The following is a 144,179-nucleotide window of genomic DNA, read 5'->3' as shown; positions in this document are numbered from 1 at the left end:
GATTTGGCTGTTTTGTGGTTGATGAAGACTTCATTTGACTGACCAAAAAAAAAAAAAAACTGCAACAGATGTGAGAAATAAGAAGCCTAAGAATCAGTCAGGATGGAAAATGGTGGAAAAATGTTTTTGAGGTAAAATTACGGGTAAAATAATGCATAAGAATTTAAATATTTTATTTTTGAGATAGCTGGAGCTGAAAGGCGATCTGAACTCATCAACCTTTCCTTAATATGTGCAGCACAGTAGACGTTCATGATGTGATGATGTTCATGACACTTTTGTGATATATTATTATCATTTTTAATTATTTGACTGTGCTGTCATGCTAATTTCTTGAAAGAATACTGTAATAAAATTTGAAGAATTTGACAATAATCTTGTCAAGGAATCTTGACAGGACCTGTTGGACCTCAGTTCAACTCGTACAGCAGGTTAAGACTTAAAAATCATGGCAAAAATATCTAATATCACAGAATAATAATAACATGTCACCCATGCTGATACCTTTGCATATAATAACATGGCACGAGGCCACATGGCCACAAAACTTTGCTGGAAAACTGTGAGTGCTTTAGTTTCTTGAGGTAAAACAACCTGGTCTCACACCCAGAGCATCAAAATATGCTGCTTGGGCTGTGTCCCTGGCGTCACTATAGTAACATTGGGGACACCTTTTAACGTCTGTATGAGACACATTGAGCTTTCAACTAACTCCAATTCAAACCCATCACCTCATTATTGGACGTTCAGAGCAATGGGCATAGAATAAAAGGGCAAAAGTACACTTAGGTGGTTTGGAGGGGAGGTGGATGTGTCTAACAAGTACAGGACTTTGACCCAGGAGACTGGTGTTTGTGTCCTGTTTGAAACTAAAGCCTCATTCGCACTGCACAAAAAAACTCACCCGATAACATCTGGCTTTTTAATGCAATGGGAATGCATACGATCGGCATTTACACCCGGGCTAAATGAGTCCACAGTAGACACAGGTTTTTGTCGCCTCCGATCAGCACTGATTGGAACATAATAACTGGGTGAACGCAGTAATTTCAGCTCCTTAAAGGGCGAGATGCAATCACACACCGTTACTCAGTAGCCCCCATCTACTCCAAAGCAGCTAAAACACTGTTCATCTGCACTGAGTTTGAAAGAGAGACTGTATAAATAAGAGATACATGAAGAGAAGAAACCACTACTGTGGTTACTACTGTTTACCTGTTATCCTGACTGTCTATGATGTCACATGGACACACCAACAAAACAACAAGACAGATTTTCCTTTCAGACTTTTTGACTATTTTGTTCTCTTGATATATTTCACCATTCTTTGCCTTTTACTTCTTCTGAGGACATATCTGTCTTGTCAGGGTGACAATCATCCTTATTTCACCAATCAAACTGCCCAATAAAAACAAATTTTATTTCAAGCATGACTGATAAAGATCAGGAGATGCAAGGTGAGACTGGGAACACTGGAGGGCAACTAAACTGGGGAGGGCTGACCTCAAAGTATCACAGCAGGGGGTTGTTGTGGCCTCTTAATGACCTATTGACCTGCCAAAAACTTAGAGTTAATGTATAGTCTAAACCCTTTAAAACCTGAGCAAATAGCCTTGGTTCCTTAAAAAATATGGCAAGGAAGCAATGAGCAACTTAATTAGGAAATTGCCCTAAAATGAGCAGCAAATTGTAAAACATTACATAAAAATTACCTAAAAATAAGCAAAAGTAAAAGAAAGCAGAAAATTATCTTAGTAAAGTGCTAAACATAAAATAAAATAGCCTTTTTTCAGTGCATAATTTTAAATGTTAATGTTTTTAAATTTTGTGAATGTATTCTTTTTTACTTTGTTTTTTTTTTAATAAAAAATGATAATCTCCTCAAAGATCATTTCCAAGTCAATTAAAAAAAAGTATTAGTTAAAATACTTACTTTACTAATATTTTTTTTAAAAATTCATGACATTTCTTGCCAAGTTGCCCATTGCCTTTTTCCAGTGCTTTCAAAAATAAAAATCAAACCAGTGTTCTCATGTCCCAGAGGTTTAAATGCTTGTGAAAGACATCAACAAAACTGATGTCGATCCAGGTTTCAAAGGGTTGACTGGATCCCATCACCACAAATAACAAAACATGAAAATATATTTCAGACTTCCCTCTTTATAATATATTTCCCTTAAAATTAGTGTGTCAGGATCATTTCTGTCTCTCAAAGAAGGATGTAAACCTGAGAGGCGTTCAGTGAACAGACTTTGTCAGGCTCCTCTAAGGGGTCTTTTGAGAGCAGCGGGATGGGTGCCAGCCAGCCTGGGCATCATGTGGTCCCGCTCTCAGCCCGACAAGGACCCCTCTTATCCTGCCTGTCGCGGCTGCAAGAGGGCGGGCACAGTGGGGGCCCTGGGAAGATCTATGGGACCCTACGGTGCTGTTGTCTCACGGAAAACGAATTACAAACAAATTGCTGAGGGCCAGCACATAATTTCAAGACTCGTGGCAAGTTTATGACTTGCTAATGTTCCTAATTACATGGCCGTGAAAGACTTAATTAATTGAGGGGTGCATGGGAGACGAGGGTGAGGGTGGGGGGGAGTTAAGAAGAAGGGTGCAGGGGAGAGCGAGAAAGAAAGAAAAAAAAACTAGGCCCCAAAGTAAGAGAAAGAAAATAAGAGAGTGATGAGAAAGAAAGTGGTTGCCTGTGTTTGTTATCATGGTTCCAGTGCATTGGTTTTTACTGCCTGAGGAGAATTTAGTAGCTCTCACTATTGCGTGCAAAAGAAAATGTGAGTCTCCGGGAAACGCGACCATTACGATCAACCCCTTGCTGATACCTAATATGCCCCGCGTTCCCCCCATGACTTTGCCAAAGTGTCTGTAATCATATTATTGTAAATGTTGGCGCAGTTAATTGCATGGAGAGGAAAATGGGCTACGCTTGGCGGGTTATGGGGAATTTTTTGAAAGTTTGTTTGCCCTCTGGAGTATTGGAGGCACTAATAATGGTGGATTGGAGGCGAGAGTGTGAGAGAGAGGAAGATGGAGAGAGGAAGGAAGCAGGAGGAGGGCAACACTTAACCGGAGTGTTTCTTCTCTCACTGCCGAGTCTGATATGATTTCAAACAAATAAAGTCAAAGGAATACACTGCTGGTGATGTGGATGACTGCTCTGGAGTGTTTTGAATTCAGCAGCAGTTTGCGCACAGTTGATGGATGGCGATGCGCATGAAGCGGAAAGGTTCTGTGTCAACTTTAAACAGTTTATACAGTTATTTGGGCTCATTTTGACAAAACAGTGCAAATATCACCTGAGAGTGCCATCTCCACGCCATGCATTAAACATTAAAAATGTCCATTCAAACACTGTTTTACTTCATTTCATTATTACAAGGATTTAGTGGCTTAATTTTATAGGGGAAGTGCAATAACATGATTCAATTCCATCAGCTGAAATAAAAAGAAATGCTCCAACAAAAGGTGTTAACAGTGAGTACTATAAAGCTCATGCATGTGTGTTGGGAAGGAGGTTGCGACTGACTGAGCCTCAGAGGGAGGAGGACTGATGTGGTTTCCATCATTGTTGTGTAAACAAAAGCTTTACTTTTGCAAGGATTCATTGGTTTTGTAGTCTTCAGGAAGGCTTAAGCACGAATTATACAGCCCTCATTCGCACAGTCGCAGACTGTGTGTTCTGTCATCTGCCCAACACGGGTCTGTGTGCACCGTACGGGTGGCGGATTTACATATCCGAGCAAGTTTGGAGCCTAATTTTGTTCCAAACACCAAAAAGAAAAATGCACTGCTGGATTTCTATATGCACTCATAAATCATAAGCATTTTTTGTTTGTTTGTTTGTTGTTCTCTGTCTGCTCCAATGGACAAAAAAATCTCAACACATACACCTAAATGTTAAAAAAAGAGTAAAAACAACAGTAAATGGTATTAACACACTTTTTTTTCAACAAAAAATGTATCATGAATGGTTAACACATCGATGAATAAAGTTATAATTGAAAACACATTGAATAAACTGTATATATTGTATTGCATTTGTCTTCATGACTCAAAATATCCTTAATAGATAAAGTATCTCCTAACAAACAGCGTGCTGAAAACCCCCAGAGATGATTATTTGGTGAACAAGTTTGTTGTTTGCATGGTTCTGTTGAAATAGATCTAAAATAAAAAACATAATAATTGAAGCATTCATTCCTTTTGCAACAGAAAACTAAGGCTTCTGTCCTTTTCATCATCATTTCTTCAGGTTTTTCACCATAATTTTGCTGAAGTTTCGCCATAGTGGCCACAGGAGATCACTGTTTCTATAGTCTTATATGTACACCCATTCAAAACAAAAACTGTAATAGCAAGAACATTCATTCTTTCTGCAGCAGAAAAGCGAAGGCTTCTGTCTTCCCTGTCATCATCCTCATCATGTTTTACGCTCACGATGATGTCATTACACTATATTAAGTGAAAAACTGGCGCCGGACGTAATTATGACAAATCTATCGCAACGCCTTTGCATTCTGCTCATACAACATAGGCATATCTCAAAATAATGAACATACTTCAAATAACTTATGAAGTCTTTGTTTGCTGTTTTTTTACATTTAAAATGATTCTGCTTTTATTTTAGGAAGTTGAAGCATTTGAAAACACGCTAATAAATGAATAATAATAATTATAAAAGCAAAAAATAGCAATGTTAGGACTAGCAGACCTTTTGCTGAGTAATTCTGCTTCTCAGCATTTTTTTGTCATTTTTTGATTAAGAAAAAGAACTTGTTGACAAAATGTCCTTTGTTGATTTGGTTTATTTGTTTATTCCATGTTTATTCAACATTTATAATACATTTCCCCCGATACAATTCGTTTTGAGGAACGAGGCAGCCTCCTGTATGTCAGAAAGATGAAATCTTTGATGCCCATTAGGTCAAGGAGATCTCGGAGAGCGAATGGTGCACATGTGCACATACTCCCACACACACACACACACACACACACACGTACGTGCTCTCTCTGCCCCTCAATCATGAAGAAGCGGGCAGGCCCTGGCAGTACTGAGGCAGGCCCGACCACTCTGGGCTCACCCAGGGAACATTAGTCATTTTCCAGCTCATTGCTGAGGCTCATTTAGCAAAGCCTCCTCCCGACCATCATCAATATCTCTCTTAAAGAGGCCTATGAGCTGGGAAGGACCAGGCTGCCCTAACCTGCTGTGGGTCACGCTTCACCATCCTGCGCTGGATAGTGCCAGGAACTAATGAGAAATGACAAGAGCCTATTCAGATTTCTTCTCTCGTTTTTTTAGAACTTGTTGCATCATTTTTTTATATCTATGTTAGTTGTTGTCGTCCTGGATGATAGATGCGGCGGAAACTGTTTTGGTTTGTCATTTGATGCTGAATGATTGTGTATTTATGGTCAATGTAATCACATGTATCATCTGTATGACCGTTGAATAATTTTTTATCAGTTTTTGTTGTTTATTTGTTTGTTTTACATGTTTTAAATAAAATTTGTCAATTCATTAATACAACATAACTATTGTGACAAAATTTCTCAAAAATATCCTTCTTGTTTAGACCGTCAATAACTGCAATCTAACCCTGTCGTGGTCACTTAAAGGTCTAACGTCTAGAATTTTAGTGGCGTCTAGCAGTGAGGTTGCATAACTAAAGTTACACATGTGTCATGCACACAGGAGAACAAAGCTACACAAAAACCTGTATGGCCCTATCCAGTGTTTGATTTGTCCATTCTGGGCTACCGTAGAGGAGCATGGTGGACTCCGTGGAAGAGGAACCAACTCTTACCACCAGCGTGTGCATCTTATCCAACATTTCTGCAAACAGATGCCCCTAAAACCTATATTCTGGACCTCTAATATGTATATTGATCGTATAAGTGATTTAATGTGTATTTTTATGTTTTTAGGGCACGTCTTTTATGTATGTTATGGTGAAACTGTAGGGAAATTTTCTCATTTTTGAGCAATAAAGTTTTCTTTTTCTATAACGAGATGATGGTGGCATTAGAGGTTTAGAAGAGATTGGTGTTTGTTCACTCAACACAACTTAAAACCAAAAAAGTATCAACGTAATCTGTCATCAGTATTCTGCGTCAAATTTACGTCGGTGTTAGATGTTGCAAACAGACTTCACAACCTAAATTCAACCAAATATCACGTATGATGTTGTGTAACGACATTGGCGGCCTGCTGAGTTAAAACAGAACCTGAATAAAAAAAGTTTTAACTTATGAAAAACATTTTCTTTCTTTTTTGATAAAGGTTGTTAAAATGCCTCATGCAGGTTAAAGAAAGTATTTTTTCAGCTGAAGGTACCTTTGTCTTGTAAATTTCAGCCTGTTTTATTATCTCACAATATTTGGGCTAATCAAGAAGAGCAGCCACACATGTTGTAGATGCCTCGCAGCAAGAATGATGCTCCTCAGGATTAATTTTTAATCCTTTCTTATTTATTGCAGATATTCACTGGAGAGGGTGAGAAAACAGAGAGGAGAGATAGGCACAGCAAATGAGAGGGAAATGAGAGGAAGAGCGATTAGACGGCAGCCAACGCTCTCAAGTGAAAACAAAGAAATGCTGCTAAAGAATAGGTCATTGTGAAGGAAGCTTTGAAAATTATAAGAAACTCACATTTTGTTCCTGTTTGTGAACCTGGATTTATTATTGAAACAGGAAAAGTCCAGAAAATATGTGCACATTTGTGTCAGCATAAAAAATAACCCTGTTTTAGCTCATTAAAGTTCTTACTTTTTATTTTGAAGGGCTCAAAGCAGCAACATTTCTCACACCTGAGGCCAAGCGTCAAAACTGTCGAGATGCTCACAAACCCGACAGGTAGAGTTGGACTTTCACAGAGAGGTTAGGTAAAATAATAAAAGTTCAAGATCATGACGGGAGGGCAAAAAGCCCTCATCCCGCTGTGATAAAATGCTGACTCCAGTGATGTGTGATTGGCAGAGACAACTCGGCTGGACGGTCCTCTGAGGTGTGTTAGTAGTTCGTTTGTCCTCAAACTTCCTGATTTGTCCATCAGTTTTTTTTACCACATCAGCATTTCCACAATACTGCCTAAGCGTGGATGTGGGTTTGTGAAGGGTAATGAGGGTACTATGAGGGTGAAGCTGCAGATTGCTGATAGCTTTGGCCGTATTTGATGAATTTATATAGTTTTACAAAAAAAAATAAAAGAGATTTTCTCCAGAGCTGAATCACTATCAATGTTTAGAAGCATCAGAGAAATAAGAAAAAAAAAAACACATCCACCTGCCGCATTGTCATGTGACACCGTGCGTTGTATGTGGACGCACGCGCTTCCGGCCATCCGCCAGCGGACAATAAAAACACCACCGGTTCTGTCAGACCCATGTGCCTCTTTTGCCTAAACAGAACCGTCTGTGACTTTGTATCCTAATCTGAACCATCGTGACAGTCGGCGTTGGTTGTCATGTGCTCATGTTGTGTAAACATAACAACATGCTGCATCATCCCACCACGTGCACATGTTGACATCACTGTAACGGCACCAGAGAGCGGAAGGATACCTAAAACTTTATAAGTTGACACGTTGTCACTGACTAACTTTCAGCATACATATTATCAGAAGAGCATGGAAATTTGCCACTGACACCCAAAAACCAAAACTCTGGTAACTGACAGATACAGAGAGCGTTGCCCGGTGGCGAGAGGCTTCATCAGCATTGTGTGAACTCGTTTGGCTTGAATGTAACAGACGTGTATTTACATATAAAAGTCCGACACTCCAGCTTTAACTTATGAGTTTGTTGATGTTTTCGGTTGTTTGCTTTATGACGGTCACTGACTGAAGGTTAGAGGTCAGCAGCTTCATCATTTACTACATCAATGCTGCTAGTAAGAGCACCACAAGTATCTGTCATTTCCATAATGTGGTTTGTGTACACGTTGTGTACTGTGTTGTGTTTCAGATGGCTGCAGAGTGCCTCGAGCTGAAAAAGCATGGAAATGAAGTGGAAAATGCATATGATTAGGCAAATACAATCTCCTTAGAACCTGTGTGCATGTGTGTGTGTGTATGTGTGTGTGTGTGTTTGTGTGTGTGCGAGAAGCAGATAGAGATAGATAAAACGACGCACCCTAAATACACGATTACATTTGCATTTCCACATCCAACATTTGTTTTCATTAAATTGCCATTCCAGCGTATTTGCTTTGGCATTCCTACATTTCACAGTATTTGCATCAAATTATGCAGTAAATGATGCACAAACATTTTACCAGACTTAACTTATATAGAGATGCAGCATGTTCACGACTTATTACTGCTTTAGGCTTTTAACATATGATCGCACTTGCTTTCAGAATCCGATTCCAAGGATGAATAATCAGAATTGTCTTAAAACTCTGATAACTCTGTTTAAACCACTGTTAATGCTGCAGTCTGTGTTGTACGCGCTCTTAAACGAATACTTCACCTGCAACATGACCGTTTGTATATCAATTACCAACCCGTTCTCATTCCGAGCTCATCACATTGCTCTGCTCCAGCCGTGCTCTCGGCGTACGAGTGTGACACCAAAAGCCACCTTCTGCGTCTACATGCAATGTGCACGGACGGCATCAGAAGAGAACGCGGTCAGACAGAACCGATGGCGTTGTTATGATACGCTGGTGGATATCAGGCACGTTCGTATTCAATGTCAATGCCAATTTCAATTATATAGACCAAAGTGCTGAACAATCATAAAAACAAGAGACAAAAACAACTAGAACCAGTAAAACATGATAAAAAAAATAAAATACAGCACAGTGAATGCCAGTGAAAAAAGATGGGTTCTCAGCAGCGACTTTAAGGTTCCTTGAGACTGAGCAGTTTATAACGGGATCTAGGAACCTTTAACAGCATTTGGTAATCAGTGCGTACAGGCGTCGCTTTTCAACACGGGCGGACAGAAACGGTCGTGTGCGCATGAAAGGCTGGAGGATGGTGTCAGGTAATAACGCTGTCGGTAACCACGTAATATTTGGGTCACGGGTGTGCTGATAAGGCTGGTGGGTGGGGAGGCGGATGGGTCCCACAATCAAACGACTGTGCAGGAGTTCGGAGTTCGCTTCCTGTTCCGGCATCCCGGAGCATAAACTGCTGACGCAGACAGACACCTAAAACATCTAAAGCAGAAGGTCGCTGACAGAGCAGCACCATGTGACGAGTTTGGATGAGAACGTGTTGGTCAGTACCAACAGTCTCATGCACAGCAGAGTAGCGTGCCCGGACACATGCACGCATTTACTCTATGAATGTAGCTAATACTCACATGCATGCTTAGGCACACTCAGGGCGTTACTCCGATGTTTTCTCTCTGAATTAGTCGTATGATGTCCTCTGAAAATGCACAAACAATATCCTGCCATGACATTATCTCTACAACGTACAGTTAATTACTTAACGTACCTACAGAAGTTAGATTTAAGTTATATGCTTCGGTTTAGAAAATAAACATAGTTGGGTGTCTGTCGTTTAATGAGCCCCCCCCCCCTCCATTTACTCAGTTTCATCAAGGATGTTTGCAGTTTTTAGCGTCTTTGTTCACTGTGAAAGCATGCAAGAAAAACAGTTTGTTTTTTTCATGAATTCAGTGTAACACGAGGGGAGTAATTGGTATACAAATTGTCATTTTGCAGGTGAAGTATTCTTTTAAATGGAACTTGAAGCGATAGCGTTGTGTTCTGATCTTACATGCATTTCATTTCCAGCTTGCCCTGTTGGGCAGCAGTGAGCATGTTCTGAAGCATTGATCATGTCCCCATTTAGTTGCTTTGCTGAAAAACAAGTTAAAATTCCTGTTATTTCTATGAAAAAATAAAAAATAAAAAAAAAATCCAACAATCTTCTTGGACTCAAAAACATGATTGAACTCGTGCAACGAATAAACAAAATTTCCCATCCCAAAGGCAATTTTGCAATTTTATGTGCTTGCGAGCGACCTGCACACATCTGTTTGTCTATTATGGTGGTGTATGGAGAGGGAGGGGGGGATGGTACTTTTTTTATTTTTTTGATCATATCAACAACAACAGGGACGCGGGGCATCCATCATGACCTGCCCACCTCTCCGCCTGCACATACTTGAACGGGCCCAACCAGTGGTAGCAATTTTCCATTTTCATTTGTTGACCACTTGACCATGTGCTTTCCCCGGCTCCAGCGGATGAGCTCTCATTCACAGTCGACTTCTGGTCTGTACACACCTGCGAGCTCCGCTCGGGTGCATCAGCCGCTGACAACAGAGTGCAGGCAGCGTATTGCCTCAGAAACTGAACATATACAGCAGCACAAAGAGACAGAGAGAAGGAGAAAAGCAACACATACGAACATAAAGTTTTAGATCCTACACGTTTCTTCAGTCTTTTCAGTCTTATTAAGTCAAAATCGTAATAACCAAAAAAGAAGAAATGTAGTTTCATTACATCGGTATTATCCTTTACCTGGTGGATTTATTTTAACCAAACCAGAGTTGGTGATTGATGAAAAAAAAAAACTGAAAATAGAATTACTGTTGATGTAAATGGACTCTGGTGGGTTTAGCGATAGCGACTGGACAGCTGAGTTTAAGTGTCTCATAAAAAGTCATAATTAGCTTGCCCTACATCATTAAGAAGGGTTTAAATGCATATATGTTTCCTCTCCAGCCAGTATTGCTAGATTAGAAATGTTAAACTATCGTACCAGTGGCTCAAAATTTTCGTATTTTGAGAGAAATGATCCTACACCAGTCAAAATCCTGAAAATGAATGGGTGAACTTTATAATAGATTTAGTAAACAAGTATTTAAAAAAAACTTCTACAAATTTGCCCATACCCACTGACTTAGAGAGAAGCTGTTTCTCAATCTACACGACCAGCGGCCGAGTGTTTACCAAAACAAACAACAGCGACGCATGCTCAACAAACGTGACCCGTTCATGTCATCATGACCTACACCAAACGTGATTGGCTGTAAGGAGATCACGTGAGAAGAATAACGGCAATTTTAGAATTATTGTTTGTACAGAGGACAAAATGATCGCACAAATACGATAATTATCGTACATCTGGCAACACTGTCTCCAGCTGAAGCGTGTTGCAGACACAGGGAGCTGCAGACATGAAGACGCTGCTTCATAAGAGCACATGATCCAGGAGCATTAACAGTCGTCCCAGTTTATTTGGGGTGTTGAAATTGCCTAAACATGGAGGTGAGATGCCAAGAATTTCTTTGCACGAGAGTGTAGCTGTGAGTGAGTTGATGGATTCCTGCGAGGCCCTCAGACAGCATCCTGCTCGCTCCTCTGCCTCTACATTTTGGCCCCGCTCCCTGGAACCACTTGCTGCTCTCCCTCTGGCCTCCTCCTCTGCTTCCTCCTCCTCTCTGTCTTCCTCTTGTTTTCCCTCCATTCATCCAGCGTTTCCCTCTCTCCAGCGGCCCAGACAATGGGACCCTGACTGCAGCCAGCCGCGGGGCCCCCTCAAGCCCACTGAGTCTTTTCACAGCGAAGCCCAAGGGCTCCAGGGTAAATCCTACAACTTGGCATGCTAGCATGCCAGCTAGAGGGATGCCAATGTCCGCCAGCATTGCTGCACTCTTCATTTGCAGCCTCTTCTCTTTGTTTTACAGTGTCTGTCTCTCTGACTGTATGTTTCTATCTCCCGCTTTGTCCCTCCCGTTTCTTGGCTTTTCCGTCTTCTTTAGTTTCTCTTTGTCTCCGTCTTGGCACACGGTGGAGTGCTGAACGTCTCATCTTCAGCAGGTGTCCCACAGCCAGCAAAAACAAGGGCCTTATTCTCTCAATATTCTAGTCGAAAAGTTTAAACACCACTGCCAACACAACCACAGCTCCGGTAGTAGCTGTTGCTAAATACCACCACAGGTGGATCTGTGAGGACATTAACCCTTTAATTCCCTGTGCATTCAGGCACCTTTCACAAGCATTTAAACATCTGAAAACTGAGCAAATCGGTTTGATTTCTTATGAAAACATGACTAATAAAGCAATGAGCAACAAAGATGTACTGCAAAATTGTAAGAATCCTAAAATTAGCTTTAAAAAAGGGGGGAGAGAGAGAGAGAGAGGCAGAAAGAAAATTATTACAAGATAATAATAATGATAATAATTATAACAATAATGATTTATTATTAACAGAAAAACAGGGCCATTTCCTGGTTTGTTTGTTTGTTTGTGTGGCTATTTTTTTGTAGTTGTTTTTTTTCTTTATGATTTTCAGGTAGATTTCTTACTTCTTACTTTTTCGTACTTTTCAATTTTATTAAATTTTTTTTATTTCCTCTTAAGTTGCTCATTTTCTTCTTCCAGTGTTTTTGAAAAGAATCTTTTTTTTTCCACACGCTACTGCAGTAGTTCTACCACTGCTACCACTCACAATTACAATTCACCAAAGCCCTGTACAGCCAAAAGAGACATCTGCACTAACACAGAGACAGTATATGTGTAGGAACACACACACACACACACACACACACACACACACACACACACACACACACACACACATGGCAGTGCCCTTTGCGTTATCAGTGAGCCAGAGGGCCGCTGAAGGAGAGGAGGGGGCACGTGCAGGGCTGCTGGACAGCTACATAAAAGACCTCTGGCATGAAGAGTGATGTGCTCAACCTCTACATCCGCTATTCGGCCTTCATTTGCTCCATCTGACCCCCACTGCCCCCCCACCCTCCCAGTGTGCTGACCACCCCCTCCCCTTTCATTTATGCTTTTATGGAATCATTTGCATATGGCATTGGCTGCGCTGTTTTTTATTGGGGTCATTTTTATCATCACCGTGTGGCAGCCGTGACAACAATAAATCCAGTTTACTCCTGGACAAGGATGACCTTTTTTCTCCCACTAATCAAGCTGTTACAGGTTGAGTCTGTGCTCAAAACACTCCTTTCTCTGCTTCTTCTTCCTCATGTGGTTATCAGCTGAGTGAATGAGTGATTACAGTGTGTGTGCTGACGGCTCTGGAACTGCAAATGAATGCCAACACACAATGGTTTATTATTATACACCTGAAGTAAAAGTAACTTTACTTTTAGCTATTCACAAATGCGCAGGCGTAGATTTAGACACACATGGGCCCTACTAAAAACACAAAAGTCTTTCTTATGTGTTTAAATCCAAAAACGCTGAAGTATGGCAACATGTTCTCACTCCGGCCATCACATGGTGCCTCAACCTATGACGTTTAAGGTATCCTTGCCACGTCCACCTATGACGTTCCAGGATGTCGCTATGGTGATGTCAACAAATGCACATAGAAGAAGAGGCACAGCCCCTATGTTCACAGCGCGGACTGTCATGGATGGTTAGGTTTCGGACACATAGGCACTGAACTCATATGACACATCTGTGCAAGTTGCATGTGGACGCAGAAGGAGGCTTTTGGCGTCACACTCCTACGTGGAAGGTCACTGACCGAGCATCACCATGTGACGAGTTTGAGTGAGAACGACCTGAGTGTGCATGCTAGGCCTGTAGTTAGCGGTGCAACTTTGCAATGACAAACCATAGAAGAAAACCACGCGCCTGTGCATAAAGGCGTTCTTCTACAGAGCGGAGAGGATAAACAAACAAGACGATGCAACAAATCTTCACTTTGCATGAGAAGCGTAATCTCAGTCAGCGGCACAAGCACAGCTCGGGAGTCCACCATCGTTGTCCTCCTACTCACGCATGGCTGTTTTTCTGAAACATAATTGGTAACGTAATCCATTCATGATTGTATGTGTATGATGTCTGTGTTCTGGGTCAGTTTGACTCAAAATGTGCCAGTCTTTTGTCATCAGCACTTCACTCGTGTAAACATTAAACGCTCTCTCGTCTTCTCTCAACCTACGCTATCATCTGAGGCAGTTTGGATATCCCACACCTGACCGCGTCATTTGGAGCGCCTCCATACTCTCAGTGATCGCTGCATCTGCTGTGCATTCAGCACCTGCAGCCCTCTGTGCCTCCCCCCCGCTGCACTGCGACCTGATCTGAGACAGCTGCTGCACAGGATTAAGTCTGGTCTTTAAACAAACACAGCTCCGCAGCGCTCGGCAGGGGCCAGGGGCAGGGGTCCAGATCTGGGGCCCGCTGAGAGTGAGCCATCCCTGGGGAGAGATAGAGAGAAGGGCCCCTGTGTAATACGATGAGTCCCTGAAGCTCCTCATCGGAGAAAGAGGCGATAAAAAGGAATTGTTTTGACTTCATGTCTTTATTACGTCACATGTTGCCGCTTTGCAGTGGACTTCCACGTCTATATTTAACGCTCTAGGTATCATTCTGCGCATGCTGTTAACGTTCCAGGATGCCGCCACTGTGATTTCAGCACAAGCACACGGTGGGATGATGCCGCACATGGTTATGTTTAGGCAACAAAAGCACATAGCAACCAACGCCAGGGTGTCAAGAAAACACACACACGCCGCCACGGATGGTTAGAATTACACAAAAGGACACATGATGAGGTGTCGAAAAAAATCACATTCAGAAGGGAAGAGAACACCACTCTTGCCCACCCAAAAGGGAACTTTGTGCTTTTTACATTACGTTGTTACCGGCAGCATTTCAGCACCAAGCCGTCGCCTGGCACATCATGTGGATGCAAAAGGTTCCATCTGGCTGCATTAACCCTTTGAAACCTGGGGCAAGATACTGAAACCCAAATTGCTCCTGATGCTGTGTCATCATAGTGTGCGTGCGTGTGAATGGTTACTGAATAGCAGTTAGCACCATGTAGTGCGTGTGAAAGCGCTTTGAGTGGTCAAAAAGACGAGAAAAGTAATATACAAGTACAGTCCATTTACCATTTACCAAATATAGCTTTCTGGAATTTTCCTCAAATTGTTCTTTTTGCCCATTTCTTGCAATATTCTGGACACTTCTTGCCAAGTTTCCTTTCGTCCCCAAGTTTTCAAGAGAAATCAAACCAATTTGCTCCAATTTCAAAGGGTGATGACTTTGGAAAGAGAACAGGCTGGAATTTACATAAAGAGGATTGTACAGTTCATCAGCTCCAAATGCACAGCAGGAATTTGGCTCATTTTGGCTACTGATGGCCTTTTAGCCTTTGACAAGGAAAGGACTGATCACAGCTCCATTTCAGATAAAGCGTCTTCCTCTTTTACCTTTTGCTACCTTTGTCATCCTCTGTGTCTGTGCATTCGGTCTCTTCAGACAGGGGTCATCTCCGCAGATTAACTCCCAAAACCTGATCCAAACACAGCAAGCCACAGGGAACATCTATCACTCGCTGATGCAATCATGCTAAATGTGTCTATTTGCATCACCCTTTTTCTGAAAGAAGGCAGGTGGGGGGGCTGTATCCATCTCTCTTGTAGTTGACAGTCCCCATTAAAACGCTGAGCGTGCTGAGGACTGAGCCAGCGAGACGGCCGCAACTTGTTTCTCACACTGTTGTGACAGCGAATGCAAATAGCCCGACTTTCCCCCCGGAGAGAGACGGAGAGTGGCAGGAGGGAAAAAACGCAGAAAAAAAGGAGGAGTGTGAAAAAGGGAGATGAGTAGGACTAGCTAGTGGCAAAGCAAAATGAAGGCGGGGGGGGGGGGAGAAAAAAAATCACTCCTCCCTCCTTTGGTCCCTTTTAATGACTTCTCCTTCCTCGGCTCTGCCATCAAAATATTATATCAATAATTGCTGGCGAAAAATTAAACAAGTAAAACAATGAGACGGCCCCGGGGGCTGCCTTCCCCCTCCAAATTAGTCTGTGCATTTTAGAAGAAGGTCACTTCCTCCTCCTCTCCCTCCCTCTCCAACCCCTCGCGGCCCCCTCCTCCCGCTTCCATCGGATCAGTGACACATTCTCCGGCGTGATAGCGCTGACCTGAGTTTGAATTTAGAGTGTTCATTAATAGGATATTATGCCATATGCTCACTGCACTGTCTTATTGTAATGTCTGGCACTGGTTTAAGAATTTGTAATTAGTGCTGATATAATGAAGGGACTGGAGGGGCTAACGCTAACCAGGGTGCAAGAAAGAGATTTGCACTTTGAAATGTAAACTGGGAGGATTGGTCATCTGCTGACCCGTTGGCTCACCAAGTGCACGCTGGGAAAAGACGCTGATCCGGGCTGCTGTTTAACAAGCCCCTCAGAGGAGGAAATCAGGTCTAGCTGGCTAAAGACTCAAACTGACGCATATTTGGTGCTACTCTTAGCTTTTGGAATAAAATCATTATTTATCCATATACTTAACCTGGAAGTTACTCCTGTCGAGCTGTATTTTGGAGACTTCCAGAGGTGTGTAAACTGTCTGTTTATTATGTTGCAACTTTACACGGCATGTAAAGGTGCAGGGTGTTTGAGGTTGTACTTTTTTTCTTTACACAACTGCTTCTGTTCACAGTCTTGTGCAACTGCTTTCAAAGAGAAACTTTAGGCAAGTTTACATTACAGATTTGTGCAAAACTAAAGGCAATTGCAAAATGACTGTGTTTCCACTGAGTGATGTTCTGCGACTTCTTCTCTGGCAATAACGTCCCAGTAACCATGGTGATGGATGTTCAAAACATTAGCAGCTTTATTTCTATTGCTGCACCGCACTAGCCATCATTATTTCGAATCCATGGCAACATAAGCGTGTTGTGCGAGTAATAATGGAAAGGCAAGACCCTTATACGTGGGAGCGGCCACGTATGAGGGATTTGTGGGAGGTGATAGTCAAAACATGCGGATGATCCGTTGTGATGCAATAACAGCTAAGAGGAAACATAAACTGTGTTGTGTTGCTGCTAAACTTCAATATTTACTTTGAGTTGCCAAACGTAACAATAAAAAGCTCTGCAATGCTTTTGTTATTGGGGGCGGATGTAACAGAAAACATGAGAATATGTTCAGTATTATTTTGTTATTTAGCAAATAGGCTGATAAACAATGTTTATAAATCTCAACTCTTAGAAAACTACATTACAACATATTACAAACATATGATCAGGAAAACAGTGCTGAAACTCTCATATATGCTTAACTAACTAACTAACTAACTAACTAACTAACTAACTAAGTAACTAACTAACTAAGTAACTAACTATCAGCGCAGCTTGACTATGCAGAGCGCTTGTTCGCTGTCCGTGGTGCTGAAAATACTAAGGCTGCAGCAAACATACCGTTTGGATATTAGTTTTTCCTTTCTACATGAGCAAAAAGCGAACCCAAATTTGTTTTTGTTTAAACAGTACGTTTAATGTTTTCGGCCTCTCTACGTAAAGACTGTTTGATATAATATGTATAAACATATACTCACTTTATCTTAGCAATACAGTCTTTCTGTGATTTGTCGTCGGACTTGACCCGATGCATTATGGGGCAGATTTTTTCCTCAGTAGGCTTCAGCTCATAACAAACAACAACAACATCAACTCCTGTCAAACAATCACAGAAGATATTTGCTGGTGGATTATTTTAGTTTTATAAACTAGTGTTTCCAATTAATTTTAATGAAATTTTATCAGTTTTGTTTTTATTTATTGAGCAAATACATTTTTGCACTCCTAATTCCACAGTAATTTCAGCTCTAATTTTAGTTCATTTCTGATGACACTTGTGTTTTCTCACTGATGTCTTGAACAGGTCTTCCTCTCCTCCAGTGGTATATACTAAAGCAGTGATGCTCTGTCTTACAGGGACGCCGTGCTCCCAACACTCTGCCGTGGTGTTTTTCTCGAGCTCCGCCGCCACGTCCCACCGGCACTAATTTTCATCCATAATGATCTTCATGGGCGGCATTGAAGAATGAGGGTTTGAGCGGCTTTTGCCTTGGCGCTGTCCCAGCACTTTCAGCCCTGATGTGCTGTCATAATTATGCTGTCCGTGCTAAATGCCTATTGTGTAAATGTGCAGTGCAGCTGCCAACAAAAGCAGAAAATGGAGGGATTTTACCATCACCAGGCAGTAAATAATTGCATACAATGTGGGTTATGTTAAAAATCCATCCCCGTAGAAGGCATATTTCTGGGAGCAATGTATGGAATAAGACAATGACACAGGAAGTCATGTCCTGGCAGCTGCAAACACTCACACACACACACAGATTAGGAGACGGCATGAAGGGGATTCACATTTGCTGCAGGAGGTTATAGCTGCTACTTTAGTTTAGACACTTAGATTTATCAGTTTCAAGTGAGTAAAGTAACATTCTGTATCTGCACAATGATTAAACAAACAGCAAGCGGTCTATTATTGGAATGATTACTCTTTTTGAATATGTGGACAAAAAGCGATTGTTTGTTTAATGAAATTTAATTCAAATTTGTATATATTGGTTGTAAAATACACACTCGGGGACAACAGACAAAAGGTGGCATCGTGTTATATCTGGTACAATATATTTATTATACTCTGTCACTGTTTTAAATGAACCAATAAATGAAAAAAAAAACATTTTCTTACTTTGAAAAATTGTATTTTGAGTAAACAATCCCAACTCAAGGTCAACTTATTGTATTTTTCAAGCTTTCCACTGACAGGTTTTCATCAGCAGATGGAGTCTGTTAAGATGGAAATGGACTCGATAAAATGCTAAGTGACGAGCGCAACATTGACGGATCCATTTTCATACGTAAAAACGGTATAAATGACCGTAAGTTTGTTAGGACATTTAACAACTCATTGTAGGACGTTAGCCAGCACATCTGTGTTAGCTTGTGCTAACTGAAAAATTGCTGAACTGACAGTGCCGCATCTGAACTGTTCTATGTCAGCGAAATTGAATAACCTCAGCGTGGATTTCTGGCCCATGACACTCCTTCAACTGACGAGCAAAAGCTGAAGCATTGTTCACCCTGGTCTTGCTCCTCTTTTTGTAGCTGAGAATCGGTACAGTATTGGTTCACAAGCCTAACTAGAAGTGAGTCCAAACATCAGGCAACTTACACAGAGAGATGTTAAATATTCATTTTGGACCCATCTGAATTTTTAAAATGATTAAATTCTAGTCTTTTTTTATTTTTAGAAAAAGCAATAAAATAAAATAAAATGATAATAAATGTTTTTTAGATATTATTATTATTATTATTATTGTTATTATTTTACTTTTGTCTACATAAAAATGGTATTAATAAAAATAACATTTTAACCTTGAACCTAATCTTCTGCTGGCTGCACTCTTGAGATGATGAATTCTAGAAATGACAGAATATTTCGGTGTAAACAAAGCCGTACATACCCGCGTGCAGTATTAAATGTTGTACAGCAGCGGTGCACATTTGTCACATTCTCTGGAAGGCTCAGATTTGATTTTTATAAAAGTTCCTGAGCATAAGAGCAGAGCACGGCAGAATAAAGTCTGCTGCTCTCCTGCACATGACATTGCACATAAATATTCAATAAATTAGCTGCAGCCGTTTTATAGATTGATCAGTCATCTCTGGCACACTGTGACAGGCAATGCTGGGGCTGAAATATTAATGCTGACAAATTAGGGATTTCTGAGTAAATGATGTCACATTGCACGGCTTCACTCAAATTGACTCCCTGGCATGAGGGCACATTTGCCAGCTCGGTAATATACTCGCCTCCCCAACTTCCCCCCCTGTTCCCTTTCCCTCCTCTTGTCTCTACACCCCGTCTCCTCCCTCCCCCTCGCTCCTGCCTCAAAATGACATTCATTATTTTATCGTTAAGCAGGAGTCATTCTTTTCCTGCAGCCAGGAACTAAGAGAAAGGAGGAGGGGAGAAAATGAAGTACCGAAAGGCCAAATCTCAGCCCGGCCAGGTTTCACGGTGGCAATTGGAGCTCTTCTCTGAGTGACCCGCGACCCCTGTTGAAAATGGCAGCGTGCCGCGCTGCAGAGGCAGCAATGTGACCGACTCTCCGGGGAAATACAGCTGCGTGTATGAGGCAGAGGCTGCTGGGTTGAGACTGAGGGAAAGGACTGTCTGTCAGAGTGTCTGCCAGGATTTCATCCAGCTCCAATCACGGCTGGAATCACGCCTCAGCTCACTCACAGGTATGTCAGGATGGATCGCAGTACAGCCCTGAGAGCGACTTTTTCTTAATCTTGCTCCAACCCACTCTTACTGGATTTCTGACCATTACTGCCCACTTGCAGTGTGTGTGTCTGCTCCCACCTACACCCATGTCCTGGGTTAGGAGCAGCCCGTTCTCATATCAAACTCATCAAATAGCGCTGCTCTTTTAGTGCTTTTGGCGTACAATGTGACGCCAAAAGCGACCTTCCACATCGACATGAAATGTGCATGGGCGGCGTCAGATGAGAATGTGGTCGGACAGAATGGTGGCGTTGTTATTGTTTGCTGCTGGAAGGAAACGGCGCGACTATATGCAACATGCATGGGCGGCGTCTCTTGACAACGTGGCCGGATGAAACCAGTTGTGTGCGTATGAAATGCTGAAGGACAGCGTCAGGTAATAACGCTGACGGTAACCACGCAATGTAGGGAGTGCAAGTGCGCTTACAGGGCGGGCGAGTAGGGGGAGGGATAGGTCCCACAAACAACTGACAGTTAGGATTTCAGAATTAACTTCCCATGTGGATGTGTGTGGGGTTTTTTCTACACCTTACTATGTGCCTCTTTTGCCTAAAACTAGCCATTCATGATTTTGTTGACGGTCCGTGCTGTTGCGTAAACATAAGCACCGTGCTGCATCGTGCCACCACGTGCATTTGTTGACATCACGGTAACAGCATCCTGGAGCATAAACAGCTGACACAGAAGGGTGCGTGAAAGGTGGCGACGAAAGGTCCTGACAGAGCGGTACCATGTGACGAGTTTGGAGTGAGAACGTGATGCGGGGGGTTGGTGGGGTTCTCAGGTTGAGGTCGAAAGTAGGGTTAGGTATCATTTGGATCTCAACGATTCCAGTTCTACTTTTTGATTCCAGTTTGTAAGGATTCTCGTTTCCAGTCTTTATAGGCGTGGAGTCACAGCTTTTACACAATTGACTTCATACACTTCACACCAGAGTCTCGTACAGCGTCGTACAGCAGTCCTGTTTACTTAAGAGATGAAATGGCGTTCTATCCTAAAACAGCATGCGAGCTGGACGGTAAAAGAACATGTACTTTGGAGAAAAACATACGACTGGGTTGAGAATGATGATTGGCGTTATAAAAATAATGCTCAGTGCATAGTGTAAGTAGTGGAAGTACACTTTTTTCATACACAGATTTAATTACTCTTTCCGCAAACTTTAATTTAAGGTAGCAGCTCCACGTGACAAAACAGCTGATGGAGGATGACAACATTTCCAATAACTCAGGTAAAGCCCAAAAGTCAAAACAAGACATCATTTCCATAATTCACAACATGTTGTTATCGAACAAAAACAACATTTTCACTGTGGTCATAATCACGTAACCTATATTTCCCATCATGCTTAGTGCTGGACTGAGTGGTTTTTAGTTTGCCGTTGATTTCGCTGTTTTATGATCATACAAATGTCACTTTTCGTCAGTGTTTATAATGTGTTCAGACACGGTTGTTTATGGGTTTTTTTTGTCATCTTTGTGTTTGTTTATAGCTCACACCATGACTGAGCTGGCTGTTACTTTTCAAAGGTGGAAGATGTGCCTCAAGTTATAAATGTGTTGTTGACCAGTCAGATGGCTTAGTCAGAACTACTTGTTGTATGATTTTTTGTTTTCTAATGAAAAAAAAAAAGCTCCACCATTATATATTATCACGTAATTATTTTTGCACAAAGTGTGTCGCGCTCACTGAGGGAATGTTGCATTGTGTTATGTAATGCTGCTGAGTAAGACATACAGCCCACCTTCACATTTACTTATGCACGGCTTCTACAATTTACCCTTGTGGTTTTCCAGACGCCAGAGAGAAAGAACCTGCTCAGCAATAAGCCTCAGCTCATCTGCTGCTAGTCAGCCTGTAATGAATGAGGCCTGCGTCTCAGATCAATACTATCTGTGAGGAATCACCAGCAGGCCGGACAGCCACACATGAGCCGCTCACTGCTCTGTGTGTGTGTGTGTGTGTGTGTGTGTGTGGATACTGGAGTTACTCATTTATGGTACCTCATGTATGGGATGTCTGTTCCTTGTTTGTGGGTTTTGTCAGCACTGCTATAAACCTGGCTGATGTGGACACACATTATAATAATAATAAACTTTATTTATATAGCACTTTTCTTAACAGGGTTGCAAAGTGCTTTTCAGAAAACAACATCAAAAAAACAAAACAAAACAAAAAAACAACCACACATACATTACGAGTGTTCACTAATCAGAAGAATGAAGGTTTGACGGACAGAGAGGAAACATGACGGGTAGAGACGTACTTTTGTTTGTGGCTGTCAATGTAACCAAATCTGAACATAAAGTGCAAATAACACAATGGAGAACACGAGGTATTCTACCTGAAGTTGACTGTTATTATTGTAATTATCAGTCATATGGAATTAGACTTAGCTTATACATAAGGAGTGTGGTTATTTAACATATGGAAAAAGAGAGAGCAGGGAAATAAATGTGGTATTAGGAAATAAAAGTTCAATGAAATAAATAAATGAAAGTAGTCCTTTGAAAATATCCTCTCATTTAAAAAAAAAAACAACTTATATATTTATTTATATTGACTCATTTATATGTTTATGATTACATTTATTCATATTTTATTTTCGTGTATTTTTATGTATCTGACTTGGCCACCGATCCTAAAAACCTATGCCGAGAAGAGTGCATGAAGGTTTGCGGTGGTATTTGTAGGAGAGTGTCCTCTGACCTCGCTCTGGTTTCTGCAGATGACTTCTACTTCAAAAATGTCAGAGGAAGTTAAAAAGAAAGGGGAAACTGTCTGTGGTCCGTCTATCAGCCGTGGTGATGAATAGAAATGGAAATCCCTCAGCACACACTCCTCTTTCTCTCTCTCTCCTCCCTGTTCTTAATGCAATCACTCGGCTACACTGCCTTCTGTCTGTTTTTTTTTTTTTTTTTTGATACCAGCCCGTTTTTGTAAGCAAATTACTCCGTCAGAACCCGGCGGCGCCTGTCCATCACGCTGAAGAAGGAGGTGGAATGTCGCTCAGACAGCTGACTGACAAGGAGGCACGCACAGGGAAAAACAAGATGAGGTGGAGGATGGACAGAGCGAAGGATGGAGATAGAACAGAGGGAGGAGGAGGAGAGGATAAGAAATGGAAGGACACATGATGTAGAGGGCAAGAGCATGGGAGATAGGAAACAGGGTGAAGTGAAAGGGGGTAAAAGAGGAGAGGGAGAAAAAAAAGTGGGTCTCCTTTTTTTGTGGAGTGTCCCCTGGGTGTGGCAGTATCAAGTCAATCTGGGGGGCTAATTCGTGTCAGGGTTTGAATCCTATCTCCGTGAGAGGCGAGCAGAAGGTTGATAAAAATTTAAGTGGAATTGAAGTTGGATGCACAAGAGGATAGGAGGCACAACAATGGGGTGGGGGAGGGGACGAGAGCGGTCTGCTCCCCCTCTGATGCTCTCACTATCCACTCCCAATACCTCTGACCTTGCCCAAAGTGTCCCTGCCACTCATACTGTAACTTCCTCGCTCCTCGTAAAGCTGAGGAAGGCAGAAAAAAAAGGCAGAGTTTGAAAATACGCCCCCCCACCTGCAGCTTCTCCCATCCATCCTCAGCCCCTCCCACCAGTCAGTCATAAGCATTTTTTTTTTACTATATCTCATTTTATTGTGGAGTTGTGTTAACACGTTTTCATCATAAGGCCAAAGATACACTCGCTGTTAACGGCACATATGCACGATGGCTGCCATGTGTCCCCTGCGTCAGTTTGGTGCGTCGGTTGTGCGTGTCCTCAAAAATTAACGGCACATAAGAAAGACATGTGAAGAGCAGAAGCAGAAATATTAATGCTTTATATACTGTATATAAAGATGAACGACACGGCCCCACTCACCCCCGCTATGCTGAAGTGAGGTTAAAATATCTGAGATTCGGGCGCTGCTCTTGCGCTGGTGAAGTCGTTCGTAGCTGGAGTCTGCGCAGTAGCGATACATCGACGGTGGGGGAGTTCCCACCAACACACCTGTCCCACTTATCGTGAGCAGCTCCATTAAAAGCGAGTGCATGAATTGGCACACAGAGCTGTCAATCATGGCGTAAATCCCCCTTTTTGAGTTTTTGGTTTACTATTTACTAAGATGGAGGGGCGGGCTTTATGACCTGTACTGCAGTCAGACACCAGGGGGCGATCCAGACTGAAAAGTTAGACTTGTCGTCATGTCGTCCATCTTTATAAACAGCATATGGAGCAGCGGGATTTAGAGGCCTTACGGACCACTGATGTCGCCACTGTCGCCTTTTCTGCATCGATCTCAGCAGTAACATGACAGTAACCTCGTAACCTGCTGTCTTTTTGTCATCATGACTCCAGGTTTTCCTTGTGTTCTTTTCCCTGTCTCCCTCATGTTTCCACCTCCTCAGTGTGTGTGTGTGTGTGTGTGTGTGTGTGTGTGTGTGTGTGTGTGTGGTGGGCGTGGCTTTTCCTCACCTGGCTCCTGATTTAACCTACACTCCTGTCTTCACTATAAGAACTCAGAGGCATCAGTCAGTGGCTGTAACCTCTCAGCCGCTCTGTATCATCAGAGGGTTTTTTTGTGTTTTTTGAACCTGCTCATTGATGATTTTCTCTCGTGCCTCCGATTATCAGCGTCCGCTTCCACGCTTACTCACCACCTCCACCTGAACCACTATACTCTGCCAAACCCATATTCATCCGCCAGCTTTTCACATCCGGTACCAACTCCTCGTCTTCCTCTCAAACCTGCCTGCATCAGCTTCTCACATTCCCACAGCTATTTTCCCTAAAAAACCCAACATTATCATCCACCCTTCTGTGTTTCAGTCTGCTTTTAGGTCCTAAGTAACGCTACACCTTCACTTTTGGCTTTAGTTTAATAATATGATCATTTTCAGCAATAGTTAATGATATTAATATGGATGGTGTGAGATGTAAGGTGAGGTAGTGCAATGAGGTGCTGAGGTTGAGCTCGCTCAGAAGTTTTGGATGTGTGGGCAGAGCCAGAGTGCATGGAAGTAATCATCAGTTGTGGTGGGACAGTGTGAACATGTGTCACTTTGGCTGAAGTCAAGATTACTGAAGTTATTAAAATGCTGCATTCTCAGGTGACGCCTCCCAGCGGCGTATCATGTGGACGCAAAGGTGGCTTTTCACGTCGGGATCTTACACCAAATTCACTGCAAAGGTGGCGGTATTTGACAGCTTTGGAATGAGAACGTTTTGTGGAGTGAGGCGGCGGACGCGTTGGGATTCGAGGTTCTAACTAAACATGAACTTGAAGCTGCAGCCGTCAGTCTTTGGCTCCGGTTAACAGAAGGCTAAACAATTAGAAACATTTTCTGACGCCAATATTGTCGTGTTTCTTTGTTTGTTTAGCCTCAGACTCTCTTTTAGACCTGAGAGTTGTTGCCAATGCTGGAATAGAAAGTCTTTCTGCAGGATCCTCCTCCAGGCTTTCACCAAAACCACATGCATGTCTATCAGCGTTTGTAGAATAGCCAATAAGAACGTGCTCTCACTGAAACGACCTGTGATTGGCCAATATCTCCCGTCACAGCATAGATCTTCTAAAGCCTGAAAACAGAGCCAAAAATATTTTTTGTGCTCTCCCAAATAATGTATTTGGATTCGGGTACATCCCTAATAGCGTGTTTTATCTGTCATCTACCAACAGGTACGAGCTGTAGGTGATGGCTTTGTTCCAGATCTTATTCCAAAAGCTTTACCATCCTTCCCTCCCTCCGTCCGCTTCCTTCCTCTCATCCCCAAATAACCCCCCCCCACCCCGGGTCTCCTTCTGAGCCGTATTAATACCAGATTCCGCCTCCAAATCGCTCAAAAATAGCAGAAAATTAAGCACTTGAATTTGGATTCAGACACGCACGAGACCTGTGAATGGAAATGACGGGAGGGGTGGATGGGACCTTTTTAAGGGAATTTATGTATATTTTGTCAAGCTTTGAAGAAATAGCAGACATCTGTGGTGCCTCGTTCAAAGTGCTATGATGCCTGACCTGGATTTTCTAAAAGGCACTGCACTGTAAAATCTGACAAGTTGATTTTGCTTTTAAAAGAAATCGAGGAAACCAGTTGCCAAATGCATGTAAATATAACCATTATCTGTAATTTATGTTAAAGTTTACTTAAAATTTAGTTATATTTACTTGATTTTCTTAAGTTGTTGCAACCTAAAAATGACAAGTTTAAATAAATCAATCTTTCTCAGTTTTAGCAACGTCAGTGAACCAACTTTAGATTTAAATTTTTTGATGTATTAATTTCAAACAAGGAGTGAGAAGAAGAAAAAAAAAGTATTTAATCCCACCCCTTCTCCTTAGGTAATTGAAGTTTAATAAACCAGCTTATTCATTTAAACCTATAATATAATCAATTAAATATATACATATACCCACATACTCAAAATTAAATATCTCAGATGTTTAATTATTATTTACAGAAGAAAAGAGGAAAATAAAGTTCCAAGTTAATCAATCATGTTTGCATTTTCTTAAACATGTTAAGAAAATATAACTTGCTCTCCTATCTTCATCCTTTTGCAAAATCCCGTTGTCACGATCAGGTGAAGTCAGAATAAGTTTCTAACAGAAAGAAGAAGGTAATTTCAGTTGTCGTTTTTACGTTGCAACAACTTGCAACAAAGTTCACATAATTTCTTTCCCTTTTCAAGGCGGTTTCTAAGATTATTTGAAGTAAGATCAGTTTGTCAGATTTAACAGTGTGGAGACGTTATTTATGAGGTCTTGACTGAGAAAAAGCCCAAAAACACATCAAGAGATGAAGGTCAGCGGGGCATTGTCCAGACAGACCTTTCAGACCTAAATGTTTGACCTTTCGCAGCTCTCAAAAGTGGATCAAACTAATTAAGTTAGTCTGCCACTTTCATACACTCAAATAGAAACACACACACACACACACAGGCGTACACACTGCGATTAGCACTGTCTCATTCCTGTTCCCAATACAGAAAGCCCTCCACACACACTTTTTCCCAAGCTAAAGCTCACACCAATTTGGATCTGAGACCAGACTTGTATTGTGACAATCCTTTTTTTTTAAAATTACGTAATGCTAATACCTCTGTGGTATTTTGCTATTTCCTTGCTTTTCAGTGCAGAGGGGAATGTGTGTGGAAATATCAGACAGTCTCATGTTTTTCTTATTAATAAGGGCAGATTAAGAGATTTGCCATTCGACGCTCAAGCCCACAACTGTCAAAACAGCAGGCAGGAAAAGCGAGTTCTTTTCTCCCCTCTGGAACAGCCCCCACTAAGAATACATGAATACAGATCTGTGTGAGTGGGCATATTTATGAGAGATAAATGTGTTTTTTGGGGGGGGTGTGAGTGTGACTGCATATTTGTATGCATTCTCGGATTAAAATGGATATCAGTCAGTGTTTCGAGACTCACGCCAATTTGGTTTTTGAAAAAAATTCTGATTTGCCTCCAATTTTTGTTTATTCTCGGATGTTGTGATCAATGTCACAGTGTAAACCAGATCCAAGAAGAATAATGATCTGCATCTTTCCGTCTGTGAAGAGGAGCAGCTGTCTGGTGTCTGTCGTCGCTAAGAACCGCTTGGAACGCAGACCCCGCTTGTCTTGCCGTGACCTCTGAACTTCTTTCGGTACAAATGCCTTCAGCTGCCAATGTCACGGTCGAGGCTGGCAGCGTCGGTTTTGTCCCGAACGTCATCCTCTCCCCACTGCCCACGGCAACCCCCAACCCCCAACCCCCACACCGCCACCTCAACAAAGCCAGACAAATGATTTCGATTTGTCCTCTGCAGTCCGGGGAAGAAGTTATCGATACAATCCGCCAAATGATGTCAAGGATTTGTCAGCAAAGCTTATGAATGACAAAAACAGCCCACCTCCTTCCACTCCCCTCCCTCCCCCTCTCAACCTAAAAAAACACCTCGACTGCAGGCCAAGAAGATTGAGAGCCAGGAAACTTTATTGATTTCTTCTCCCTGCATCCTCACCCTCACCTTCTTAAATAGAAGCTCAAGCTACAAAGGCCAGAGCAGCAGCTTTTGTGTGCTAAAATGTGGCTAAAAGCTTTCTGGAAGGTTGAGGGAAGGGATTGAATTGGATACTGCATCTAATGCTGCCTCCAGCAGATGGGCTTTACAGCCGACTGAAGGGAAGGAGCCGTGTTTGGATGGCAGGCTGGCTGACTGGTTGTTTGACTGGCTGGCTGACGTCTCGGCATCCCCTCCTTCCTTTAGCCCGGGTTGTTTGTGAAAAAGATCAGTCGGACGGTGGGTAAACAGATCAACTTTGTGTTGCTGACAAAAGAGGGTGTTGGAAGGGCAGTGGGCTGAGCCGATGCCATTGAGAAGCGGCCTGACAGAAGGGTGTGATGCCAAAGATGGTGTGTCTGGCTGGGAGCGGACGTGCTAAATGAGAGCTGGCGGACGGCGCAGAAATGGAGAACAAATAGAAAGAAGGAGGAGAGGCGTGGAGCAAGCCAAAAGTGGACGTATAATGAGAGCAAAGAGAAGATTCTGAGGTGTACAAAAGCACTGTCCAACATACAAAAATAAAGATTATTTTAAGAGTATTTTTGACCTCAGTATGCTTCAAATAAAGTTTCTCCACTAGTTACCTTTATCTTTAGTTACCCGTAGGAGCTGTCATGTGTTGTCATGATTAAAAAATATAAGACGTCTATTTTTATTCAGCTGCAAGAGAAATATTCGGCTCTGACAGACTGACTAAAATCTAAACACAAAAAAGTTTTTTTGCATTGGAGCCAATGTTTAGATGCTTTAAAATCATTTTATTTACACCACTTGGAAAAGGAATTCTTTCCAAAAAGTTTACATTTTGTTCACTAAAGTGAAATTTGACATCAAAGTAGTGATGTCGCCAGTGTGAAAGCCAATCCAAAAACGACACAGATTTAAAATTTTCTTGTAAGTGTAATTCTCATGTAAGTGGTGGGCAGGTCAAACAAACACAGGACTTTCACGTAGGAGACCTGTGTTAGTGTCCTGAAGTCAACACTGACTTCTTTAAATAACAATGTAGCATAGCATGCTAGTATATTTAACATGCTATGATAGTCATAAATGTGACTTGTTGTAATTGATGTATATCACATGACATACGTCATATAATGCCAAACCATGATGTTTTGATAGTGTTGAAGCGGGACTGGGACCGTGTCATGACGGGTCATTAGGAGGGAACTGTGACCACTAGAACGGTAATAAATGTTGTTTTTGGGCCGGTCATAAGTCGCTCTCTAAGTCTGTAGATGATGTCGTCTAAGTTTGAAATTTTAGAGGCCCAAATGTATAACAGAAAATTTAGATCTTAAATTTCAGGATATCTCGGCATCCTACAGACATCAGAAGAGCCACCTCACTAAACATTTTTAAAAGAAAACTAAAAGTGTAACTCTTCACTGTAGACCATTTTTTTTTACGAAATAAATAAAAAATAAATATTTTTTTAAAATGGAAAAATATGTCTTGTTTGTCCCCAACTTTGTTGTGTACCCTTTCAGTAATTCATTAAGTAATCTTTATTGTTATTAACAGCAATAAGGGAAGTGAAACGTTTATGTCTCTGGCATTGATAGAAAGAATTTAGACATAAATCATAAATGAATGAATGAATGAATGAAATTCCTAGTGTCATTTATACATCACATCTACATATTACCATACAAAAGTCTGAATGAAAACACAGTTTTGTCTTGATCTTTGTGGAGTGTGTTTTCAGTTTTCACAGCTTGTATTTTCTCCGTCGTTCTCTCTCAGCACTGTCCTCCCTCACTGAGCCGAGAGCTGAGAGATGAGATGTGTTTGTTACAAAATTGAGTACAGAGTTGAAAAGTCAGACGGGTCAGCACCTGGCCGAGTAATTGTCGAGTCATTGCTATTGATCAACTCTCCCTGAAAGAACACCTTTAATGCACCTTTAACCTAAAACCAAAGGGGATCCAAAATCTTGAAAATAAGGAAGAAAATATGTATTAAAGGCACACAGTGGTGCCCTCGCTCACCCGCCCCCCACTTGGCCCCGTCCTCTCTGCATCGCAGGAGAACACACAAGGACTCCCATCTCCTGAGGTAAGCTCTTTGGCAAACATAGTGCTGATTAAAACAAACAGGCCGGCGAGCCCCGCTGCTGGGGAGGACAGGGCAAACAGGACTGGAGCAGCAGGAGGCCCGGAGATGGCATGAACCAGACTGCGGCGCAAAGAGCAGAGCAAAGACAAAGCTTCCTGTCAGAGGCGTCAGCTCCGAGGCGGAGGGTACAACCTCAGAGCTGAGCGGACTTCAGCAACAAGAGCAAATTTACTCTGATTTTTGGGTTGGTTTTAAATGTCTGCCTTCACCTTGATACCATGGAGGTGAACCCAGTTTTGTTTATGGTGCATACAGCATTTAATAATGTCCTCGCTATCAAAAAAAATCAACAGCAGCATTTCTTTTCACACACAATGTCAACTGTCAACAGTTTTCATTCTTTAATAGAAATGATTTGCCAATAAATGTTATATTTTTAAAAGGCTGTGAGCAATGCTAACACATTCACTTTTTTTTCTTTTTTTGTTATAAAAAGTACACATGCACTGTTTTGTTGACAGGTAAACTGTGGGAAATGCAAGGACAGAACCATCGCAGTAATGCAGGCTCGTCATCGCAAAGGAAACATGAAAATTTTCCACCAAAATTAGCCTGTATATGCAGGTCTTTTACACACAGAAAAATCCCTTTAAAAGCTCTTTTCTTTTGGATGCTGCAAAGATTAAAAAGTAAAAAATTATGTGAAAAAAGTTATTATATTCATTTTGTAAATTGTTTAATTACAAGATAAAAGTTCAATGATAAAGATTCAAGCTACATATATTCATGTGCAGCGTGTCAACATAATCGATAACACGTTTTAATTGAATTACTTGGACAAAACTGCAAAATGAAATTATATCTACATTACAGTGTTTGAATGAACTATTTGCAGGCAGACTTTGAGGCATGAAATTCAAAAACGTTCCATGAAAATGATGTGAACATAAAACTATACATTTGAATAACTGAGCTCTTTTCCAGACAGCTGTACATGCTGTTTCTGGACTCCAGGGTTTGGGAAAAGAGCTTGAGTTCCCGTCTCAATGGCTGTAATTTCTCAGTGTACTCAATGGTTTTAGTGTCAGCTTAAAAGAGCCCAGAATCCTGCCAAGACTAAGTAACGGATCTCCAGGCATTTACGAAGCATGTGAAATCTTCCTCCATGTTCTCATTCTGCCCTAATTCAATTAGGCTCCGCTCCAAACGAGCCTGGGACCGCAGATCCTTCTCTCTTCTTTTACTTCTGAGGAGGAGCATTAGGCGGTTGCCCGGGTGTCGGGACTAAACTTACACCTCATCACTGCAGCCTCTCCATATCCTGTCTGCACGCTGACACCGTGATAAGCATCAGATGCTGCAGCGGTCAGCCAGGATCCCATGACATCAGCCGGGCCAAACCGTCATCCGAGCTGCTCCTCGGCGCTCGGGAGAAACTGCAGTTATTGGTTGTCTCTTATCCATGGTGATGTCATTCTTATCGCCGTGTCACTCTCGCGGCTACATTGAGCTTAATGGTCCAGTGAATAATGCAGAGGCATCTATTGGAATTAAAAAGTACAGAATATTCATAACTATGTTGTCATTAGTTTATTATCACTTGAAAGTCAGAAACTTCATTGTATTTGTTACCGTTTGCTTCTTTTACATTTAATGACGGAGCGGATCCTCCTCCACCGAGAAAATGTTTTTTCTACAGCAGCCCAGAAAAGACAAAATAAACACTGTCACTTCCTAGGGCGATTTATCTTTTTGCCTGAACAGCTGTAGTTTCAGCTCATTCTCATTCCTAAAATGGCAAATACCGTTACTTTGACAGGGCTTTCAACATACCATCCCAAACGGCAAAAGTCACCTTTCACATGATAATGTCCCTGGACGGCATTTTCTGACAACGCAGTCAAATGGTCACAGTGTTATTATACGTTGCTGGACAGCAGGGCTGCAATTGCCACATTGCCCAACACTTGGATGGGTGGCATCATTTGCAACCCGTACTCATCACTCATCACTCCATACTCATCAAATAGTGCCGCTATGTCAGTGCTTTTGGCGTGCAAGCATGACGCCCAAAAGCCACCTTCCGTGTCTAAATGGAATACGGCTGAACAACGTTAGATAAGAACAGCATCGGGTGCATCCACGTGCAACGCACATTGGCGGCTGGACGGAACCAGTTGTGTGCACATGAAACACCAAAGTACAGCGTCAGGTAATAACGCTGCCGGTAACCACGTCAGATAAGGAGCACGAGTGCACTTAGAGGGCAGGTGGGGAGGTGAATGGGTGCATGAGTCTGGAGTTCACTTCCCGTGTGGATGTGATGTGATTAATGTTTACATCATGAGTATGAGGCCGCTCGTCATCTATGCATCCTTCAGCGTGGTGATACTGTTGGCGGGAGTATTTTGGACAAAAGAAAACAGTTCATACATGAAACTGGGAACAGCGAGGTCTGTGGATTATCTTCGGTAACCGGGTCATGATTTCTAGAAAGAGACATTGTTGTTGAGTTTTTCAAATGTATTTTTTTGAGGTGAAAAAAAAACAAAACATCTCTGTGGCAGAAATCTCCAGCACTCTGCAACTCACACTAAAACAATCGAGGTTGATAAATAGCACTACGGGTAAGAGGGGAAAAGTGTATTTTTGATTTTATGGTGAACTGTCCTTTGGAAGAATTAGCAGATGAGTCTAACACTCTCCTTTGGAGAGATTTGATTAGTGATGTAATGGCTATTAGGCTGAAATGGTCTTTGTCAAGTCAAGGACTGGAGGCAGTGTGATAGTGAGTCTCAGCAGTAATCCCCACTGGGAGTGACATCCAGAGGAATAGCTACAAAATGCTCGGAGCCCCTCTGACCTTAGCTGACACCTTGTGCTGACCTTGGGTTGACTTTCGAGTGAAGTCCCTGAGCTTTCTAACAGGAGCCCGGCTCCATAACACACATTCTCTCATCCGCTCCTCTCTCTTTCATTTCACTCTGCTTTCCCCATTAAATAGCCTCCCCCCTTCATATTTACAGAGGCTTACGAACAAGGCCAGGGCACATGGCTTCTCCTCCTTGGATACCCAATCTGCCTGCCACTTATCTGAGGGATTACTGCGGTAACGGGGCCAGCTACCGCAGATTAGAGACAAAGGCCAAATTAAAACAGGGCCTATCAACAAACACCGGGACAAGATGACAGGGAGGTGATCCAATTACACTGATAACCCAGCGATCCCCCCGCGTGCTGCAGGAGACACTGGAACAAACAGAGGTAAACAGATATACACTCACACACTGCGGCTAACGTCGATAGAGATGCACACGCATGCACGTGGACACATTGACGAGTGCCAGTCAGTCGACAAACAGAGCAACATTTCAATACGGCCGAGGGAGATTACAACAGGTTCCTCGTTATCCGTTGAAACAAAGTGCTCGTTACTGTCACAGACACAGCGGGTGTTTCTGAGAGGAGTTTTGGGGTTTGAGCAAAAAGAAAGAAGTGTTGGAGGCTGTTGATGGATGACAATGGTCGTCACCTGTCAATCAAAAGTCTTAAAGAGACAATCATTCTTGAAATTGCTGGCAAGACTTCCATTAGAGGTGAAGGGCAAACTCCATCCGCTCATAAAGATCATGATTGAAAGCTTCAGCCCAACTAATACGTGGACCTTGAGCAGAGACCATGTTTTTAACTCCTTCAAGATGGACCAAACTGGGTGGCTTTGCAACCATTTATTTTATTTATTTAACCAGGAATAGTCCCAGTGACTAAAGCAGACTAAAAACACAACAGAAAAATTGAAAACAAACAGCCAATCAGCAGCGCCCAGAAATCAAACATGAGCATTCAGTGACCAAAAGGTCCATAATCCTGTTTTAAAAACCTCCCAGGCTGATAAAAGAGTCCAGTTTAAGGCTGACACCAGTATGACGGAGCAAAAACACTAAAAGCATTTTTACCAAAGTGCGGGCTCCAGGAACAAAAGTTGTCCATGTGACTGAAGGTTGCGGCTACTGACAGTTTTAGGAGTCAGTAAAGAACATAAAATAGAAGGCAGTTCCTGTAAAATGGCCTTATAAAGAAAAATATAACAGTTTTCCAGTCTAAAGTAAGATGGAGAAGACAAACTAAATTTCTCAGACAAATTGCAGTAGTGGGTGCCAAAACCTGAGTCAGTGACAAATCACAATGCAGCATGATGCCACTGAATCCAACATTTTCAAGCAAGATGTATTAGGATGCGTGTATAAATTAGTCAGAGAATTTCTGGTCACATGATGCACGCTGGTCCAAAAATGCTTTTTCCTGTACATTTTTTTAGCATCATAAACACATAGGGCCCTATCTTAAACCCTGCACAAAGGAGTGAAGAGCAGTGCAACTTAACATTTAATTAACACTAATAATAATTATAAAGGCAATCTGTGTTCTGAGCCGTTTTGAGAAACTGACCTTCAAAGTTTAGCATTAGAGATAGTACACGTGGACTGAACCATTTTGTTTTTTTAAATAAAAAAGTCTTAATTGCATATAACTTTTTAAAAAACACCTAAAACAACATTAATGAGTTATTATGGAGTAAGAATATATGAAAAACTCAGTTTTGACATAGGTGACCTCAGCCAGCACCCATGTTGAGTACGTGGTAAAAGTACTCGTGCGTGTCTGTGGGCCCGTGTAGATCTTACAATAAGGGAATTAATATAAGTAATAACAGTAATATAAGAAGTGCGAGGGCGCCTGTAGGTTGGTTGAGAGGTGGTGGATGGGTCCAAAGAACCCTGGACTTTGATGCAGGAGTCAAGTGTTCGTTTCCTGTCTGAATGTGATGTATGTTTTTCTACACCTTACCATGTGCCTAATACTAACCATCTATGCCAGCATGTGCTTTGTTGATGTCTTGGCGTTGGTTGCCATGTGCTTTTGTTGCGTAAACATAACCATGTGCAGCTTCATCCCACCATGTGCTCGTGTTGACATCGTGGAAGCAGCATCCTGGAACGACAACGGCAACCACAGAAGGATACTTCTCCACTGCAACGCGGCAATCTGTGAAATCATGGGATGAGAAAGCGTTGGACATTTAAAACATTCGTGATGGTCATATCTATTTTTGTACGTAAAGGAAAATGAGCCACAACGGTGCCTCTGTATGAGGGTGTCTGACCCCGAAGGCCACTGACCAAATGCCTTTTTTGATAAGATGGGAGCGAGTCCGAGTTTCTCCAGTGTGTACTGAGCATGAAGCTATTGCCACTCGTTTTTTTCATTGCTACCACACTCCCAAAGTGCAACACACTCGGAGGACCTTTTATTTGTCTGCAGAAATTATTGTCTCAGGAACGTTGTTGCTCGTAATACAACTCTTCCTTTAAGACTTTTCTTCTGGAAATGAGTTGGGCCCTCGGGCCTTCGATATTGAAATAACATCCGCTGGAGAAAAAAAAAAAGGGAGATTTGAGTTGTGCTGTGATGAAATCTCAGCATTTCAGTGCACAATTTCAAGACTCTGGAAAATGAACTTTGAGACAGCGCTGGTTTATTAACAAGATACGAAAACACTGACACACGAGGCAGCTACATGAGGACACAAAAACTGCTCATGGAGGCTAAAAGGCGAATGTGATGAGACGAGGAAAACGACAAGATCGGCGATGATGACAGATAGAAGGGAAACTAAAAATAGCATAAGGTGAGATAATAGATAATACAGTGTCAAATAAGCAAATGACAGTAATTTATAACGAGTAGCTTCTTAAAAATGAAATAAATTGTCTTTTCAGGGTTTTTTTTCATCACTGCACTGTAATGACAGTGTCACATCTTTGACTCCTGCTCTAATGGAAAAGCCACAATCCAGGAACTAACTATGAAGTGAGTGACAAGGAAGTATGAGCTCACCGTGGCCCCGACACTGCCCTCAGCGCCGACAGCAGACAGCCGCCAACCTCCAACTCTCCTCTCGGCCAATCGCGGGCTAGCTCATTACCACCGCAGCCCCATTGTGTTAATTGAAGCCACGCTAACTACGCCGCTCCTCCCGCTCTATAAAAGCAGAAGACTCGTCACCCTCTCTGGCCGCTTCTCCCTCCAGCTACACAGGTAATTGAATTGTGGCAGGTCTCTCAGTAAGCTGGCTTGTTTTAATAACTTCACTAGATTATGTTTAATAAGTGTGCCTTAAACGGTCTTTTCGTCAGGCCAGGGAGGATGAGGAAGGTCAAATGTGATAATAGAAATGAGGGAAAGGGCCATTTTCCTGGCCCTGCTCTGGGGACAGATGTAATCACTGCAGCCTATCACCTTGTCTGTACAGTGTGAGGTTCAACTGTGGGCCACAATGCTACAACGCTACAATGCTACAATGCCGCAGACTGAAGAGTTGAGGTAGATCGGCTCCTACACAGAGATGATGTTACGGGGAGAAAGAGGACGCTCATCCTGGTCCCACGAGCTGTCTTCGACTGTACGTCTATCATCATATCAGCTATCATTCCCCTCGTGCTTTAGGTAAATATGCAGCTCTGCAAGGGACGTCCAGCACCTAATTAAATTAGAGTTTATCAAATATCGCCTTTCACCTTCCTTCTCAGTTGTCCAGCTGACCAAAACATTCTGAAAAGTAAAAAAAAAAAATGTTAAAGTGTCATTTCTGGAATTTAGTGCATTTTTAGGTATATATGGTTCGAGCAGTGTCTGTCTGTTGGTCCAACACGTTCTCATCCCAAGTCGTCACATATTCCCAGTTTGCAGCGCACTGGTTTTTATTACATATTTAACACTGTAATTAACACTGGGGCACTTTAATTGCTTTATCTTTTTATCTTCTGGTGATGTTTTTGTCCTGTATGTTTGTGTTGAATGGATGCACTTTAAGGTACAAATAAAGCCACCTGAAGCTGAATGTTCTGTGGCTACATATTACGCTCCAGGTGTCCGTCTGCGTCCGCCGTTTATGTCTCAAGATGCTGCTACTGTGATGTTAACACAAGCACATGGTTGAATTATGCTGCTCATGGTTATGTTTAGGCAACAAAAGATCATATGCACGTGACAGTGCACATACTAAAACTTTTATAGTAATAGTTGGCTTATATCTACTTTGGACAGTTATTGTAATGTTATTCAGGAGATTAGCAGCCACATAAATGTAAGTTAATTCAATGCAGACAAAAAAGTATATTAAATTAGGAATATTGGTCCATTACATCATAACTGTACATGATTTTTAGCCATCAACTCTTTATTATGTCTCATTTGTCACCAGTTTACCAAAAAGTCACTCCAGCCACGATTGTTTTGACTGAGTGTGTGCATTTTAAGGTCGTCTGAAAGTTCAAAGGTTCAAAGATCAGACTGGGATCAGGTCTTATCAGTCTGGGCTGATGGTTTGGTTTCACTGATAGCTTTGTGGCTGCTCGGCCAGACACAGCCGTACTGGCGATAGGTCAAAGGTCGCACTGCTGAACAAATAAGAGATACGGGTGCCCTGTTTCAACTCCAACTTTGAGGTGTCGAAAAAATGAGAGATTAAACAACTGAATTGATTTTTGAAAAAAAAAGACAGCAGTACAGTGTGATGTCCTGAGCAGAGGGGGACAAATGAAGAGACTACTCAGACAGTGAAATAGAGCGGGGGAGACAAATCTGCAGTGGGGGAGGCAGGTGTTGGAGAAAAGGGGGAGACATGCTGCAAGCAGAGATGCATGGCGAATGTTAGTGAGCTGATCAGCAGTCAGCAGGGCCGCGCGGCCGACAGCAGCACCACTGTCACACAGACGCCTATTTGCATAATATTGTGTGTTCTCAGACGAGTGACGGCTAGTGCAAGTAGTTATCTGTAGGAGCAGGACATACATGTTACCCCGTGTGTGTGTGTGTGTGTGTGTGTGTGTTTTCTGGTCGCCTCTTCCCATCACCTCGCTGGACAGGTGGCATACCCTAGCCCTGTGATTAGCGTGTCAACGTCTTAACATGTCGATGGGAGCGCTGCTGCAGGCATCTACATTCATATATAAATGTAAATTCAAACCCTCCCACCTTCACACACCTGCACCGCGCCGCCTGACAGTTCAGGATTGATTTGGCCGCTTCCCGTCCGCCGAGACAGCTGCGAAACGGGCGCCGGGATCGCCTCGGACACCGCCAAACAATCACAAGGCGCTTCAGATCGTCAACAGGGACGGGGAGCCGGGGGGAGGAAATGACAGTCACAAAATGTCCCAATCAAGAAAACTTTGTATGAAAGCCATCCAGGAAACTTTTGACCCCTTATTTCTTCTTTCATATTCTAATGACGCCTCAGTGCGGATGAGTCCTCATCAGGGCTCTGAGGGAAATGACAGGCCTCATCAGATTCTAGGAGTGACCACTTTGTCAATCCACACACACTGATTTGGGATTGGGTTTGGATTGTGGGGAAACACACTTCATGAAGCCATTGCTGATTTTTTTTTTCTAAAGTGGTTTAAATTTCTTTTCACAAGGAGCGCAAGCTCTGAACTCAGGCCTTCAGCTTTGAATTTGTAACGCCATCAGAATATGCTTGCTTGGGTCAACATTTTTCAGTTCATTTTCTTCAAAACATCAGATTTTAAAAAACGTCTCCATTGCAAACAGTGCAGAAAATGATGCTGTGTGTGTTACTGACCAACAAAACTTATTCATTATTTGAAATGCAATAAATTTTATGATGGTCTTTGAGATGAAAAACTGGTGGTTTTGGTGGAAGTTAAAACAGTTGGTCAGAGGGTGGTTAGGGTCATCACATTCTCACCATGTTTGGTCAGTCACTTTCATGTCGACATGTGACGTGCTTGATATCCCCCTGGGTTTCTTGTTGACGTTTTAGGATGCCGTGTCTTTTTTCACCTGTTAAAAATGCATCATGTCTTTTTAAGAAAAACTGTTTCTGCCCGTTAGATTTTGAGGTACATTACATAATGGGTTACAATTTTGACCTTGGGGTGGCAACAGATAACATGTCAGGGGATCACCAAAGTCATTGGGGATCATCCTCGGGGAACCATGAATGTAAAAAGTTAAAATTATTTCTGTGCAAAGTTGTGCACTCGCTGACTGACAGACATTAACATTCCTAACATCCCTCCACTAGTTTGGCTAAAAACAAACGGCCAGCATTCGCTTCAATGGCATCTTGAATCAATTGAAGTTCGAGTTTGTGAACTTTCACATCCACGTCAGCAGAGATTGAGGACTGGTCTGAGTGGAGGACGGTGGTCAGAGGGTCAGCACAGAGTGATTATAGATGACCTCATGGTGGTGGTGTAGGGGTGGGGGTTGGGGTTGGTGCAAGACAGGAGATGAACCCGGCTTGGCCCCAACCTGCCACCGACCTGGACGCACATGTTGGTTTAGATGTGATTGCCTCTGGAATTGCAGGCTCTTACCAGGTGAACCCTCCGCTGCCGCGGTAGGCCCAGGGTGTATTACACACCCGCTGGAGTTGGAAATACATCGAAAGGCATCGAATGCTGACCTCTTGGGATGTGCAGGTTTGACTTCCACTGCAAAAAGCCAAGATGCAGTGATACATTCATCCTGTTGATTGCTATTGAACGTGACTTTGCTGGAAAGCTTTTTGCTCTGTCTAAATCCATCCGATCTGATCTTTTTTTTTATTAGTCAGCAGACAATTTTGATATCTATCTTTTTTTATTTGTCACCAATTTTTTTGTTGTTGTTTTTTTTTGGTCAGACTGAACATAAAGCAAACAAATTTCGAAGCAGTGCGGTTACATTTAAAGTAAATGTCAATTTTCATTAAGAAAATAATGGAGTTTTTATAACCCAATAGTATTTTAATCAAGAATATTATTTTTATCAGCATAAAACACTAGTTTTTTTTAGTATCAACACATTTTATCTGATGAGTCAGTCACACACAGAGATTATTTACTAGTTATCATAAATGCATTTTTGTCCAGATTAAAAACTATACATTAAATACCATTTACCCAGATCAGAAGAATACCTTTTTTTTGGCCTTCATATTATGACTTTTACTGAAAAAATGTAAGACCATGTAAAGCAGTCATTGTCAGTTTTTCTAATTATCCATGTCTGTTTATAACAACAAATGGAGAGAATTTGAGATTTCATGTTAGATATTTCTGCTGTTTATGTTGACATTAGTTTGTGTTTCACTGAAAAGCTGAAAATGTCTGTTACACGATGTGGATGTCTCATTTCCATTTTCCTTCTTCCATCGCTTGTTGTATTTTTGAAAGATTTTATTCTAATTTCTTGAAAACAATAATTTGTCTCATGCTATAATTAACCAAATCATACGGTTGTCAATTTACAGTAAATATAAGAAAAAGAACCCTCCGTACACACACACGCACACACACTTTCCACCAGTGTGTGTGTGTGTGTGTGTGTGTGTGTGTGTGTGTGTGTGTGTGTGTGTGTGTGTGTGTGAGTCACTACAGCCACTCCAATTAAAAAACATGGGCAGGGAAGAGGAATGTGCAGGTTTTTCCTTGGAGACCAGAGTCAATACAAACACTGAATGACACGCTGATGCAGGCAAGGAGCTCACTGCACGGATGCACATGCAGCCACACACACACACACACACACACACATACACACACACACACACATGAATGAACACACGCACAAACAAACCAGTCAGCAAAACAAGTTAAAACACACACAGACAGTATCTCTCAGAAGAGATAGAAAAAAAGCGCATCAGGCGTGTTTTTTTTTTCTCTCTTTTTTAAAATCTTTTCTTCTGCATCTTGTGACCAGTCTAATTGAGTTGTAAATCATCAAAATAACAAGTTGATTTCATACTGAGATGTCAGAACATTTCTTCGACAAAGCAGGGGAAAGGCATAATTACAGAGGAAATTAAAAAGTGTGCCCAAATGTGCTGTAGCAAACAGAAACAACAAACATATTACATTCCCCCTGCAGGCTACATCAACACTAACTGTACAGTACGCTGCATTCAATAATAATGCATTTAATTAGCTATTCCATTCTTCAGTAGCTTCTTTGAATGGGTTATGAAATGGTTTAATTAGAGAAGAATATAAAAATACATTTGAATTGTTATTTTTTTCTCCCCTCTAAAGTGTGTGTGTAGAGTGAGTATTGATGGGAGCAGATGGTATCGGCAAGCTGCATCAGCGGCAGGCGGTGTGTGTGTGTGTGTGTGTGTGCGTGTGTGTGTGTGCGTGCGTGTGTGTGTGTGTGCATGTGACAGGGCTAGTTTCAATTCATACTCTCCCTGCACCTTTGATAGTCAAGTGGATTACACCTTGTGTTCAAACAGAAAGGGAGGAAAGAAAAGCGGCAGAACACAAAATGGAATTAGGAGGCTGCTTATAGGCCCTGATTCATTTATTGTTAACTCCTTCCAGTTCATTAAGCCTAATCCCTGTTAGGATGGTGAGTAACAGAGGACCTGAATGGGCCCAGGCTGGCTGAGGGGGGAACATGTGCACCTATTGTGGTCCTCTCTTGGGTTAATCCTAGTCCCTGTGGTGTGTGTGTGTGTGTGTGTGTGTGTGTGTGTGTGTGTGTGTGTGTGTGTGTGTGTGTGTGTGTGTGTGTGTGTGTGCGTGTGTGTGTGTGTTAGAAGGGGGAGAGTCAGATGGACAAGGGGGTGAGCACTTTTCCTCCTGCGGTACCCGTGCTCTGTCTGGGTGGGTGTCGAGTCCCACCCTCCACCCTGAGGGGTTTTTTAACCCCCCTGAGTTTTTGTGACAAGCGTGAAGCAGCCCTTTCCTTTTGTGAATCAATCTGGCGGGGCTTTTCGCGCCTCGCCTGGCCAAACACACACACACGTGCACGCGGAGGGTCACCGATGGCCGTGTTAATACAGATGTACATGCCAATAAGGCCTCTTAATCAGTACACAAGAGGGAGAGATTGACTTTTAAAGAAGACATACGGCCACGCTTTCTTTCGACCCCAGTGGAGCCATTCTCCGCGAGCCGTGCTGACTCCTTTAATTTTCTCTGTATGGCTGACTCGGGCCACGCTCCGCCTCAACAGGAACAGGAGCTCGAAGCATCTGTAAACACACACTTTTACTTATGTTACAAATTTCAGTTGTAAGTGCATTCATGAAGACTAAAAAAAGAACTGGATGAGACAAAATGTGGAAGAATTTAGAAAAACATTGTTAGTAAACCAAAGTTAAACATTGAAATGAGGAAGTGGAGACTGTCAATAAGGAAAAAGAAGGTTTTATATGTCGACTCAAACATGTATAGGTTTGGACATTGCCTTATGTGGGAGGTAAATGTAGGATCAGTCAGCAGACACAAGTTGGAATTTAATTAGGATCCTTTTTAGTGATTTGTTGACATGTTTTAGAAAGTACTTTATTGGCTAAAGGTCCTTTTACATCAAGGATGTCACGAATAAAAAAAGCACAAAATTGCAAAACAATTGCTGCCAAAGTTGTCATGTTAAAAGCATTTATATCTGCTATGATTTAAATTTAAAGATTACCACCAGACATGTTTTAAATGTAATATCTACAATTACCTTGTTAACCGCCTTGTTTAAATCTGACTTCCTCTCTCTTACTGAAAAGTCCAGAATCTGTTAACAAGATGTATTTACTGAAAAGTCAATTCTCTCAAATACAGAAAAAATAAATACATAAATAAAAAATATGATTGACAAAGACTGCAGAAATGCAGACTTACCTAAAGTGTGCATTAATAGCTCAAACTGTCTGCAGTCGAGCCCTCGTACGTTTGACTGTTTGACATAAGGACAGATTTCGCCTCCAAGTCCGTGAGTATGGATATTGGATTTGGGCCTTTGTCCCTGGAGGTTTATCGCCACTGCAACTCCTCAGAAACATACTTACCCATAAATCAGTTACACTCACAACACCTGCAGAACATTCGTATCTTTTTGAGACAAAATCTGTATCATGCTGCCGTTTCAAAAATGCATTCTACCTACAAACTCAGTGTGGACTATCAAGACAAAAGTTAGCACGAGCTGGTAAGCAGAACATACATTTCTCCACTTTGTGTGCTGTGTTGGGCACGTTTGGGATTTTTTTTTAGATTGCTGAAAAAAGAACAAACAAATTTGACCTTATAAGTTAAATCCCAACACAGCACTGCAAAATACAGTTTACCAAATATGAGAAATAGTTTACAATTATAAAGTTGTATCTCTGAAGTAGTTGCTTGCAGACACTAAATTACAGTGCATTGCTTTCTTTATTATAAAAAAAGACAATATACTAAACTGTTTACATGAAGTCATGCATACGCTGATTAACATACCTTAACATGTTGTTTATCATGTCAAAATATGGGAAAGTTGAATGGCAGTTTACTGCCGGTGGTGGACTTGTTTGTCTTCCTTGTTGATTCCTTTGCCTTCTTAAAAAGATCTGTGTTGCGATTTTTGCTCATATCCAAAAACCAAAAATTCATGTTCTGCAAGACCGCTGATCGTCAGCCACAGATTCATCTGTCGTTTTAAACCTTTATTGCGACAAAGTTAACAAAATCGAGGTAAATGCAAAAGCATTAAGCAAAGTTGCAGGAGAACAGAAACATACATACACAGGTGACGGCTTTAAACCATATCAGTGAATAGCTGATTCACTGTGGGAAATCGAAGGTCCTAAAGCCTTGAAAAAGACAAAAGAGAACAACAAGTGAATTTTAATCTTCAGACAGACAAACATCATCAGATTCATCGTCCTGCAGCAGTTTACAAAAGCAGCAGACAGTTGAGGAAAAGGGAGCAGAAGTTCTGTAATCAAAAGTCTTAATCCATTACTTTGCTGGAGAGAACACAATTGCTATGGACACTGAAAAAAAAAAAGTGTCCCGAGGCAAACCAATCAAGACAGAACTATGCTACCCCGATGATACAAATGCCTCTGAATCACCATGAATCAAGTTGGACAATAGGGCCACAATGGTCCCTAGATTAGCGTCTATTACTCGGATGCATTAGTGCCTCGCACCCGTATTAAGAGTCCTCGTTTAACACCGTTCAAGGGGCGGACCAGAAATCCCCAAGTTTCTAAATTGGAATTTCATTCCCCCAGGTACTTCTGCTCATATGAGAAAAGTTGGAATGCATTTGATCTGTCCTAATTTCAATTAATTAGCGACAATGGTTGCTCGGGGAGTCCCACAGGGCAGAGGGAAAAATGGGCTGAAGGGAAGCGAGCGTCAGAAAAGTGATGGGAGAAGTGGCATCAATAAACTGTTAGAGACTCATTAGCAGGCTAAATGGCTCTCCCAAAGTCACGACACTTTAACACGGGACCTGGTGCCTAATTACTGGCCCCAGTATCCATTACAGGCCCCTCCTCTGCTCCCCTCCCTACATTCCTCTTTCTTTTTATTCCACCCATCTCAGCCACAGCGGAATCGGCCTGTTAATGATTGCTCTACAGAGCCAGATTAGAGGGCCATTGTAGCGGGGGGTGTGAGTGCGGGCAGCCAACACGAGGAAGCAAATGTGTAAGTTGGTGTCTGTGTTGATTAAAGCTTTCAGGGATGTTAAAGTACCAAATTTGCCTACTTGAGTTAACCTCTTCAGTTCTGCAAGACCCACCTGTTGTCCGTCATTACTAACACATGCATGGGTCACCATTGTTCACACTCACAATGGGACATTTAAATTGTAGCCGAGATCCGTAATTGCTCGCACAAGATCCCTTAAAATGTTTTCATCCAAGGATGTAGCCTAAAAATCATCTTTAATAAGAAAAATCCAGCTCAGCATAATCAACATAGAACAGCAATGTAATGTTTGACAATTTTAACAAGGAACATAAATGACACAGAGAGCACAGAAAATATTTTTTGCAGAAGTTTAAACCTATAGAAAAATAATGGGCCTCATGCAAAAAACGATACACGAACAAATTTTCTCTTATTTTTGCTCGTCTCCAGGATTTGTGCTTATTTTATTAGTACCCACAGATTTTTGGGATTCACCAATGTTTTCTTATTTTTACTCTTAGGTAAGAAAAGATTTTACAAGTGGTTAAGAGCTCTCTGACCAAGATAAGATAAAAACATTTCACTTTCACAGTCCACAAATAAATGTCCAACACATGGTTGCTGCATGAGGACCAGTGGAGGTAAAATATTTGTGTTTTATTATCCTGAGTTAATTTGATGCATAACTGTTGAATGCAAGGGGACACAGAAGATGGCAGGGTGAAACCTTTGAGACTTCTTTTAATTGTTAAGTGCAAATGTAAAGCATGACTAAGCACAACATTTTTGATGTGTTGTTAGATTAAAATGACTGCAGAAGCAGAGTGGAGGTTTCTGGCACAACTTCACCAACTTCCTGGGTGCATGGAGAATGAAGAGAGTCTTAGAGGTCAAAGAGCTCCAGCAACAAACGCGTTTCGGCTTGTGACCTTCTGATAAAGGCCGCAAGCCAAAACGTGTTGGTCAAATAAAGAAAAAAAATCAATAGCTATGCGTCACATATACCGTGCATTGATGCAGAGCTGGCCCAAGAATCTGTGGCGGGCAGAGCAAAATTTACTGCCCCCTGGCACACTTTAATCTTACCCACCTACTGAAATGGTCACAAGATCACATGCAACATGAAATGCACTGAAGTGATATGTAATACAATTAAATGGCATGCAAGACATTCAGTGTATAACCACTTCCATGCCACCTCCCCCTGGCAAAAAAAGCTGGTTTCATAATGACTTTGAAATGTGCAGATGTACACAACCACATTTAATATCAAAGGGCTTTTTTGTGGTATTTTACGTAATTGCAGAATTGTATGCACCACTGAAACACATTGCTCATCCGTCCGTGTCCTGTCTTATGGAGGCAGTGCCGGACCCGGCACATTCAGCGCCCGGGGCAATCTTGAGCCAAGAGCTTATTAAAAAAATCCACACAAATGATAACAGTTTAGCGAACAAACAAAAATAAAAATAAACATGAGTACAGCACAGTACAATACAGTGCGTGCACATTTCATCTTTTCTTGTTTTGCACTGATGGCTTTTTCCTTTTCATTTTCTCTCACTCTAATTCTCTCTACAGGCACTCCAATCCTTATGTTCAGATTTTTTTTTTGAATGTCAAAACATTAAAATAAATAAATAAATAAAATTCCAATTGAAAAAAACAATTTTGGTGCCCCACATTGTTGACTGTGGCCCATAAGAAGATCCACCTGCAGGTAGAGGGGCACTAAATAAAAATCAATCACAAGGCTTTTATTTTTTCAGTTTACATTGTTCACATGGTGCATTTTACTAAATAAAACTGCTCATTTAAGTCACAAACTACTTACTTATGTTATATGTACACAGTGTAAATAAAGAGGGAGGAAACAGGGGTCAGTAGCTCAGTGGGTTAACCCAGCCCTGGTTGTTATGTGTTACTCTGGCTTTCAGCTGGGTGAGTTCCAACGTTCAATTTTGATCTGAATGCTGTAGAAGAGGAAGATGAAACAGTCAGTCCTTGATTTTTGGACGAAGCTTAATTTGAGCACAGAAAAATCAGCCCAAAACTCCAATTAAAACATATTGCTGTAAGTATCAGGTGTCAAAAAGCCCTGTAGAAGTGAAGCACATGCAGGAAAATGCTGACGACCGGAGATAAAAAGAGAAAAGAGGTGGTGAATCAAGGAAGAAGCGGCTTTAGAATCAGACCATATCTAGAGTCAGGGGGGGTTATGGTGGTGGTGATGGGGGGGGATAACCGATCTCATCTCATGTCCTCTCTCATGCTCTCTGAATGGGGTCCTAATTGGCAGGACTGTGTGAATAGGCAGCTGGCCGAGGAGTGCCTGTACAAAAGAACACACAGTGAGACGGCGCTGGAGATGAGGCCTTCTCTATTCACCACCTCTACTACCAAACTGAAAAAAAAAAGCTGAAGAGAAAACGGGAGAAAGGAAGAAAGCGAAAGGATGGCTGGAGTTTAGGGGTTGGGGGTTGTAGGGGAGGGGGGCAGGTCATGTAACAACAGAGCGGAGTGGAGTGGAAATTGACAAAACAGAGAGAGGGAGAGGAAAAGAGACAGAGCGAGCAGATGAGAAATAGAAGGTAATCACAGGAGATTATCTTCTTGTGATGGAGGCAGAGCTTCAAGGATAAGTAGGCTATCCTGAGGAGGACGATCCCAAACCAGTCAATAAAACCCCATGTCTGGAGCCCTAATGTGGGCGGGTGAGGTGGGGTGGGCTGGTGCTTCAGGGGCAGTTTGGGTAGTAAGAGGCCAAAAGTGGTCCTCGTGATGTAGGGGCAGTAACACTTTGGGGGAGCTGTGGACTCAGATTTCACAGCACGTGTTCCGGTTCCCAAAGAAAAACACAAGAGGCAGGTGACAGGAAAACATGCAGCGAGTGATCATTTTGTGAACATCTCTAAACGAACAGGACTGTCCTCTCCAGAAAAACACCAGCATCGGTTGTTTGCTCAAACACTCGACTCATGTCCATATTTTTTGGAATGTGACCTCTTGTGGTTGTGCAGTTAATGACTGTTGTCAAGTTAAGGTAGAAGAAACATGACATTGTGCCACAAACGGCAATTAGGATCAAACAATAATACAGGTTGGTCATTTTAAGAAATCCCAACATGTTCTCATCCAAAATAGTCACGTTGCCAATTTGCAATGGACTTCTGTGTCTACATAATATGCGTTTGATAACCCTCTGCGTTTGCTGTTGAAGTTGTGGGTGCTATGATGTCAACAAATGCAAATGGTGAGATTACGCTGCACATGGTCATGTTTAGACAACTAAAGCACGTGACTAAACCACCACATTAAGACAGGAAGCAAACACTGGACTCCCACGTGAAAGTCTGGGGTTTGTTTGATCCATTCACCGCCCCTCCCACCCGCACTAGAGGCACCTTCGTGCTTCTTTTAATACATCATTACCAGCAGCATTTCAACATGTTGCCACAGCCGCAGACATCCAGCCATCTGCCAGCGTATATTAACACTGTGGAGGTTTTGTCCGGCCGCGTTCTCAGCTGACGGCATCCAGCAGCGTATCAAGTAGATGCGAAAGGTACTTTTGGGTTTGTAAAGACAACAGCTGAAAATCCACAAGTTTGAAGGTTTATGAGAGGAAACAGTGATAACAGGATTTTAAAATTTTGAAAACATTTTTTGTGTCATTGTTTAGAATCCGGATAAAAATGCAAGATTTTTCTGCAGCATAAAATTCTGGAGGCACATAAATATTTACGGCTGCATGTGAGCTTTAGTGTGCTGTTTGCATATCTGTATGTTGGTTTGTCTGTTCATCGCTGTTTAAACTGTGCAAAATCAGTAACGCTGTTTTTCAGCAGGGCCCAAACATCAGGTGTGTGCCATTTGTGGGAAAATGGAGCATTTTGGATGAGGCAGGTTGGAGGAAATGGCACCCAATATGACCTCCATTTTATAGAATGGTCACAGGCATAATAGAAACTCCAGGAGGTAAGGAGGTTGACGGATACAACCTTGGCACACAAATACATTCATACGCATACTGAACACACACACAAACAAGTGCACAGATGCTTGGAGATGCACACATCCTCTGATGCAGGTGTTTAGAGACTGGAGGGAATATCAGACGATGTTGTTGCACACATCTACATTCATGTGTTCATGGTAAGTCTTAATGCTTGAAACAGTTAAGGAGATTATTAATGCCTTCCAAAAGGATTTATCAATTGTTACAATAAGATCCTTGATTGTTTTTTTATCAGCAATTTTTAAACTTGGACTAAATCTTGGCAACTAAATCTCCTTGGTTAAGGTTAGGGAAAGCTTGTGGCCATGGTTAAAAAGCTGTGTGTGTGCAACAGCCCGCTCCAGCGTGGACATGTCCGACAGCCCGCTCCAGCGTGGACATGTCCGACAGCCCGCTCCAGCGTGGACATGTCCGACAGCCCGCTCCAGCGTGGACATGTCCGACAGCCCGCTCCAGCGTGGACATGTCCGACAGCCTGCTCCAGCACGGACATGTCCCACAGTCCGCTCCAGCTAGCGTATAAATAAAGTCCAAAAAAAGGCCAAAAATGTCATCATTTAGCATGTTGAAAAAATGCCCCAAAAACGCCACAGTATAGTGTGTTGAAAAAAGTCATTTTGACATGTGTTATGGACAGATTCCCAAAGATCCTTTTGTGAACAGATTTGTCAGGATCCAGGCCACAGGTCATCAGGAGCTATTGGGTGCACCTGGCATGCTCTCCCTCAGCAGACTGCAATCAGTCAGCTGGGAGGCTTTAAAAAGGGACTGCAGCTCCTCGGCTTAGTTGTGTGTGTGTGTCTGAGAGTCAGCACCTTCAGTTGGCTCTCTGTGTTTTCTGTTTTGAGTCTGAGCTGAGTGTGTTTGAGATTATTCCTTTGGCCAGTTTCCATACATTTTGTCCCCCCCTGTTCAGTGATTCCCACCTCAGCTTTGGTTTTGAATCCAATGCTTTTGGTTAGTCTATCATTTTCATAGAATCAGTGGGCAGCAGTCGGGACTTTTACTCCCACTGCCACCTTTTAGAAACCAGAGGACCATTTTGTATGATTTTTGCAGTGTTTTGTTGAGTTTCTAACATGCGACCCCTGTCCTTAAATAAGAAGTTGAATAAACCTGCGTTTGCAGATATTTTGTTGGTCACTTGTATATTGTTCAGTAGTTTGTAGTTTGCTCACTGCACAAGGCCATGGACTTCACAATGAACTCCTTTATTGAGAATCCTGCAGGGGAGGCACTCAACTCCTGTAAAAAGGCAGACCTACTGCACACTGCTTGCCAGTTTGGCATTGCAGTGACATCAGGAAACAAGAGAGACGCAATAAAACAGGCTGTGGTCACTGGTTTGTTTGGAGCAACAGATCCTCACTGATGCCCCTGAACCCAAATCAGAAAGTGAGGGTGAGGAGGGTGACAGTGAAGGGGGTGTCGCTGAGCCCGTTGCTGAGTTGGGGTTAAAATGGCTAGAGATGAAGCTTTGAAGTTTGAGCAGATGAGGATGCAATTGGCATACCAGGAAAAGGAGCAGGCCAACAACAAATGGCCAGAAAGCCATAGTATAGTATGCTGAAAAACGTCAAATTTTGAGATGTCAAAAAATGTCTGAAAAGGACATATTATAGCTTAAAGAGAAACATCGTAGCCAAAAATGTCGAAAAAAGGGCCAAAACATCATAATATAATGTAACGTGCTATTGTATTTTGCATTGCTACTTTCCTTTCCTGACATGCTTCTGTGTGTGTGTGTGTGTGTGTGTGTGTGTGTGTGTGTGTGTGTGTGTGTGTGTGTGTGTGTGTGTGTGTGTGTGTGTGTGTGTGCAGCTCAGATCAGTGCCTGATCACTCTGACTGAGAGCAGCTGTGGGCTGTGGGGCAGAGCCTTTATTAGTGGCTGCTCATATCCCTCTCTGACTCCCTGCAACCAAGACACCTTTTTGTTGTGTTGAGTATCATTTCTGTAAATAATTGTTTTCTTTTTGCAACCAGCCCGGTGTGTGTGTGTCCTTGTATGTTGGGGCATTTGAGCCAGTCGTAACATTAGCGTGTTGAAAAAATGACAGAAAACGTCATAGTATAGTGTCAAAAAATGACATGTCCAAAAAACAGCTGAAAAGCACATAAAATATCGTGTAGAGACACGTCATAGTATAGAATGTCAAAAAAATTTCAGATTTAGGCTTGTGGAAAAAAGGGCTGAAAACGACATATTATAGCTTATTGAGACACATCATGGCATAGAGTTTAAAAAAAGGCCAAAAACATCATAATATAGCATGTCGAAAAAAGACTGAAAACGTCATAGTACAGAATGTTGAATCACACCATTGTATAGTATGTTGTTTAAAAAATCATAAGTACGATGTAATAAAAAAATATGAAAACACCTCTGTGATTAATGTTGTTTAAAAAAATCCCATAAATATTGTAATAAAGAATTTAGTTTAAATACTCAATAAAAACTCATAGTATAGTAGCTGTCATTCAAAATATTAAATAAAAATCTTTGTTGTATGTTGTTCAAAAAATCATAAAAATGTCATAATATATATAATATAGTATATTGGTAAAATAAAAAAAATCATAAGAAGAGAAAGTATTTACATTATTTAAAAAACATTAAACAGTCAAAGTTTAGTATGTTGTTAAAAAAATAGAAATAAATAGATTAAAGTACAGTATGTTGATATTTTTTATATAATAATAACAAAACTATAACGATAATAATAATAATTCATTTCAATCTTGTTTTCCAATTGCTAAATAAGTCCAAGGAAATACCTACGAAAACATACACAGCCACATCTGGGTCTTTGTACGTAAGTTTTACAGGAAACACTATGAAACTTGTCTCTCCTTCTTTTGTGACGCTATCTTCTGTTGGTCATAAAGACGTGATAAATGCCAGCAAATAAACCATCTGTTTCCCCACAAACTGTCAATTAGAAGAATCCCACCTTATCCATCACAGCGGGGCTATACTCTCACTGGGAACCATCGAGCAGCTGTAGGCCTCATCTGTGCACTTGCTGCTGCTATAGGCAGCATGGCGGGATACCTTTGCGTACAACACAACAGATGTTTATGACTGTGTGTCTGAGCTCGTGTTCATGCGTCACAGGATGTGATTTCTGCTTTTGAATTTATATCTTGGTGTGTCTCTCTGAATGTGTAAATATGTGCATGGGTGTGTGTGTGTGAGAGTGAGTGTGTGTTTGTGGACAATGCCAGCCACCCCTCCACATCTCTCGCCATCTGGATAATTGATCGTTTGCTATCATAAAAAAATAAAAGGAGAGGGAATGTGTCATAATGGGCCACTTCTTAAACGCCCCTGTTTTTTTATCTGTTTTCCACGTCTGTTTTATTTGCGTGGGGAGCTGCCAGTTGTCATGATGATTATGAAGAGGGTATTATGGGGAGGGATTATGCATCATCGTGCAATGTTTGAAGATGATCAATGACCTGAGGCTTTTAGCTGGAATTTAAGGGCTTAGCACACAACTACCTACTGCTCTGCTTATGCACAGTGTGTCACAGTGTCATGAGTCATGTATTAAGCTGCTATAACAGCATAACACCTTGCAGTTTTTCAACTGACAAAAAACCTTTGTGCTAAACGATATCTCAGACAAAAGATGGCGGGGAAGCTACACATTCTTTGTAAAATCTGTGTTTTCAATGAATTTACTTTTGTCCTTGATCCTGCTACATCTTTGGAGTTTAAGGATGAGTTGATTAAAATCAGCTTCTTCTATGAAAATGCCATCCAGTTCCTTGGGCATGTTGCTGCTGGTGGCATCATTTAATTCCTGCAGTGCATTTTTTGAATTTGAATCATAGTCTTGTGTCCAAATGGCTCCCACAAGGTCAGTCCATGCAATGCAACAGATTGATAGGGGATGTTAGGGGTGAGCCTTAATCGCATCTCATCCACTCCACTCTCCTGCGAGCGGACATTAGCCAGAAGAAGGCTTGGTAGAGGAGAAGCTCTCGGTCCAAGTCGGGTCAGCCTCGCCCTGATGCCGGCTCTCCGCCTTCTCTTTGTGTTGTGCTTTCGGTTTCGTCTCTTCACTCTGGTCTGACTTGCCGCTGGGCAAATGCCACCGGTGAGGATCATCTAGTGGTCTGCGGCGTTAGGTCTAAAACCCAAACAACTTTTCCCAGTGTTGATGAGTGCTTCTCTATCGTAGAAAAGTCGTGCTGCAGCAGAAGGGGTGATGGTGTCCACAAAAAATAGAAACATACAGCAAAAAAGTAGCAATAAGAAAAGCATCATGTAAACAGATACTGAGGAAAGTTTTCAGCTGACTAATGGTGCTCACTACAGTGTGAATGTGGGTCATGAACAGATTTATGTCAGCCTCTGTCTTCTGCCAATCACAAGGTGTGTAACCTGGGCGGAGGGAGAGTTTCACTCTGCTGCCTGCACTCCACTCCCACACACACACACACACACACAGACAGACAGACAGACAGACAGAGGCTCTGTCGTCAGTGTGCCTCAAACTTTGGATTGAAACTAACTAATTGTAGCATTACTCTGGCGTGACTGCATGTACTTCCCCACAGGGACTATTTATTGTGAGTGTGCAGGCTGTCAGTAGCAGACCGGCTCATTCAAACAGCCTGGTGACTAGCTAAGCACAGACCACTGGGAAAATTCCCCTCACTGTTTTTCTCTCTCTGTGTGTGTGTGTTTGTGTGTGTGTGACTGTATTTTGTCATTTGCCAAATTATGTGGCAGTGACTTGGTATTAGATTGAGGTAGGCTGTGCAGGGCCTGCATGCTTCATTAAAAAAAAAAAAGAGGATGCTATTATTAGGCTGCTACATTATTACATTTATCATAAAATTAATGTTAAATAATATAATTTGATGTGATATATGTTTAAACCTTTTTATTGGGTTTTGCAGAATTACTTCTATTTACACATTTGGGATCTGCATCAGAGTCTTGTGTCCTGTCTGCTCTGAACAAGTTCTGAACAGCCAGTGCAGCAGCTTGATACAGGTGATGGTTGGGGTTAACCATGTCTCTGTGAAGATGTGCACAGAGGAGTCTCTGATTCGTTGCTGAGTGAGCCTCACTCACATCTCATCCACTTCGTTCTCCTGCGAGCGGACATTAGCCAGAAGAAGGCTTGGTAGAGGAGAAGCTCTCGGTCCAAGTCGGGTCAGCCTCGCCCTGATGCCGGCTCTCCTCCCTCACTTTTCCCAATGTTGATAAGTGCTTCTCTATCGTATAAAAGTCGTGCTTCAGCAGAAGGGGCCAACGAGGGTCATGAGGCTGAAACCCAAAGAGAGGATTGAAGGGTTAGGGTCAAGCTTTTAAGCCCAGTATTTCAGGCAAAGTATTAAAAATCATTTCCCAGATGTTAAAGATGCACAAAGCCAGAGCATATGTGTGAGACTGGCAGGGCCCTGATGACATCTGTCACATGTTAGGGAGGTGTCCTTGTCAACTTTAAATAAACTTTTAAAGACTACATCAAAATGTTTTATTAACTTAAATAAAATGCATTTTCACTAAGGATAGCAGAATACACACACACACACACACACACACACACACACACACACAGTCTTGTGGACTGGTTTATGAGCTGTTTGTGTAGCTTTTTATTATGGTGCCTGCCTCAGGACTACAGATGAACTTTAGCAATTGCACTAATTCCGGCATATTTACATTGATGCTTACTGCTGATACATTGATTAATGTGCACTGTCCTAACTCAATAAATAAAAATAAAATAAATAAACACATATGTGTATTTTTTCTTTATGCAAATATTAATATAGTTTAGATGTAGCAAACATTGTTTGTCCTTGAAACTCTATCACACACACACACACACACACACACACACACACACACACCCTTGTACTTAGATCTTTGTGAGGACCGCCATTCAAAGGATTCATGCCCTAAACCTTTATCCTAACCCTATTTACAACCTGAACCCTAAAAACAAGTGTTGACCCTCAAACTGTCCTCTGACAAAGTGAGGACCAGTCAAAATGTCCTCACTTTCCAACAATGTCCTCATTCTGTTGTTAAAATACTTCGGTCCTCACTATGTGGCATGTATAAGCGCAGACACACACACACACAGTCACGTCAGGCGAGCCTTTCCCCCAGCTCCCAATAAACAGCAACATTTGCCCCCGTCATTTAGCCAACACTATTGTCTATCTAATCCAACTCTGTTCCCAGCAATATCTTTTCATCCAGCCTCCCCTCTCTCCCTCTCTCCCCCCTCCTCTCCCTCCTCTCTTGTTCTCAGATGGCTTCCTCCACCTCTCTCCCTGTGCATTATGTAGATAACCCGGGGACGCCATATATCCCCAGCAGGTCAAACGGAGGTTGCAATCACACACTGTGACAGTGGGAGCCAATCCCAGTCCATCATGGAGGAGGGGAGGGAACCGTGACTCTCTGGCTAAATGTGAGCGTGCGTGTGTGTGTGTTTTTGTGTGTGTGTGTGTGTGTGTGTGTGTGTGTGTGGCTCTGTCGTGAGCCTGTAAGACAATAAGTTGAGCGGGGGACGTTGGACATTGGAGGAGGAGGAGGATGGGGGTGAAAGAGAAAAGGAAGGGATGGGAAACTTTGATCAGTAGTGGAAGGAAGGAGGGAGAAAATGAGGATGGACAGAGTGTGAGCTGGAGGAGTGACGGGAAAACGGAACTAATACTGAGTGACAGCGAGGAGGAAGAGGAGGCCCAAACACACACAGTCTCTCTGCAGCGCCATAACAAAGTCACTATATAAACTATTATTTTTTCTGCGTGGAATTTGAGCAGAAACCAAACCAGACAGAGATAAAAACTCAGACATCTTTTATGTGCTTTGCAAATTTAGGAAAAGAAAAATCTGAAAAAAAAACATAGAAACTTGATCTCCTAAAGTCCTAAAAGTGCTCAGAAAGATGTAAAATTTCACAAAATATTGTCTGCTCATAAAAAAAGTGCACCTTAAGAACATTTAAATTTTTGGTTCAAATGTTTTTTTTTCTACACATATATGAGTACAAATGAAATTAGAAAACAATTTTTTTTTTTTCGGTCTGTCTTAAACAAAAGTCGGATTAAAATGAACATTGGAAAAGTTTTTAATCAGCTGTAAATCATACTGGCTATTAAGATACTCTAATACTTCTAATTTTAGTAAAGAGAAGTCATTTGTTGATTTGTGCAACTCATTTAAATATAAAATATAAATAATACAAAATACTAAAATTTATTTTTGTAACATAGAATGAGAGGTGTTTTTTTTTTTTTTTTTTACAGCAAGCAAAAACTGGATTTAAGGTCATTTGGGCACCTTTTTAACAAAAATAAGATTTCTAACAATTTATGGTGCAGATCAGGCCCACTTCTGGTGTCAATCTGAAATATCTTTGTCAAATTAAAAGACAGAGAATGGTTACATATATAGATAATTTATGGTCTCGGTTTTTAAGGTGGATCATTGTCAGTGTAAAACCTCATGACCTGAGGGGTATTCAGAGGTCATTTTGGATGTTGTTTTGAAGGCCACTGCCCTTTTTTTTGTAATTCATACCCATGGGTTCAAAATTTAATACCAATGTTGGGGGACACAGTAATTGCAGGCAAAAATACTTTGAAGGGCTTTTGCTTTTCAGTTCCCTCTGTCAGAGGTACAACAAAACATGAACATGTTTTTAATAATTTTTAATGTCCCCTCCACAAGCGGATGGTCGTAACAAAAATATTTCTTACAGAAAAAAATTATTAAACTAATAAATACATTGACTGACCCCACAGGTAAAAAAGTGCAGTATAAAACCACTTCATCGCATGTGATTTTTCACTTATTGCTTGAGTTTGTTTTATGAATTGATTTATGAATAAAACTGTGACAGGCAGAAATTTTTCTTTTGAAATAAAAAAAAGAGAAAAATATATATACTTTGGAGATATAGCAAAAAATGTATTTAAACCCCAAGTAAACCCCCAGGAGCTCAAGATAAAAAAGATCAAAATTACTAGATTAAAATGTATCTCCTCTCACAATGTCTAAACAATCAAATCTCCACCATAATCAATACTGTTAGCACATTTTAATTTTTTAATTAAATTTAATTAATTAATTACTTTTTAGATTTTTTTCTTTTTCAAGTTATTCTCATTTCCACTCTCCCCATTATTAATGTAATATCCTACAACGTATAAGATGCAAAAACCATTACAATTTCTGAAAATTAGTTTTTTCATTGCTAAAAGTGAAGGGGCCAATGCTGCCTTCTGAAAAAGTACCTTACATCTGAAGGCCTCAGAGGTGAGATCAAGGCTGGAGACGGATCACACGGATTAGTCTCTGTCTGTCTTTACCTTCACTTGTCTATCAGTCCATCACATAAAGGAGCTGGCATTTCCTGTCTGGCTCTTGGAAAGGTACAGGACTGGAGATGCTGGTGGAGACTTTGAGTGTATGGACAAGTTGTAAACCTGTTAGCTACCTGAATTTACAAAAAAAACTTTTGTTAATGAATCTACAGCCTGAATATGACTATGAAAAGCTTGGAAAACTCAAGGAAACGTATAGATACCCAATGAAACAAGACTAAAAAATATCACATGACCAAATGATTGGTGACGTGTGGATATCAACGTCAGTTTTACATATTACAAAGAGGAGGAGCTGACGTGTACTGTGCCCCGGACAAGAGAACATAATACAAAACATGATTCAGATTCAGAAATATTATTATGACCAAATACGCAAGCTTACACTCAAATCACTTCTTCTGCAACATTATATAAATCTATAAAAATTACACATACATGTACCAAGTTAAATTCAGTATTAAAAAAGTCTAAGTCTGGAAATGTTGATGTTAATGTATTTTTCTCTTATTGTCAGCAGTTGTGTGTTTATCAAAGCCTGATATCTATTTTCCCATTGTGCCATAAAGCTTTGTTGTTTTCCAAAAACTGTTAAAAATTAGAATCATTGAGCCACTCTGTTTTTCATTTTAACTCTTCCTACACACGGAGTCCCACTGAAATAAGCACCAAATATGGATTCATCCGCAGCTGAAAATAGTGCCCAACAAATGCAACGTTTCCTTCAGTTTAAAGTTACTCAGCCTGAGTCGGGTCTAGATTATAAAGAAAACGTTCTCTCACAAGCCCCTACAACAAACAAACAAACACAAAAAAAAATCTTGATTTACTGAAATCAGAGGGGACCACATCTCTGATTTTGTGTCCCCATGCGCTTTTTCACTTATTTTTTGTAAAATTCTTTTAGGTGAGGAAGAAATTATGTATGTATATTATAGTCAGGCGCTAAGCCACTAGATGCTGTAGTTTACAGTAATTCTATTCTACACTTTTTTCACTTATGGTATGATGTAAATATATTAATGGATTTTGCTGTGTTTTTTAAAAAAAAATAAAATATAAATATATTTGTTTGTTATGACCATCCATTTTATGAAAAAAAAAACCAAAACAAAACAAAACTTTTTTAGGATTTATGCCTGTACTACTGTATATGTCCCCCTCACCCTTAAGAATCTAAATTCAGCCCCTGGAATAAATCAAAACATCTGTTTACAAACTCTCACACTACTCGTGCAGTATAATCCAAGTCTCGTTTATCCACCTGTATACTCAGTATTCACAGACGTGCATTTTCACTAAACTCTTATACTATTTAAATGCTTCTACATAAACTGTGAAGATGTGCTGCTTGTTCTTGCATGAGACTGAACTTCATTTTTTTGAACGCATCAGTCTGGGTGTGCGTGCAGGCATGCGCCCACGGTGGGGAACATATGTGGGTGGAAACCCGAGCTGACAACACAGGCATTACAGTTAAGAGTTAATTCAGTGTGTGTTTGTTTATTAAGAGAGTGTGTGTGTGTGTGTTTGTGTGTGCAGGTTATAAATGCGTGTGTAAATGTCATCATGGTGCTGATTTACACAGCTTCTGCTTCATGCAGGAAAAAAAAAAGAAAACTTTCTTTTAATCTTTCTTTTTTAAAGTTGTTTTTCTATAATTATTTGTTTTTCTGACAGTTTGCCTTCTTCTTTCTTTTTGTTGTCTTTGTGTTTGTCTTTCTTCTGTTTATTTCTCCATGCTTTGTCTTTCTTTTTATTTATTTATTTTTTCCAGATTTGTGTTTGCTTTTCTTTTGCTTCAGCTTTTTGGCTCCGTCATGCATTGATTTCTATTTGTTTTTTTCTTTCTTGTTGCTGTGTTGTTTGTATTTAGACCGTCGCTTGCTTATTTCTGTCCTATTACATATGTGTGCTTCTGTCATGCTTTGTCTTTCTCTCTCTTTATCTCGTATCTGGCTTGATGCTTGTTTGTTTACTTGCAGTTCTGTCTTGTGATATTTCAGACAAAGAAAAGTGAAGCTGCAGGTGTCGTAGCGTGTTCCTCTGCTGCCCCTGGTGGCGTCACAGCAGCGTGGAGTCTCTTACACTTCTGTAGAGGAGAGGAGGAGCAGAGGGAGGGAGGGGAAAGGAGCAGGGAAAATAGGAGGTGCTCTTACTGGGAAACGTTCCTCTTCAGCAGGTGTTCATATATGTGGTGACCCTGAGTCTGTTATTCAGTGTTAGATTCACCTGCTGATGCTGGAACTGACCTGCATCATATCAGCTGTGAGTGCAGAGAAAAGGATGCTGCAGTTTTAGGGTTGTGATGCCTCTGAAGGATGGTGGGTGAAGTTTTATATATTTATTATTATTATTATTAAATATTATTATTATTAAATATATATATATATATATATATATATATATATATGTATATTCAGATATCTTTCACAAGTATTCAAACCTTTGGCCCTGCGCAATTTGGTGCAATTTCTTTAAAAAACATGGCAAAAAGTTCCACAAGTTGCAAATTTATATATATTAGAAAATTATTTTACAAAGATTAGGGTAAACTGTCTGGGATAATTATATATTTACTATTGTGTTACAGGACTATTGTAATTTATAATGCATATTTTCCAGGTCACTTCCTTTTTTTATTAGTATTTTTTTTTATTTAATTGTATTATTATTTATTTTATTTATGTATTGATTTTCTTTTTTTTCCATTTTTTTAGGTATTTTTCTTTGACTTTCTACTAATTTCCCACTAATCATGTTCTCCATAGTGCACTGTAACAAAGTTATATATCAAATAAATAAATTTCACAATACTTGACCACACATTTTTTATTTTACTTTCAATACTTACGTACCAAAAGTAATTGTATAATAGTATTTACACTAAAGTACAGTGATGGTGGTATACAGTGATTTGATCATGAGGTTAACAGTTTAATATATAGTGTATATATAGTATAATAGTGCTAAATGAGGCTAAACATGCTTGATTACACACACACACACACACACACACACACACACACACACAATGTAGAGTTGAGCATGTTGTTTTGTCTGAGATTTCACTTTGATGACCCTTTTTAATCAGATAAAGTCTGCGTGAACAGGTTTTTTTCAGTTTTTGGGTGAATGTTTGAAGTGGTAGGAGGTAAAAGAGAGATGGAGGTGGATGGATGGATGGATGGATGGAAATGGAGAGAGGGAACAATCTCCCTACTGTTTACCTGAAGAGGGGCAGCCACCGTCGCCCCGTATGTCGACTGTGCTCTGATTGGAGTCATCTCTGCCACGTATGGATTAATATTTAATGTGAGAGAGAGAGAGAGAGAGAGGGAGAGAGAGAGATGTGCAAAGCTGCTGCTGCTGTTTATTTAGGATATTGTGAAAATATGAGGGGAAATTTGCAATTTTATTGGTTTTTCCAAAATCGTCAGAGCTGTGTGAGAGCTCTGTATATAGTGTGTATGTGTGTATGTGTGTATGTGCACCCAGAGGCTGTGGTGACCATCAGCCCCCAGTTCCTACCTCTCTTTCTTTCTCATACACACACACACACACACACACATACATACATACACACACACACACACACACACACACACACACACACACACACACACATACATATACACACACACACACACACACACACACACACACACACACACACATACATACACACACACACACACACACACACACACACACATACATACACACACACACACACACACACACACACACACATCACCATTTGGTTTGTGCTACAGGTCTTTTAAATAGTTCTTTTTTTATGTTACATGTTTTGCGACAGAATTAGATATAACACCTATAAAATAAACCTAATCACACTTAAATCCAAAACATGTTCAACCAAATCAGTATTCAGAAAGTATTAATTCAACTAATTTTATAAAAGTCAAGCCTATTTCATAAATCTGTGGCAAAGTGATTTTCAAATGTAGTAGTATTTTATTATCTATCTATTTTCAATTTTATTATTATTGATTTATGTTATTTATTTTGTGGGCAGGCCACAGTGTATTTGATTGACAGCTCAGCCGGCAGTGGCACAGAGGTAAATTGAACTTTCATTGGTAACAGTAGCATACAATCTATTAATCAGACGTCACGTGTTTTAGCAGCCGGGGGCGGCTTTTTTTTTTTTGATCAGTGTTTTGGCGTTGCTAAATGCCTTACATTTATCTGCAGTATGGGCCTCCTGATTTTGCCCTGAACAGAAAAATAAATAAAAGTGCCCCACGTCATTGACATTTTGTCCCATTGTCCAGTCAGATGAACTGAGAGGCGTTCTGTGCACAATCATGCAATCATAACATAAACATTTCCTATGATTTCAGATTATTTACTGAAACAGGGACAGCGACGTCTTTCCCAGCGCAGATCCGCAGGCTATAACAGGAAGAAACATGCAGTTTAATTTCTGTCGGACTTTGAAGTCGTGTGAACGATTCATGACACAATAACCCACTCGGTGTCAGCCAGGCATACAAAGCAGGTTCTGGCTGCATTACTTTCCCATGGTGTCCATTTCACTGTGGGATAACTTGACCTGTGACCCCTGAGCTTGTAGCCTCCACAGCTTGAGACGAAATCGCCCACTGAACCGGAGGCGTGTACAGGTCACTGGCGTTTTCTATCCACTCACCGGGATGAAAACAACCCCCACGTGCCTCACAAGCTGAATGAGAGATACGGAGGCAGCCTGTGAGACGAGGAATCAGGCGCAGGGAGGGCAGAGGGAGGCAATTTCACCAACTCTAACTTCCTCCGCAAAATTACGGCTAAATGGAAAAATAATGGAAGTGGCATCATTGGCCTCCTAGCATGGCGCTATTAGTATGCCGGTGACATGGAGCGGGGAGACCGACAGCAGTTATGTATTTTTGCAAGTATGCATATAATTTATTGTGGGGAACACAATTTACATGGGTAGTCAATGCCTGTTTTATGGGCTCACAAATAGATGTATGAATTGAAGCATATAATGGTGGAGAGCAGCAGGCACAAATACATTCTAAATCTTCCAAATGTGTTCCACGAACAATGTAACCAAGGAATATAAAACAGATTAATTCTTGCATGTTATATGTATTGGTTTTTGATTTACAAATCTAATCGGGGGGAATTTGCCCTCACCGTGTGGCCAGGGTGTGTGGGCGTGCTGGGTGACACGTGGGGCTGTTTCGACATGCAGAAACAAATACCTAATTCCATAAATATATTATATACCTTTTTACCTTTTGTAAAAAAAAAAATGAAAATAGGTAGGAAAAGCAGCACTATTTGCTCTATTTTTTTCTTCTTTTATTTTTATTAACAATCAATCAAATGATTATGTGTTAATGTGTCAATTATGCAGCAGTTATTCTTTGTTTCGTTTTTTTGACGCCTGTTGTGTGCGTTGCGTATGGACGCACCTGGTGCTTGCCTGGCTCGAGCGTTCTCATTTGACGCCATCCAGCCACGTCCAGTGCCAAAAGCACTAACGGATCGGACAAATTTGATGAGTTCAGAGTGAGAACGGGCTGGGCATTCACACTGATGGCGCTGTAGCAGAGAAACTTCCTGAGAAAAAACAAAGCGACCAAATGAAAAGTAACAGCCGACAGGTGTAAACTATGAATCGACACAAAGAGTATAAAAACCAGCATAAACCACCATGTTCTGAACACATTATAAATACTGACCAAAAGTGACATTTGTATGAACATAAAACATCAAAATTAACTGCAAACTAAAGAAATGACGACTAGGCTAATTGATTGGAACCGCGGTGAAAACATTTTTGAAAGGCTAAACGCCATCAAGAAGCAGAATATTTTGTTGGATAACAAAATGCTGTGAATTTTGGAAATGATCTCTTGTTGTTTGTTTTCTTTAATTTTGATTTCTGGACTTTACTTTGCTTTTGAGTTTTTGGAACGCTTTCCTCTATCAGCTGTGCTAACAGCTTAAAACTATAGATTCAGTTTGCAGATGTAATCGCTAAATCTACAAATGGAAAAATCTTTTCTTTTTTTGTCAGTCGTAACAAGACTGACCGAGCTGAGCATTTCTGTGTTTATATCTGGTGTTATTTAGTTTGGACTTGTATTTTGTTTAGACTGATTGTTTTCCAGTTATAAGTCAGAATCCGTGTATTTCCATGGAAACACAGATAACAGTTGCAAAAAGTGACATGAGAGGGTAATATTGGGTAATATTGTGTAGTATTGCTTAACTTCCATCTTTAGTCTGGTAAGCAAATTAGTCACGTGATCGTAGCCTTTCAAAATGGGTTATGCAGGAATTTCAGGCTCATGACTTTGTGGTATACATGTGCATTTTGATGCATAACTTTTTGTTGGAAAACATAAACGGTGCATGAGAAACGTCTGAAAAGTTTGTGAGCAAGCCAATCAACTTCCCCAACAGCAAAGTGGGAAAACCATATTTTATGAATCTGGCTTTGCAGAGGCTTCCAAAGGTGAAAAAAACCCAGATTTTGCCTAAAATATTATTTAATGCTATATTTTCAAGATTGGAAAAAGGGGGCTCACCCAAAGGACCCACCATACACAGAAGTATGTGAACACAGGTGTCTGTATACTTTTGGCCATATGGTGTGCCTCTCCACACAGTCGTAGGAAGGGTGTACCATATGGACAGTGTTTCTGACCAAAGTGACACCCAGCTGCTTTCTGATACCCTCCTATCTACCTTCCACAATGAAAGGCTCCTCTGAGGGTTATGGCTGTCCGTCAGTGACCCAGGAGCTGTTGAAGCCATGATGAATTTGAGATAAGACACCGCTAAGCCCTTACCCTTAACTACCAAAGGAGGGGTGGGGGCATCAAAAGCATCTCAACACTACAAGAGAGGAAGGCGGGGTTCTGCGGGGCGACAGCGATGGAGTAAGGGCCGCAATTACTTTCACAAAATGATGTCAGGGGAAAGAGGCGGCTGGCTGCTGCAGCTGTGTGCAGCGGGTGGAGGGGCGGGTTAGGATTTTTAAAAGAGGATATTGTTAATGCATTAGCCTGTTAAGGGTTTACGCCACTCACATAAAAAAACAGGGCAGCCAACGAGCCCACGACATAAATCCCGCTCAGCAGTGATGTTTGGGAGGAAGAGGAGATGAAGGGATTTGTCCTTGGGTGGTTCTCAGTGGTCAATAATAAATATTTTGTCATACACGCGATGAGTCAGGGAAATGGACATGTATGGATTATAAAAATAGGTCAAAATAAACACTCCCGGGTCATACTTCAAGATCTTATTAAGGAATAGCAATATTTGCTGAGCCTGGCATGTATTTATTTAAAGTTATATCTCATAAGAAAGTCAAAATCAATCACATCAAAATGATTCAGCCCCTGGTTGGATCTTGCCCCATGCTAACATTTACACCAGAAAAACACATCTGTGTAAGAAATGCGTGAGTGTTGCCAAGACCTGTTTTTTGGGGGGTGTGGGGTTGGCAACTGTGTTAACAAGTTAGAGCAGCCACATTGTGTGAGCAGTGCTGCTCAGCTGCGGCACATCTAGAGAAACAATGTCTTGCTGATTTTTCTGCGTGCCGCGGGTAGTTGTAAGCAGAAACAAGGCGCTTTGATAATTATATTCACTCCATGAACCTTTTATTCAATGTCTTTATCTGTCCCAGAGATGAGGAAATACAAATGTATGTTTTACTCAACCTTTCCTGCTACCGTTTCAAAATAAAAGTCCTCTGAAAACATCTCTGTTGACAGAATCCCAACAGTTGTTGACACAAGGCATTTTATTGCGAAACCTTTGCAGGGCCGTGTTGTTGACGATGCAGGAGCTGCATGACCTCATACATGAGTTATGTGCTTACAAATGTGGCAATGCAGTACTCATAGTAGCAGGCTCTATCACACTTTTACATAAGCTAAATGTGAGTGGGACAGATATTCAGATTAATTACTTAAATTTGCGCTAATCGATATTGTTATATAAATAATGGCTAAAATGATGTGAAAGTACTTTCTCATAGAGAAGGACCGATAATGAATAGTTGCCAACTCTTCAGTTTCCCTCAGTTCTGCAGATCTTTCAAGTTATTGTTTTGGTTTTGGAGCCTGTAAACTCCGCTGTCATTACACCTTTGGTGTCTGCATGATACGCCGCTGGCCAACTGCTGTCTGCATGATACGCCGCTGGCCGGCTGCTGTCTGCATGATACGCCGCTGGACACAGACATTCACAGAGCTGTTATACACCACCCGCAGCAGCATGATTCATTGATGGGCAGCGTCACTTAAGATCTGCCAAACCTGTCATGTCCGCATGAAACACCACTGGACGGTGTCAGGTTGAAACACTGCTGGTAACGATATAATACAACCCGTTCTCATTCCAAACCCGTAAGGTACAAGTGCACCATCTGATTCCTTCTAATTCCCGAACTGTTCCCTTGGCTCTTCCTTGCGGATCCTGGCTCACTTCCTGGCTAGATGGGATCTGTATTTTCTGTAGCTAGACCTGCTCCAAGCTCCTTTCAGACTTCACAGGTACCTCCAAACCCTCAGGAAGTGCGCCTGGCTCTGATGCAAATTTTACATAGTGGCTTAAAGGGGAAATACAGCGTTCTGGTCCCACTGACCCAGAAAGACTTTTCCCAATTGATCGTAAAAGAGACAGCTGTTAATCTTTTTTTTTTTTTTTGTGAGTGTCAAAACCGACTCCTTTCACTGTCTAGAGCCATCCAGTTTGATAACGTTTGGAAAGTCTAAAAGGCCGCCATTCAAGCTAGCGAGGCGCTAAACTAGAAGTCAGCTGCTCTGCTGGTGGAAGTTACCCGCTCGAGTACACTCGGCCGCACTTGGCCTCTCGTAAGTCTCTAGTGCCCTATGGGCCAGCTAATCCGGGTATTCTGCTCTGATTCTACACCTGGAAAAAAAAAATGTTTTGTGCTTCATGCGTCAATGAGCAGCGTTTATAGGAATTAATCTGCTGTTTCCAGACTTCCTATAATGCATCCATGAATAGCTCATTATCACGTGTCTAAGGGCGAGTCCAGACACCCTGAGAGTGACACTTTTGAACGCTTGTATCTGTAATTACATTTTTGCTCAAAAGCTCATGAGCACAGGTGAGGGTTACAACACGGAGATTCTCCTCTCCAGACCCGTTTTTATCACCGATGTCCCATAACGTGCTCGCGTTACTGCTGATGCTGCTGATGTCCTCCTCCTCCTTCTCCTCCATTAGGGTCAACCCAGCCGGCTACGTCCTCCCTCTCTCCTCCTCTGACTCCTCCATCCTCTCTCTTTCTGTCTGCATGGCTGATCATGTTCTTTCTCTCCTTCTCTCCAGGCTGACACCTGGCCAGGCTCAGGCGATCAATACCAGGCACGGCCCTGCAGGAGAATCCTGTCAGCTGCTACTCCGGATCCGCGGTGCTCCGGCCACTGCTGCACCATCACTCAAACTCCGACCACACATATAAGATGGATAGACCCGCACACACATAGATGCTATATGTGCAAACACACAGCATAAAAGGAAGCAAGAAGTAAATACTGACGAGAGCCATCCACTGGCCTCCTAATTTAACCTGCTCCCATCTGGACGAAGTTATGTGGCCTTCTTTTTTACAAAAAACAGATCCGAACTGTCCTTTATTCCACAAGCCATTACATTTCTAAACATGCAAAAACAATAAGTAGTATGTCCATCCGTCTTCCTCTGTCCTGTCAATCAAATTCCTACTTACAATTCAAGTGTATGGTACGTTTACTGGAATGTAGCTACAATATATGTTAATTAAATTAAATATCAGAAACGTATTTGGGCTCCTAGTGGCCACATGTAGTCACTGCGACAGCAAAAGGTACCTTTACTGGACAGCATTACGGGAGAATGAGGCCTGCGGGGGGGACTGTCCCTTTCAGATAATTATACTCACAAGCAATAAGGCGTTTACACATAAACTGAAAGGCATGTTTAAAGACGAACACACGCACACAGGACATATGAATGTGCACATACACACACACACACACACACAAACACACACACACACACACACACACACAAGCACAATAAGAACCGCATGTTCAAAGGCCCAGCTCTTATCAATCTTTAACCAGGCAATTTCTCTTAATGCTATAGTGGCCTCAGCAAAACAGACAGGGCAAACAATTAATAAAGGTCTTTGAGATAAATAATACACCGGAGCGGGATGTCAGGCCAGCCATTGTTTTATTTTTTAGTTATTGCTTTCCTCGGGTTGACTGGAGGGTTTTCCTCACAGTGCAGGTTCCTTCTCCATAAGGCAAATGAGATTTACGACTTTTTAGGACTTTTTCATGCCACTTGCGATCAACTTTAAGACCAATTTTACAATAACAAGAATTTAAGAAAAAAAAAACATTAATCGCTTAGAGTTGGGGATAATTTTGCCTAAATAAGTTCAATATAAAACATGATTTATTTATTTATTTTTATGTAAAAAATGCGCTACATTATGGAGTGAAATACACAAAAAAAAACAAACTGTAACTATCCATACCTAAAAAAGTGCTTAGACATCATTAATTTGATAAGACGTAAATGTATGAGTGTCATTGTTTCGTTTCTCTAATATGTGTGATGTTGAATTATTTTAAAACTATAAACTACTATTTTGAGATTGTATGACACAATGTCAGAAAAAAAGATCCATTAAATCCTACTTAACATGTCTTAGCATTTTTAAGACTTTTGAAAGATTGATACAAGACAGTTTAATACCAATTTAGCACTTATTTATAAATTGATGAATTTAATACCTTTTAAGACTTTTTAAGGATCTGCAGGAGCCCTGACACTGAGACTGAATGCTGTTTATTGGTTCTTCATATCAGGTCTCCCCCGTTCCTTCTCCACACCTCTTAATTTGATTAGAGTTGAATGAATTTAATTAACTGCTGCCCATTTGAGGTGTCATTACATATTATAATTATTTAGAGAAAATTTTTATGGCATCAGGTGGCGGTGAGAAGGGTGATGGGTCACGTACCACACTCAGATGTCAAGACTTACAGAGACCACTACCACAGGTTAGTGGAGGTAAATGGTGCTCCTTGGAGATGAAGATATTGACCCTGTTAGCTTTTACTGTCTCCTTGAACCTGGTGAATTACTGTGAGAGCTGCAGAGTCTGAACTGGACTGTGTTAAAGCTGCTGTGGTCACCCAGATTTCACTGAACTACTGTTACATTCATAACTTTTGTATTAATGTGTGCATCGTCGGCATAACGCTTGTGTTTCATTCATGGGAATCGTACCATTATTTTTTACTGGTTGAAAGTAGTGACTTCAGTCCCCTAAGGGTCCATCGTTACTGAAGGCCATGATGGCGGTTAGCGATCTTAAGCGGAGTGCACACTACAAGATAAATCGAGTTGATTTTGGGCCCGATTTCCCCCCTCCAACCAAGTCCCTATTATCTGATGATTTTTAAGATTATCTTGCCAGATTTTCCTCTGGTGTGAGGTGTGTTAGGAGTGATTTTATCCTCCCTGATCTGCTTAGAAGATGATTGGTGTGTCCTGAATAGCCGAGCGCACACTCTGTGGATCGTCACGTAGAACCAAACGATAGCCAAACAGGCTGCAAGCTGACTGAAGACGAAAGCAAACCAGAGACAAATTAACACAAGGCATAAAGTGAGATAACCGTCAGAAATGGAGGACCGACTTGTTGATTTGTGGCAATAACATGAATGTTTGTACATCGTGTAAAACATTTCATGATCAAACTGACAAGAAGAGAAGTTGGACAGAAATTGCTATGGCAACGGTTGTACCAGGTAGCTATCAGCTAGCCACATTTAGCTCATTGTCCGCCATGTTTGTTAAATGTAAACTTTTTTAACCAAAACTAAAAACCTATTTATTGAGTCTGGCTTGTATTTATTATTTTATATAAATTCTGCTCTTTGTACTGTTCTCTTTGTTCTCTGTACTTTTTACTTTTACATCCTGTTTATCACAACATTTTATGATTGTTTATTCTTGTTTTTTTCCGTTGCACTTCTTTTATTGAAGCACTTTGAGCTGCATTCCGTGTATGAAAAGTGCTCTATAAATCAAGTTTATTGTTGTTATTATTATTATTAATCTGAAGTGGCGTTTGACCTTGCGAGATTTCGAGTTTTATCTGTCAAATCGGTCATTATTTGTCATTGTGTGTGTGGTCTCATTTTCATATTAGCTTATCTTAGGGAGGCTTCAGCAGGTGCAACAGGAGAAACTTGCTCTCCATTCTGTAACATCGCTCCGCACTCTCTGTGTTTACTTTATCCCTTTTACTCTCCAACTTCTTGATCTATTGATCTTTTTTTGTAAACGTATTGTAACCTCTTTCTGTCCACAGTCAAGAAAAACAGCATCCTTGCTCTGATGATCTGGTTTATGAAGTGCAGAGATGAGCCTACATGAAGAGGTACACAGATAAATCAAACATGAATTCCTCATCTGATCCTTAGTAGGTCAATGCTTTACCCACCACCACCAACCCCTCCACTCCGGCTATTACGGCATAATAGGAAGTCTATGGTGGTGGGTGAAAGGTGGATGAGACATGCAGCCTTAAGGGGGAGGGAGGTGGAGTGTGTGATCTGAATGTGGGGTGGGGCGTGGTGCAATGACCATCTGCAAAATGAAAACAAATGGGTTGTCATCCCCCAGGAGGAAATCTATCTCCATCTATTTTTAGTCATGGAGTCGAACTGGTTGGCCATGTGGACTGTGTGCATTTCACTTGTATAGCTTTTGAAGTCTTGATACTTTTCCGATCATTTACACGATAAAGTTGCTAATATCTGCATGATTTGCTGCCCGTTCCATCTTCAGTTCATCCTCGGTCAGGGATAAGCATGTGTGACAAACTAATCTCAACTCGATGTCCACTTGTTAGCTATTTCAGAGCTTTGCTTGTCTGCCGGTGGATATGGCTCACCAGGTAGTTACACTGTATATCCGACAAGGTGGTTTCCCTTGTCTCTATTTCAGGATGCAGCATTGGATCTGAATGTCCTTCTTGATGTTTCTCCGCTTGTCCACTGACTCCATTGTCACCACCCTCTCTTTCCAACGTGTACAATATGACACGCTAACACGTTCTCAACCCTAGTGTTTACATATTTTGCTGCTTTGCAATGGATTTCGGCATCTATACATTACGCTCTAGGTATCCTTCTGCGTCTGCTGTTGTCTTTCAAGGATGCTGTTAGCACAAGCACATGGTGGGATTACACTGCACCTGAATATGTTTAGGCAACAACAGTACATGGCAACCAATGCTGGGACGTCAACAAACGCACATGCTGGCACGGATGGTTAGGATTAGGGGAAGGAGGCACATGGGAAAGCGTAGAAAAAAAATCTCATTACATTCAGATGGGAAATGAACACCTGATTCCCGCATGAAAGTCCAGGGACTGTTGGACCCATCCACCGCTCCTCCCCCCGCTCTAGGTGACCTTGCGCTCCTTATACATTGTTACTGTCAACTTGACAGCATCCTGTTGCACATTGTGCGCATGAGGCAGGGACCGTACGGCTGTCTGCCTATGTATAATAACAGTGCAGCTTTTTCTGTGTGGCCAAATTCAAATCGAAACTGTCCCTCACAAATCTGAGAGGCTTTATGAGATATTAGAGAATATTATAGCCTATGATAGGTATTGTTACACTAAACAATGACGCTGAACTGTAGAAACACACTAGAAAGCTGAGATCACCTTCCAAACAAAATGTAGAAAAAATATTCCAATTTAGCCATAAAATTATCATTAAACCACAAACGATTCCTTCCAACCGCGTCATCACCTTACGCCGACCAGCAGCGTATCATGCGGACATGAAAGGTGGCTCTTGGTGTCGGGATCTTACACTGGAAGCGCTGCAGAAGCATCAGTATTATACCACTTTGGAATCAGAATAAACTGGCTTTTAACTTCACGAACTGTAAAGTGTCACAACTGCTGTCAAGCCATCAGAGGCACACCGGGCTCTCTCTCACCTGACAGTGAAGCTGTGAAGTTGTGGTCTTATCTGTGTTTGCTTCATCTATATTGTCACCTATTCTTTTCCCATTTCATGCTCACTGAACTCGCTATTGTCCATTGAATCCTCCTGACTGGTTCCGACTTATATGACAAAGAAAACTTTGGACCAGCTCAGATCTTTTCAAACGGTTGTTTTGTTTTATGCCAAAATGGTTCTGAGAATGTTTCATATTATGATGTGCATCCTATGTATTTGTTTGTAAAATACAAATTCATGTGATTAAAACAAACCTAAAAATATTGCAACTTGCATCATTTTTTTGTTATTTTTTTAAACTGCTACAAAATAAGGCATTTGAGACCACAACAACCACAACTGCCCCTGAAATCCTGAATTAGGTAAAAATCCATACATTTCCATAGTTATGCAGACAATATCCAACTATATGTATCAATGACGCCTGATTAAACCACCCGGTTTAGTATTTCTATGGTAAAAACAGAAACAGCCACAGTGACATGGTGAAATCACGAGTTTCAGGCAACAGGCACTTTTGTTTAGAGCTGAAACTTTCAGCACAACACAAACAGTGCTATTTACTTTCCACCAATCACAGCGACTCATAATGCAGTGCATCGCCCATACACCAACATGATGGAAATTCCTCAGATACAAACACACGACTGGAGAGACTGAGATCTCTAACCTGACAGGAGGACCGGTTACAATAACTGTCCCATATCCAAAATACTGACCATTGTGAGCACAGCACCGTGCCACTGAGAGAGGGGAGAGGTAAAGTGATGAGTCGGGCTAGAAAACCACATTTACATTAACCATGATTCTCAGAGAGCTGCAGTATAATAGCTACAGTCCTACAATAGCCCATAAAGTATAACAACTGCTCCTTCAAAATGATGCTAGACAATAGGGAATGACACATCTCCCCATTATTTATTTATTTCAGTGTGTGTGTGTGTGTGTGTATTCATCAGAGAGTATAAGCATCAGAGAAAGCTCATCAAGTCACCGAGGTAATTAATGAATATTTTAAATGTCATGATGATGGGAACCACTTGACAAGAGGACCAAAGACTGACTGGGGGATGATTAAGAACTCTCCCCATCGCCTGTCCATCTAACCCATCCCCCCATCGCACGCACGCACGCACGCACGCACGCACGCACACACACACACACATACACACACACACGCACATGTACATGCACGCACGTGTACACTCTCCGCAGGGGCCAGACAATCCAGGGCTCAAACTTAAATGTGAGGTGTTCAGTCGCCTCCTTGTCACCCCTAACAACATCCGCTGCCATCCGCTTCTTTCTGCAGCCACCATCATGTAAAACAGCAAAACATCACCCCCCCCACCCCCATGTTGATGGGTAAAGTTTTATAGTCCACAAAACACTGCAGGAGGTTCACGTGGAAAAAGGCGTTGCACTCATCTCCCAAATGATTGAAACAAGTGGCGAACAGAATTCAAACATTAAAAAAAACATAATAAAACCACAAAATGTCTCCATACTGCTCGTCCAAAGTAATCCAAGTGTCCTGAAGCCCCGATGTGGCAAGTTGTTTTGAAAAACGTCAGTAGGCAGGTTTCCAAAAACCCTAAAATTTGAAATTTTGAACATAAAATATACCTACTAGAAACACGTCCATTTTGACAAAGAAAGTTTTTGTGCTCACATGAGGTGATTTGATGTTGCAAAACTGCAATGCAAACACTGTTTTCGCTTTTCTAGGTCACATTATGCTATGGCTATACACTTGTCGGTAGGAACCAGCTCCCTCAGATATGATGCAGCAGGAGCTACAAAAGGTGTCACTGCATCACATAACTCTTCAAAAGTTGAATGGAAGTTTTGAATCCACAGTTCCTCTGTGAAATTGTGGACTATCACCTCCAAGAAATCTTTCATTCGTGGCCGCTCCCATGTATGAGGGGCTCGACTTTCCATTATTGCTCGCATAACACGCCTATGTTGCCCTCAATGGAAATAATGACGGCTAGTGTGGTGGCTGCAACAGAAATAAAGCTGTTAATGTTTTGAACATCCATCGCCATGCTTCTTGGAGAAGTCACAGAACATTTGTTTTATTGACACTTTGAAAATATCCCTTAATTTTTGCACAAATCTGTAAAGGAAACCTGCCGGTGTCATGTTTTTAGCCTTGTTGCAGCCTGTAGCTCCTAATGAGGGATCCACGTTCACATATTGTATTTTTCATGAAATACCCAATAATGTATTTTTTTTGTCAGTTTTATTCTTGAAGGAACTGTAACACAGTGATAAATGAAGAACGAGGTTGAGGCAGTACAATGGAGTTTTGTCAGTACAGACGTAATCACCACATGCTACATACCACCACCATTCACTACCTGCACCCTTCCACCCCTACATCTGTGCAAATGTCACAGAACAAACTGTGGCCGTGAAGGGACATGACAGCGGCGCTCTTGACAGAGCTGGCCCTTTAAATACTCCCCACCTCTTTATTCAAAGCAGGGGCCTGATTTCTCGCGCCGGGGCCGATAAGAGGTTTGAAAAACAGGAACCCAATTCCCATTATCTGCCTCCCTTATTGTCTGTATTAACCTTCCCCCATGGTAACTTGTTCGCCCCGTAATGCTACACTTGTCTGGCCACAACACAACGCCGCCGAGAGCCAATTGCACCATGCAAATGAAGGCGCAGACGCTATTGTGAAGGGGGAAGCAAGAGAGCAGGAAAGAGAAAGAGAGAGGGCAGCAGAGAGAGAGAGAGAGAGAGAGGTGGTTTATCAGGGAGACGTAGCTCTGCCAGCTGATGATTGTCTTGTCCACACACACATGCACACACACACACATGCACACACACACGCTCCAAAAGTGCACCATGTGTCAGTGTGTCGGTATATGTTCAGCCTGCTTGCACATGCTTGTGTGTGAGCAGAGAAGATGGAGAGGTGGAGGGGTCTGGAAAGAGAGGAGGACAGCATTGTTTTTTCCGTTTTTTTGCTTTTTTTTTACTTTCAGCTTTTCTCAAGGCTGGCTGCCTTTTCTCTCGTCTCCGGCGTGTCCCTGAATAGCACAAGAGAGAAAGAGACCCAGGGACAGAGTGTGAGCGGGGACACAAGCAGCACGGCTGTAAAACGAGTTGCTGCAGATGCAGATGTATCAATATGCAGACAGGCGTGCAGCCGGCCCCCACATCACGGCACTTGAGGCCAGATTGAACTCTTCGCCTCTGACTTGACAACGGGCTCCGAGATTACCTGTTTGATATGTAAACCTCAGTAAACACAGACTAGGGGCCGCGGCTCGCTGTAATCAGGCAAAACACACGTCAGCGGGGATTCAGATGGACATTATGATGATGAAGGGGGACGGCCCCCTGGGCACGTTTTGTTTTGAGCACCTTTAAACAATATTTTTCACTCCGTGTTACACCAGCACATTTTAATCAAATGCTCCGCTTGAATGGTTCATTAATATTGTCACTCAGGGCCAGTGGACACTCAGAGCAAAATGCCAAAAACATCAAAGAAGAAAAAGAAAAAGCTGAGGTCAGACTGGAGACTTCTTCCCAAAGACAGATATTATTAATAATCGTGCAAATAACTATTTGCTTTATTGTTTGGTTCACTCCATATGTTTCAGTAATAATGCAAATATATATATATGTTTTGTCAATGTTTTATGTTAACAGACACCTATACCCGTAAACCCTTGTCAGGGGTGGGTAATAATCTTTACCTGGCCTAGTCAAGAAGAAGTAAAAAAAAAAAGTACATGGTTCACATATCTTAATAGTTTTTTAATTTTATTTATTTATTTTATTTAGTTTTTTTTCAAGTGTGCAGGCCAGTGCAAAATAATGAAAAAGCACTTGTTGCACGGTCACACATAAGCAAATCAATATTCAGAATCAGAATCAGAATCAGAAATACTGTATCGATCCCCGAGGGGAAACTGCCTAAACCTCACCTCCCCATCACCTCCATTCAGTGCAAGCAGAAGGTCGAATACAGCATTTCCTTCTGGTGGCAAAGCAAATTTGCTTCTTTGCATCGCGTGGAGTTCAACTTTGACCGGCGAAGTCGCAGCCTCAATGCAGACTCGAAATGTGGCTTTTAGCATTGTGATTTCACACCGAAAATACTGCAAAAGTGACAACTTTGGAATGAGATCAAGCTTGTTTCCCATTTCCCCATGGCACTGATGTGGTTAACTACTTTCATTATATTTGTATCTAGAACATAATGGAGTACAGAGATATCTCAGCAGTGACCTTCCATGTCTACTTATGACTGTTTAGGTAACCTTCTCAGCCGGGATGCCACCAAGTGCACTCACGCTCCTAATATTGAATTGTGGCCCGCAGTGTCATTACCTGACGGTGTCCCTCAGCGTTTAATGCGTACGCCACCGGTTCCCTCCAGCCACATTCTCAAGTAACGCCACCTGTGCGCGTTGCATCTGGACACAATCAGTGCCGTCTGGCCATCAGCTAGCATGTAATAAGAATGCTGCCGGTTCTGTCCGACTGCGTCCTCGTCTGACGCCTTCCGGTTGGACGCGGAAGTTGGTTTTTGGCGTCTCACTCGTACACCAAAAGCACTCATAGAGTGGCGATATTTATACGAGTTGGAGTGAGAACGGGCTGGCCACGCCTTCTTCACAAGGCCAAAAATGTGTGATTTTGAGCTTGCTGTGGAGTTTTGGAGGTAAAAAAAACCCCAACAATCTGATGGTGTGATGATTAGTGAAAGTGCTCCGTTTGACTGCTTGTACCATAGACTGTGTAGAGTGAGGCTATTTAATCTGGATCGCCCCCTGGTGTCTGTCTGCAGTATAGCTCATAAAGCCCACCCATGTTAGTGAATGGTCATAGGTACAAACTAAACACTCAAAGTACATGCCAAATAAATTTTCCCCAAAGATGGTTTCTGTCACTGAAGGTAGCTCTCATCACCCTGATGTTTGTTAAAGTGTTTGTTTTTATGATAAGCTCAGTTTTAATGAGTTATTTAATTTTACAAAATGGGATTTTTCCATAATGATTGACAACTGTGACAGCCAACCTGTGCGCTCACATTCAGCAGGGCTGTAAGTGCGCAGACTCTGGCTTTGAATGATGTCACCAGTGCGAGATGCCAGTCGTCGTATCGCCGATATTTTAGCTTCATTTAAGCGTAGCGGGGTAAGCGGTCATCCATCTTTGTATACAGTCTGTGGTTATAACACACACATCATGTTTCTCCTCCAATCTCAGGGCCGAGCTCAGACTGACTGAGAGGACAGGCTACTTCAAACTGTCTCCTGCACGCCCCACCCCTTCTGCTCCACTGTCATTTACAAAACTCCTCCTCTTCCTCCCTCCCTCCACCCCCTCCACTTCCTTGCTGTGGGTGCATTTTAATTTATGCCCGGCATAGGAACCACTCAATACAACCCAGTGTCTGCAGTGCAGTAGATAGCTGTTAATGAGAAGAGCCCCCCCTCCTCTTTATCTCTTTTCTTCTGCCCCCCATTATCTGGGTGCAGTCTATAAGCGTGCAGTTACCTTACTAGGTCCGATAACGCCCCAATAGGCAACCAGCACTGATGAGCTTTCTATACAGTGCGCGGCGCACAATGCCACTATCAGGAGAGCAGACCTCTGGTTTAAAAAAAGAGAGAGATGGATGCAGTCGCACAAGCAGGGCTCGCTCGCTCTGAATATCCTGCAAATTTACAACGGCGGCCCCCATCGAAACACGACTTCTCACGCCTGCTCCTCTCTCTCTCTCTCTCTCTGTCTCTCTCTCTCTGTCGGCTGCAGCAGTTTCTTATCTCCCCCCTCTTCCCTCTTCTTCCTGGGAGATAACAGTAATTCTTCTCCAAGCTGTATCCCCCCCAACACACACACACACACACACACACACACACACATCCCACAGTCCGTCCGTCTCTCATCAAGCTTTCCAATCCCAGCACATACTAGCCTACACACACATATTACTAGCACGTGGTCGCACACACTCATGTCCACGCACAAACACACACTCGAAAGCTCTCTCTCTCTCTCTCTCTCTCTCTCTCTCTCACACACACACACACACACACACACACACACACACACGCACACACACACATACGCACACTCACTCCCCCCCAAGCCCAACACAGACAGAGATGCTGGCAATGTCTTTCTGCTCAGTCAAGATAAAGGGTTAAGACTGCACTCGGACGGCCCTCCTTTGTGAGATTGGGGGGGGGGGGTGATGAGGAAAAAAATGAAATCAAGTATTCAAGTGCAGATTATTTTATCAGTTGTACAGTGTAAAAAAAACTGTTTTTTTTTTTACCCCCCATTCACTTCTTTTTTCCCCTCCCCCCTCCTCAATCCCTCTTTCTTCTTCTTGGTCTTCCTTTTTATATAAATATATATGTTTTTTTTTGAATGTGGCTGAAGCCCGGAGTGTTGCAGCCAGATAAAAGAATTAGTGGTTGCACACAGGGACCCGGGCGCTAAGTACAGCCGCGAATTAGAATGTCTATCTCTGTCGCTCTTGGCTCATCCGCTCGAGCTAGCCGCGCTTCGCACTCGTAAACAATTTAATCTTTTCACTACAGTTTGGAAAAGAGAGAAGAAGGAATGAATGTGAGAAAGAGAGAGAGAGGGAGAAGGGGAGAAAGCGAGGAGGAGTCGTGGACATTACCCCCCCAACACTTCTCCCTTTTTTCTTCTCTCCCTCCACATCCTCTCACCGACCTCTCCTTTTAAACAAGAAACCTGACGCAAACGCTTGTAAGGTGCTTGAAGATTGAATCAGCTCGCTTTCATTTTCCTCCCCTCGCCGCCGTTCTTTTGGGCCTTTCTCTCCCTCCTAACCCCCCCACCTCACCCCACACCCCCCTTCGCTCTTCCTCTTCTCTCCACCATTTTGAAATTGAAGATGTGTAGAGGCTTGGGCTTTGGGGCCAGAGTCTATTTTGGAGCTGTAATAAAATTCATAGCCTGACACACACGCGCACACACACACCTGGTCAAGGGAATCACACTACAGTATATAGTGGTCTCTTGCTGTATTACCTTTAAACCATCCTTCATATGTGCAGCGCTTCAGCAGCCACACCATATTTTGTAACCCTCCAACAGTGTACTGTCTTTATTCATAGTAAACTATCAATCCACTGCAACTATATACTTCAGTCAGCTGTGGGGAAAGACTGGAGCTGAGGGGAGGAGAAAGGACTTTTACAGCCGTGGCTGTGGCGCAATTTTTTAGTTTTCTACTCAAACACCTGAAGCAGACTGAATTAAGTTATTAATTTGACACTGATGTAAAATCTTGATGGAGGGGGTCAAGAGTGGTACTCTAAATGGATACTATCGATGATTATTAAGTCTGAAACATCCACTGAAACAGTTTGCAAAGACGACAACATGCATGTAGGTATGAAGCAATATGTATATGTACAATGGTCCCGAGGGCTGAGCGTAAATTAAGAAAACACATGCATTAAAAACCTTTTGAAACCTGCAGCCACATCACTTTTTCTGTGACGCCTTTCCCAATACTTAAATCTCTGAACCAAGAGCAACTTTGTGCAATTTCTTTTTAAAAAAAAGTTCCTTGCAAACATTAAATCATTTAAAATAAAAAGATTTAAAAATATAGTTCTATCTTTAGCCTGTGTTAACCACAGACCTTATCTAAGGCATTTGACCAAAAACCCATTAAAAAGAGACTTTGAGACGAGGGAAGTGCAAAAAGGCGAACGGACTTCCGGGTTTTAGGACTCATTACTTCACGGCTCTGTAAGGGCGGGCCGGTGGGGTTAAATGGGTCCCACAAAGACTGTGGCAAAATCTGATCGGTTTGACGGAGAGACTGAGCGTCCAGGGTCAGCAGACTGAATGGAAGCTAGAGAGTGAGACAGAGAGACTTAAATTAATGAGCTAACCTTCATTTGAGGCTTTTTGTTATTGTCCAGGTGTGGTAATGTTATGTTTGCTGCCCATAGTTTCTTTCAGAATTTTCACCAAAAAATGTTCAAGGACGAAAATAAGTTGCAAATTGTTTAATGACAGATATATGTGTGTGTGTGTGTGTGTGTGTGTCTGTGTGTAAGTATCCATGGGGGGGCTCCTTTCTCTCAGTGTGACCTATTAATGGTGAAAGACACCTGCTGGACCTCCTTTTCTCTCTTACACACACACACACATAAACACACACGTGTCTTCAATTAGGACGAGATATGACACGATGAACCACATGGATCAAGACTGAGGGCGAGCGAGCATTGGGCAGACTAGAGAGAGAGAGAGAGAGAGAGAGAGAGAGAGAGGGAGGGAGGGAGCTAAAATAAGGCTTTCATCAGAAATACACAGCTGTCCTGCAGAGAAATACATTTTGTGATAATGAATTGAAATACTAATTTATGTAAATGAAATCCTACTGTGCATACTGTATATAAATCATATTCACGATTGCATAAAATATACATGTAGGTTAATATATAGAGCCTCTCTGCAGGGGCAGGGACTGGAGGTAGTCTGAGTAAATTAGGTAAAAGTAGAAAAACTTTAATGGATGATTACTGCGGTGAAGGTGAAATAACTGCATTTAAGATTCAACTTAAATATGAGTAGCAGGAAAGAGCAGATATAGAAAGGAAGTATTTCATCAGCTTGTAAACCAGCTTAGATCTGTCAGTGTTTTTGTGCTGCTTTTTGAGACAGCTTTCACGAGTATTTAAATGTTTTAACATTTAGCAAACTGGTTTGATCTCTTTCAAAATCATGGAGAAAAAGGGCAATGAGCATGTCCCGCAAACTGTGTGTTAGTTAGTGAAAAGTGACAATTAAAATGACCTGAAATTGGTTTTAAAAGAGAGACAGAGTTATTAAAAAATTAAAAAATGATCAAATAGCCAAACTAGGGAAAATGCCATAAAAACCATATTAATAATTCTATAGTTAAAGTTAAGTTACATAGCAGTTTTTTGCCAAATATGACCTTTTCGTATGGCCTGAAATACCACCTCATGTGAGCGGAAAACCTTTTTCATGATAAATGCACATTTTTTTCGAAATTGTTTCCATTAAGCGTATTTTATATTCACAATTTCAATTTGCGCAAGTTGAAGGTTAACAGAAACTTTTGCCTTTTGTTTGATTGCAGTGTCAATAGTTTTTCTCTCAAATATACTTTGTGGTTGCCGTGTGGAAAGTTGCCACAAGTAGTTTTCCAGTGGCGCACTAATTGTTGGTCACTATGGTGACACAACAAATTTCAGTAAGCACACTCATCTGGCTGAGTCAGTGTCGTTGCTTCTTGTTCTACATTTTCTCTGCTGCAATATTTTAAACTAATCAGTCAGTTAAAGGCCAAGAAAAAGCTCTTGATGTTGGTTTGGGGTTTGAGAACACAGCAGCCTGCAGGGGGCGCTAGAGAGGACTTGTTTGTGTTGTTATTTTGTAAGCAGTTGGACAAAATGGCACTGCATCATTCGTCTAATCGACCAACACGACGGCTGTAAAGAAACGACTCGCAGACGTTTGAAACGACGTCTGCGTGGCTGTTTTTTATAAGAAGTTTAGAAACTTGATCTTCACAGTTTTGTAAGTTGGTACTGAGGGAGGAGTGCATCATGGGTAGCAGACAACATGTTTACGGTTGAACTCCATAATAATATTTCCTTCTTTTCCCCCCAATCTCTTCTCCAACTTCTCAACTGACTCAAGTGTTTTCGAGCACCCCCCAACACCACACACACTCATACAGACTTCCCCTCTCCCCGTGTCTCCGCTGATTCCTCCCTCTCTCCTCCTCTCGGTTCTTTTGAGCATCCTTCCTCCTCTCTCTCTCTCTGAGCTGTTACTGTGGGCCGCACTGAGATTCAGGTCAGAGACGAGGAGGCGAAGAGAATTTGATTCCAGCCCCCCCGCTGTCCAGACATGTAGTGGGTGACAGATTTAAAGGGAGGAAAGTGATGGGGGGAGGAGGGGGGATGGCAACAATGAGGAAAAAAAAGCTCTCATCATTTCAGCGCCAGCCCCCAACCCTTATCCTCACTGCCTTGTCATTTTGGATCTGGTTCAGACGCAAACATGAGAGATGGAGATGACGCCAGTCGAGGAGTCATAAATAGATATTGTGTTATTAAAGGAAATAAAGTTGAGAAATCATCAATAAATGAAAACACATTAAACAAAGAAGCTGGAGCCCATACGTGTCGATACAGAGTGTGCCACCTCAGCTCCGCGTTCTGCAGGTTTTCCTTCCAAATAAGAACAAAAATCAAAACTTAAGGTTTTAGCTGAAGCGACAATTTGTGTAATTTGAGAATAGGAAGTCACTTTTCAACATCAATATTTTGTCAGATACAGTTATCGTCCACAGGAAGTAAAAATTACGAAAGCAAAGGCAAAAGAGGCACACGACGCTGTCCTTCAGCGTTTCATGTGCACGCCACCTGTTTTGTCTGGCTGCGTTCTCATGTGACGCCGCTCATGCGAGTTGCATGTGGTCGTGCCTGATGCTCTCCGGTCAGCCGCCAGCATACAATGACAACGCCATCGCCTCTGTTCAAGCACGTTCTCATCTGATGCCCAGCCGCCTTCCAGTTGGACGCAAAAGGCTGTTCCTTTAATGAACACACTATTGTCTGTTGCCTCATTAATGTCAAAATTTTTACATTTTGACACACTGCATCCACTTTAAAGTTTGCTTGTTAACATTAATTGTCAACATAAATTAAATTATTAGGTCAACAATGGTTAATGGGATACTCCAGTGATTTTATTGTACTTCCATACAGTCGAGGGAAATCCAGATATCATGACTTTTAAGCCTCCTGCAGACTGAGAGTTTTTTGCAGTCTTAGTTTACTGCAGCTAAACTGTGCAACATGAATCTCAGAAATCTCAGTACAACATCAAGTGTTATGTATGCAGACTGTACGATGACATCACAGACTACGACCTACGTCAATCGACGTCACTGTGCACAAACAAAACAACATCAGGGTGCATCATCAATCCACGCCGCTGTAGTGCTGAGAGCGAAAGGTAAACAAACAAATCGAGCCCTCGCTGTATTGGCATTTATGTGTGTCAACAAAAAATCAGAAGAAGAGGAAGAGGAGAATGTGGACGCTGTCATGGCCGGGAAAAGAGGCCGACTTTGCACGCCAGTTTTGCAATGAAAGCTCAAAGTAATTCATGCTACATTTCTGTTAGTTGGTTAGTAGATATAGGTTGTAACACTCCTATTACTATCTAGATTCAAACCATCCAGTTTGATAACATTTGAAAAGTCTAAAAGAGCGGCAAGATTACATTTTTTAGACCGCCAATCAAGGTAGCGAGGCGCTAAACTGGAAGTCAGTCAGCTGCCGTGAATCTCTAAGTATGCATGCTCTATGGACCAGTAGATATAGTATTTTACACAGATCTACAAATGGAGAAAGAGCTTTTTCTGCTTCATGCAGCTGTATCCAGACTTTCTATAGTACATCTATGTGTATACCAGACTTTAGTCACTAATATGCATCAACCTCCAAAAATGCTGGACCCTGCACTTCATATGATGCTGTGTAGAAATGTAGCTACAGATAGTTATCACTTTTGATATCCATCCACCCATCCATCCATCCATCCATCCATCCATCCATCCATCCATCCACCCATCCATCCATCCATCCAGGACACACGCTCAGACACAGACACACACCGTTACACACAGCTGCTTTGTGCGTAGTGTTTTCAGCTCTCTCTCAGCTTTTTTCTTCAGCCGGTAACAGATCGGTGCTGAAGGTTGCACATATCCCTCACAGCTAACAGCTAACAGTTGGGTTGTGACTTCACCCCTCACATCAAGGCAAACAAACTCGCTATAATCCAGGCTCGTCTCGGTCACCTCAAAATGAGTCTCGCCTTTAGCGAAACATATTTATTAGGATCTCTCCCAGCCAATATCCCTCGTCTAACTAGCCAGAGGAGCCGGGGTTAAGCACGCGCCATCGTCGCCATCACTCCTGGCCTGGTAACGGCCAACGCCACGGGGGCAGGTGCCATCAGCTCGTCCCATCTCGCAGGTCAGAACCCCTCCCCCCCTCCGCCGACTAATCCAGCTCAAACGCTGAGGACAGCAAGGTTTAAGGAAGAGGGTCGCGGATGAGGAGAGTAAGGGAAGTGGTGGATGGTGTGGGGTGGAAAGGTTGCCGAGTCGGAGAGAGAAAGAGGGAGAGCGAGCCGTGATGGCGATGGTGGATAAGACTCAATTTGAAAAAGCGTGTAGTGGGAAATAACTGTTTTTTTGCCCCATCATGTTATACAGCAAGGGCACCTACGTGCCAGCCCACTGGCTATACACTGGAAGGGAGGAGAGTGTGTGTGTGTGTGTGTGTGTGTGTGTGTGTGTGTGTGTGTGTGTGTATGGCCAACCCCCTACTTTTTTTTCATGTGGGATTTACTTGGTCTGCAGTTAATAGGTGATATAGTTCAAGGGGGAGGGAAGGGTGGTGGGATTAAAGATGGAGTGTCGTTAGAGTGGGGCGGAGGTGCGGCGGCGAGGAGAGACTGTTTATCCACAACAGACAGACAGACAGGCAGACAGAGACAGACAGACGTAGAGACAGTTCAGCGGCGTTAATGCTGGGCCCTCTGCTGGCCACAGTTCAGTGGTGGTGGGTTCAGATAATGAAAGAAAGAAGTTCTTTCTGTTCTTTTTTTTAATGTCTCTCTTTCTCTGTCTCTGTTTCTTAAAGATATTTATTATGTTGATATTTTGGCGTCATTTTTAATTTTTAAAGTGGAATTGATCGACATACAGCAGGGACACTCAACTTGCTTTGCTTTTGGGGGTCATTTCTGCAGAATGAGAGGAGGCCAGCAGCAGCAGAACCATACGTGTTTCTGGGATTTTAGGACACTTCTAGGATTTTAGGATGTTTTTCATTTTTACGACACTTCTAGGATTTTAGAACAATTTGAAGATTTCAGGATATTTCTAGGATTTTGGGACTTTTCTCCTCTTTAATGACATTTCTAGGATTTTAGGACGTTTCTAGAACTTTAGGACATTTCTAGGATTTAAGGATGTTTCTAGCATTTTAGGACATTTCTCATATTTAAGACAGGTCTAGAATTTTTGGACATTGTGGAGATTTCAGGACATTTCTATCCATGTTCCCATCCGCCTGCCCTATGAGCACACTCGCACTCCTTATGTTACGTGGTTACCGGCAGCGTTCTTACATGACGCTGTCCTTCAAGTTTCCTGTCAAGTGACGTCGCCCGTGCACGTTGCATGTGGCCACGGAAGGTGGCTTTTGGCACAACACTTGTATGCCGAAAGCATTGACAGAGCGGCGCCATTTGACCAGTTCGGAATGAGAACGAGCTGGTGTTTTGGGGGCGTGCCGCAGGCGCAGGGTCCTGTCTCTGGGCGTCACAGCGGACCGCTGGGTGCTGTGCTGGGTGGACGTGCCGGGCAGCCCACTGCTGCTGCTGCTGCCCATCCTCTCTGCTGGTGATGATACCTGCGTGTCATCAGTCCTGGCGCCCTCTGCACACTTCGCAGGGAGGCTGAAAATTAAACAGGGACTCCCTTCCCTGCCTGTGGCCCAAAGAAACCTGTGTGTGTGTGTGTGTGTGTGTGTACAGGAGTGCTTTTATACTGGCAGTGGAAGGTACAAGTAGACGTGTGAGTGTGAAAAGATTCAGCTTTGGCCCTGAGCTTGCACTTTAGACTTCAGTGTGAGTATTTACTCATTTCTGTGGCATCATACAATAAATGCCGGTTGCATTCATTCATGTGGCCTTGTTGTGAGTTGTGAACTGATGTTGTGCGTTAAACAAACAGAAGCCCCCCCTCCTTCTTCCTTACTCCCTCCACTTGGCTCCTCTGACCTCCAACACTTCTCTGCAGACAGCAAAAACACCACCAAGTTGTCAAAGAACACTGGCGCTTAAAACACAAATACACACGCATGTCAGTGAGCGCACGCACGCACGCACACACACACACACACACACACACACACACACACACACACACACACACACACACACACACACACAGCAGGCTTTTAGCTAGCCAGCACAACAAGCCAAAGCCACACTTCACACCTGGGCTGGCTGGCGTTTATTGGGTAAGCTCCTGCCCGGTGGGAGGGGAGGGAAGAACAACACCTCGCCACTGCTAAAACAATCTCACAGCACCGTGACCGGGGGAAACAAAGGCAGCCGAGCAAAAAAGTCAAGAAACAGCAGACATTTGCCAAATTGTGACTGCTTAACTGAAAATTGGGCTGAAAACGTAAACACAGTGTTGAGAATCAAAGCACTTCACTGGCTTATAACGGTCAAGAGATCAGCGTAACTTCTCAAGCGTTTGTGAGCTCGTTCCGTCCAGTTACAGAAGTCCAAACTTGCTTTTCTTTATAAACACTGAGGCTGCACTTATTATTTTGTGCATTGTTTTTACACATGAACAACGGATGCACAGACTACGTGGAATGTGATAGACGCCATCTAACAACTGGAAAAAATGTTGGCACCGCACGTTTTTGCAAAGTATGGATACGTTACATTTCTGCATTATTAATTTTGCAAAAATATATATATTTTTTAACTTTTAGAGATGCAAAAACTTCTGTACATGCTTTAAATCTCTTTGCACTTTGATTATTCCAACAGCCCCTATTCCTATCAAAAACCTGCTGGGCTTTTAACCAGAACCAAGAGGTACGACCACATGACATCGGCTTTGTCTTCTTTGTATTGGCTGCCTGTTTATTTCAGGATTGATTTAAACATCTTATTGATTCCTTTTAAGACTGTTCATAGCCCGACTCCTGATTACATTTCAAACCTTTTCATTCCTTATTAAACTTTGCATATTTTGGATCTTCGGGCGGAGGTCTTTTGTCTCTTCAAGAGTCTGGGCTGAAGCCTAAAGGGGACAGAGCTTTACCAGTCAGGTCCCCGCTGCTCTCAAACGGCCCGCCTTCGGACATAAGGCCGCATGAGTCAGGCTGTTTATCTTAACTATCTGTCTATATTAATGCTATCTTGGTTAATTTAATTCTCATTTATTACCCCGATTTTAGTTTTTGCCTTTTTTTTTTAAACTGATCTTTCACTTTGGTGATACTGTATAACATTTTTGTATGTTTCATTCTATGTGTGTTGTTCTTTAAATGTGGCGTACGAGCGTGAAGCCAAAGGCAACCTGAACGCAGCACGAGGGCATCAGCTGCGAACGCGCTCTGACACAACCAGCGTATGAAACGCTGAAGGACAGCGTCCGGTAATAACGCTGCCGGAAACCACGTGATATAAGGAGCACGAGCGTACTTCTCGGACAGGTGGGAGGGGAGATGGAGGGGAGTAGATGTGCAAGGATCGCTGACAGAGCGGCCCCATGTGACGAGTTGGGGCGAAAACGTTTTGGCACAGCTAAAATGTTGGCCACTGCACAGAACTGCACGCTCCCAATTATTCAACAAGCAGCTCCGACCAAGCAAACTGATGGGACCACAAGACATCTAGAATGTGCTCAAATCTGCATGACAGCAAGGCTTCCTCATCACTGTAAGCATTACTCTGCCATTTCTTAAACACGGCTCCTGAAGAAATCACACGATTATCATAGCATTTCAGGCGGGGGACAGGGGGAACTTTAGAATAATATCAACGAAAAATCAGTATCTCTATCACAAAACGGAAACTTCCCAGGAGGAAATTACAGCTGACCAAATGAAAAGTAACAGTGAGAAGTACAAACTAACAGAACACTAATCTTCTGAACAGACTCATAAGAAACAGTGACAAAAAGTGAAATACTTATGAACATAAAACAGATAATTTCACCGCAAACTAAAAACCACGAAGTCCAGCGCAACACATGATGAGAAATATAGGCTACATGATTAGGACCGCAGTGAAAACATTGTTTTTGAAAACGCCATCAAGAAGCAGAATGAAGCAGAATATTTTGTTAGATAACAGCATGTTATGAATTTTGGAAATTATTTCTCTTTTTTTCATGAATTTTGCTCTTGAGTTGAGCTGCTGCCTTAAAAATACAGGTAACGTTTGCAGATGTAATGGCTAAATCTGTTTATTAAAAACCTTTTTTTTCAGCAAATATCTTAGTCGTAACAAGACTGAGCAAGCTGAGCATTTCTGTGTTTATATCTGGTGTATTTATTACATTTGGGAAACTCCACAATCTCTAGAAAGCAAAAGCACAAGTTGGCCGGCGGACTCAAAAGGACTAGAAAATGTGTCGTTGTTGCAGGTCGTTAAGGCTCGACCTACTTGCTGGAGTGGTAAAGTAGGTTTCATTACAAATAGGATTCTACTGACTCGACTGATTGTTTTCCAGTAATTAGTCAGACTCTGTTTTAACGTCATCTGAGCACGACAGTGATGCGGTTAGGGCCGAGGAGCTTGCGCAGAGGTCTGCAAGCATCTTGTGTAATATTGCTTAATTACAAAAGGTTGATTTGTAAACTGAGGTGGGTGTTTGAAAAAAACCTTTTGGGTACAAATTTTGCATTTCACTTTTGTTTTTCCAAAATAACCTGGCCAAAAAAAAAAAAGGCCTGAAAGATATTAAAAGATAGCAACAACCTGCAGCAATCTCGCTGCTGTCTGACACGTGATATCCGGCTGTAAACTCTTTGACTCGTCCTCTGCATTCAGTCAGAACAAACAGGTTTTTTTTTTTTTCTGTGTAGCTTAAAATGGCTGCAATGACAATACATGAACCTTGAACCTTGACGATTGAGATCCTCCTTCACACCTGAGCATACATCTCCCATCCCTTCTCAACACGATTCACATGGAGGCTCCGGAAAAAGCTTTACCTTGAATGCATATTATTTTGTTTTGTGAATTGTGAATTTTATTATTTTTGTTCTTATGAATCTGAACTGTCCTGCACTTTTGTTCAAATATCTTTAAAGAAACTATATGATTCCTGTTCACTTTTTTAAGGTCAAACTACCTTTGTTGCAGCCACTGCTTTGAACAAAAAATGTGCACATTACCTCCAAGTGCCAAGACATCTCCATGGTCTTCAAAATGGATCCAATTTACACTTCCCGCTCAGCACTTCATTTTTATGTCCAGCCCTTGAGAAGACAATGGCAGACTGTATTAGAGCTTTTATGCAACTGTTTGAGGAGACTTAGTTGTCAAAAATTCTAATAAAACACTTGCTCTGATGGCGAATTCACCATAACTGTGCCAAGTACTTTGAAGGTGACCTGTGTTTTATCTGTGCTCATTCTTTTTTTTTCCTGCTGGTGTATGGAAAATGAGTTATGGCAGGGATGGGAGTGAGGGGCGTGTGAAGGGCAGGGTTTTAAAGGGCTGGCGAAGCGAGGACAGGAGGTCTAAACAAATGAAAGGTTGAAGGGCAAAAGGCACACGGAGGGAGGAAATGCTTTAAAAAGGTTCGGAAAGGAGGCTCGCAAACAGGCCGGGAAACAGAGGAAGAGAGCGGGGAAGGTGGGAGGGCAAATAGAAGAGCTTTGGACTGAGCTGTATCTGCAGTTTCAGGTTTCAACAGCAAATTAAAATGACTCATGTGCACCTTCAGTGTCAAAACACAGCAACATCAAATACTGTTAAATTGGACTGTGTTCAGAAAAGAAGAAAAGTAGTTTAAATGCCATGAAATAAACAGTTAATATCTTACAAATGTCTCAGCAGCGATCCTAGCTCGCACATCACAAAGTTGTTGGACTGCTGTGTTGGACAGACGTGAAATTTTTGTTTGACAAAAAAACAAAACGAATTGGGTTAAAGATATTTTAAATGTCAAAAAACTTTAAAATTTGACATTATGTGGGAGGCAACGTTATGACATTTTCTAGATGTAGAGTTTTGTTGTCCATACCAAATATTTTAAGATAAGATAAGCTAAGATAAACTTTATTGTTAGGAAATTTGTCTTGTGCAGCTGCAGAATACACGATAAAACATTTGACTGTTTTTTTTATTTGCTAAAGTTATGGAAGTTGGGATACAGGATAACTTAAATTTAACTTTTATTCTACGTAGATGATGTTGGCATGAGTCATTTGGAAAATGTTGGATTTTGGTTACCAACCAATGCAGCTTAACACCATTAAAACAAAATGTACTTCTGAATATCTGACTCCCTAAAGTGTGTTTTGGCACAACCAAAGGCTGAACAAGACTTTTTTTTTCAGCCAACCAAATTGTTATAATTAACTTCATGGATTGAAAACACGTTGAAATAGTGACAGTTGGCCGGCCGCGCCTATACTGTGTGAATCTCGGGTGACGCCATGGTTACATTACCTTACTGATATTGCCACCAAAGTAGCAACTTGTCAAAGGATGGCACCCACCTGTCGTTTAAAGCGGACCTTAATTATGCATAAGTTTAAGTATTAATACATAAACAAGTTATTATACAAAAATTCACCCCTGTGCTGCTGTTAAAAATGGGGAAATAAGTAGAGATAACAAGTAGAGATGTTTATTTCTGTTGTAAATGTGGGCATTTTAACATGGGAGTCTATTGGGACCGACTCTCTCTTGGAACCAGCCTCAAGTGGACATGAAAGGAACTGCAGTTTCCACATTGGCTTAATTTTGTATCCCCAGAAGTTGCCGCTTTTCTAAACCCAATGTTTTAAAGATCCTGAATTTCAGATGTTTCTAAGTGATGCACGTAGCAGTCATGGATATCTGCAGATGTCTCAGCTCTCATTTAGACAGTAACACCACAGTGGCGTTCGATGTCGGTGCAGCTGTTCTTTTAGCTTTTTGTCACTGTCTGCACACTGGGTTTTTGGTCTTTTAATGTTTGGTAGAACAACCAAACAGATGAATCAATGCTTTTGAAGGTTGTATTTTAACTGGATATTTACCATAGAATGATAATGAAACCACTACAGAGAGGAAACAGCGACAGCGGAGACACATGTCCACAAACGCTCCTCTCAGGGCGACCTTGACTTTAAATCCACTGCCGCAATTAGAAACAAAATGAGGTGAGCTGTCGCTGAAAAACACTGAGATTGACCCACTTGCGAGCAGTCAACAATAAACTAGCTTTTCTTTACCTTTTGTTGTGGTCTCCCCCCCTGTCTCCTTTACCCCTGAGCGGGGGGATGTAGAGGGGGTCTGGGGACCAAGGTCTCTGAGTGCTAAAATGACTGTTGTTGTGCGATGTTTACAGTGGCCTCAGAATCAGAGCCACAAATTACACTGTCAGGGACACATCCATGTGGGATGAAGAGGAGGAGAAGCTTCAAATGGTCACCATTGAACACCTTCAATGGCTGGTAATACAAGAGGCGTGGCTGCTCTTATTAAAATGTGTGCCTGAATCAATAAGAGGCATAATTAGAGTTGTTAGAGCAAATTAAAACATGGCTATTATGTGGCTGTACAATGTTGCTCCGTAAACTGTTATTACAGGGGAGAAGCTTTGTGTTTGTGTGTGTGTTTGTGTGTGTGAGACAGTGTGTGGATTTGGGCAGTCGGCGAGAGATGGAGGATTAGATGCGATAGTTGCCTCTTTCTACTGTAATTACCACTCCCTTTATTGACAGAATGCTCACTTTTCTCTGGCTTTTGTCTAAACTACAATTTCCTCCATTGTACAGTAGTAATTTTGAAGTGTATTTCTGCAGCAGCGCCTCTTTTTCACTGTTTGAAATTGTTGCTATCCTCACCTCAGATGAACAGTAAGCTGCTACACCCACCCCCATACAGACACACAATATTCAGCCATCATGTGTTGTTTCTAAACATTCACCGTGTGTGTACATTTTGTAATAACAGCCCATAACTTCAGCTTCATATATGAATCATATTTCCAGATATACTCTCAATTACAGACTTACCTCTCTGCGTTTTTCAGACTGTAAATGAGGGGAAATACTGTTTTTTTCATGCACATATTAATTCACTTACAGCCAGTTAGAGAGAGTAAGAGATTACTCTGAATTCAGATGTTAGCGTGGTTCGCTTATAGTACTGTTCTTTTAATATTTCTGGTTCCTACACAGCGGAGTTTGGTTAGCAGCTGACATCATGTCTGCTTTAAAATATTGAGTTTCCAATATTTTCAACCTCATGCCTCATCTTTTTGGCAGGATGGATTTGTGTATAGTATTTTTTTTAATTTAATGTTCTCTTGTGCTTTCTGCATCCATGTAGCTGTGAAAATCCATGTAACACACATTTAAAGACACTGCCTTACATGCATACACCTGCACTTAAGTGTGGTTAGGGCTGGGTTCCAAAATCTGCACCCTTTAAGTGATACAGACACCAGTAAATTCACATAATGTGTTGGAGTGATCATCCCGACTCGTCACATGTTGCAGCTTTGTCAATTGACTTCTGCGTCAATTTTTTACAAGTCTGTGGCCTGATTTACACATACATAGGTTTTTTTTTTAGAAATGCATATTTTCCTCCTCTGGTTACAAAAAGTCTGTTGACTGATCAGTACAGAACCATCACAACTGCTGACAACGTTTTAGGTGGATTCATTACTTGTAATGTTGCACTAAATGTTGCTTTTGCCTGAGAAAGACTCGATGCACAAGCTTGTTATTTTTAAATGTCTCATAGAGAGAGACTCTCACTGCAGCCTGTTCTTTTTTGTTCTGAAAATGTCTGCATGCAGCCCTGTTCTGTGGAGGATAACCGGGGTGCAGATTTCCCAATGTATCACAGATGAAGAGGAAATACAGCGAGTGCTGAATGAAACAATAAGTGACAAAAAAAAAAAAAAACCCGCCTACGTAAAAGAGCAATGTCTGATGTGGAAATGCTTAACAGATGTGGGGTCTAGGTACCTGCTCGTATGAGTTACTTTTGGTGCCAAAGGTACAATACTGAAAGCTTTTGGTGAAAATGAGTTGTAGGTGCTGCTGCAGGAGTGTGAGCTCTGCACTGGGAGACAGTTGTAAGAGTCAACCCGGCTAAGCACACACACACACACACACACACACACACACACACATACAGTGACAGGGATAATTGTTAGCATCACTCGGCTAACATTACCTTACTGTTATTACCAGGTTTATTCACTTATTTGGGCTAGTTTGGTGGCGATGTGAGTTCGTTGGGACCATTTAACAGCTCAGTGGCAGATCTTAGCCACTGCTGCTGTGTTAGCTCATGCTAAGTGTGCTCTGGAGATGGCAGCAACAGAAAGTTTGGTGGGGAGTTGAAATGGTTCAAATGCACGATGCCAAAAGTTTTAAAATGCAGGTATCATTTGACTGAAGGCATTTCAATACTACTAGGTATTGTGTCAAAGGCATCGAGTACCAATACTTAGCCCTAAGCTAAAATATAACTTCTAACTACTGTAACCCCTAATGTTATATTCTAAATGTTGTCTTTTCATCATTTAGTGAGATAAAAAACACTAGCTGGGGTAAAACATGTAGATTTAATAACCAAATGTCCTAGAGAAAAATGTGTCGACCTGTAAATGGCCACCAGTACTGTCTGAAGTGCATTTTTACTTGAATGGGCACCACTTCTTTATATTACTTTATGTGTTTCCGAACTATTCTTTTTCATGTAAATGCAGCCAGTGACAGCAGCAATATTTTGGTAAATTGTGATGGGGGGACATTAGGGATTCCTCAAGGACTCTAATCGAGAGGACTTTTTTCTTGTCAGTGATAGTTGTCGATCGCTTTTTGTGTGTTAAACCCAGGCAGTGGCTTTTTTTTCCTAAAATGAGCCCTCTACAAGTGAAAAGTTTTGAATTTTAATGTGCACTTCTCAAATGATAATACTTATTACAAATTCTCACAACTATCCAACTGTCTTTGAGTGATCAAGGACAACAAAGCCAAGCCACAGCCATTCCCTACCAAAATATGATGCAGGACAAGGTGCAGCATAATTGTAGAGTGCTCGCTGACAGAAATCAATTTGAGGCGTGCTAATGGCCAGAGTCCTCCATTGGAGAGTGCTCTCATTGACTGGCGTGGTGTTCCATGTAGTACAGAGCAAAGTTGGAACAATTACAGTAATCTGCGTGTGGAGTGATGGCCCTCCATATGGAGTGGAGCTGAGGTGAGTGGTGCTCAGCACTGATCAGCCTGCCATGACAAAGAGAGGCCGTAAAGCAAAGCAAGAGTGTATGATGGGATACCAATGTTTCACAGGGACTAGAGATATTGATTAAGAAGACCGCTGATGACTTAAATGTTTGCTTTTATCAAAAATTTAGTTTGCGTTGAAAATCTGGGGGAGGAAAAGGGGTGTTGTATGGTAGAGCTTTTATGCCCCAAAACTCTTCCCCATCAGGACAGTTGTGTGATATATACACTTAAAATGTACAGTGCAGGTTCATTCTTTGACCAATATGGTGATCCTGATTCAGTTCAGATTGGCATTGCTGGGCTACATCAACAACCTTGTATGAAGTTTATGCAACCCCTAAAAATAAGAATGGATTATTTGCTGAGCTGCTAAAGTCCTCCAAGGATGGCTTTTTAGGCGTCCTCCAGCACCGGCTGTTTACGTGTTTACACTTTAGTTAACGTGATATCGAAAATGAACATGGTGGAATGACTCAGCGTGGTCCTTATGTTTTCACAACAGCGTAGACTGTCGCGATGGTTGGGATTAGGCAACAAAGTCACGGATGGTTCGGTTTAGGCCGAAGAGGCAAATGGAAGCGAACTCTGGACTCCCACACTAAAGTCAACTATTTACTACCCTCCCGCCCTATAAGTGCACCTGCGCTACGTGGTTACCGGAAGTATTATTACGCCCGGTGCCATTCTGCTGTCCGCTAGCATATGATAACAACACCACCAGTTCTGTCCGAGTGCGTTCTCATCTGACGCCGTCCAGCTGTGTTTTGGTTGGATGCCGAAGGTGGCTTTTGGCGTCGCACTCGTACCCTGAAAGCACTGACAGAGCAGACGTATTTGACCATTTTGGAGTGAATACAAGCAGGAACACCCTCTTTGCACCAGGCCACATACTCCCTTAGCCTGGGGCTGAGAGCAGTGTGAAACGCCTGACAGATAATATGTGTTTGAAAGTTTAACTGGAGCGTCTGTGAGTGAGCACATACATAATTTATCCAGAGAGAAGACGCACCAGGACCAGCAAAAACACACAACAAACTGCCTTTCTCACCACACATCAAAAATACAGTCGTGTGTCATCTTTGACAAAACCATCTCTGTATGAATAATACAGACTCACTGTTGTTGTTCGGCAGAATTAATGTTAATTCTCTACAATTGAGTAAATTTGACATTGTGTTATTATAGACAAAAAAATCAATGCCTGACCTGACACTGTTAATTATGTAAGATAATGATAAAATTACCACTCTTGGGATTTCTAAATCACACTGATCCAAATTGTAATTTAAGTATAAATAGTTGAGCTCTATTTCATAAGCTATACATATAAATATGTCATAATACCAAAAAATTGCTTTGTCTATATATGTGTCACTATTCAAAAGGTTTTAGAACAAGTTTCAGAAAAACTTAGACCAGTGGTTCCCAACTGGTATAGCCATATTTCTCCTTGGTCATTAGTTCAGAATCCATACATCAGATAAATTACAACCTATTCTATTTTATTTCACAAAATATCAATAACACGTTGGCTTACAACACAAAGAAATAAAACATATTGAGAGAAAAAAATAGCAACAGCACTTCAACATAAAAGCTCTGTGCTGGAAATTCACTGGAATTCAAAATAAAGTTTTTATACAAAGTTGATACGTTTTCGAGTCGCGGTCAATTCAGAGGGGACCCACATTAGTACACGAAGCACCAGTTGGGAACCACTGACTTAGACAACATGCATACAACACGCAGCGCAATGCATGCAACATAGTAAATTGTCAAAGGGCAAATTCATAATTAACTGCAGGATACAGGATTACCTGCCATAACACACCATACCACTGGATTCATAATTATTCAAATCTAAAGTGACTCTTGGCTGAATTTCAGCCTCTAAATTCTATTTCATCAGACTGTTACAAAGTTGTGTTTGTGATATTACAGACCAATAACCTGAACACATATTAAATGATCTGAGAATGACCATTAGACACCCCTAAATTCAAACTTTTGTATGTGCACACTGTTCTCGCTCTGCCTTCCTGCCTGTCTATCACTGGTCCTGCTCTAACAGAGAGCTATATCATACTCAGCACATCAAGGCTCAGCACATATAGGATAAACAATGCCATTGTCAAACCCATCACTTGGCTGTGTCCCCAAATCAATTCTTCACACTCTTCCTGGATTAGCCATGGATGACTTAATTGATTCAACACAGTCAAGTGATCTTCAAACAAACAGGCTTTTCCAACTTGAAAAGGGAGTGACAGCCACCAAACCTGAACTCTCTGTAGATGACAAATCATTCCTGCAGGCGACAGACGTTATTCTTAACAATGGTGGCTGGCTGCTGCTGGAAAGATATCACCCGTCTGTCCTACATTCCTATAGGCTACTACATAAAATGGGCGAAGAGCGAAGCAAAACCGGCAATGGGTCATTGCTGCCGTTTACTAATCGAGAAGTCTTGAAGATAAATTTCCGCGATACGGATACGCCTCGTGGTTGGCACGTGCCTCCGAGCTGTCGGGGAGAGTGAGACAGAGAGTCTTTTTAGGGGTTTTCCTGACTTTGCTTTTACACCACAGTTTAATCTTGCCTTGGAGCGGCAGAATGACAGACAGAGCAATTAACGCTAGTTCTATCAGAGTCCGGTTAAGCAGCAGCCCCTCTCAGTGGACTTCTTATTGTGCTTGAAGCCCCACAGAAGCCACGTTTTCATTGTGATGTACAGTAAGTGAAACTTACTCCCAGGAACATTTCCAAGCTCATTGTCACTCCTCATGTTCTACATTCAGCACGTGGAAAATGATACCTTGATATCATCACATTTCAGGGTATCACCGTGTTGCCAAATCAAGCTACATTTCCAATTTCCCCACCAAATGTAAAAACTTCCTTCAAACGGAGTCTTCGACAGAGTCACGGGGAGTGAGTGATATGTATCCACGGCTCCGCTGAACATCATCAGACAGGAAACAGGGAAGTGTTTACTGCTCTGCCAGGAGGATGTGCTAGGACAGGTTTCTCCCACAGCAGGCAGACAGAGTGGGGAGATTGCAGAGGGAGGTGGGAGCGCGATGGAAATGATGTGTAACTTAGAATCGGCAGCAATGGAAATATTGTCAAAATACCCTCAGAGACAAGTACTCTTACTTTGTTCATGGTTTGTACGAGCAGAGGTAAAGCAGATGGTAAGCATGAAAATATAAAATAAAGTGTTATTTAACTGGTGTTAAGTGTTCATCAGAGTGAAGGCCTGCATACAGAAACTGATCTTGTGTCTGGTTTTTAGGGCATATAGTGTTCTGTCGCACCTAGCAGGAGGGAAAAGCTGAAACAGGTTGTGTTCAGGGTCAGCCCGTTCTCACTCCAAACTCGTCAAATAGCACCACTCTTTCAGTGCTTTCAGCGTACGAGCGTGACACCAAAAGCCACCTTCCCCCTTCAACCGGCACCAAATGAGGACACGCTCAGACAAAAACAGTGGCGTTACTAATACATGCTGGTACACGGTCGGACTGCACCAGGTGCGTCCACATGCAATCCACACGGGTGGCATCACTTGAAAACACAACCGGACGGACCTGGTCTTGTGCGCCTGAAACCTGAAGGACAGCGTCAGGTAATGAGGCTGCAGGTAAGAACGTAATATAAGGTGCATGAGTATTTTCATTTGGCGGGCAGATGGGGAAATGGATTGGTCCCACAAATAACTGACTTTCGTGCAAGAGTCTAGAGTTTGCTTCCCGTGTGGATTGAAGTTTTTTTTGTTTAAACTTTAACAAATTTAACAAATTCAGGAAGGAGAAAGGGTTGGAATTACAGTCAAACAACGGAGTCACTTGAGCTCTGACTAATTGCCTAATCACTGGTAATCCTGTACCACGCAGTTTAATGTGGATTTGTACTTTTAATATGTCACATGCTTTGCACTGTATGTACATTTACATGCATGTTGTTTAAGTTTTACTGACATTTGTATCAAGGCATCTACAAAGCGCACTCATGCTCCGACATTACGCCTTCTCATCTGACGCCGTCTAGCCGCATTCTGGTTGGATGCAGAAGGTGGCTTTTGCCGTCACGTTCGTACACCGAAAGCACTGACAGAGCGGACATATTTGACAAGTTTGGAGTGAGAACGGGCTTTATGAAATGAGGGCCAACTAGCTGGCACACTTGCAGGCAGGACAGAGACACTGTCTCTGGGCTTAGAGCCTTCCTGATCTTCTGTCTCTGATCTATCTGACTGACGCAGCAGTTGACCAGCAGCTTTCTTGTTTCGGAAGGTTAAATTTGTGTTTTTGGAAATGAAGTCTGCCTTTGAAGACAGCAAAGATAAGTTTCACTTTCAGTTCAGCATCTGAAAGGTACTGATTGTAAGACTGGATGAATGAGACTTGGATTATACTGCACAAGTTTGATGTTGAACATGGACCTCTTTCACATTAATTCATCAGAATTTTCTCCAATTTTGGATTCTTTTGTCTCCAGAAGGATGCATAAAAAACAATTGTTTTTTGTTTCATGAATTCAACACAACACAGAGTGAGTAACTGATACAGAAATGGTCGTTTGAGGAGTGAAGTATTCCTTTAGGTCCCTTACCGACTCCACAGGTGTAAATACAAAACCGTCTGCATCACTGAAAAGAAAGAACGGTTTTAATTTGAATTTAGCGAAGAATTGAATTGTCATTTTCACCGGTTATCATCTTGAAATACTTGAAGTATATATCCTCACAGAGTTTTTTCAGGCACTGCTTGAACATTTTCTTATGAAAAGTATTGCACCACAGTTTGTACAAATCCCACCTAGCCAGTAATTTGTGCATAACCCAAGAATTTTGGAAGGCTTTTGTCAAGTGATCAATGTACTTAACCCTTTAATGTTCTCATTAAGAAAGAAGCGATGCATTTTTTTCTTTGCTTTTTTAGTTCCTTGGGGAAATAATTAAAAGAAGTTTGTATTTTTATAGGCCTCTACAAATGGTTGAGATGGCCACTCATGGTAATGGTCAAATAAAAACTAAATTAGAAATCATCCAATGTTATAATGTTTGTAATGTGTTGTCATACCAATAAGTATCAGTTTGTGACCATGAAATTAGTATTACCAATAACTTCTATGTATTCATTCTAGATATTTACCATTACAATACTTGGAATACTCTAAAAAATTGTGAAATCAGTCAAATACATTAAGCAATAACATTAAATATATGGTAGTAACAAAAGTGAATATATAATATAATATAATATAATATACTCTTAATTTAATAAATATTGTAAATTTATTGTCTTAGTAACATTAACTTTACCATAAAAGGACAATTCAACCATTTGGTTTTTCATGGCTTTAGACAGGAAGGAATCATACTTTGAGAATTATCTTAAATGTACATTACACATTAAATGTATCATTTAACAACAATAAATTATCAGAAGTTTTATTTATTCATTTATTTATTTTGCAAATAGTCAATATTAATTTCATTAGCTTAGCTTCACCACCTTTATAAAAGGAAAAATCAACATTTTTTTTTTTTTTTCAATAATTTGACCCTTACAAGACTTTTATTTTTTGGTATAAAGATACATAAATATGTTAAGTAACACCTCTAAACTATAAAATGTTGAATAAAAATGACTTCTAGAGAAAATCCCACCGCACAGAGCCATCATAGTGTGACTTTTTTTGTGACTGTATTCCTTCCTTTTGTGACTAATTTGTGACATCTAGTGTTTTTTTTAAAAAAAATTTAAGCAAAACATACCTAAACTACACGGAAGAGATGGCTTTATCAGGTTAGATTAATTTCAACACATTTTTCATGAACATATAGTGACTCAAAATCAAACTGCTGAGCATGACGTTAAAGAGTTTTAAGAATAATTAAATAACTCAAGTCTCTGCTACTAAATCACTTGGCATTATCACTGATGTGAACCTGAGTCGGAGAGAGCACATACTAATAAACACCAGTGAAATGCTTTAAAGTGTGCTTTCATTACAATTTTGCAGTCATAGAAATATTCACAGAACCATCTCTGGAAATGGAGCATGGCTGCAGAATGACTGTATGTGGTTCCACTGTAAGACTGATGCAGTGTGTGGAGAACACTGATGTATGATTCGCCCTAATACTGGTGATTTACATAAATAGAACATGAGATGTTGCCATGTCAGTGTGTGCAGTGCACATTTCCAGGCCAATTCCAGACTATTACAGGTGCAGATTTATCACGGTGCAAGTTATACAATTATTCAAACTTATGCATTTTTTTATCGTCTCAGTTCGCCTTTAATATAAAGCCCGGGCTCATGACGGTATTGTTGTTTCATCATGCTGATAAAGTCGCTGAATTAAGAGACAAGAGCGCGTGGACGGTGCTGACAGTGAGAAGAAAGACTTTAACAGAAAATTGCGAGTATAAAGAAAAATCAGTCGAAAGATGGAGGTAGAGAGGTGAGAGCATAAACATGGGTAGAGAAATAGAGTGAGCTAAGGTGTAGAAAGAGGGGGCGGCGGTGGCGGTGGTGGGGTTTAGTGTGAAAGGGGTTAATAGCAAAGTGGAGGCTCAGAGCTGATCGAAATGCAGAGCGCGTCCCCCCAGCCCTGTGCTCAGTGATGAGTTGGAGCTGAGATCTGGCGCCCGCTATAAAGGAGCTCATTGAAAATAATTCAGAGTGACGGCTGTGCAGGAAGGGAAACAGGGGGAGGGGGGAGGAGGCGGCGGTGTTGGTGGGGTGGGAGTCGGGGTGGCGAGGAGGAGGGAGGAGGGAGGCAGGGAGAAGGTGGTATAGCTACAAAGGGAGCTAGATGGAGAGTGAAAAGGGTAGAGTGGGAAGAAAGAGAGGTGGAGATTGAAATACGAGGGGAGACGGGCATGGACGACAGTTGATAAGGTGAGAGGGGGCAGAATTATGAAGGAGTCGGGAAAGTAAAAATAACAATCAGTGTGTAGAGAAAATGGAGCTGTATGTGTGGAGAGGCATATGGTGCCACGCTGAAGAAATCATACAGGACTCGACACTACACCTGCACTCGAGTCAAAAATCAAAAATACCAACACTCAAAGTTTTCTAAGCCCACTGCTATTACACCACTCTGGACAGAATGAACAATCCTGAGGCTTACTCAGCGCTCATGTGGAGAGGGGAAAGATCCTCACGCCTACAACGCCATCGGACGACTCAAGATGGCAGCTGTCGGCTTTTCGAGGAATCAGCTGCGTTAGACAAATGAAGTCCATTTTTTTTAAAGGGAAGTCAATAAGAACACAAATAAACTAAATCAAAGCTAGCAATTTCAGAGAATGGTACGATGCAATGCTTTAGTCACGTTTTGGTACCCAGAACATTCTTATTAAGGTCAGGGTATCAAAAAATGTTTTTTTATTGTTAACATATCATTTATTTTTAATATATTTTCAACATAAATTTTGTGTTCATTATATTCAGTTTTTTCATTGTATACTTTTAAATTGCTTCTATGTTTTAATCTCTTATAATATTTACGTTAAATATTTTTATTCTTCCTTTATGTAAATTGTTTTGTACCAAAACAAGTCAAGTTCCTTGTATATGTAAATGTACTTGGCAATAAAACCAAATTTTGGTTCTCAATCCTCAATAACATGTTCTGAATGTTGCTCTGAAAATGTTCTTCCTTTGTTCTTGTGTAACATTGTGGGAATGTTTTATCTGTGATCTGTCACCTCTCAACATCACCAGAACATCCTAACAATGCTGCATCATAATGTTACATCTTAGTCAGCATTTAACCTTTAAGGAACATTATTTGAAATGATAAACATTCCTAAAATGTTATTTGAACATCAGATTTATATTTTTTCTTTCAAACATTATTGCAACTTGTAAGCAACGTTAGCCAACGTTGTGTGAACGTTCCCTGCATAGATGCTCAGGTGGCGATTCTGAAGTCGAGGCTTAAATCTAAGGGTTTTTTTCCTTAAGTCTAAATTCTTGCTTGTGTTGTACGTCGCTTTGGATAAAAGCGTCTGCTAAATGAAATTGTAGAATTGTAGAATTGTAGAATTGTAGAATCTAAAGGTGACCGTTTCTTTGACTTCAGGGCCCTTCGGCTTTGGGACGACCTCGGACCACCACGACCAAAGATCTCACCACGTGTCTCCCACGATGGTCATCTTTCGTTTGAGACAACCCAAAAACTGGACAGTGTATACCTGATGGTCAAGGTGGCAGAGAACAAACTGGGAGCAACATATTAGAGTGGTACAATCACTGGTGGAAACCATGGCGACGGGAAAGCAGCACCCAGACATGAAGGATAAAATCACACAGGATATGTGGACTTAGCTATAATGTTTTGACTCGAGTCTTCAAACTAAAACAGTCCAAGAAAAACATTTACCACAACTCTTTTATCCCCACTGCCAAAACATTTTAAACAAACAGCGATTCAAAATGAACTCTAGCCTTTGCACTTTATCACTTCACACGTTTAGAGGCTTAATCCTTGTTTGTGTATCTTTTAGTTTTTTATAGTGTTGTTTGTTGTATGAGCGACGTCTAAGACAATTTTCTGTCATGACAGAAAATAAAGATTTTCTGATTCTGATTCTGATTTAGGAGCATTTTCTAAGGTTTCCGTTTTGGAGGTTCCTAAAGCGTAGTGTAGTGTGGACACTAGGAATATAAATAACAATTTTCTTTTTGAAATGCATAAGTGTGGATATAGCCTTTCCAAGCCCAAAGTAAGTTTCTGACTGTGTGCTAAAACCAAACAAAGCTCCTGCAGACAATCCCTTCCCAACACTTTCACCCGTGTGCCAAAGGCTTTGCTCACCTAGAGGCCCCGACACATCAGCGCAGTGCTAAAGGCAGCTCAAGTCGTCACCTTACTGTGGCTGTTTGACCACTGCTGTCAACACACAGAGATGAGAGAGGGAGGTTATGACCCAGCTGCAGGGTGAAAGTTTACATTGTACTGCCAGAGTGAGGACGGACGTGTCACCACACCGCCAAATGACTCGCCTCAGAAAAAAAAAGAAGAAATAAAGATAGAAAATGGGGGGAGACAGGACGTAGGGGTGGGAGGAGCGGGAGGTGTAAGTCATGGCCTCCTCTCAGCGGCCTTACTATATTAATGTGGACCCCTCCAAGACCTCTATTAAACTGTGCAAAGCTCATCTGGAGGAGCAGGCACATCTTTTACGCTAACGCCACTGTGTTAAGCACACAGGGAGCCTGCAGAGAGGCAGGCGGGGGGTTAATGGGGCTTGATGCACTGCAGGGGGGCCAGATGAGGATGGGATGGGATGGGTGAGGCAGGGAGACGGGGGCTACTGATGATGCGTCAGACCACAGGAACACCCAGCTGGGATTTCAACCCCCGTTCCAGAGCGGTAACCCTCTATAGTCATAAGGAGCAGGAGAAGTGCTTGATTTTGGGCCCCAATATTAAAAGATAATTTATAGATTTCAAATCACCTTTTTTCAAATTACGATACATGAGACCCCTTCAAACCGGCACCGCACTTCGATAGGATGTCTGTAAGAACTCTTATGTCAGACAGATGGTAAATTTTGGCTGGACTGAAAATCAGGCTGACGATATTTTAAATAAACGACTGAATTTTTATGTTGTGCGGATGTTAACATGACGACATTTTGCAGACCACTTAATGTTGTTATTCTTCCTCAGGATGACGCTGGCGTTATAGGTTTGTAAGACACTGGACTTTAGTTACATATCACAACTTAAAACCAACCAAATATAAATGTCATCCGTCATCAGTATTCTACGTCGAACTGATGTTTACATTAGACGATGTGCTGAGATTGAATTTTGGTTAGCCGACGTCACAATCTAAGTTTAACAAAATATCAACGACACTGGTGGCCAGCTGGGCTTCTTTTTTACTGAAATATCTCAAGTACATATTAAATTACAAAAAAATATCCTTTTTACACATCAAGCAGGGAGAGCAAAATAAGGAATCATATCAAATTGTGTTTTCTTCCAACTCATGAATATAACTGCAATGTTCTCTCTCTTTTAGCTCTGTTTAGCTAGTCGGTTAAAGGCCATAAAGCCAAAACAATTAGAGCTACAAGGGGCTAAAAAGCTCCACATGAGTGCAGAGTTGCATGATTATACTGCGTACGTTCATCACTAACTTGCTCAGGATCTCTTTGATTTTACACATATACATTTTGGGCATCTGTAATATAAAAAAGTATTAATAAGTGCAGCTTTGAATATATTTTTACACACCTGACTGTGAGACAGATGGGTTGAAGGCTCACAGAACTTACTGAAAGTGGAAAAAAAGTCAATTTTTGTAGTATATTTACCAACTTAAAAAAAGGCCTTAATGTACACAAGCTGCTCAGGCAGAGTAAGGAGAATAAATATAATTTGTCACGTCTCCTGTGGGCTACAGCCTCTGACAGACAGGCCAGTGTAATACACACTAAAATCAGTGAGTTCACAGGTATATCTGTGTTCATTCAGCTGCATGCACTTTAGCGCCTCTGACAAATGAACCATGTTTTCTCTCTCAACTGAGAATGCACAAAAGCATGCAGGACTCATGAAAGCACATATTCATAAATCAGCGTACAATGGTGCATTCACTGGTCAATAGAAGCCGCATGCACACACTCTCACAAAGCACGTTCACCTCCAAATAGATAGTTGAGCCTTGGCTCATTGCTTGGGCCACTTTCTGAACACTACCACGTCTATGATGAGATATCGAGCTGGGGCTTTTACACCGCACTCTGATTTATAAAAGACCATCTCAGAGAACGCCGCTGTCCTCGCTCTGTATTTCTCCACCGCAGATTTTCAACTTTGAGAGGTGAGGGGAATTCACAACGGGCTGCGTGCAAAAGTGAGGGGGGAGAATTTTTTAAAAGTGCTCGGAAGTGTACAGATGAATTCAAACGTGGAAGAAAATCTGATTAAATACAGAATAAGTCTAAAAAAATCTAGTGATGTAGTGTAAGAAATTACTGATATTTTTTATATTTTTCTCAGCTTTCTCTTTCACTCCTCTATGATCCCTAAATAAAATGCATACTTTTACTTTCACTACATGTATCTCAGCATCTGAGTTACTTACTACAAAGTAGAGAAGGACGGAGGAAGAGAGGAACTGACAAATGAGGAAATGAGAGAGAAGGAAAAACTGGATATTGTTATTAACCCTTTAAAACTTGTATTTACATCACCTCTCAACACAGCTGTTAACCATTACACTGTGAGCAAGTTGGTGTGATTTCTTTCAAAACTTTGAAAAAGGCAATTTCAACTTTCAACTTTATCATAATACCGAAAGAAACCTGATGTAAAGCAGGCATCAAGACAAAAAATACACAAAGGACAAAATTAAAAATAAACACAGAAATACAGAAACTCCACAGCTCAAGTGAAAATAAAGATTCTCCTAACGAACCCGAAACCGAAACTTCTCCAAAAAAGCACAGTAAATCAATAAATGCATGATCAAGACGAGCAAAGGGGAAATACATAGTGATAAATAATCAAGGGCAGAAAAATTAATAAATAAGTAATAAAGGTACAATCTAAAAACCATCATCCACAAGCGATCTCTCTAGCTAACCATTAATAGTAAGAAATGTTCCTTAAATTGAATGAAATTACTTTTGAAAAATTACTTTCAAAAGGTTAAGGGAAAACTATATTTATAATGATCATATTTACATATTCTCAGTTAGATTTATGTTTTTCTAAAGATTTTATAAAGATTTTTAAACCACCCTTTTTTAAGGGTAATTTATTATATTTATTTAATTTTTTTTTTATTATTATTTTGTTTTTCTTTATTGTTGTGGAATTTTTGTTTGGTTTTTGTTTGTTTCAGTATTTTTCTTGTACTTTTTACTAATCTCTTTTTGATTTTGGGGTAATTTCTTCTTTTGTTGCTCATTGCCTTCTTCCCGTGTTTTTTGAAAGAAATCAAGTCAATTCGCTTTGGTTTCAAAGGATTTAATCCTTAAAGATGTAAAGACCTTTTTTTCAATTTTTAATTTCATTTTTTATTTCCAGTATTCACTTGTACTTTTGCTTTCAATATCTATGTTCTTATAATATATCATAAAAATACTAGTGATAATAATGTAGAGTATATATGAGATACTTTAAGACTTTTACTCAAGTAATATTCTAATAGGTGACCAAAGTCATTTTCTGGTGAGATATGTGTACTTTTACTCGAGTTTGGCTTTCAAATACTTCATTTACCACTGAACAAATCAAAGCCAGCAGCTTTGAATCGGGCAAACAACTGGCAAGCAGCTTTTGGAAAAAGATGAAGGAGAGATGGGAGGGTTGGAGCGCAGGGTGAACCTCCTCACTATCTGCAACTGGGATCAAATCACAGCCGCTCGCTCTCTCTTTTTTTGTTTTCAATAGGCGATCAATTTAGCGAGGCTCGGAACATTGCGGTAAACATCGACGGAGTCATTTTCAGGCATATTAATGTTTACATCCAATCAGCAGGATGTGGGGGCAGCCTAATTAACTTAATCAGCTGGAGGAATGCGCCAGCAAATGAGAGCCCCACCTAGGGACCGCGCACAATTGATCACTTCAACCGACTCTCCACTCAATTGTTTCTTGACAGCACTTCAGAGCACCTGAATTAGTGAGGGTGCATATGGTGATTAAAAAAGCAATTTTTTCCCCTCCTTTTTTCCCCTTTTTCATAACGGCGTTTGAAAGAGATACTGCCAGCATCATAATCTAAGTTTGTAGAGGGAAGAAATAGTTGGCGTAAAGAAGCAGCAGCACAATAATCTTTTTAGTTATTCCACCCAGCAGTTTAATTACTACTGGAAGAGCACAAATGATCAAACTGAATATGTTCTCCATTTTGAAGAAATGATTTCTTTCTCTGGCATGAAATTGATCAAGAATTGATTTGGGATGGGATGTGGAGGTGGGATATGGATGATTGCAGACAATCAGTTAGTTGCACCCAAGTAGTGCTTTTTTTTTAGTGCAGCGGGCTCACCTATCAGCTTCCTTCATGTACACTCTTAGAAATAAAGCTTCCAAAAAGGGTTCAGCCTGAAGGGCTGAGGTTCTGCCCAGAACCATTCGCTTCTGAAGAAAGAGTTCCTCAAGAGCTCTTTGTAAGAGTTCCACTCAGAACTTGGATCATGGGAAAGAGAGCTATGGGTAATGTTATCAATTATTTTTTTTAGAGCCCCTCTGTGTGGGTTCTAGATGAAACCCTTGGAGAATAAAAGGGTTTTGGGTAGAATACCCTGGTTGTGTTCTAGATTAATCTCATGAAATATGAATGAGATCTCAGTAGAACCTCCTGGGTGGATGCTAGATTAAATCCTTGGAATATAAAAGGGAATCCTCTTGGTGGGATCTAGATAAAACCCCTGGAAAATTAGGTGGGTTCTCGATTAAATCCTTGGAAAATTTAAGTGTTCTTGGTAGATTTTCCTTTAAGAGTTCGAGATGAAACCCTTGAAATATGAATGGGTTCTCAGCAGAATGTCCTGGGTGGGTATTAAATTAAATCCTCAGAATAAAAATAGGTTCGCGAAAGAATTCCCTGGCTGGATTCTAGATGAAACCCTTGGAAAATAAAAGGGTTGTAAGCAGAATCCCTGTGTAGGTAGCACATGAAACCTTTGGAAGATAAAAGGGTTCTAGGTAGAGTTCCCTGGGTGAGTTTTAGATTAAATTATTGGAATATGAAAGGGTTCTCAGACAAATTCCCTGGGTGGGATCTAGATGAAACCCGCGGAAAATAAAAGGGTTCCAGGCAGAGTTCCCCAGATGTGCTCTGATGAGACCCTTGAAATTTGAATGAGAACCCCCTGGGTGGGTACGAGATTAAATCCCTGGAATATAAATGGGTTCCCAGATTTGGGTTCTAGATTAAACCATTGGAATCTGAATGGGTTTTCAGTAGTGTCTTCTTGGTGGGCTCTAGATTAGTTGCATGGAATTTGAGTTCCCAGTAGGGTCCCCTGGGTGGGTTCTTGTTATCGCCCTTAGCAGGTGGAAAGGTTCTGGACAGAATGCCAAAAGAGGGTTCTGGGTGGAACTGTTCGCCATAGAAGGGTCCTCTGTAGAACCTCTCATAGTTGGTTTTGGGTGGAACCTTTCACACATGATTCTAGGTATTAGCCTTAGCCTTTATGTTGGGTTCTGGGTAGATGCCTTTGAAAGGGTTCTTAATCAAAGGTTCCATGGGGAACCAAAAAAGTTCTTTTTTTTTTCTATGGAAACAAGCCAAAGAACTTTATGTGGTTTAGTTAGCATATTTATTTCTAAGAGTGAAGCAGAGCCAGGAGCTACTGTGTGTGTGTGTGTGTGTGTGTGTGTGTGTGTGTTTTGAAGGGGGGAGGGAAGGGAGGCGAGGCTGCAATATCAGACCAAGACAAAAAAAAAAAAAAGAGTCTGAACCCAAACACAATAATAAAAACCCTGCCGTTATCTCCTCTGCTCCCAACACACACCACCCCTCTGCCTCCGTCCCTGCCCATCTCTCTCTGTCTTCCTCTTTTTTTTTTCTAAACTAGCCTTGCTTCCTTTCCTTACCACCCTCCCTGCGTATGAAAAATCAGCAAATAAAAAGTTACATTAACCCCGCAATGACCTTTCCCACGTAATACACTGCGGCCTGATGGGCCAACCCGGGAGCTTCATCGAAAAGCTGTCATTCTCTGCTATCCCAAGCACTGCCTGGGGAACATTTACCGGATAATTAATATATTAAATGCATGAAAAATAGTTACACAGGGGCCCCTTTGTCAGCTCTTCCACCGCATGGGGGAAGAGGGATACAGCCTGTGAACCATCAATATACAAGCATCCTACTTCAATGGGCCATCATAAAAACTGCTCATAATTTTATGGCTTCATTCACGGCCCCCGCTGTAAAGGAAGGCCATATTTCCTCGTAATTCACTGGAGCTCGCCGTGGCTTTTTTATGATTTGGCGGTTTTAAGCCGCCGCTGCCGTCGCAATTATGGAGGTGCTCCTGGCCCCGGCGTGAAGGACGAGCAGGGGTCAGTGACGAGCGGAGGCGTGACGGGAGTGTGACGGAGGTCCAACCAAACACACACACCACCTTTGGCTTCCTGCGCCTCGGTGCAGGGCGGCGTGTGGATGACACGCTGTCAGTCAGCCCTGCTGTCGTCCTCTCAGTCATTAAGAGCTCAGATGAGATGGAGCGGATCAGCAGCTTTAAGTTTTCACTTCTGAGCTGAGTTAAGATGTTGGCCACATTCTGTGCTTAACCCTTTGAATCCTGGGTCGACATCAGTTTTTGCTGTGCTGCATTCAAACGCTTTTTACAAGCTGTTCAACCCTTCGAAACCTAATTTGGTTCGATTGTTTTTGAAAACTTAGGCGAAAAGGCAGCGAGCGACTTCGCAAGAAATGTCCCACAAACTGCAAGAAATTAGTAAAAAGTGAAAATAATATAACCTGAAAATTATTCATTTTGTTAGAAAATTATCAAAAAACAATGGGAAGTAAATCACAAACCACTTTCTGGGTGTCTAACCGGCTGCCTGTCGGTAAGTGTAGATTGTGGTTTCTATCCATGTAGGAATATGGTTTTGTTTTTTTATGCTTCCTTTTTTTGAGTGTGAGTATGTTTGTTAGTTTTTTGTTTTGATCTGTTTTTTTTCTTCTTAGAATTACTTATGTATTTTTATTTATGTAATTGAATTATTATAATTATTATTATTTAAGTGATTTTTTTTTGTTATACATATGTATATGAGACATTTGATTTGATGACTAAAGGTGACAAGTGGCTTTTCATGTCACACCTGTACGCCGAAAGCACTGACAGAGCGGACGTATTTGACTAGTGAGAACAGGCTGGTATGGATGTCATGTCAGTAATTTTAAAAGATATTGTTAGGACTCATCCTCACAGTATTCAGATATGCTTAAAATGCATGTGTAATGTATGTACCAGAACTAGCTCTCATTCAATGCATACTTGTATACTTTACTTAAGACTAATAATAAAATACAGCAGAAATTGACGATGTATTTTGTTTCTGTCCTTTCCCTTAAAAGTTTTGGTCTTGATGGATGTTAAACTGCAAGGTCCCTTTACTGACCATCCGAGAAGTGAGACAAAGCAAGTAAAATCTTTCTTTGTCCAGGGTGTGTGGTGGCTGAGTGGATAAAGCAAGCGCCAGATTAATGAAGGTAACGTTCTTGCCATAGTGGCCTCGGGTTCGACTACCGCTCATGGCTCTTTGCTGCATGTCGTCCTTCTCTCCCTCACCGCCTTTCCAGCTGTTGATCTGTCCTTTCTAATAAAGGTTAAAATGCCAAAAATAAGCTTTAAAAAAAATCTTTGGTTTTCCATCCAAAATGCATCTGAGAGACACATCCACCAATGGCCAATCTATGGCCTTGGAGTCCAAAATTCTGGTATTTTTAACATATATATAACTGAAAGGCGCAGAATACACTGGCCAGCAAAACATGCTGTACACATCATTTTAAAATAAAGCTCTGAAAAAAAACAACCAAAAAAAACCAAAAGATGACGAAGAAACAAAGTGGGACAAAGAAGAAAAGTTTGCGTAGCTGTGGCAGTGCAGACGGACGAAGCAAGAAGATGATGTGCTTCTGCTTACATACTTTTTCCTATTTACATCACAGAGCTACAATTCATCACGCATTCAAGCTGACACGCCTCCAATTGATATTGTACAGTCTGGCAGAGATTGCGACCGAGATTTCATTAGACCCGTCTTGCACAGCGTGACATACAATATGCTCACACAATAGCTGTTGTCTAAACGCAGCTTAACTCTGGTCTTAATCTGTATTGTTTGGTAGATTTATTTCTTAATTTGAATGTAATTATTTATCTTTGGTGGTTTTCACTCTTTTCGCTGGTTGTTAAACGTGAGGACAGCATGCTGGAGGCCTTCTTGGATATTTATAATCTCTCAATGGAAACTGTTCCTATGGTCATGTTGATTCCCCTCAAAACCGAAAAACAGCTGTTCTTCATACTGTATACAGTATTTCACTCAGATTTTATTTTGAGCAAATGTAAATTATAGAAACCTTTACAAAAAGCATTAATTAGAGTTTTGAACGTGCATTGTTCAGACAGCTCCGACACTTCACAACTAATCTGGTACAAATTAAAGGTGTTTATGTGCAACTTTTTTGTCGTGTTCATGTTGAGATCTAAGTACTGGATTGGCGAATTTCTGTTGCATATGTTCGCAGCCCAGCCCGTTCCCATTCTGAACTTGTCAGATATCGCCGTTTTGTCAGTAAATTTCTGTCAGTCTGCCCTGCTGCTCCTCCCTTCACCTTGCCACACCTAATCAGCCGCAATCATTCCCACCTGTTGCTCCCAGCTGAGGCTCATCACCAAGCCAGTACATAAGCAGCACCGGATCTCTTATTTATTGCCAGACTGTCTTCGCAGCATGCACGACTCTCCAGCACTCATCTTTGGCTTGACTTTCTGGTTTCAACCCTGCTTGCCTTTGACACGTCTCCTCGTCTCTGCCCCAGTAAACCCAACAGCTTTCTGCCTCTGACTATGAATTCAGCCTGTGTGTTTTTCCTGGTCTTTGTCTGCTTGTGCCTGCGTTGGCCCAGTGGCAACTCTTTTATCTGCCATCTGGGGAACTTGGGTTCTCAACCCGCATGGACATTTGGTAATATACCTCAAAGGTGCAGTACTGCTGCAAGGGACACTGATTATGAACCTGAGCCTTGTGTATTAATTTCCTGCTACCTGTTAATCTGCTTTGTGTGTGTGGAATAAAGACCATTACCAACTGTACCTGAGAGGCTGTGTTGAGTTTGGGTCCTGCCACGCCCCATAACAAATTTCAGTGTCAAACAGCGATGCCAAAAGCTACCTTTTGCAGCAGTATGATATGCCAGCGGACGCCGTCAGTTTGAAACTCTGCTGGTTAAGACATAAAATAAGGAGCACGAAAGTGACCTATGAGGCTGGGGAGGGGGGGCGGGTCCCATAAACCCCAGACTTTTACCGGAAAATCCACTGTTTGCTTCCAGTATGAATGTTGAGCCAAACTTCGTGCAACAACAGCAAGTGATTAGGTTTAGAAAGAAAAAAAAACATCAAAGAAATAAACATGTTCTCGTCCCAAGTCGTCACATATTGCCACTTTGCAGTGGACTTCTGAATCTACGTATTATGCTCTAGATTTTTCTTCTTTTCATTCAGACAGGAGGCAAACACCAGACTACTGCTTAAACGCCCAGGGTTTGTTGGATCCATCCCCCGCCCCTATCGTACGCCCTAAAGACACCCTTGAACTCCATATATTATGTAGTTACCAGCAGAGTACAGTTGAGGTGTTTCTAATAGACATAAGTTTGAAAAAGACACAATACATATAACAACCATAAATTAACGCACTGACCCTGAATATCAACAAAAACCACAGGAGGATACCTCCTGCATCATATGTAGATGTGAACGCCACTTACCAAGCGGCCACATTTGACAAGTTGCGATGAGAATGTGTTGTCAGGTTTCAAACTATTTTAATAAAATGGAAAAGTGTCATCAGCAGTTGATGTGTGTAAAGTGGATACTGGGAAAATAAGATTGGGAATTTATGGCAGTTTGTTCACTATTGTCTCAGGTCGGATGTTGATTGTGCAGTAAAGCTCTCACTTATCTTCTGCATGGCTTGTATTCTATCTAATTTGACAGAATGCAAAATCAGTTGAATTCTGCATTCGATTTATAAAAGCTTTTCATTATGTATGAACACTGCAGACATGCTCCATTTCTCAGTCTGCTTTTTGTGTGTGATTAAACAGCGGTGTGCTATTTACATGGGAAATTAACTTGAGACCGTGTGATGGCTATTATCCTCCTACAGACACATGAACAAATACCCAGATACTGTACATGCACAGACCAGCAGGCGCACGTGCATGTAGACAAATACAGCAGCATATGTTTGCTGGCGTGGAGTACAAACACACACAGTATGCTTGTGCACGGAGCACATATTTGCACACTCTTATTGAGAATTGACAGACATATTCACCCACATGTCATCTAAACACTATATATGCATATTTCCTGGCATGAAATGTGCTCCCACGTATTTGAATGTGCGCATGTTATCTAATTATCACGGTAATAATTAACTGCACTCTTGCATGTACAGTAAGAAAAACAAGACTTTTTCAGTGTATAATTGTGTGACATTAAAGTGAAGTGAACGCAGACTCTAAAGTCAATATTGGAGTGTGTTACAGTTTTCCTAACTGATGTGTGATTATCCAAAGAACACAGCGACACTTGACCTGGTTAATTCCTCAAGACGTCTCTCTGTGAATTCCACACAATGAACTGCCATGTATGTAATCACGCCTGCACGCCTATTCGTTACCAAGAAATATACCCTAAGACCTAGACGTTGATAATAGTCCTTTTCATTAAATATTACTCTTGTCAAAAGGGTGCTGCGGGTAGAAGGGCATTTCATTTCTGATGAAATACAAGCCTGAAGAAAGAGACAGAGATCCTGGAGGAAGCCGCATTAATTTTCTGGAGCAAATGCCCCCGATTCCACCAAATGACATTCTGTACTGCTAGCATTTTATAATGTGACACAAATGGCATTGAGGTACAATTTAATACCAAAATACTGAGTCAGGAGAGCTTTACCAGGATTCAGTGAGGGGAAATCACCAGTCTGGAAGGTCAAGCTACGACTCAAGTACTTCTTTGTTATTTAAAGACGTTAACTCAGAAGTAACGGATAATAACAAAGGAAAGGTTCAGGTTAACGGTGTGCCTGGCACAAGTCATGTCTATACTGGATCATGTAACCCACTGTGATTCCTCGAGACTGACGGCTTAGTGTTATATCATTTACAGAGAGAGATTTATACTCAGAAACTATACTTATTGACTCGCTTCATCTCAGTGCCACCCGGCCGACCAGTGACGTATCACAACACCACAAATGGCTCTATTCAGCCACATCACAAACTGGTGGAAAGTGGCTTTTGGCGTCTAATGGGCTGCTTAAGACCAACAACGTTAATTCAAATACAGGTGCTTTCTGAGAGCAGAGCTAGCAGGATGTTCCTGCTTTGCTGTGGTTGAGTTGGGTAAAACTGGCATATGCAAGTCAAAAGATGTATGAATGAGATTTGATTTCAGAGCTTTCTCCACAGCGCTGGTGAGGAAATGCAAATCATTTTGCCACAAATCTGGAAAAGTGTCTTTATCATTCCAGTTAAACGGATACCTCACTGATTTTCAACCAGCGTTGTATCAAAACAATGTGAGTAGTATGTGTAGATGAACTGTGGTAAACTTTTCTCTATCTAACCAATTCTGCATTTTTGTATTGCCCACCACTCATGCCGCCACCACGGACACAAAAAGTCCCCCTCTTTCCTTTAAAGTCGGACCAAACTCTGATCAAACGCTAAAACTCCTCAATGCTGATCAAATATAAAGGAATATCATATGACTGCACCGCCTGTTTCTCTTCGAAAATGTTTTCAGAAAGGTATTTTAGTGCCATAATAGTGTAATAATTATGTAATTTTGTTTGTGTTCCAGCTCGTGTTTTTGAACAGGAGGTGGGTCCATACTGCTTCTGTACAAAACTGACATCAAACGGTCAAACGAAGGCGAACCCATCTAATACAAACTTACGTTCTGTTACTGAGTCGCCTACTCCTCGCCTCAAGTATCTTCTGAAACATGTTTTTGCTTACCAATTTCAAAAGTATTTGGGTACTTCCCACTGCACAGACGGCCTAGTTTTATTTGAGGACCCTCTTTATATCAGTGAAATACTTCTTTACAAGTTAATTTATTTCCTCAACTTCTTTTCCTGTCCAACTAAGCATGAGTGAAACCAAATGTCACTTTACAAAATGTGCTAGCTGGTAAAATGACAGTCTGTCTCAGACACCACTGAGACAATTCAATCAAACAGTGTGGCATTTATGCAATCAAACAAAACAAATCAAAACTCATTTTGTTGCTAATGAGAATATTTACTGACACAAAAAAAACAAAACAATGTTACCAGTATGATTTATTTTGGGGCTTAACTGGGCTTTTTATTAGACCTTTGCGGTCTTACTGTGAAGCATCAGTAAAAATGTAACACCGCAACCAACCAATGTTTTAGTCTATTCAAGTTAATCCCAATTTATAAATTGCATGGCAAATTAACTCAGATCTCCCATTTAGACCTGGATACGATTGGCCTCTGCCTCCTCTCAATCCTCTTCCCTCTACTCGAGGGAACCACATTCATATGCTCCCAATTCAAAGAGGAAGAGGAGGGGAGGAAAAAAAACAGGCTGTTGTAGCCAAACTGGTGAGCCAGCATTGTGAGTGTACAATATGGAGTATAGGTGATCCCGGAGAGCTCGCACTAAGCAAGCTTAATCCTGTTGACTAAGAATGGGCACAGGGAGCCATGCCAGCCAGCACTGAGCTGTGGGTGTATGGAGCGATGACAGGGGAATTACTCACCATGGCAAGGGTGGTCCTCTAAAGCATGAGCTGCAGCTGCCGATGGCTGCCAGTGGGCACCAGCGCCGGGACAGGCTTACCAGTCGGCTGGTCCACTGCCACAAATCCCCACTCTCACTGACCGGAAGTGCTGCGAGGCTACCGAGGCTTTCATGGCTTTGGCTTCAACCCGGGAGCTGTTGCATTTGAGCAGTGAGTCCTGAAATGAATGACATCCTTGTTTCAATGGTGGAGGTACAACCTATAATAAATAGCAGCAGAGGCATTGATACCATCTGCCCGTGTGTGCTGAGTGCAGTTGTCTTATTTTGACAAGTTGAGTCAAACCTTATCAATAGGGATGGGGATAGTTATTTTTTTATTGATGTTGATACCATTATCAAAACTCCTTAACAATCCAAATCCTTATCGATACCACTATAGATACTATTTTGTTATTTGGTGGAAAAACGAGGCGACAATATGTTTTTCGCAGATCTAGTTTTACTGTCACTTTCACTCGCGTATTTAGTGATTAGGAAACAAATTGTTGTATTTTAATCAAAATTAAATCAAAAATCTTGGCATCAGTATTTTAAGATGATTGGAGCTCATGATAGGCCGTTAAATAGGTTGTAAGTCTATCCCTAATATCGATTTTATACTGTTGCTTTTGTTATGAATTTGAAGCTTTGGGTCAACAGTTGGATGTTAGCATCAGCAGACAGTTAAACTGTCACTATAGTGTAAGTAAGCTTTCATATATTAATATTATTTGTAAGTCACACTGGTGCTCTGTGGTTGAAAAATGTGAGTAAATTGTCACAGTCTGGAGCTCTGCAAAAGCCCTGCTTTCTGTGTGTGTGTCTGTTGGAGGCAGAGAGCTGTAGGAGTGAGGCAAAAACGAAACGCAGACGACGTCTTGTGCTGAATCCCCACGTTCAGTGTCGCTTTCCAGCTCCTCCATGTTTGTTTGTTTTGGTGCCGTGCATTGTGTAGACGCCCCCTCGGCCACACTAATTGACACGAAGCCTTATCAGATGACGTAAAGGAAATAAACTATATAGTATAATATAAAACTATAAACTTTTTTTATCATCAGACAACACATTTTATCATATTGCAAAGTCCCAGTTTACAGCTCTGAATTCTGTCTGAAGAAGACATATATTATCTTCTGGTCTCAGTTTCTGCACTTCGGCTCTCTCAGAAAAACACCGTGTGAGGTCACACTTCTGTAAACAACACATATAAAAGTGTTAATACTTAAATATGTAGTTTTACTAAATATACAAATTAAAAACCAAATGCTAGTAGAATTAGCATCAATTTTACAATAACATCTTATCAAAAATCTTAATAACAGCACAGTCAAACCACAAACAGTAAACACCTGGTGGACAAAGCTCATGAGCACAGGTGGAGGGTGACTACACAGAAACAACATAATTTAAATACATGACATACCTGCAAAAGACAGGAATGACACATTAATCGCCCTCTGGTCTCACTTTCTGTCCTTCAGCTCCTAAACAACAGAGTTGTACACATGAATAAAAACCCCTCAGCTCCGCGCAACTAATTAGGCTACAAATCACGCCCCAAAACGCACAAAAAAACATCATCGAAACTCCTATTTTACCAAACAGAAAAGCACAAAACTACTGGGTCACGTCACACTGACTACACTCAACAATGCAGGCCCAGATTTTACTTCTGAAATTACTCTGTTGTCAAGATAAATAATCAAATAAAACAGGTGCGTCTTTCCAAACAACTTACCGTCAGCGATGCGGAAAAACACCGTGGGAGGGGGAGGGGGGACGGGGGGAAGCTACGGAAAGCCAGGAGGTACAAAAAGAATAATTTCCACAAAAAAATAAATAGAATTAAAAAATAAAAGCACATGGAAATAACTAATCGACATAAAATTTTGAATAACTCGACAGAATATTTAAATAATAATGTTTAAAAAATATAAAATAATAATAAAGTGCCTTTTTAACTCTGTTGGATTAGGTTAGGTTAAGATCGTGGTTATGACTTATACACTACTATGTATTACCAGCCCCGGGGTCCTAGTCTGCAGGTCAGATTTACTGCATGTGCAATGCCAACCTTCAGTGCCAATACCATGTTCTTTATATGGCAAGGCAAATACATTATGGTTGTAAAAAAAGATGATGCTGGTGAGTACAACAGCTTAGACTTTTTTTAAATTTAATTTTTTGCACCATTTTATTTATTTGTTTTGCTCCAGTCACTTAAGCTAACTTCACATATGACAGAGGGGCACTTCTGGTACTGGGATTAATCCAACAAACACCAATTTAAAAATAATAATAAGAATAAGAATAAGAATAAGAATAAGAATAAGAATAAGAATAAGAATAAGAATAAAATAAATAATTAAAATTAACTGATTAATTTAATAAATACATTTAGATAAAAAGAACTTATTTAATTTATTTAAATTTCTATTTTATTTATTTATTTGCACCAACTCGACTGGGCTTATAGACAAACCACACAGAAGGGAGTACAATAAATTATTATACTTAAATTTTTGGTTTATAATTTAATTTAAATACAGCAATGAAAATGTGGCCTAATACAGGAAATGTGGACATTTTTCTGAACATTTTGATTGCTGTTTAAATACTTAAATATACGATATAAATATACACACTGCTTATGGACATTGTTTGGATGACCACCATAGCTCCTTTTAGGTCAATTCCAATATTATACATTTATATCCAAATGTGTGTGTGTGTGTGTGTGTGTGTGTGTGCGTGCGTGCGTGCGTGCGTGTGCGCGCGTGCGTGCGTGTGCGCGCGTGCGTGCGTGCGTGTGTATATTTAAGGGGACTATCTCAGACTGACTCCGCCTACTGCGCATGTCAGTGAGAGAGAGATAGCGTCACGCGCTACGGACCCCCAGATTTTGAACTTTCGGACCGTTAACGCTCTGCAACTTTCTGGACGTTAGCTCGGCGGACACTTAACTTTCTGGACGTTAGCTCGGCGGACACTTAACTTTCTGGACGTTAGCTCGTCGGACACTTAACTTTCTGGACGTTAGCTCGGGGGACACACAACTTTTTGGATGTAAGCTAGGTGGACCATTAACTTTCTGGATGTTAGCGAGGTGGACCATTATTTTTTGGGATTTTTCTGGACCCCTAACATTCAAAAGGAATTCTTCTCATTTGGTAAGTATTTCAGAAATCTTTCTGGTGTCATTATTGCGGTTAAAATAGGCATTAAAAAATGCATTAGTGATGCATCTGAAGCTGTATGATATATTATGGTGAAAATAGTCTCTCTGTGATTGGAAAACTAGCAACCGTTTCCAGTAACTTCAGTACCACTGACACGAGTGTGTTTGATGCGGTGCTGCCCCATGGTTAAGCTAAGGTAAATAAATTAAAAAAATAAATGCTCAGAAAAGAATTCAATATATATTGTATAGACACTTTACTTAATTAATCAACAATGTAACATGAAAACCATTGCTCATCAAGTGTTGATATTGTGGAGTCCGCTCCGTTCCCATTCTCCGCCGGTGACTCCCCAGTAGGGATGTCAACATCTACACGTGTAAACGGGTACATGGATAACAAATCATAACCATAACCGTTTACACGTCATTTTTTCCTCTCCTCCTCCTCGTTCATTTCTCACCAATAGTATTTTTAGGGGTGATAATGTTGCCTGAAAGCTTAAGATAATAACATTAACTAACTATACACTTAAATGTTCCCACTAATGCAGTTATTCGCATACATAATAGATGCACAGGTGTCAATGTTACGTTGATATTAAAAAAAACCGCAGCCACAGCCAGTGTCGCGTCACTTCAAGTTGACTCGGGGCGCATGGACAACAAGCAACAAGCGATGAACAAGCGGAGCTTAAAAAAATATATTGTACAAAAGTGAGCAATAGTTAAAACAATGATTGAAAAAGAAGGTTAAACCTTTTCCAGCTTTCACTTGTACGTTTTCTTGTCTGTCAAAATTGATGATTTTATTTTCAACTCATTTTACTTTCTGTCATAAGTAGGTCTAAGCCTTAAATGGTGAGATGGATTGCCTACTTTTTAAGTTCTGTTCGCTGAATAAACGTTTTTGTCCGATAACTAACTACTGGAATGGCTTTGATTTAATGAGATTAGGAGGTATTTGAATGGAGACAGAACCATCTAGTGGTTATATAGCGCAACTGCGATAGAAAAAGATCATAAATCATGTAACCGGGTACACGTCGGTTAGAAGTCCCGTTTACACGTGTAGAAAAAATTGTAAACGTTGACACCCCTACTCCCCAGTGTCCGCTCCGCTCTAATTCTCTGCTGGTGTCTCCACTGGTGTCTCCCCCGGTGTCTCCCCAGTGTCTCCGCCAAAATCTCAGACTGTCCGCTCCGCTCTCGTTCTCCACCGGTGTCTCTGCCGGTGACACCCCTGTGTCCGCTCCGCTCTAATTCTCCACTGGTGTCTGTCCATCTCCGCCGGTGTCTCCCTAGTGTCTGCTTGGCTTTAAGTCTCCGCTGATGCCCGCTCAGCTCTCATTCTCCGCCAGTGTCTCCACCAGTGTTTCCGCCTATATCAAGGAATGTCCCCTTAGCTTTCATTGTTTGCTGGTGTCTCTGCTGGTGCCTCCGCCGGTGCCGCTCTGCTCTCGTTCTCTGCTGGTGTCTCCAAATGTCCGCTCCGCTCTCATTCTCCGCTGGTGTCTCCGCCAGTGTGTCCCAATGTCCACTCTGCTCTCATTCTCCGCTGGTGTCTTAAAGTAGACCAAAATAAGTCTCATCAGCCTGCCCACAGAATGAGCACGAGTCTTCTGGTCATAACATAACAAAGACTGTTGGCAAGATGTGATGAAGTTAACACAACAAGCTGTTTTAAGTGCACGTCAATCACACTATATATATAAAATATACATTTTAATGACACAGAAATTCTCTGTTGTTTTAAACAGACATCTAGGACCACTTTTTCTTCTTCCAGTCTGCAGATTAATTTTTTTATTGGCAATCTAGTGGCTGTAAGTACTGAAATTTGACCTTCAGTGTAAGTGAGGATACAAGCTGCATGGTCACTTAATTAACTACACCTACAATCTAAGGCTATCCAGTACAACAGCTCTGCATAAATTCTGCATTAACCGGGAACAACAGCCATTAAAAGAAGAAGTGGAAAAAAGATATTTTCCAGGAGGCTATATAACATGATAGAAGAAAAACTAGAACCTGCTCATGAACGCATATATTGCCACGGGGTGTCAGGAAAAAGAAGTCAAAAAAGGCATTGGATTAATTAATCTAAAAATAAGGCCATTAAAATGTCTTAAATAAAGCTTTGCCATACAGTGGCAGCTCACCTGTAACCCACTTGTGGGTGGTCTGGCAGTGGAGGCTACTACCCAAAAAATAAGTAGGTTAATGGAATATGTTTTTTTTGTTTTTGTTTTTTAATTTTGTTTTAAATATATATATGGTTTTTTTTTAGATATTTAATTAGTTGGTATTCCCTTTTTCCTTTTATGTTCAGCTGACGTGGTGGGGGGGATACATAAAGTTCTTTTTTAGTGTACATAGTTTTAAATAGACACATTTTTTTTGTAATATCAGTAAATGTACTTCTTTATCAGTTGTCTCATTTTGAGACATAACATCCTACCTCATTATCAACCATGGATTTCTGATTATACATTTACTGTGTTGCAAATTTAGCATTATATTGTTTAGGTAAAACACAGCCATTGCTTATCCTGTGCGAATGCGCTCCATGAAACACAGATGTAGGGGGGGTAATTTTGACATAACATGAGTTCCCCAGTGTAATAATAGTCCTGTGCGAATGGGCCTTATGTCTGTGTTGTGTTTTTGGCCGCTCTGCCATGACTATCCCTCTGAATCTCCTTTTTCTTTGTCTTTCTTCCAGTCCACACTGTAACATGGTCCACGCTGGACATCTGGACTCCAACCCAACACCCTCTGGTTCCCACACAAGACTGAGCTACTGTCGTCAAACTAGATCTACGTAATAGTAAGGGCCAATTTTTATTTTCGGTCTTTATTGTCTGTAGGTTTTGGTTGGCTGCCGTGCCGACCGATCGGTTTGATTATTGATCATGGCCGCCGTGCCATGACTATCCATCTCTCATCTCTGTAACTATCCCTTATCTCTGGTTTTACCTCTCAATCTCTCGGTCTATCTCTATTTCTCATCCCTCTTTATCTATATATGGCCGCCGTGCCCTGACTATCTCTCTATATCTCCTCTCTTTCTCTCTATCTGCTGTGAGATATAAGTGTCATTCAAGTATTCAAGTGTTTTTATTTTTCATCTTTGCATTGTGTTTTTGGTTGGTCGCCGTGCCAGCCGATTTGTTTGATTATCTGTCATGGCCACCATGCTGACATGTCTGTTTGGTTATTTTTAATGGTCGCTGTACCATGACTTCCCTCCATATATACTGTATCTCTAGTTATCTCTATCTCTGGCTCATCTCTCTTGCCTCTCGCATAAGATATATAATGTTTTTATTTTCTTACAATCTGTTGTGTTTTTGATTGGCTGCCATGCTGACTAATCTCTTGGAATGATCTTGTATGACCACCATGCTATGACTGTCTCTTCTGCTTCTTTATTTTTTAGCTTGAATCAGTATTGATATAATAATATATTTGTAATTATGATCCCTCAATGGGGAAATTCTGTTTTTTCACTCTTGTAATCCTTACATACAAAGATACACCAAAAATGCACACACTGACACACACAGGACCTGTAGGCATGTGAGTGATTGTGATGTCAGAGAGATAGAGCTGCTACATAGTGAGCGCTTCCAAGCAATTAGGGCTTCGTTTCTTTTTGGTTTTCACCATAAGCTTAGTGTGCGTTCCAATACCTATACTACCATACTACACTGTCAGAAAGACGGGTACAGTTGGGGAGCATTCATGTTCTTTGAGGTACAACTACTGTTGATGTACTGTCAAAGGGTCATAGTTGCTCCATAGGATATTATCATGTACCTTTTCTAGGTGGAAAGGGTACATACAAGTACCAAACTTTTTTTTCAACATTTAGGTTTACAAATACAGAGATGTCAGTCAGTGACCAAAATGTTGTTGGGAGATGGGATGTGCATTGTGCAAGGAAAATTATGAAGCTCAGTTAGTGTATCTATATAAATAAAGTTACTACTACTATTATTATTTTTATTATTATTATTATTATTATTATTATTATTATTATTATAGCGACCATTTGATTTCTATTAAAACGCAAACATACTCTTGCAGTAGCCTGTAGGTCTGCCATTACGTAGGATAAAATCTAAGGAGCAATAGGATTACATTTTCGCCTCTGAACTATGACAGCGCACGCGGTCGCTGTGTCTTTCAGCAGTCGCTGTACTGCACTTGTCGCGCAAACCGGAGGATGAAGCTTCAAGTACAGGACAGAGAGGGATTCCTGTCAGCCAAAATATACTCTGAAGCAAGGGCAGAGAGAGTTTCAGGACCTTTGATTACTTAGCGTCCTCAAGAAAATGGGTTCAATATTTTTGAATTTCCTGTACTGAGAGCGGTGATATTGTCGAATATGTTTTTGAAAACACTTCAGCAGCTGTTAGCTTGTCGTACATGTTAAAGGATCACTGTAAGTCTAAGCTGAAGTTGTTGAACCTCTCTATCACATTTAATGGTCAGAAAGTTGTAACAAAATAGGTAAAGACTTATTTGTTGATTATTCAACAGAACGTGTCATGCTGCATTGATGCATTTTATATTATTCTGTAAAACAGTTCCATTTCCAAAAATCGAATCCTGTAAATCAGGTCCATTTATATCTGATATCTTAAAGAGGATACATCAAAGATGCAGTTAATATATGAGCAATGTGACAAAGATCTTTAGCAGATTTAAATTCAAGATATATGTATATTTCAAGATATCAGAGATGCATTAAATATATGAAATCATATCCGTCGGGTATCAGGTCCATTTATATCTGATATCTAAAACTGTCGTATGAAAAGATCTGACACATAGATCTTTAGCAGATTGCACTGTAGTATATTTTCGTGGATGGTATCTTGATTCACGATTTTTCAGGGTCCAATTTTGTCTGTTTACAGAGATATGTCAAGATAGGATCAGTCAAAGATGCAATGTGTATTCTTGTGGATATTGTCCACTTCTCTGACATATACAAACATATCCTGCCTTGTATAACTCTGTATTTTCTGGTTATTTGTCCACTGATATTTAATTTGTTGTATCATTTTAAATACAAAATGAATATAATTGTAAATATAGTTTTCTGGACATTTCTGGGTAAAATCTTTTGCAACTTGTGGGACATTTCTCGTCAACTTGGTTACTGCCTTTTCCCCCTATGTTTTCACAAGAAATCAAACCTATTTGCTCAGTTTTCAATGGGTCAAATTGCTTGTGAACAGCATCTGAATGCAACACAAGAAAACTGACGTCGGCACAGGTTTCATAGGGTTAATCAGCAGCGCAGACCCAAGATCACTGGTGTCCAATGACAACATAAATACCTCACAATGTGAACAGCTTTTGGGCCATTTCTCTCAATAGAATTCCATATTCATAAAGAACAATCCTTTGTGAAGAGTAGCGTGATTGGCAGAACACACGCGCTAATTCAACAGCCCGCCTTGCTCTGAAGGTCAGGCTTTAACTGCTCTAACAGAGGAAAATCCTATGAAAATGCGCCGACCTGTTGAAATCTCTCACTTCAGATTAGCGCTGTCTAACCGATTAGCACATTCTCATACACGTAGAGCCATAAGGAGCTGAGACGACGGCACTTAAAAGCTACATTGTTCTGCAGAGTGAACATGTCAATCCTAATTCCTTTAGCCGCGGTTAACAACCCATCAGCGAGCTGGCAGTTGCAGATTGAACACTGGTTGAGTTTTAGTCCTGAGCCAAGATCTTCCCCAGGCATTACACCAGGGTGTCATTCTCTAATACCGTGATCTAGATTGAGGGAGAATACACAAAGGCTGATATTGGACACATTGTCAGTGCTGGGCTCTTCTCACACTTCACTCCACCGCCTCCACCACCACCACCCCCGGCTCACTTCTTCACCTTTAAATGACTGAATATGAGCTGGTTAATCAGCTCCACTCGAGGTTAGTGAGGTGATACAGACCGACGTCTTCCGCCACAACCACGGCGAATAGGGCCTCCGCTCGTCCCTTCGGTGAGAGCAACGAGATGGGAGGGACTCCTCGGGGGCCCGTAAGAAAAGATCACCTCCACCCCTCCATTAAATCATCCCTCCCTCTTTGCCTCCATCAGAGGAGGCTCTTCTTTATGAGCTGTGTCCTGATGGGCCGGCAGACGGGCGGCTAAAGGCCAGCCGTGCCACTTGGGTGCCTCCAGAAGGAGAGCAAGCAAGCGGAAGGGGCAGTTAGAGGCGCAAGCAACACCCCTGCACACACACACACACACTTTCCCATATTTGAGCCAAAACAATCATAGGGGGGCATTCCCAGAGACTGCTTACATGCATATACTGTAAGCTCGTGCTAGTTTGTGATTGTGTATGTGTGTGTGTGTGTGTGTGTGTGTGTGTGAGAATAGGGAGTGTAAAGCTTAGTTTCACACCACAGGCTTCAAGTCACAGCCCTGTCATTGACATATGGGTTTTTTTGGGGGGGTTAGCATCCAGACTGGTCTAGATTCCTGTAGTACCACCACAGAGATTTAAATTTTTTTTTTTTTTTAAGAATTGTGAAAATTGCAAATTCAGGCCATGAAATGTAGTTTTTAAAAGCAAGTAAGTGAATAATTGTTCCTGAGGTAAAGAATAAAATTTTGCACTTGTCACACAGTTCAATTTGGTAACAGAACAAGTGAAGGCAAGTGCATGGACATATAAAAAGGCAAAAAAATGTATAAAGAAATTATAAAAAGTCACACAAAGACAAAAAAAATAATAATAAGGACAGAGCAGAACATTAAGAAAACAAAATTAAACAAAAACAAAGAAAATTTAAGAAGGGGATAAAGCAAGCTTGAACGCTTGCTTTATCCCCTTCTTAAATTTTCTTTGGGTACGCAGAACAAAAGGCCAAAAAAAAGATATCTAGCAGCAACTGTGTATACAGATGGGTTTATTTGATTTTGTTTTTTGCTGTTTCTGGGTCAGAAAACAAGTCTCACATATCCCATTATGAAGTTGTTATAGTTTTACATGTCAGCAAACAGTGACCTATTCACCGTTCTAGCAGACACACCGCAACATTACTTGAAATGTTTGTGCACCTTTATGTATGTAAGATTAATATTCACTCTCCTTTTAGCTCATCTTTGGTTACCACCAACAAGGAGATGAAGTTTACTGAATATTTTGAAAAGGCAGACAGATTGTCTGTTTGTTTCTTTTTTAAATATTTTGGTTGGTAGCTGCAGGGCGGAGGAGGAGATCATCTGCTCACTATTTTTACGTAAATTTGAAGTTTTTAGGAACCTGGGAGGAGTTTTCATTCTATAAGATGAATAAACAGATAACGGATTCAGGTCACCAGAATGTTGTTTCTGGCAGAGCGCAGAATGCAGTATTTGTAAACTGTAGCATCCGCCCCTTAAGATGAACTGTTACCAATACATTTAATATGAAAAATCCATTCATTAGCAACATTTTAGACATTATTTCTTGACACTAGTCACCAGTTTTAGAGAGTTTAGGATTACACCGGAGGGACATATGACCACAGTAGGTGGTTTCCATTACAGATTGGTGCAAAATTTAAGTGATATTTCCAAAATGTCAATAAAAAATATTTGTGAGATGACAGCGTTCCCACTGAGTGATGTTATACAACTTCTCCTCTGACGATAACATTCAAGAAGCATGGCGATGGAAGTTCAAAACATTAGCAGGTTTATTTCTCTTGCAGCCACCGCAATTACTATCATTATTTCCAATCCAAGGCCACGTAGGCGTGTTACACGAGCGATAATGGAAAGAAAAGCCCCTTATACCCAGCCCCAGATGATCCGCTCAACTTTTTCAGAGTTATGTGATGCAATAACAGCTCTTGTAGCTCCTGCTGCATCATGAGGGAGCCATTTCCTACTGACAAGCACATAGACGTAGCATCATGTGACCTAGAAAAAAACAAAAAAAGTGTTTCCACTGCGGTTTTGCCAAATATGGCTTTTTCAGATCACCTTAAATATCACCTCATGCGAGCATAAAAACTTTTCTCCAGTAAATGGGTTTTTTTGTTTTTTGAATTGACGTGTTGCCATTAGATGTATTTTATATTCTCAATTTCAATTTGCGCAATTTAAGGGTTAATGGAAACCTGTCATTTGGCCCATTGTCAAAGCCAAAGAGACACTGAATAATTTAGCTTTAAAACATGCACCAAACTGTAAAAGACACATGACTACTGACATTTTGCTCGGTGGAATACTTCAAAATGCATATAGGCAGCTGCCCCAGTGGAGGCGTAACACTACTTAAAAAGCAGCTGTTTATGTCAAACTGGGCTTTAAATGCTGTGATTAAGAAGAAGTCACCATTGAAGCCATTCTGCACAATAAAAGACAGAATACAATCAGTGGAAGAAACTCGAAGCAGCAGAAAGTTACTCCACTGTCACCAACTTAAGGTTAGAAAGAGTACAAGTGTGCATGTAAAAATTTTAGTAGTGTGTGTGTGTGTGTGTGTGTGTGTGTGTGTGTGTGTGTGTGTGTGTGTGCGCGTGCGTGCGTGCGTGCGTGCATGTGTGCGTGCGTAGATGTGTGCGCGTGCAGGAGGGACAGCCCCGGGCCGAGCAGCTGTGAGCAGATGTCAGCGTAAGTGAGCGAGGGACTTGGGAGAGAGAGAGAAACGTGGCTGGGCCAACCCTCTAATTTACGCATGAGTGGCGCTGCACCACCGATATTTACATTTAAATTGATGTTTCAGATACTTAATTAAAGACGAGGACTGGGCTCTTCTGGTCGGCGGCGGCCTCTTCCTCATCTTCCTCCTCCTCGGCAGAGTGCACAGACTGCTCACTGGAACCCGCAGCACTTCCCTGAGCCCTGTCAACAATATTTCACTGGAGGCCAGTTAGTGACAATGCACCCTGTTTTGCGTCTATGGTAATTTTCTGGGTGCATTATTGAATACACAATGCCCCCTGGTGGTTTGTGACGCCTGGCCGTACATAGTACACACACACACACCTTCACACACACACACACACAAACACACATTGCAGCTCCTTCTGTCCTGTGGTTTGTAAAGACTGACAGCAGATGGACATGTACTGTGCGTGTCAAGTGTGTGAACCTGGCAGTTGTTGCAGAGATTCATGTTGGAAAAAGTATAAGGATTCTACTGTCAAATCATAAAACCAGTGTTCATGTAGATAAACCAATAAAGTTAGGTGTCAGTGGTTAACGTCTATTCTATCTATCTATTCTATCTTCTGCCTATACCTTTTCAGACATAACCACCATACATTTTTTACTTTATGCTGTTATCTAAAATGTATATACTTATTGCACATTGGAGTATACATTGTAAGTACTTTTTGTCCTTGTTGCGTTGTGTATAAAGACTGAATTAAAATACTACTACTTTAGACCATTTAGATTTACATTTAGGCCTTCATACCAATGCTATAAGAATAAAAATGAATAAATAAAACATCTTACCACCCATACCTGCCAACACTGGGCTGTGAAAGGGGGAGATTTTTAGGGCACTGGTTGGAATGGCCTACTCGCAATGTCCTCCACCCCATATAAACCTATAAATACATGCAAGGATGTAAACTAAATGACTTTTAATGATCCTTTAATCCATAGCTCTGAGTAAAATGTACTAAAATTTACATCACAGCACATATCAAATGCAAACATTGTGCAAACACTGTGAGAGTGTCACTGAATGTATTTATGTTTAACTGTAATAACAACAAAACAGGGCTGTCAGAGTCTAGAGACTGTACAGGCGCCACCTCGAATTTGAGCTCGACGAGTGATGCACGGCACATCAGGTGGGGTCGTTTGGGTTGGGTTGCCAGGTACCACGACGCACATCCTACAGTGAGGACACATCACAGCGTTTATAGTGTTGCATTCTGGTAGTTGTAGGTTTTCTACCTATGGAGTCCTTTTTCTCTGGAGATGTGCTGTAACTGACATTGTAACCTCATAAAGTTATGGTTAATGTGTAAGCAAACAATGCCTACCTACACATGCATTCATCATCATCATCATTTATTTATTCACACATCAAAGAAAATAATAGAACAGAATAAAATACAATACAATAGAAGAAACGTGAAAGGGACACCCCAAATAACCTACCTAAAGCTTTGGGAGGGGGCCCCAACAATAACATCTAACAGCATGTCCCAACCATCCTGACATGTCATCACGTCATGATGGTGACAGATAGTTAGGTTTAGGCGAAAGGCACATGATAAGGTATAGAAAAGAAACACACACACACATCGGCACAGGAAGCAAACTCTGAAATCAGTTGTTTGTGGGACACTTCAACTCTATGAGCGCTCCTTATATTTGGTTACTGGCAGTGTTGTTACCTGATATTACCTGACGCTGTCCTTCAGTGTTTCAGGTGCACTATGGTCAAGTGACGCCACTCGTGCACGGTGTATGTGGATGTGCTTGCTGGTATCTGGCTGTCCGCCAACACATGAAACAACGCCACCTGTTCCGTCCGACCGCGTTATCAACTGACGCGTCCGTGCGCGTAACATGTGGACGTGGAAGGTGGCTTTTGGAGTCACTGACAGAGCGGCGCTATTTGACAAGCTCGAAAAGAGAAGGGGTTGGTCTGTATGGCGGCGTTATCAGAGCCGCTTGACTGAAAACAGCTGCCTGCTGCTGCTGGAAACCAAAACACAAAAGACACTAAAAGGCTCGGCAGATAATTCTCCTCAGGATGACGCGATGTTAGCTCAATAATTCGGCCGGTCCAGGTGGGTGCTTGCACATGTGTGTTCTCTAATGGCCCCTAATGTCTGAAGAGACACACTGCTCTGTATTAACAGGGTCTCCAATGAGGCCAAAGTCCTAATGCAGTGGCACTCCAGTCCTGATGAACCATGCTCCCAGCATGCTCGGCTGTCCTCGCCAGGGCCCTCAGAGGGGTCGCCTGACTGCCCACAGGCCAACTCTTCTCCACCACTTGCTCCCAAACAGCCTTTTAATAGGTTTTAAAAGAGGGTTATTAACATCACCTGCTAATTATGTTAAGGACCTAATTAGGGAATGAGAAAAAAGGCCTTTTTGTCTAATTAGGTTTTCTTTCTAAGTACACTGATAACCAAGGGAATGCTGAGATCTCTGTAGAAATGAGAGTGCAATGAGGCAGCGAGAGGATGCTTCAGAAAAAGAGTTAACCCTTTCATCAGAGCCTCGACTCTATTAACAGGCCACTGGCGGAGTGCAATTACCACCCAAATCGTTTATTTGGGACGTGTTTATCTGTAGTGGGAGTCTGCATCATTTAGTGCATTATAAACTCAATAGTAGCTTCATTAGCGATTACAGTCGGTGGGTGGTATTACCTGCCTGATAGCCGAGCGCAGCCTGATGATATCAGCTCCCGCCGCTGAATTACAAGGCAGGGACCTAATTTTTCAGCCTATGCTGCTCGATCCTCGCTGTTTCCTCCACTCAAGCGCTACCAAGCCGGTGTACTGCCAACAGCACTTGACTGGGCCTTCAGCTGCAACATGGGAATAGGAAGAGACAACATACAACGGCTTAATCAGAAAGCAGGAACAGGACACACTGCAGCACGGAGAAAAGGGTGTAAAAGAGGAATTATGGGATATTCCAGCCTGGTCTCATCACAGCTGATGACGTGACGGCAGTGTCTCACTATGCAGGTAACAGGTAGATATTTGACATGAAACAGCACAGCGATAGAGTCTGGGGGCAGATATTAAGAGGTGCCTTCAATTTATCCATGTGTTTTTGTTTTTTTACCTTTTCCTATTCAACCAAAGCATTGTAGATTTATGATTATGATGAACCCCAGTTCCATAATCTGTTTTTTTCTTTTGAATTCACAAACACAACGATATACTGACAACAGATTATTTGTCATTCGAGTTTTCTATATTTACACAGGTTAAAATCAAATAAATTACAAAAAATAGTGTTCAGTGGAGAATGCCCCATCATTAGGACCACCTAAATAATGTGAAACAACATTTATGTTGTCAAAAATCTCAGTAATGAAGAAAAGACAAAAAAACCCATATATATTCTGTAGTTCTTAAATGAAGATGCTGTAACCAAATAAGAGAAGGAGTTCTTTCAGTTAGAACCCTAATGTCTAATTAGAAAACTGACATCTGCTGTGGAGATATTTAAGATGATACTAATTAGATAAATACAAATAAATCAGTGAAATTGTTTGAAATAGAGAAGAGAATCAGAAGCTTTATTTGTGGGAATGTGGGATCAAAAAAAAGCCATGGACCTAAAAAAAAAGGCTGAGAAATTTGATTCCTCCAACCCAATCACCTGAATAAATGTTAAAAATGTACATCTCTGCAAACCCCCAACATTTCTAACATTCCCATTCAGTGGCCCTGCGCTTAAAGTTAGAAAGCTCTGGGTACCCCTCTAGCGTCAGTTTCCATGTCAAGTTCCACTTGTTACATGCTAAAGTGGCTTTCAAAATAAACGTCCACCCTACTGTTACTAAAGCTGCTGTGCGTTAGCGCAACAAAAATTCATGGTCAGATTTAGAAAAACAATCATGGTTTGAGTTACGATAACTACAATGCCTCGTGTGATGGTAACAGAAACCAAGGACCACTGACCAGCCTTTTTTATTTGATGACCTGTGACTGAGAACGGGTTGAAACAATACGTTCTCATCCCAAATTGTAAGGTGTAGAAAGAGAACAACCCACATCCACACAGGGAGCAAACTCCGGACTTGCGTGAAAGTCATTTGTTTGTGGTACCCATCCACCTCTCCAACCGCCTGCCCTAAAAGTGTGCTCACGCTTCTTCTATTACATGATTACCGGCAGCGTTAGTACCTTTTCATGCATAGAACCGGTTCCAACCAGCCACATTCTTAAGTGACGCCATTTGTGTGTATTGCACATGGCAAAGAGATAGAGAGAGAGCCCTATGCCGTGCAGCCGTCCGCTAGCGTGTAATAACAGCCCAAGCGCGTTCTCATCTGATGCCGTCCAGGTGTGTTCTGGTTGGACGCAGAAGGTGGTTTTTGGTGTTACCCTTGTACGCTGAAAGCTCTGACCGAGTGGGCGTATTTGAGTGAGAATGGGCTGGTATGAAACACCCATCCTGGTTTATTTAACCCGTTAGAGCAGTTGCACGTGTCAGCTGATCATTTCATTGTTATAGAGAACGTAAAGGCAACAGTAAAGTTTGCGTCCTCACCAACTCTATTAAACAGGTGGCAGTGATGGAAACATCCCTGTTGAGCAGCAGAGTTGAGTCATAGGTTTCATGCTGTCAGACTTCACAGACTTTGTATCTGCAGCCGAGGCCTGGCCTCATTAAAGGTCAGCGCGTCAGCTCTTCCAGGTGCCAAGAAAGCAAATAGTACAGTGTAATTTAACAATGAGGAGATGGAGGTAAAGATAGGAGGGTAACGAGGAATGAAAACGAGCTAGTGAAACGCCTCCGGCCGCTCGGCGACGGGAGTCAAGTGTTGGGAACCCGTGCAGCGCTTCCTGTGTGATTACATGTTTAATTTACTTCACATCTCAAAAATTGTCTGCTATGACAGAGCCAATTTACAGTGATCCCCGTGTGAGTGTCAGGCAAACGAAAGGAAAGGCTGCAATGAAACCGCTCCCCGCAGCCTCTAATGGAATCTCAATGAACCCCCGAGCTGGCTGGTCCGGGAGAGCAGACAGCCCCGCCATTAGAGCCGAGGACCCGCTTTACCCGAACACCCCTCGCCTCAGCCCGTCTGTTATTATCGCTTCACTCTCCGGGGGTGAAACGCCGCCAGGCTGAAAGGAGAGAAAAAAAGCAGGGGAGAAAAGGGGAGGTTACTTCAACTTAGACCTGTGTACCTTGACATTTGCTAGATCCAGTTCAGTCAGGGGTGGGGGAGCAAAATAGCAGCTCTCTAAATTGACAGAGCTGGACACTGTGTTTAAACTGATAGCTGATCACCGGGCTGGCCCTGATGTCCAATCTCGATTCCAAATAGACAAGCAAAGCATGGATATTGCCCGTGGTAAGTGTCTATCTGGCTGTCATTTTCAGGCAAAGTAAAAAAAAAGAAAAGAAAAGAAAAATCCATCTGTGAAACAACATTATTCAAATGATTTTAATGTTCTGTGTCTCGGGAAATTTCAGGTCAAATTGCAGAGCTGCGATTGAAGGTTTGCGCTCTTATCTCAGAGTCATAAACATGTTGTCTAAGAACAGTCCGCCTTCCACCAAATTAAATCGTGGGTGATGCAAATTAAAGAGTGCCATCAGAACGGCAGCAATACATATGTTAATTCAATCCCGTTTAAACAAACACTTAACATTCAGACTAAGCACAGTCTTTAACTTTTGCAGCTACTTTATGACTTTCAATAAAAACAGCCCATTCATACATATACACATATAAATTGATTCAACCACAATAATCTGCTCCTGCTACCTTCAGCCTGCACTATGTAAAGTAACAATTTACAGATACAACATGTGTTTTAATACTGCGTGTCTGCTGTTTCTCCTTTTTCAAAGTCATCTTACCATGAGGAACTAACACTGCAGGACTGTGGTTAAAGCCTCCACATGCTGTCAACTGTCGTAACTTTGCTTTAACATATCCTAACTCCTCATCTAATTGTTGAGAAATTAAAAGTCCTACTGAGTAGTCAGTTTTTTACTACATACTAATTCTAAGTAGGTATTTAGTATTTAGAGTGTCCACATTGGGAAAGTAATTTTGACATCACTGTAGCGGCATCCCAGACCGTCAACAGCAGATGAAGGAGGACACTTTGAGTGTAATATGTACACTCAGACGTCCACTGCAACACGTGACAACTTGGGATGAGGCCATGTTGTAATTTTTTCAAGCAGCAGTGCAGTTGCCAGTAGAAAATTTGACATTTCTTCAAACCACAAATATGTTAAATTTGCATGTTTTATACATACATCAACATTTCTTCATCTTTATTTCTTGTGGTATTCTTAAACATGTAGTTTGGCTGATGTCCATCAATAAAAAAACTTGCAACAAAATGGTTTTGATTTCTTTCAAACTGCAAAAACTGTACACCATATATATATATATATATATATATATATATATATATATATATATAGCTGATATCTTGATATGGAGGACCAACGTGTTCTCATCCCAACTTGTCACATGGTGCCACTCTGTGACCTTCTGTGTCTACTTTGGACGTGTGCGTTGCATGTGGATGTACCTGGTGCCATCAGGCAGTCCGCCAGCATATAATAACAACAATATATAATATAATAACACTTTTGTTTGCTGAAAGCACTGACAGAGGGGTGCTATTTGACAAGTTTGGAGTGAGAACGAGCTACTTGTATACAGAAAGTATGTAGTTAAGAGACATAGCAGATATATTGATATGGAGGACAGTCACAACAGTAGAACTTGTTTGGCCATTGGGAGCAGAAAAAAACTACATCAAGTTTGAAAGCTAAAAAATGCACAACATCCTAAAACACTTTGAGACTTATCAAAACTTCAACATTTAGCAGAGCACATAATAAAGTAAATTGTACATTTAAAAAAGGTTAACACAGACCTGAGGACAAAAGAGTGCATTTTCCAACAAGCACTGAATCAGCATCTTTCAAATTACTTTTGGCTTAAAGGTTGGTAAACTCTAGCACTGACTTAGTTATTCCACTAACAGCCAGGGTGAATTAACACCTCTACACCCCTGAATCTGGTTCAATAATGAGACGTGTTTTCAGTCTGTCCCTGTCTTGTGCGTTGCTCCCGTCCCTCTGACAGCTCCACACTGAGGCGCTCCGTCCTGAACCTGCTGTGAAACCAGCCTGAACACGTTCGCTCTCTGCAGCGTGGTCCTGTACTTCACAGAAAACAAAGCCCATTCCCGTGGGGGGGTAGTAGGCAGGGTGCTGGGTGTTTACTGTTTGCCTAGACCGACCCCAGCCATGGAGAGACAAGATGAATTTGACAGCTAATGTAAAAATAACAGACAATCATAAATCAAGGAAGCAGGCGTCGTGAGTCGATGATGAGAGTTAATCAATACAGGCCTGACTTTGCCATTGTGCGAAATGGCACTCCATTTATTACAGGGGGGACTTGGAGGAGAAACATTATTCATATTAGAGTATGCACACGCTGGTGGGAGAGAGGTAGGGAGGGTCGGAGAAGGGAGCTGCTTAGTCATTGCACTGCTGGTGCAAAGGGCCTGCACTTAAAGGAAGACTTGACCCCAAAATGAGAAACTGCTCACCTTTTCCTCAACCTCATTTAGTTTGAAACGCAACTGATGATGAAATGTTTAATCCACAAGTTTCAGTGCATAGCATGATTTAACAGTAAACAAAGAAAAAGACAGAGATGACTGGTTGCTCTGTCAGCTATGATCAAATGCAGGTCAAAGTCTTGTGTCAGGCGCTCATGGAAAACAAAAACCAACAGTAAAAACAGTCCAGGGCAGTAACATTAAAAAGTCTTTATTATAGGGCAAAATCATTAAAAAAGCCAACATGTTTCGACCACTGCCGATCCTCGTCAGGGCTTTAAAAACACTGATGAAGACCGGCAGTCGAAACATGTCCGCTTTTTTAAAAATTTAGCCACTATAATAAAGGCTTTTTACTGTAATTTCTCCTAGTTTTCCAGAGTGCCTGGATTTCCTTCCTATTCAAACTTCATGCTAGTTGTCATCCACCATCAGCATCCTTCATCAGCCCCCACACTTGTCCCAAACATCTTAAACAGCATATTTCGGATATTTGGAGTAGTGCTGCTCTTGTGTGGAGTTGAGGCAGATGTAGAGGTAGGAGCAGGAGATTACAGACAGCTCTCTGGCACACGACTGATTTGAGTGGCTGTGGCTGGCCTCCTCTGGGGAAATCGGGCCTTAGGAGTGGGGCTTCTGATTTACTCCAGGCCCTGGCATGTCTCGCTGATGAGCTCCAGGCAGCCCGGGCCCCATGTGGGGATTGGCTCCGACCAATATGTTCCCTTCCACTCAAAAGGACAGGGCTAATGTGTTAGAATCCAGGCCCCTCAGCAAACCCCCCTTCCACCTTCATTTAAGACTCTCTCTATCTCGCCAGACTGTCCTGCTCTCCCATTGCTTCTTCTTCTTCATATCAGAGCCTCTCTATCTGCCGCCACCTCTCTCAGCCTCGCTCATATCAGGACCTCTTTTCCCATCTTCCCCTCTTCTCGCCTTCGCCTCTCTCTCATCCCTCTCTGCTGCTGCTTCCTGGTGCTGCAGTCATTTTTCCTCACCTGAGGCTCATTCCTAGGTCCGGGGGAATGTATGGCCTTATTTGTATGGCGCCAGCATTTTATTGGATTCCTATTGCTTTGGAACAGAGGTACCACATTCCAAATTCATCAAGGGCCAATTTAATTCAAAATTCATGAAGTGGGCATCCGTCAAGGTGCTGGCTCCAATGCGCTTTGTGTGTTCTCAGGGTGCCTCCTGTATGCACAGGAAACCATCAGTAACTCTGGTCCCATTTCCCTCTTTGATTAGAAACTACTGGGTGGTTTCCTTTGGCTCAATATGGGATTTCATCAAAAAAAAAAAAAGACCTTGTAGTTTCTTTCCGTTTGCCAAAGTACATCATCACCCAACTCTGATGGACCAGTGTCTTCAAAGACCTAACTCTTATCTAATGCTGTCAAGAGATCATTGACTTGACACAAAGCATTTTTGTTCTGTCACATTTCTGAACTCATCAGGTCAGGTCTTTCAGCATACAACGTGACGCCAAGAGCCACCTTCGGTGTCAGATGAGAACGCGGTCGTACAGATCTGGCGGTGTTCTTATTGTACGTTGGCGGACAGCTGGAAGGCACCAGGCGTGTCCACATGCAATGCACACACGGGCATGCAAAAGGGAGGGTATGCACATAAAAATGACTCTTGCAGGTGCTGGATCAAAAACAAAAGAACACTTTGCACATCTATCAGATAAGACAGGTACGTTGGAGAGGGACAGATCAACCAAAAAGCTACAAAAGGATTCCTACACATGTCTAACTTGCAATATTACTTTATTTGCACCATTACGGTACTAGACCTTCATCAGGCAAACATTTGTGTCAATATTTTGACATTGTGCCTCTAACAGGGTGTGGCACCATGTGACAATTTCGGAGAGAGAACGTGTTGCACATTTCCATCATGCCATCAGTACCTGTCTGTTTTACTCAACTAATCTTTATGTATGTTAATAAATGATATACGGTCCTCTCTGATTCCATGCACACTCACAATGATCCATTATTGTGTTCATGACCTGCCAAGATTTTGAGGTACGGTTCTCCGATCCCCCTGCTGGAACTTTTCTGTGTCTGTATCTCCAGACCTCCGTCAGAAACTGCCCGCCTTGCAAGGTGAGAGCGCTCGTTTGGGCAATTTATGGGCCCCTGATGGCTTCCTTGTGCAGATTTAGCAAGCTAATATTTGGAGTTTTAATATGCATTGAGAGTTTCTGGAGGCCGGCTGGCTGGTTTCTTTGCTGCAAGGTTACAGCCCAGATTTTAAGTCCGCTGTATGATACGCAGCCTGGAAATTTGGAAACAAGGCTTTGTATCAAAAATGTGTAGAACCACAGAAAGGATGTCAATCATATTACTGCACATATTCCTCTATATTTATATATGAATGGTGGGCACTAAAGTTAGATTGGAGACCGGACTTTTTAGTTATTGTCATAAATTAGATGAAAAAAAAGTTGCAATTTTGATTTGATCAAATGTAAGCATATCTTTAAAAAGAGGGGGAAAAAAGTACTACAGTGATAAATTAAACAGTCAATATATGGTATGTCTTTATTTTACATTGTACCACATTCCTGCTTTCGTTCTTGTATATTGTTTGTACTTAATATCAGGTCAGTGGTCTTCAGTTAATACATCTGAATATTAAAAAAACAACTAAATAGTTCATAAGAGGAACTCAAGATCGTAAAAGAATATATATATATATATATATATATATATACTGTATAATTATTTTTAACCATTTTCCAAGTGATCATTTTATTTGATAATGTCACTTTTCAACATGAAGTCTTTATCTGTCAGTCAAAACAAGTAAAACAAAGCCTGTAAGCTGATGATGATGATGATGATGATGGTGATTATTATTATTATTATTATTATTATTATATTTGTTCTACATATATTCATTAATATAATTGATTTGGAAATATGTTTATTTCATATCGCAATATATGAAAGAAAAAAGTAATAAACACTGTAACTAAGTGATATAATATCACATACAAAGCGATTTTTATACTTATATACTTACTCATATTTGTAATTCACTTGTAACAAAGAAAAATACTGGTACAAGATAAAGTTTCTGTCATACATAGTAAAGTTTAATGCCCTCCACGTCTACTGCCCATGCATTCAATTGTGCTGTTCTGGTACTGACTGTAAAAAAAAAATAACAAAAAAACTAATATTGTTTAAATAGTGTTACATTACAGAACATGTCACAGAATTTTCATAGAGTGTATCTTTTTAAATGTTTTCCTGGATGTCTGAATAAATCTACAGCCATTCTTTCTGTAAAAAAATAGACTGGAGGACATGTATCAGTGTATAAACCTGCCAGGCCACGGGTGAGAAGTCAGCTATATTCTAACTGTGATTCTCACTCAAGAGCTCAAATAACTCTCTCCGTCCCCTCTGCCTCTCCCCCAACCCGTTCTCCCCTCATTCTGACCTCCGAAGACTACGCTGAAAATTTCACACAATCTTCCTGCGCAGCAGTGGTTGCACCAGCGCTGGGAGCCAATATGTTGCCATAATTGGGCCTGTAGTGGGGGCAGAGTCCAAGGCAATTAATCCTTTCCTCCTGTTGTTTGCACCCTGGTTGGCAGTGACAGGGTGCAGCGTAATTGGACAGGAGCACACTTGTCCCCTCCATTTTACATTAATATCCCCTCAACTCCAGACTCTAATCCCGGCCAGGTTGAGAATCCCACTTCTGCCACCAATATCCACTCAGTCTCTGTTTCCTGTTCTCCCACTCCCACCTGTCAACTCTCCTCCATCGCCACGCTAGGCTAATCTACAGCCCCGACGAAGCTCAGAGCCCAGATTGAAATGGCGAAAATGGGCTGAGGTGTGTGTGTAAGTGTGTGTGCGTGTATGTGGGGCCAAGTATTTGGGTGTGTAAAAGTGCACAGGCTGAAATTTAGATTTAGAATTGAGGTTTGTTTTCTCACTTTTTCTACAGCAAACAGATGGAAAGTCAGAGCAGCATCTGTCTGTCGACTGAACCCAGTTTAAGAGTTCTGTGCACAGTCAGATTTAAGGATTATTACACAAATACCATCCAACAATAACTGTCTTTATGATGTGGCATTTTTTAAAGATGCTTTTGAGATTCTTACATTTGTGACATTAAAGGCTTTAAGTGTAAAAATTGAGATTTTTTTACATCATTGTAGTATCAAAAAAGACAAATGATTTAATGTTGCTTTCTGTTTCCTTCCATGGATCTGACCTGGGGACAGTGAAATCAGAGAGAAACACAGAGCCCCTGTTTCTCCCATAGTATGCATATGAAGATGGACAACATGACACATTCAGTCTGGATCGCCCCCTGGTGTCTGACTGCAGTATAGGTCCTAAGGCCCGCCCCTCCTTGTTAGCGAATGGGACATAGGCAACACTGAAAAAACTCATGTACACACCAAATACATTTTTCCTCGAAATGTTTTCTGTCAGTGACGGTATGTCATCACCCTGATGTTTGTTCATGTGATTGTTTTTATGATAAATTCAGTTTTAATGAGTCATGAAATCCTACAAAAAGGGGATTTTTCCGCCATGATTGACAGCTTGTGACAGCCAATCCTGCTCGCAGTTGGTCAAACAGGTGTTTTGGTGGGAAGGCCTCAAACACAGAGATCTGGTTTTGAATGACATCACCAACGCAAGATGGCAGCGGCCGGATATTTATGGCACTAATTGGCTAATCATTAGCCCCCCTCCCCATGTGGTGCTCATTCAACTTTTTTTTTTTTTTTTATTAAACCGTTAGACTGTCGTTTGGGGTCACGATGCAGGACCAATCAGTCAGCTCCATCCCGTTGGAGTTGGCAGATTAAAAGATCTGGAACAAGGCAAGGAACTCCTCACACTTATCAGGTGATATATGTGGGGTCTCCAGACTAGTGTTGTACTTGAGATCGGTCTTGGTCTTGAAACCACTGTTCGAGGGTCTCAGTCTTGTCTTGGAATCTAACGCATTTTAACTCAGTCTTGTCTCAGTCTCTGACATAGTGGACTCCAGATTTCTTTGTTAATATCATTACTGTGTTTGGATGTAAAACTCATGAGTAAAAACTCATCCTCAATCATCTAAATCATTTGTAATTTGCTTTTTTTTGTCGCTGATAATGGGGGAGCAGATCCATGAAGACAAAACAAAGAGAAGCAGTGTGGTTATTTTGGAGCAGAGATGCCAATTCATCTGTAATCAAGTTTGGCGACTTTAACCACAAAGAATTCATCTGCAAAACAACAAACAGAAAGAAAACACTTGGCAGAGTGCCGAGTGAGTCGGCTGAGACAACATCAAACTTCAGCATCTCAGTGTTTGCTTGTATTTGTTCTTAGAAATAACAGGAAAATTGTTTATACATATATAGTCTTGGTCTTGACTCGGTCTGGCCCTGCTTTGGTCTTGGTTTTGTCTCAGTCTCGGCACAGTCTGGTCTCGGTTAGTACGGTCTTGACTACAACACCACTCAAGACCCTCTAAGATATGATTACATTGAGGACATTGAGGTAGATGGATACTTCACGTCAACACACACGAACCAAAAGCAGCTGCTATGATTTATGTAAAACGTACAAAGTTTATTCAGTGATCCGTTATATAAACAGGCCATAATGTGTCTCTTATCCAGACTTCCTTTAACCTCAGACCTTCTGAACAGCATCGCCTCCTTCCTCCCCTCTCTCTAATCCCCCAAATTCTCATATTATATTTTTCCCTTGAACACCGCCCTCATCACCCCCCCCCCACCCCCCCACCCTCGTCTCTCTTTCCTCCTCTTTTTCTGGGCCATTTCTAATCTCTTCAAGCGACTCTTCTAAGCCTAGGTGTGCTTCAAAAACAAATCAATAGAAGTATAATAGCACTGTGCACGCTTTGTAATTTTTATATCATTATTTTTTTCTTCTTTTTTTCCCCTCGCCATGCTTACTTCTCATGCATCAAGAGGTGGGGGTGGGGGAGGGGGGGCATACAGTAGAGTGCCCTCGTAAACTTTATTTAGTATTCTATGAATTTCAGATCAGTTATGTTTCATAATGACACAGCAATGCGGTCGGCTGGTGGAGGGAGAAGGTGGGGGAGCGTGTGGGGAGGGGGGCAGGTGGAGAGGAGACAGGGAAGGCAGAGGGAGAAAAAGGAAAAATCAATACAACTAGCACACTTTTTCCCCGGCATGGCAAAGAGAGGGGATCTATTGTGGGGGAATGATGATTTATGTCAGGGGTGGAAGGGCCGTCAGGGTGCGTCGAGGACGAAGGTGTGCGCCAATAATGATTAATGCCCCCCCTCCATCCTGGAGACAACCCAACCAGCACTCTTTCAGTCTACCCCCACACACCACCCCATCCAGCCTCTCTCCTTCACCCCACTCTTCCTCCTCCTCCTCTTCCCCTCTTTGACACAGGACCTTTACCTCCTTTACCTGACTGCAGTGCCCACCTTCTCAACGTACATGCAGACATTTGCAGCAGAAATGCATTGCAAACCACAAGTGAAAGCATCAACCAACTTTAATTCAAAATTTGGAAATTTCACATTGTTTTCTGCTTTAAACCACTTTGAGTTGCTGTTTGCAGTTAATTGATCTGCATTTAAATCGTATTTGACTCTAAAGACAACCTCCAGTGCTGAAAAATGAAGCCAGTGGTCAGGTGTCAAAACGGCTCCAAAACAAAATCCGTCCCTGTAGAACATCGTGTTAATGCGCACAACTGAAAGTGGCACTGCGCCCATTTTCATAATTCATAAATGTTTGTCCTCTGATCCAAGATGGTCCAACACGCTGTCATGCTGAACATGTCACATGTTAACGTTAAATAAAGTATAAAGCCTCTACTTCTTCAAGTCTATAAGCATTTTTAATGAACAAATAATGAAAAAGTAATAAAAAAAAATGGCAGAATGTCATAAAAGCATCACCAGAAAGAAAAAAAAGACTAAAACTGATCTGATTCTAGATTGGAAATGACAAAACATTTGTTGGCTGTCAGCTATAGTATCTGGTTACTAGGACATTTGGCCAAATTTCCTAAACAACTGGAATAGCCATGTTGGCCAGAATCCCACTGCTGAGTTATTTATTCACCCCATAATAAAGACAGCCCAGTGATGATGTGGCACTGGGGACTCATTGTGCGAGATGTGATGTAATGGAAAAATATGTAATACCTGACCTTAATTCTCCCTTTATTTACTATTTCTCTTGTTGATAATGTTTCAGCTCGGCATAAACTGCTACACTATTATTGGTATCCGTTCAGCCAAATTAAATTAACTGTTTCCATATGCGTATCTGCAGGGGCAGGGTTTTAATAGGAGCTGGGTAGAGATTAAACTTGAGGTGGTGAGCCCTTACCCAGTGTTGTTATTTTGCACCTGGGATTAATTTGTGTTGATCAGAATTTGTTATATTTATTAAAAAAACCTATCATTTTAATTGTAAAAGTAAGAGACTGAACAGATCCAAAGGAGGATATTTCTTCATTACATTACACACTCGTACTCAAAAATGCTATAACCTGTACCTGATATCTGTTTCATTTGAGTGTTGGCTCACTGACCAGTGTAAACTCTCAGACAGTGGGTGTGATGGGTGACTGCACTTCACTCTGCTAAAACATCCACTGCGGTGCACATGGCCAAAAACACACATCTGTCAGGTATCAACTGGCTCTACCCCCATGATGTATTTCATTTTGGGGTTGTGTCTGCAAATGCTGCATCTGCTCAGACCAGTCGCTTCATCTCCTGGACTACAAAAAAGCATTGCAGAAAGATCAACCTGATCTCCTCCTGTCATTGATCTAGTGTCATATGTTGATCACGTACTGGCTCCCTATAGTAGATATCGCATTACACAGTCACCCTCAAACTGCGCAAATTAAAATTGTGAATATAAAATATGCCTAATGAACACACGTCAATTTTGAAAAAAACTCCCATTTATCGCAAAAAAAAAAGTCTCTACATTTGCATGAGGTTGGATTTCAGGCAATATGAAAAAGCCATATTTGGCAAAGCTGTAATGGAAACACTTGTGGCTTTTATAGGTCACATGATGCTATGTCTATGTGCTTCTCGATAGAAACTGGCTCCCTCGTGATGCAGCAAGAGCTATTATTGCATCACATAACTCTTCAAAAGTTGAGTGGATCATCGGGAAGTTTTGAATCCACAATTCCTCTGTGAAACTGTAAAGACTATCAGCTCCCAGAAATCCCTCATATGCTCCATACCATTATCACTCCATCGTCACGTTCAATTGAAAACAATGACGGCTAATGCGGTGGCTGCAATAGAAATAAACCTGCTAATGTTTTGAACATCCATCGCCATGGTTACTGGAACGTTGGTGAAGTCGTATAACATCTCTCGGTGGAAACGCAGTCATCTTGCAAATGTGTTTTATCAACATTTTGAAAATATCGCTGAAGTTTTGTGCAAATCTTTAATGGAAACCTGCCAACTCTTTTTGCTGCTCGTTCAAACTTAAGACACAAGATGTCTCCTGCTGCAATCGATTTCAGATTTAACTTGGTAGATTTGACTTTGGTGGAATGAGGACAGCAGCATCCCAGAACGTAAAAAGCAGATGCAGGAGGTTACCTCGAGCGTAATATGTAGACGTGAAAGTCCACTGCAAAGCGCCAATATGTGACGACTGGAGATGAGAAGGTGTTGTCCCTCTAAAAGTTGATTTTAATAGTTTGTCTCCTTTCAAAGACTGTTTCATATTTCATTGAATAAAAAGGTATGGCTTCCATATCTAAATGAAAGTTCCAAGGTGGTGTGTTTGACATTTAAGTTGTAATAAAAACATAGCTGAGGTTTCTTCTGGACTTCTTATACTTGCGCTTTAACACTGAATCGATCCAACCAATAATCCCACTGCATACGGTATGTACTTTAATATTATATCTATCTATCTAATATCTAAGTGATGATAAATTATTTAAATTATTTACACATCTTTGGAGCAGAAGAGTTTTATTGCAGCTGACACTGGATTAAGTATACGCATAAATAAAAAGCAGAGCTTTGTTTGCCACTTCACAATTTTTTTGCAGGTAAAACTAAATTCCTGTTGACACACTGCAAGGGGGAGATAATTCTGATTTGCAGAATGTGTTGTTGTTAGTCTTCCAATTACTCTCCTTCCACCTGCCCTCTTGCTCTCAGCCCCCGCCTCCCTCCATCCGTCCTCTTTCTCTCTCTCTCTCTCTCTGTGCTGCTCTGGGTATGCCATGGGGTGATGGATCTCCGGCTCCCCAGCTGTGTGGCTGCAGGACAGGGGCGGTCACTTTTAAGCCCAGCATCAGCACTTTGTCTCTGCCAGAGCTGTCAGCGCTCAGCGCTCGGTACAAAGAGCGGAGCAGCAAAGAAAGGGGGAGGTGGGAACGACAGAGCGGGCCGAGGGTGAGACGGACAGAGTGAGAGATGGCCGTCTGATGAAGGAAATGAATAGATGGAGGAGACTCAGCAGACAGGAGATGGAAAGAGAGATGAAGGAGAGGAGACAAAGTGCTTGTCTCTTCTGTCATGCCACAGTTAAGAAAGGCCCTGCAGACACGAATGTATATGTGTGTGTTTGTGAGTGTGAGGACACTCTGCTGGACCGTTGTGTCTGTGATGTGGAATCGTTTAGTGCATCATGCAGGTGTGCGTCCTAATGTGCACTCATGTTAATGTGTATGCTAATGTTAGGCTACGCACACGGGACAGCTGTTGGACGCTCTTTGTTTCCACCACACAGCCAACATAAAAAAATATTTCAATCAATTGATCCATGTGGAATATAACAGCCTTTCTTATTTGCTGCAACAAGTATCTGATCTGAAAGCAGTAACAGAGCTCTGAAACCAGTGAATGTTGTGAGGAGCACAGAGGCCATGATTTCATGAGTGGGATTTTTGAAAGTTAGAATAAAAAAAGCTAATGTTTGTT

The 144,179-nt window shown here is 41.4% G+C and overlaps 1 long non-coding RNA gene across 1 annotated transcript; it reads right to left on the bottom strand.

The window, feature by feature from the left end:
• Nucleotides 1–53,532: 53,532 nt before the first annotated feature.
• Nucleotides 53,533–116,283, bottom strand: LOC148189287 (uncharacterized). The gene is made up of 4 exons (XR_015776706.1): nt 116,164–116,283; nt 114,718–114,916; nt 88,099–88,182; nt 53,533–53,927 (listed from the first exon to the last, which is right to left on the bottom strand). It is a non-coding gene; the product is annotated as an uncharacterized LOC148189287 (long non-coding RNA).
• Nucleotides 116,284–144,179: the final 27,896 nt, after the last annotated feature.

The sequence above is a fragment of the Plectropomus leopardus genome, chromosome 6, assembly GCF_026936395.1.
Source record: "Plectropomus leopardus strain MGB_pleo_1.0 chromosome 6, ASM2693639v1, whole genome shotgun sequence".
NCBI classification, from domain to species: domain Eukaryota; kingdom Metazoa; phylum Chordata; class Actinopteri; order Perciformes; family Serranidae; genus Plectropomus; species Plectropomus leopardus.
The sequence above is the reverse complement of the archived record's forward strand: the minus strand, read 5'-3'. Positions and strand labels throughout refer to the sequence as shown.